At 44.6% G+C, this 127,936-nt stretch overlaps 5 protein-coding genes across 6 annotated transcripts; 2 read left to right on the top strand and 3 right to left on the bottom strand.

The window, feature by feature from the left end:
• Positions 1-18,326: 18,326 nt before the first annotated feature.
• LOC129345674 (uncharacterized) lies at positions 18,327-26,526 on the bottom strand. 2 transcript variants are annotated; one of them, XM_055002901.1, is made up of 7 exons: positions 26,446-26,526; positions 25,339-25,520; positions 23,480-23,929; positions 22,664-22,768; positions 22,541-22,565; positions 22,414-22,448; positions 18,327-18,510 (listed from the first exon to the last, which is right to left on the bottom strand). In XM_055002901.1, exons 2-7 carry the CDS (start codon positions 25,367-25,369, stop codon positions 18,347-18,349), a joined length of 810 nt encoding a protein of 269 aa, XP_054858876.1. In that variant the 5' UTR covers positions 25,370-25,520; positions 26,446-26,526; the 3' UTR covers positions 18,327-18,346. The 2 variants fall into 2 exon arrangements, with proteins under 2 accessions (XP_054858876.1, XP_054858875.1); XM_055002900.1 differs by having other exon boundaries at positions 25,209-25,520; positions 26,446-26,520.
• Positions 26,527-37,707: 11,181 nt separating this feature from the next.
• Positions 37,708-43,399, top strand: SH2D7 (SH2 domain containing 7). The gene is made up of 5 exons (XM_055002902.1): positions 37,708-37,768; positions 38,567-38,732; positions 39,236-39,478; positions 41,051-41,959; positions 42,361-43,399. The coding sequence occupies exons 1-5, from the start codon at positions 37,740-37,742 to the stop codon at positions 42,409-42,411; spliced, it is 1,398 nt and encodes a 465-aa protein (XP_054858877.1). The 5' UTR covers positions 37,708-37,739; the 3' UTR covers positions 42,412-43,399.
• Positions 43,400-48,116: 4,717 nt separating this feature from the next.
• CIB2 (calcium and integrin binding family member 2) lies at positions 48,117-75,255 on the bottom strand. Its single transcript, XM_055002860.1, has 6 exons — positions 75,122-75,255; positions 67,019-67,053; positions 59,675-59,786; positions 55,289-55,436; positions 52,265-52,460; positions 48,117-48,429 (listed from the first exon to the last, which is right to left on the bottom strand). The coding sequence occupies exons 1-6, from the start codon at positions 75,170-75,172 to the stop codon at positions 48,408-48,410; spliced, it is 564 nt and encodes a 187-aa protein (XP_054858835.1). The 5' UTR covers positions 75,173-75,255; the 3' UTR covers positions 48,117-48,407.
• Positions 75,256-82,569: 7,314 nt separating this feature from the next.
• Positions 82,570-98,167, top strand: IDH3A (isocitrate dehydrogenase (NAD(+)) 3 catalytic subunit alpha). The gene is made up of 11 exons (XM_055002893.1): positions 82,570-82,833; positions 87,891-87,953; positions 90,097-90,180; positions 91,258-91,372; positions 92,235-92,422; positions 92,617-92,750; positions 94,117-94,219; positions 94,312-94,376; positions 94,717-94,801; positions 95,681-95,833; positions 96,305-98,167. Exons 1-11 carry the CDS (start codon positions 82,600-82,602, stop codon positions 96,386-96,388), a joined length of 1,308 nt encoding a protein of 435 aa, XP_054858868.1. The 5' UTR covers positions 82,570-82,599; the 3' UTR covers positions 96,389-98,167.
• A 2,788-nt stretch (positions 98,168-100,955) lies between these two features.
• On the bottom strand, positions 100,956-126,291 carry ACSBG1 (acyl-CoA synthetase bubblegum family member 1). The gene is made up of 14 exons (XM_055002692.1): positions 126,203-126,291; positions 122,769-122,830; positions 116,355-116,572; positions 115,157-115,245; positions 114,211-114,331; positions 113,237-113,317; positions 112,787-112,936; positions 110,548-110,724; positions 108,326-108,507; positions 107,806-108,036; positions 106,159-106,376; positions 102,357-102,496; positions 101,863-102,109; positions 100,956-101,377 (listed from the first exon to the last, which is right to left on the bottom strand). Exons 1-14 carry the CDS (start codon positions 126,223-126,225, stop codon positions 101,301-101,303), a joined length of 2,016 nt encoding a protein of 671 aa, XP_054858667.1. The 5' UTR covers positions 126,226-126,291; the 3' UTR covers positions 100,956-101,300.
• Positions 126,292-127,936: the final 1,645 nt, after the last annotated feature.

The following is a 127,936-nucleotide window of genomic DNA, read 5'->3' as shown; positions in this document are numbered from 1 at the left end:
TCTGAGTGAAGGTTACTCCTAGACCAGAGAACATAATACTTCCCTTCTGGCATACATATGCATGCGGATGCAAATTCAATAGCCGCTTGCCTCTGGCGGAGCAAGACTCATATTAAAAGATGTGCAGCCCGTTGTGAGACCTGCATTGGCTGTCTGGTGACCCTGATTATTAATAATAATAATAACATTCGATTTATATACCACCCTTCAGGACAACTTAACGCCCACTCAGAGCAGTTTACAAAGTATGTCATTATTATCCCCACAACAAAACACCCTGTGAGGTGGGTGGGGCTGAGAGAGCTCTGAGAGAGCTGTGACTAGCCCAAGGTAGGGTTGCCAGCTCCAAGTTGGGGAATTCCTGGAGATCTAAGGGGAGAAACCTGGAGAAAGTGGGGCTTGGGGAGGGAAAGGACCTTGACATGGCATAATTCTATAGAGTCGTCCCCCCCCCCCCCGAAGTAGCCATTTTCTCCAGGTGATCTCTGTGGCCTGGTGACCAGTTGTAAATCTGGGAGATCTCCAGCCACTACCTGGCGGCTGGCAACCCTAGCCCAAGGTCACCCAGCTGGCTTCAAGTGGGAGAGTGGGGAATCAAACCCGGCTCTCCAGATTAGAGTCCCGCGCTCTTTGCCACTACACCAAACTGGCTCTCTGATTAGAAAGCTGGGCAGGGAGATTTGGTTCCCAATGGAGGTGAAGAAAGATTTTATCAGGCATGCGGAGGGGATCTCTAGACTTTGTATCTGCAATGACCTGTCTGGCCAAATTGCCAACTTCCAGTTTATACTTTTCTGCCCCTTCAGCTGGACAGCCCTAAAACATCAGATTTAAGGCCAGAGAGGGAAAGAGGGGGGATTCTGGTATTTAGGGGCCACACTTGAACAAATGCCTGCTGGTTCTAAACATGGAAATACTAGCATATGCTGGAGCTTGTGTGCATGGAGCATTTGGGAAATGGTTCATATCTTTTTGTGAGTTCGGATTATCTTCCCTATATTGAAATGGCACATATGGAAGAGTTTTGCATCAGGGGACACTCAAGCAGATAGTTAGATGAGTGGGTGCTGCATGTGGAAATAGCAGGTGTGACACTTTGGGTTCCCCCTGCTCTAAATTTCTCTGATCTCTATTTAATGCACCTAGATGTACTCCTAATGTCATTCTTAGGCAAGAAGCTGGTTTGCCCAGAGTTGAAATAAAAATCTGGGAACATGTCATCTATTACTGGCTAAGAATTCATCTTGAGCCAAAGGGCTTAATTCCCTTGTTGTTAGCTTCTGACCCTTCTCCTACATGGTGCTCAAAAATAGCTGATAAAATTAAACTGATTGGCTTGGACCCGGTAGCCCTGTTTGATATGGGCCTCAACAAAGCAAAAGCTTTAATCACCCAAAGACTAATTAATATAGAGTCCCAAAATGATGAGGCAATGCTCCCTCTAAGCTATAAGAGCTTTAAAAAAGGACCAAGTTACACTATATCCCCATATCTTTCAAACATTACAAATGAAAGATGTAGATGTTACGACCTGAAATTGTCGTAACATTGAATTCTGCCCACCCCAAAACTCCTTTACCAATGCAGAATTTTAGAATTCATGCAAAGGTTGTCAAATGAAAACCCTTAATGTTATTCCAGAGCGTTTTGAAACAGGTCTCAAACTTTGGGCATTATGTAGCTCTTAATTAATCCGACAGGGGAAGCTTTTGAAATGTTGTCAACTCTCTGATAGTTTAATAGGTAATAAATTAAAACATTCACACAAACCGACAGCGTGGATCTTACTTTCAGCTTGCTGTCAAGCACCGATGTGCGAACAGGCGTCTCCATCTTAGTGAAAGACCTTATGAATCTTTCATTTATATAGATTAGCATCTGTGGGATATTTTACAGTTCACTAAACTGCATGGGACAGTAAAATCACATTTCCAGAGGAATAAACAATTATGTTGTCATCTTAAAGTCATAAATCCAAAGTAATTAATTCCTCAAAGGAAAAAAAAAGGTATAAACATCAGTTGTTTTGAATTGCAAGTGAATGGAGAAAAAGATAAAATTCATTCATTTATTTATTATTTTACTTCATTTATATCCCATATTTCTCTCCAATGGGGGCCCAAAGCAGCTTATACTGCTCTCCTCCATTTTATCCTCACAACAGCCCTGCAAGGTAGGTTAGGCTGAGAGTGTGTGACTGGCCCATGATCACCAAGCAAGCTTTCCTGGCAGAGTAGAGATTCGAACATGAGTTTCTCAGATCCAAATCCAACACTATCGCACACTGGCTACATTTGAATGTACTCCAGCCTTTGGCTGTAGAAATCTCTCGAGAGTTCTCTCATGAAAATCCTCAGTCAGTGGAGGATAATAGCAGTGTGCATTTGTGGGTAATCTACCATGCACACAGTCCAGGGGTGAAAAATAGCCGAAGGATAACTATTTCTCTGGATCCCATTGGCTGCTATGATGTCACAGAGGAGTAAGGAGAAATAGGAATGAGCAGTGCTGGGGAGTTGGAGCTGGAGAACGTAGGGGCTCAGTGCTGAGGCATAGGCTTTGCAGGCACAAAAATTCCATTCCCAGAATCCCTAGTTAAAGAATCTCAAGCAGCAGATGTTAGGAAAGACCTTTCTCTGCCCAAGGCCTTGGAGACTGGCCGACAGCCCAGATGGACAGTGCTGAGCTTGGCCGACTAATTGACTAAAGTTAAGGCTTTCTATGTTCCCCTCTGATAAGACTAAGCCATAGAAGTACGGCCTAAGAGGCATGAATGTTCCAAATGGCCCTTGGTGAAGGCAAACCAGTTTGAGTGGTCTGGAATTTTTGTAACAAGCATACACAACAAAGTTTGCGTGATGTAGGGATGCAATGCCGCCACTTAAGCCACGTTCTCTTGAGTAAATAATATTTGGAATGTAAATGCCAGCGCGCCCAAGATTCTGCCAACCTCTGTGCCCAAAACTTGGTAGCATAGTGGTTAAGTGCCTGGGCTCCAAGCCAGCACTCTGCTAGTTTGAGCCTCAGGACTGCTGTGAGCTCAGCTGGTGGCCTTGGGTAAACCCCTCCTCTCGGCCTCAGGTGTATTGCGGGGATAATAATAACACTGACTTTGTTCACCGCTCTAAGCGTGGCAGTGATCTGTCCAGACAGGCGGAATATAAGCACACCGTTGTTATTCATATTGTTTTAAAACGTAAACCACCTATTCGATTAATATTTCAATAATACAGTCACATTCTCTCAGCTTAGCCTATCTTGCAGAGCGCGTGCGATGATAAAAAAGAGAAATTGAGTTTGGCTTCCTGAGCAATCACAGTCTGATTGATAGATAGGCAGTATGTTGCACACACATGTTCACATGGCTTTCATTAAAAGATGCATATTAACCGATCCAATACATGCAATAGCAATATTGTACCCAACAGAATATCCTGCTGCTTTTGACTGCCCTTCTGCCTTAGAATGAGACCGCCCCCCCCCTGCTACACACACACACAATTGTCTTGAAGATCTACTGTCTTTTTTGGAAAAGGGGTTGAGGCCTTGCTTTTAAGATATTGGTGTATCTGACTTCCTGTGAGCCTTTTCTAAAGTTATTTAAGCAAAAGAAAAGTAAACAGCGGGTGGGGTCCCTGATTTTACATTCTCCAGTATATTAGAGGTCTGTGCATCTGCATTTAGGAAAAACAATATATACTTCAGGGTGGCAGGAAGCAAATGATTCTGTATTGAATGTTGTAGGAAATTAACAACAGCAATTTGTCAAGAGCCCTACCTAAATCAGAATAACGAACAACCACAATATACCTTTTAAAGAGACAAATTTTAGATGGAGGTCCCCAGACACAGGGAGAGAATCTCTGGAAGCAAGCAAAGATATATCTGAAGAGGACTAAAGATTTGCTAATATGTTCAATGATGAGATTTCTCCTTCCTGGTGCAAATCACACTTGTGTTTCTTTGTCCTCACACCATGTGGCTGCTATGCGAGATCCTTCAAACTTGAGGGGTCACATATCAAACTTGGGAATAGATCCAGAGGAGTTAGCCGTGTTAGTCTGTAGTTGCAAAATAGTAAAGAGTCCAGTAGCACCTTTAAGAGTAATCAACTGTATTGTAGCATTTGCATCTGACGAAGAGAGCTGTGGTTCTCAAAAGCTTATGCTACAATAAAGTTGATTAGTTTAAAAGGTGCCACTGGGCTCTTTGTTATATCAGACTTGGGACTTCCTGCATGTAGATTGTGAGCTCTTCACAGACAGTGAGGGGCTATCCATCATCTTTTCAGAATTGCTTATGAGCATAACAGTCATAAGGTTTGGACACCGGATTTCTGAACAGCGCAGAATACGAAGTGCTGCAGGTTTGCCTACATCCATAGTATAGACTATAGCATAGACTAGAGATGGGCACAAACTGAAATACGAACCAAAATTAAGCATGAACCAGGCCGGTTCGTGGTTCGCGAACCACAGTTCGTCAGATCCCATTTCTGACGAACTGCCATGAACTTTTAGGCTGGTTCGTTTGGTTTGTTTTTTGGTTCGTCATTGTAAACAGCCTGGTGCCAATCAGTTTCCGAGGCAACAGGGGATGGACTTCCTGCAGACCTTCTGCTGACCCGGGAGTGAACTTCTGCTGGCCCGAAAGTGATAGTTTTCTGATCTGGATGTGCCATTTTTACGAACCAAACAAACCAGTTCACAAACCAGGGACAGGTTCATGAAAGTTCATGGTTCGTGGTTTGTGAAGTTTGACGAACCACTAACCACATGGTTCGTTTTTTTTCCAGTTCATGCCCATCTCTAGTATAGACTAAAACCACACATCTTGTCATCCTGTTATCAACATATCCTATATGTTCCCTGATAGATTTTTCACCCAGTCAGTTATTTTTGTCAAAGGAGTCTCTTGATTGAAAATACGGGGAAATTATCTCGTAAATTAAAAATAAGAAATGACATGGCAGACTTGCAAACTCCGCCTCTTCCAGGGCATTAGACGTACCAATCAAGAGGGGCAATCTCTCTCCCTACCATGTGTACGTCGTGTCCGCTACGTGGGGAGTTGTTCTTACTTTGACTCCATCATGTTTATTTTAGAAGTGTACGGCTTTAAAATGTCATTAGCAATCAGGACAAGAAGATGGAAGGTCAGATTTGGAGGCACTGGTTCAGAGGCGGGAGCCTGGCTTAATTAACACGGCATAATTGATATGCACAGAGGTGAGTTAATTTAGAGCCCAACTGGACGTGTGGCAGAAGAGTTGGGTCTGTTGAAATCTCGCTTGGCTTTCAGCATAAGTCCGAAACTGGGAGGGGGGGTCTTGACATACATCTCTGTGTGATTGTGCACATTCCAGTAATTTTATTTATTTATTTATTTAATTGATTGATTAATTGATTAATTGATTAATTGATTAATTGATTAATTGATTACGCTTCTAGACCGCCCTCCCTATCTGACAGGCTCAGGGCGTAGACAACATTGGCCTTGATAGACCAATATCTGATACAGCAAAGTGGAATTGTTCATTTTGCCCTTTATATAAATGGGGTAGAAATATTGTTAATGTCTATGTAATTTGGGGTAGTTTCCTTTGCTTTGTCTACTGTCAAACTGGGGTGGAGCCAACCGTCCTCCAAGATAAGCAGCTCTTCCTTCAACCAGAACTTGAGCCAAAAGGAAAGGTGGGGTATAAATATTTTAGTAAATAAATTTTGCTCAACGGAGTGATAACATAGGAGTAGGGTATTGTCTCTAATTTGTGGATCCAGTTTTGTTGTGTTTTTGATGGGCTGTTCAGTAATCTGGTTTTATTGTGTTGTCAGTTGTACTTATTACACTGCCCTTATTGCATAGTTTGTAATTGTGTAACCAGCCTGGAGGCTCGGTGAGAAAAGCAGGATACAAAAGAAATAAATACGAGACCACTTCATGTGCTTAGATAGGAATACCATGAAAAAGTTTAATATCAAATAGATAAACCTCTGGGAGGAAGTTTTTGTCTGGGGCAGAGGCGGGGGTGGAGGAACACTTCTTCCCATACTCTCACACTTCCTCTCCATTCTGGTGGCGGAGAGTGCCCTCAAGTCATAGTTGACTTATGGCGACCCCTGGTGGAATTTTCATGGCAACAGACTAACTGGTAGTTTGCCATTGCCTGCCTCTGCAACCCTGGTCTTCCTTCGAGGTCTCCCATCCAATTACTAACCAAGGCCAGCGCTGCTTAGCTTCTGAGATCTGATGAAATCAGGCTCACCTGGGCTATCCAGTCAGGGCTCCTCTCCATTCTCTTCCTCCCATGATCCCATACATCTCAAACCTTTTCCTGTGTGCCCCCCCCTCTTCCTGGTGTCTGAAAGTGAGGCAGGTGGCAACAAGAAGCAGGACTTTCTTGGTGGTGGCACCTCTTTTGAAGTCCTCTGTCCCTTGAGGTTTGCCTTGTGCCTATTCTGCTGGCATTTAGGCACCAAATTAAAGCATTTCCCTTTGCCTAAGTGTTTAATTCAAGTTGTATTCCATCTTTTCATGTGTCTTGTTTTCTATTTCACAGGCTGTGTTCTGTCCATTTGATGTGTTTACGGCTCGCTCTTAAGAAATGTTTCGTTCTGCTTCGGTTGGCTGGTGGTTTTATGAGCGCTAAGTGTGGGCTGACTTTATAGGTGGTGGGAGTTTTTTTTATTGTACTGTTTTACCGAATTTTGATTGTTTTTTTAAATAACTTCATTGTTAGCTTCCTCAAATATGTCTCAGTAAAGGCAGGCGATACATTTTTAAAATGCACTAATCAAAATATATCCCCCACCCACCCCAGTCTGAAGCACTCTAGCAGCTCATTCCAAATAACACGGAGAATCGTTCTTCAAAGCAAAACAGAATGGAAGAACACCGAAAGCCTCAAAATACACCACTGTGAATCCTCCCGATTTCTTTTTGTGTACCACTAAGAATGTAATGCAGCTGGTGATAGATCTATCAAAATACCCAAAAGGGGTTTTCAGCGGCACTCTGAACACGGGATTCAAAAGCTGACAAATTAGTCGTGAGTCCTGATCTTGAACCCATTTCCTGAGAGGCAAGCCCAATTTATTTCTGTGGCGCTTGCTTCAAAGGAAGGCGGCTTCAGAACGTACGCTCAAAGCCCAAAGAGGAAATGTGTCCTTGATGTGACTACCAGCTTTCATATCATTTGCTCTGAAACGCTGTGGTCAGAATTGAATGGAATTACATTATTTTTAAAAAAAAACAGCGCATGGCACATAACAAAAAGGAAAAGAAAGCGCAGATCGACAATCAAGAGGCAGATCGAGTCCGGCCCTTAAGAAGCCCTTGGTGTTTCCCTCATCCGTGGCCTTTCATTTTGAAGATCGTCTCATGGCCGTGGGATGTGCACTAAATGTTTTCATTTGCGATCCCAAATTACAGGATGCTCCAGGACCTGCAACGGGCAAAGAAAGAATCTGTGGTTCAGTGCTGCCCCCTTGTGTGACATTTAGACACTTACTCGGGTCATTTATTACTATTTTTGATTGATCTGCTTGTTCGTTTGAGCGATATCCTGAGAGATCGATCCTGTTGGGGATTCAATCTCCGATAGCATAGTGATTTTGTCCTCTGTCTCTCTTTCTGGTGAGCAGTATGTGTTTCTCTGGTGTCTATCCTCCAGGGAAGTAATGATACTAATTTTCTTGTGAGTCAGGTACCCTTTAGCTTCATATTGATGGTTTGCTAATCTTTAATTTTTTTTTCCTAGCATGCTTGCTGTTTGGAAGGTGGCTGGATTTCAGCTGCAATTAGCAGCACCCTAGGCAGCAGGAACTAGCTGCTGTTATAGTGTGTTTGGGATCACGGGGCCCGGCATTTGGACGTATGATGCGCATAGTCGCCTAAGCAATGCAGAACATGCCCAGGCACACACTGAGGAACCCCAGTTCCCAAAAGCCACACATGCGCAAAGTCTTTATGATCCTATTTAGATGAATAAAAAGTGTTGGTATGTTTATGAGTGTTTATGAGATGCCGTTCTCAATTGGCAATCAAATTGGAATTCAAGCACAGTTTGGTTTCCATAGATGAAACCAAAAGCCCTGGCAAAACTGGGAAAACAAACACCCCAAAATAAAAACCAAGTGACAGTCAGGAAAAAAAGCAAACCAAGGAAGGTGTTAATACCCCAGCTGCGTCCTCAGTAATCACCTTGAGAAGGTATAGTGCGCTCACTCCTCATTTTCCAAGCCGCCGCCAGCCTACAATGTTGTCTAAAAAGTAACACATTTGTCAACATCAACACAGGACATGTCATTGCCTGAACATTTCCAAACAACCTCATAAGAAATCTGTCTCCAGGACGCTTAGCAAGATAGCGTGCCGTGCCTTCCCCAGAATTTTTGCTTGCATAATAACCCTATCAATGACTTTCAGGAACCCCGGAGTATCTTCCATCTAAATACACTGGTTGCGAAATGCAATTTTATACAGTAGTCTTCACCGAGAGGCAAGATAAGTGCAAAACAGTTCGTGGTTTAATGAATTCAGAAATGAATAAGGGATACATCTCACGAGGGGGACTTGCACAGCCATTTGGATAGCAAATAGCCATCTTGTGTCAAGGTGTGTGTGTTTTTTAATGCAGACTCATTCTTTCAAAGCTCTTTCATTCACCTCCATGTTATTTAAACTTGACTTTCACGTGCCTTCACTCTCTTCCTCCCACTTATCTATTTGTTCTAGGGGCAGTCTTGGTGATTCTGGGTCCCTTGGTCAAAATTCCAGGATGGGACCCCACTGCTGGACCCTCATGCCTGGGCCAAGCAAGGGGTGACCCCCATGCGAATTGAGTGGGAGCCGCCTCTGGAAGCCAGCTGCCTGAGCCCCAGATGGGGCAGGTGTAAGTATGGGCAGTATCCTGCTCTTCTTCTTCTCCCCCCCCCTTTGGGGGGCAGAGGCATGGGTGGGTGTCCCCCCACGTGTGGGGCCTGGGGCAGCTGCCACTGCTGAGAGCCAGTTTGGTGTGGTCTTTAAGAGCAGCAGAACTCTAATTTGGAGAGCCAGGTTTGATTCCCCACTCCTCTGCTTGAAGCCAGCTGGGTGACCTGGGGTCAGTCACAGCTTCTCGGAGCTCTCTCAGCCCCGCCACCTCCCAGGGTGATTGTTGTTGTGAGGATAATAATAACACACTTTGTAAGCTGCTCTGAGTGATCATTAAGTTGCCCTGGAGGGTGGTATATAAATCGAATGTTGTTGGTTTTGTGGTTGTTATTGCCCATTGGCTAACATCGCCTCTGATCCATTCTTCTCTGCATCTTTTCTCTCTCTCTTCATCCCCCATATACTTTTGTCCTCCATCAATACAAAAAGTGCACCCTCCTCTCTCCAGTTGTGTCTTTCTGCTCCTTAACACTAGAGATTGTTCGTCACCACTTGGAATCCATCTTGTTCCTTCCCTTGCTGTCTTGAAACACCTGTTAAACATTTAGCTCTTCAGTTTTCCATACGGAAGACCAGGGCTTTTTTTCAGGGGGAACGCGGGGGAACGGAGTTCTGGAACCTCTTGAAAATGGTCACATGGGCTGGTGGCCCCGCCCCCTGATCTCCAGACAGAGGGGAGTTGAGATTGCCCTCTGCGCCGCTTGGCCACCAGCACATGTGACCATTTTCTCCGAGGGCAACCCACTGAGTTCAACCACCTCTTTTCCCAGAAAAAAAGCCGTGCTGAAGACCAAGCTGGACATTACACATATAATTAAACCTTGAAAACAACTGAGTGGAGGCTGAACTAGATCTAAGTGTCATTTGAGTGGGAATACAGCATTAACCCTTTTCTTCTATACTATTCCCCAAACTTAGAAATGTATCATTCCGTGCTACTGTTATACACCTGCCCTTTTCCATCCCAACTTGGCAAACAAAGACATTTTCTACTAAGGGGAAAAGGCAGGCTCACTTGTCCCTTGTCATCACAGCCTCAACCAAATTGTTGCCTGCCCTTGCAAGATTATAAAAAATCCGGAAAGCCAGCTATGAATCTCCTGCGTAACATGCAGTTGTGCCTACAAACTGCCCTAATTCCTCTATCTTTCATTCTTATCCCCCTCTTCATTTGTATATCTTGTCTGTCAGATTGTAAGCCTGAGGCCTTACAATAAAAAAAATTGCAAGGGCTGTGTCCTTTATTGTATTTTTATATACAGTGCCTAGTTATTCCGGGTGCTCTAGAAATAAAATTGATATAATAACCACTCAGGCCTACTTGGCAGTGATGACTTCTTCAAGGGGGACATTTCACCTGTTTTATTCATGTCCTCAGAAAAAAAGAGTGAATTCTCACAACAGAAGTGGAGTTCTCTTCTGTGTGGGTTTCCCATGGCAACAGAGCATTTTCAAAGGCCAGAAAGCCGTCCCGAGAAGTAAATCCTTGAATGGAGGGGCTCCCACAGGGTAAGATGCATTAAGAGAGCGGTCAAAGAAGAAACCAGATAATAATAGCGTATTGGTCCTCTCTCTCTGTTAAAAGAAACTTCTCAGATATTCTTCAGGTCATTCCCTCGCTGAATCGGACCTTAGCGCATTGCCAATTGCTAGGTTCAAGGGAAAAAATGTAATGAAAAGTGACAAAAACTGGCCCAATAAAAATGGAAACAGCTAAGTGGCTTGTCAAAACTGTTTCCGGAAGGCTTTTCATTTGCTGTCACCTGAACAGATTAAAGATTGGCGATGTCGCATAGCGTTAGCAATACAGCAATTGGCAGCCTGGGTGAAGGTGCCCCTCTCTGAGGTTGGTGTCCTCATGAACACTGATTAATATTGGGTGGCACTTAGCTGTCAACGTCTCACTAAAATGTCCTATTCTTCAGGCTTCAAAGGAGAATCCAGTCTGCTTCTCGTAACACAATCTCCTTGGAGACAAACCCAAATACACTATCTTTTGCTGGAATTCTGAACATGCCTTGGAGTTTGTTCTCTGCAGGTTTAGGAATGATTTCGAGTGCCCCAACCCTGCTATTTTGCCATGAAGACCCCTCCTCATTTCAGTTTCACTTCTTGCTGCCAATTGAATGCCCGGTGCTTTATTTTGCCCTGTTTGCAAAATATATCCTCACGCCAGGATGTAATGGTTAGCTTCGCCTATGAATTGCTTTGATCAATTGACTAAAAATCTGTTGATTGATTTTAAAAGATGAAATCCATGAATGGCAAGAGACTTCTAAGAACAAGTTTCACACGCATGACTCATGAGTAGAGATGGGCATGAACAGCAATACGAACCAAAAAAAGCCACGAACAGCCCAGTCTGCTGTTTGAGAACAAGCTGTTTGTGAGGCCCCATTCTAAATGAACAGGTGGTCGTTGCAAGCCTCATCGTTCGTTGCTGTTCGTCAAGCCAGACAGTCTGGCACCTGCAACAATTCCCTTGGCAACTTAGGCAGGGATTGTCTGAACTCTGTCTGAACGCCTGCTGTTGCCCTGGAAACCCCAATCTAAGCCCAATTTAGCTTGATAGGCAGGTCTTCCTTTCAAGTGTGGAGCTCCAAATTTGTTACAAGGGAACAAAGACCAGGGGGGAGGGGGGCTCCCAGCTCTGGCTTTGGAGAGGGCAAGACAGTTGCTGTTGGCATTTTGAGAGAGAGAGTGCATTGGAGCTTGAATTTTCTTTGTATGTGGTGGGATAGGGATCTACCCCTTCCAGGGCTGCTGCCAGGCTCTGAGGGCAAGCTATTATTTATTATTGGTACCTTTCCTGCTGCCTGCTCAGGTAAGGTTTCTGGGAGTGGTGCAGTAGGGATCTTGACTTGGATGATGGCTGGAGGAGAGCCTGCTGGCCCTAACGAACAGCCAACCACGAACATGTTCATGAACAGGGCCATGTTCGTGGTTGTTTGTGAGTCCCTATTCGTGGACGGCAATGAACAACGAACATCATGTTTGTTTGTTTTTTCTGTTCGTGCCCATCTCTATTCATGACCACTTCCTCTAAAAACCAAGGAAGGATATTTTTTACTCCTTCTTCAGGATTGTTCCACTTTATATACACATTTATGCAGATTCCATTGATCAACAAGTCTATTCCCTGATTTAAAGCTCATATAACAAACCGACTTTTAAAAAATTATCTATTTATTGAAGAGATTTCTACACCACTTCGTCAGAGTACTGCTTGAGGCAGCTTAAGTTAAAACAACAATTGAGGGTACAGTTAAATACAGTTAAAACAATAATTCTAAGCAGGTCATCTCAGAAAGAAGTTCTACTTTATTCAATAGAATTTACTCCCAGAAAAGGGTTCTTATGTCTGCAATCTGAGGATCCTAAGAAAAGACATATGTTATTAATGTTGTTGTTAATATTTTAATAATAATAAATACACATCTGGACCTCTATGAAAGTAGATGCTCTTGGGAGAAATTTTGAATGGGTAAAAGAGCTCATAGGGACAAGATGAAGTATTCCCCTCCAGACTGGACTGCCCCAAATCCTCTTGAGTGTTTTTTCTTTTAAAATCATTATTGGTTTATTATTAGTTGCTTCATTTTCAGTCGACCCTCAAACCAATGGCTTCCCTTTCTCATGCCTCGGGCCTTAGGAGAAATAAATTTAAGACCAATATACCAATCTTGGTATAAGTTCAATAGTCATTAAATTCCATGTAAGAGCTGGAATTAACCTGCTGTGGCTAGTATTGACAATGATTTATGAAAGGCCTTGGATTTCTTAAATTAAAACAAGTGTTTTCCTTGCACAAACTCGTAACTCCTCTGATAACAATGCTCAGTAGACGGTTCCAGATCTGCAATGGTTTAACTTATAAGAGGGTGGGTTGCCAACCTCCTGCTCGGGCCTTGTGTGCTCCCAGGATTACAGTTGATCTCCGAACTACAGAAATCAGTTCCCCTGCAGAAAATGGCAGCTTGAGAGGGAATACCGTAGATTTTAGTTGCGATTTCTCCCAAGATTCCCTCTCCACTAGTTCTGCCCCTAAATCTCCAGGAATTTCTCCAACCGGAGTTGGCAGTTCTAATATGCCAGTTCATGGCTTGTTAAACTGGGGTGAGTTTTTTGGCATGCCCTCTTTCGGATGGCACATGAAGCTTCAATCAGTTGGAGAAGAGACCATTTTATTCTTCATGCCAGTGGATAGGGGTTTGGGAGCAGCTATTTGAATTGCCTCCACTTTGTCTGCGCTCACCCGCCAGTCCCATCTGCTACTGTTAAATTTAAAGAGTTGGGAGATCCAGTCACAGACCTCTAACACCACCTCATCCCATTTGAGATCTCCACTCAGCCATGGTATTCACTGAGGGTCCTTGACCTTGGGCTAGTCACATACACTCTTGAAAAGCAGGCCACTCATATCAGCCCCCTGTGACATGACCCTTCCTTCTTTGACCTGCACAGTCTAGGCCTAGTGTCTCTCTCAGCCTAACCTACCTCACAGGGTTGTTATGAGGATAAAATGGAGGAGAGAATGATGCAAACCCCCCCGAGGTCTTTGGGAGGAGGGCAGGATAAAAACGTACTAAATACACCAGTTTGGTGTAGTGGTTAAGAGTGGCAGGACTCTAATCTGGAGAGCCAGGTTTGATTCTCCACTCCTCCATTTGAAGCCAGCTGGGTGACCTTGGATCAGTCACAGCCCCACCCACCTCACAGGGTGATTGTGGTGAGGATAATAATAACACACTTTGTAAACCGCTCTGAGTGGGCGTTAAGTTGTCCTGAAGGGCAGTATATAAATCGAATGTTATTTTTATTATTATTATAATACCTAAGTAGTGTGTTGCGCTAGGACCAGGGGAGATGACTCCCTGTGGCTTCAACTGATGGTTGTCAGACACTAGGAGAAATGTCCTAGCGGTAAGAGAACTTAACAATGAAATTAATCAAAGGGTGGAGGAAGCTGTCCCTTATTTTAAGTCTTCAGGCAGAGGCAAGACAGTCCTCTATCAAGGAGGCTACACTGAGCAAGGAGTTAGACTAGATGCTCTATACCATCCCTTTCTACTCTATGATTATATAAGATGTATGGTCTCCAAGCCATAAGGGAATGAACGGAACTGATACCCATGGGAAGAGCTGATCATGTGGGGTTTTCTCACATGCTGAGGACAGATAACTAGGGGTGGTTACCTCCAGCACCCGGTTTTGGGAGTGATCAGAAGAAACCAAAATGCCCAATGAGATGGCCCTTTGGTCCCATCCAGTGTGGCTACTGCAATGTTCCTTGTCTAGATTCTCAGAAGTAACACTCTTTCTACAGGTTGCAAAATAGGAAAGAGTCCAGTAGCACCTTTAAGACTAACCATCTTTATTGTAGCATAAGCTTTCGAGAACCACAGCTGTTTTGGTCAGATGCAACCTGACGAAGAGAGCTGTGGTTCTCAAAAGTTTATGCTACAATAAAGTTGGTTAGTCATAAAGCTGCTACTGGACTCTTTACTATTTTGCAACTACAGACACACGGCTAACTCCTCTGGATCTATTTCGACAGGTTGTGTCCTACAGAGCTGAATGCTATCAATTCTCTTTGGGGGGAAGTTTAAAGAGTGTTTGCTGTACTAGTTTTCAGTTCAGAGCCTCTACTTCTCAAGACACCTGCTTTTGAAAGTGTCTGTGCCAGCTGCAACTTGAGGGTGTAGCAGAGAAAGGCAGCCCACAGTAGCTCCACTCTGCCTTGTCAACTAAAATCCAACATTCTAAAAAGCATTTGAAGTGCCGCATGCATGCCACCTTGAAATGACAAAGAGAACTAGCGTTCTCCTTTTCAATAGCTTTCTACCTGGCTTCTGGGGGAGAAAGGCAGCTGCAGAAGAAATCTGTGCCGTTAATGTTGAAGAGTCTGACTCATCAGGTTGGTGAGTCACACAAAGTCTAGCAGTTATTTATTAATAATCTTGGGGAGGAGGGGGGACTAAATGAGCACCAGCTCAGAGATTTATTGATTCCTAGGGGGTAACCGCGTGCAACACCAAATGTACTGAATGAATTGGTTGTAAACTTTAGGAGGCTGAATGGTTCAAAAAGTCACAAAAGTTGGGAGGGGACTTCTAGTTTCAATTAGGGAAAGCTAGAAAAACCCCAATAGATGTTCTTCTTGAAGACCTCCAATGAGGTAGTACCTCTCTCCTCCCAGTAGATGGCTCCATTGTTGAACTTGGAGGGGGAACACACAACAGAGAGGGGGAAAGTGCATAACTGGGGCTAGGGGAGAGAAGTTGTGCGTCAGGAAGTGAGGTGGCACCCCATTGCCTTCGCTTCCCAGGATCCCAGATGTCTATGAAGCAGAGTCCCCCCCCCCTTTAATAATCGGCAAAAAGAGTTTTATCAGGAAGCATGGTTTGTCCAGCTTTCGTTCAAGCAGTCGCATACATCTCTGCATATCTTAAAATTGTCTTGCTAGTCCGCAAACATTTCGATCCACAGAAAGAGACAGGGAGAGAGAGAAAGAGAGAGCGAGAGAACGGGCTGCTTTATTAAAGCCATGTCCTTTTATTTAGTAACACACATCAGTGAATCCAGATAACGGAAGCTCTTTTCCTAATGAATCCTTTGGTATGTCTTATTAAAGGCCTCTTGCCCTCTTTAGCCCTTCTTGTTGGCGTGCCAAGGCCTCCCATTCCAAATCTGCATCAAAGGTAATAATGTAAAACTGTCGCAACAGAGGCAAGGATAACACGCCTAAATGAAAGGAAGCCATCAGATAACGGGAGCTGCTTCGATGGCTTGGTATCGCATCTGCTCGATTGAATTAATCAATTGGTTTCATTAATGCAATTTCCTACAAGAGAGATACTGTGAGGATTTCATTTTTGTCTGTCGCTTGAACAAAAGAGTGAAGAGGTCCAATCGTTCAACAAGAAAAAAGTGCCTATCTTCTCTGCAGTCTTCCGAAAAAGATGATCAGGATTCCAAGATTCATATATCATAACAGCTCTGTTTAGAAACCTGGATAGCAACAAATTTTGATCACCATTTGACGGTTCCACTGAGTCATCTGTTCTCTCTGACTTATTCCTTCCTTACTCGTTTTAGCATCTTCAGACTGGGCACCTCTAAGGGTTATCCCTAGGGCTGCTAGCCCAATGAAGATTTGGGCGGGGGGGGGGGGGGTTGATCATTTATTGGACTGCTAATTTATAAATTGACTGATTCAAATGAAACACTTTTGCATATTAGCCATGCTTCTAAATAACCACTTCCCCAGATGGCCTACAGACTTCTGTAATGAAGTATTCTTTTCAACATGCTTTCTCTCTGGTTTAGCAGTAGGGTCTAAGGGCCAAGCTACAAGTGACAAATGACACTTGAACGGCAAGTGTATTTCTCCCTGTTCACTTGCACTCCACTCAATCCACTTGCCGTTCAAGTGTCATTTGTCACTTGTAGTTTGGCCCTAAGAAGCTGAGCTATGAATTAAGAAGTCCCTAGTTCGAATGCTGCCTCTGTTTTGAGTTCATGAATTGGAGAACCACTGTAAGGGTTATGGTTACAGTTACTAGACTAGCCTGTGGAAGTTCAAATCCTCATTTGTCTCTGGATGATCTTGAATCCCTTGTACACTATCGGCCTAACCTATCTCACAGGCTTGTGGTGAAGATGAAATGGGGGCGGGGAGCAGGTCTGTGTTTCTTTAAGGAAGGGTGGGGGAAAATGTGCTAACTAGATAGAAGGATTTAGGGAGCCCACAGTTCCACAGCCACAGCTTCCTCTCCCATCTGTAATACGGGGATCATTGAGGCCTACCTTATGGAGTTTTCGTTGTTAAAATTACAATAAGATGAAATACGCAAAGCACTTTGAATGTTCAAAAATCGCTATGCAAATGCTAAACATCATCAGCGCCCTCAGTGAAAATAAGTATCTTACGTTTTAAGTCCTCTCTAAATGGAATAAAATGTTCAGCAGCCAGCAGGCATCAGGGCCAAGCTACAAGTGATGAATGACACTTGAACGGCAAGTGTATTTCTCCCTGTTCACTTGCCCTCCACTCAATCCACTTGCCGTTCAAGTGTCATTCGTCACGTGTAGCTTGGCCCTCAGTTTGCAAAACGAAAGCACATCTGCAGTTTTCAGATGCATAGACATCAAACATTTTCTAGGCATGGCTTAAGTTTCTCAAATCTCCTTGCAGGGAAAAAAAAAGAATATTACCTAAGTACAGGTGACATCTAGTGGCCTAGAACTGAAGAAGTCCAGACTTTCTAGGCAGCTTCCTTTTCAATATTTCCTGTGCCAGGGTTTGTCGTACAGGACATCTTTCGGATTTGACCATTGCTGAAATCTGAGTTTTGTTTCTTCTTTAGCACTCTGTACAACTTAAATAAATGAGTTGGGAATATAAACCCTGCACCTTTTAGGAATCTTTGTGGACTGATGTTGTCAGAGATAAAGAGTCAATTCATTATTTTTAATAGCTTTTTCAAATGTGGAAAAATAGCTGCCTGAAAAAATGGTGCTACAGTCCAGTTTGTTAAGTCTAAACAACACACAAACAGCACGAAATGAATTCCAAAATCAACTCGCTCAGCTGTTTTAAATGTACTGAATATTTCACGGGCCAGTGTTAAATTGTGTTGCTCTAGTACATATAACTGCTTCAAGTAGATAGAACCACTAGCTAAGTGAGAAACAGTGGGGTGTAGTGGTTAGAGTGGAAGACCCAGGTTCGAATCTTCACTCTGCCGTGGACGCTTGCTGGGTGACCTTGGGCCAGTCGCACACTCTGCACCTAACCTACTTCGCAAGGTTGTTATGAAGATTAAATGGAGCAGAGAAAAACGATGAAAGCCACGGTGGGGAGAAAGGCAGAGTATACATGAAGTAAAGAATATTGGTGAAGTGCAATTGTTTCTCCCCTAAAATAGCAAATTTGAAAGATGAAAAGTATCCATTCTTGAATGCTCGGAAAGAAGAGTGCTTCTTTATCAAGTGCTCAAAATTGGATTGCAATTAATCTTGCTCATTTGAATTTCTGCACTGCTCCTTGGGAACTGTGCGGCACTGCGTTGCCTAGACAAATATTTTAAAACTTTGGAAGAGAATGTTTAGGAGAGTTTTTTTTTTTTTATAATAAGCAAACACTTTGAATTTTCAGTAGCCCTTGTGTTTTTATTTCTAGTCACATATTTAAATGATGCCTGCCCTGTCCTGGTGAAACTGAGGCATCTGGCTGGTTGTTTTAACTAGCCAGTCACCTGATTCAAAAACCTTGGTGGATTCTCTTGTATGCAAATCAAATTTCTATGGATTAAAATTATTTGAAAATCAAAGGGCATCCTTTAATTTTAGAGGATGGACAGACATATTCAAAAGCAAATTTGGTTGCAAGCAGAAGATTTTATTTTCTCTATTTAGTCACCACAGCATAGACGGTATGCACTTTCTCTCCAGGTTCAGAAGTTGGTTTGCCATCCGGTAACGAAGAGATGCCTTTTCTGGGCGCTGTCACCAATGAATACACAGGTTCAATCCTGTCTATATCATTCCGGCTGCTTACTGCATATGGGGAGCCTGTAAGAGCAAAAGAAGTCCAAGAAAGAGTTTGAATCCTAAGAATTAAAACCAAAATAAGTTTAAAACAAGCAAATTAAAAGTTAACTCTTTTGGCTTTTAAATTGGGACACTAAAAGAAAGGATTTTTCATTTCAAAGCTAAGCCATACATCGTTCTGTCCCTATCTTTTCTACCGATCAGTATTCAGAAATATGACTGCTTCAAATAAACACCAGCATGCAATGTGGAATGGGACTTGTAGGGATCCCATTCCCTCGGTGGGGGCCGGAGATTCCCTGCTTCCACCCTCCACCCACCACCACCACCACTCACCTAGGGGAAGGTGGGGGAACAGGGGTCCCGGGCAGACTTGCAGTGCAGCATGATGACATCACTTCCCAGGAATTACATTATCACACTGCCATGAGAGCAGGCTAATTGGGGCTCAGGGCCAAGCTACACATGACGAATGACACTTGAACAGCAAGTGTATTTCTCCCTGTTCACTTGCCCTCCACTAAATCCACTTGCCGTTCAAGTGTCATTCATCATGTGTAGCTTGGCCCTCAGATTGGCCCACTGAGAGAACACATGTGTGCTCCCAAGCATGCACAATGATGTCACTTCCTGGAAGTGATGTCATCACACAGGCATGGGAGAACACTGAGAGCAATGAGAAGGTAAGTGCTGGGTCCTCCCCCTCCTGTTGGGATGGTAAGGGGACCTGGCAACTCTATTACTTGTCCAGAAATGCTGTTCTCCATTCCACCACCCCCACTGGCACTGCACAGCAGGCATCTTCCCCAAGCCCTGCCCTGGTCCCTCTGTCAGCCCCGCAGCTGCAGGCACCTCCACAAATGCCCAGGCCACCTTCTGCAGTGGAACAGCAGCCACCGACACCCAGCCCTGGGCAGCAAGCAACCCTCTGCCCTGCAACAGCACAGGCAGCCCAGTCCCAGCCAGGCCTCCAGGAGTGCTTTGGCAACCAGGGTAGGCACAGACTCCAGACTCCCAAGGGAGCCACTGAGGAAGCTCCAGCAGCAGCCAGGACAATCCAGGCAGAGAGCTGAGCCAATGCCCCGTCTTAGGCTGGGGGGGGGGACTGAAGAGGCAACCCCCCCTTCAAGCCTGAACAGGCTGCGAGAAGGACTAATCAGGGAGGCTGGGTGGGGGTTGGGAGGAAAGCCAGGGAGAAGGGAAAGAGAATCCCTTAAAAGCAGGTTCTTGTGAGGGCCAAAGGAGACGTCAAGGGATGAGACAGCTGGAGTGTGCTGCTGGACCCAGGGAAGGAGAAGGAACAAGGGGGTGCAACCGCCTTCCCTCCCCATCACAAGCCTGAGGATAGCTTCCTTCAGCATCTGCCAGGCCAGCTGATAGCCAGACAGGGGCGTCGATAAGAGAAGAGCTTCATACCACTGCTCGATTTTCCTGAGAGTGGAACTCAGCTCTCAGCTAATCCAAACTGAGCAAGAACTTTTTCCCCTGATGCACTATTTTTTTTTTAACTTGCAGTCAGGGTATTGTAGGGAGTAACGTGGGAAAACACAGTGCTTCCCGCTCCCTGATGTGTATGGTAAATGTGTTATTCCTGAACACGCATGAACACACACAGACACACACACTCCATTTTCATTTGTCCTTTGTGTAAATGGACTCTGAATCATACTTTTGCATGATTTTCAGTTCCATCAAGCACAATTTTTTCAGCTTTAGCAGAACTTTTAACTCTTTTAAAATTTCAGTTACAAATAAATAACATATAACGACTAAATGCAGTAAAAATGACATGTTAAGAAACAAGCAAATGTATTGTCGAAGGCTTTCACGGCCGGAGAACGATGGTTGTTGGGGGTTTTCAGGGCTGTATTGCCGTGGTCTTGGCATTGTAGTTCCTGACGTTTCGCCAGCAGCTGTGGCTGGCATCTTCAGAGGTGTAGCACCAAAAGACAGAGATCTCTCAGTGTCACAGTGTGGAAAAGATGTAGGTCATTTGTATCTACTCAGGAGGGGTGGGGTTGAGCTGAGTCATTCTGTAAGAGTTTCCCAGGGTGTGGAATGCTAATGGCGGGAGGCTTCACTGTATCCTGAGGAGGTTCTTTTGCATATGGATTGGTGCTTGATGTGCTAATCTTCTCTGCAGGGCTATTGTCGGGTGTGGAGTGTTTTGTTGGCCTGGTGTTTTTCAGAACTGGAGCCCATGCTCTGTTCATTCTTAAGGTTTCTTCTTTCCTGTTGAAGTTTTGCTTATGCTTGTGAATTTCAATGGCTTCCCTGTGCAGTCTGACAAAGTAGTTGGAAGTGTTGTCCAGTATTTTGGTGTCCTGGAATAAGATACTGTGCCCTGTTTGAGTTAGGCTATGTTCAGCCACTGCTGATTTTTCAGGCTGTCCAAGTCTGCAGTGTCTTTCATGTTCTTTTATTCTTGTCTGGATGCTACGCTTTGTGGTCCCGATGTAAACTTGTCCACAGCTGCAGGGTATACGGTATACTCCTGCAGAGGTAAGGGGGTCTCTGCTGTCTTTTGCTGATCGTAGCATCTGTTGTATTTTTCGGGTGGGTCTGAATACTGCTTGACATCCAACAACATCCACCTGAACATCCACCAACAACATCCACCTGAACATACAATTCACAATGGAGAAAGAAAGTGAGGGAAAACTCTCATTCCTGGATACCTTGGTCATCCGCAAAGCAAACTTTCAGTTAGGTCACAAGGTCTACAGGAAACCAACTCATACTGATCGGTACTTACACAAAAACTCCAATCACCACCCCCGACAGAAAAGAGGCATAATGAAAACATTAGTGGATCGTGCAAGACGGATATGTGAGCCGCGCTTTCTCAATGAGGAAATTAATCATCTAAACCACGCACTTCAGGCAAATGGCTACTCCAGAAATGAAATCCGAAGAGCAATCAAACCCAGGATGAATCAAACAACCAAGGAAAAACAGTCACCTACAGGAAAAGTGTTTTTGCCATATATCAAAGGAATTACTGATCAGATGGGAAAGCTTATGAAAAAGCACAACCTTCAAGCAGTATTCAGACCCACCCGAAAAATACAACAGGGCACAGTATCTTATTCCAGGACACCAAAATACTGGACAACACTTCCAACTACTTTGTCAGACTGCACAGGGAAGCCATTGAAATTCACAAGCATAAGCAAAACTTCAACAGGAAAGAAGAAACCTTAAGAATGAACAGAGCATGGGCTCCAGTTCTGAAAAAACACCAGGCCAACAAAACACTCCACACCCGACAATAGCCCTGCAGAGAAGATTAGCACATCAAGCACCAATCCATATGCAAAAGAACCTCCTCAGGATACAGTGAAGCCTCCCGCCATTAGCATTCCACACCCTGGGAAACTCTTACAGGATGACTCAGCTCAACCCCACCCCTCCTGAGTAGATACAAATGACCTACATCTTTTCCACACTGTGACACTGAGAGATCTCTGTCTTTTGGTGCTACACCTCTGAAGATGCCAGCCACAGCTGCTGGCGAAACGTCAGGAACTACAATGCCAAGACCACGGCAATACAGCCCGGAAAACCCCCAACAACCAAACAAGCAAATCTTGAATAGCAGTGATGAAAACACTCAAAATAAAAAGGCTTCCAACGACAGCATTTAGAAAAAGAAATTTAAATGGAAAGGGCCTCCACCCCATACCAAGCCTGCATTTAGCACAAGACATACTGAATCTGATTCAAAGTTTTAACAGTCTGAATTCAGCTTCCTGGTCCATATTCATGGTGTGTTTTGCAACATATTCGTTGAGAACCTCTCATGCAGTTTTCTAAATTTTTTATGTTCATTTATTCATACTTCATTTATACTTCATTTCTTTTACTTTATAATTGACGTGAGCCAGCGCTTCCAGTGAAATAATAAAAAAATATTATGCTTACACTCATCTCCTTCCATTTCAACTGCTGCCTGATTCCTAAATAAAAATAGACAACAAATGAATTTAGAATAATTTCTATCTGGCTGGGGGGGGGGGGAATCTAAGAAAAAGTATAGCAAATAGATTACCTTCCAAGTCGTTCGACAGGATTTCCTGTAAAAGATAAATGAGCATTTTGAAGTTCCTGTACGCAACTGCTTCTACAAATTATACACTTAGGGTTTCACTTTGTCTTGTTCTTCTTTGGTTACCTTTTGACTTCTTCTTCCAGTAAAGGAGCCACATTATCCCACAAATGAGAATTACACCTCCAATCACTCCGAGGGAGATGGGTAATGCGTTTGTAGAAGGGGGAGCTAAAAAGAGAGTTAGAAATAATATTACATCTATAGGCTAGCCCAGTCTCATCAGATCTCAGAAGATAAGCAGGGCTGGCCGGATGGGGGACCTCCAAGGAAATCTAGGGTTGCATTGGTGACCCATCTCCAAACACCACTTGCCTTAAAAACCCTACGGGGTCGGCCTAAGGTGGCTGCGACTTGATGGCACATTACACATACACAGGCAAAAAAGCTATTTAATCGTATTTGTTGAGTGAGGCATTGTTTTCAAATTATTTATTAATGTTTTTACAGTGAATAATATGCCTCCGATGAGGATCTATCAGTGCAATCCTAAACAGAGTTACTCCAGTCTGAGCCCATTGAAATCAATGGGTGTAGACTACAGTAACTCTACTTAAGATTGCACTGTAAGAATGTAGTAAGTGTTGAAATTCTCGGAGTATTTTTTTCAGTCTTGGATTTTTTGTAATGACACCTGAGCAGAGACTGGAGGCAAGAAAACTAAAGTGGAAACTAGGGATATTTCTCATGGAATTAAATCCCCTTTTCAGTTTCTCTCCTTCCTTGTGAGGACCTAGAGCCAGTTTGGCAAGGGGGTGGGGGACGAAAGTTGGGAGGAGGGCAGAGTAAGTGGCAAGAAAGGGGAAAGGAGACATCCTCGCTCGCCATCATACGCACTTAGGGGTCCCCTCTAGCTGATTCCATTAGCAGTTGTAAACTCACACAGTGTTGTGGGATTCTCAGCATTTATGGACATGTTATAGGTATTCTCAACTTCTATAGACACATTATAAGCAATCTTCCACACGTGTTTATGTTCCCAAGCAGTAACCACGCACAAATACATTCCGCTGTCAGAAGAAGTGGCATTGAAGATCGTAAGCGTGTGGTTTATCTTCCTGTCATCCGAGATTACTGAATGATTGTCTCTCCTTTCTTTGACTGTAGGATCCACACAGCAGTTGACATCAAAGGACAAATTACTCCCATGATTGCCTTCATTTGAAGCTGAAAGAAGACAAGCGCTTGGACTGGTGTCCTTAATCCAGTACAAGGCAAATGTTTTGGATTTATGCTTAATTTCAACTTCACAGGAAAGGGTGAAGTTGCCTTTTTCTTTGACTGCCAGAACAGGTTTCAATGATTCCGTGACGTTACCAAAGACTTCCTTTTCTGCAATACAAAATGAAATAAACCAAGATTATGCAATCGTCTCTCATACTACTGACTAGGTGCACGTAAACGCTGCTCTATTATTTCTGCAGAGACTTGCACCTAATGATGTTTGTATTTGTTATCCGCCCTGAGCCTGCGAAAGCGGGGAGGGCGGAATATAAATATAATAAATTAAATTAAATTAAATTAAATTAATTAAAAAGCAAAGTTGCCTCTTCGGGACAATTCTTGCTGAAGCACCCCGGAATGAAGACATGAATCACAGAGATGGGTTATATTCAGGGGTGTTGCCAGGGTTTCTGGCACCCACGGCTGTCCCTACGTGTGCGCGCATGCGCACAATGCGTGCGTGCGTGCCCTGGGCCTGCATGATGACATCAATACGTGATGATGTCATCATGCAGCAAGCCGGGCCCATTGGCCGGCAGGCAGCTGGGACAGCGTGCGAAGGCTGCCTGTGCTCCCAGTTGGGCGCGGTGGGTGGCTGGGGAAGTTCTGCACACCGCCCCGGACGCCTGCCGTGCCAGGCCCGTGGCTGCTGTTCCTGGCCGGGGGCATGTGTTGGTGGCGGCAGCGGCGCGGGGCTGGCCAGCTGCAGCAGCTGCAGGCCAAGCACACCAGCTCTGTGGCATGTGCCTCTGCCCCTGGTGCCCCCTTCAGCGCCCCAGTGCCTGCGGCGCCCGCCTCACCACCTCGATGGTGGCACCAGCCCTGGTTATATTAAAGGAACTTACTAACTTCTAGGTCACCTCTAGGTCATCATGCTATCAGCTGTCCACGTATAAGCAGCCCCATCCTGGCCCAAAATTCGACTGATTGGGTCTCCCATTTTGTCACCTGATCATAAATATTTACTTCATTTACACCCTGCATTCCTCCCCAACGGGAACCCAAAGCAACTTACATCTTTCTTCTCTCTTCCATTTTATCCTTTCAACAGCCCTGTGCTATACACTAGGCTGTGTGTGTTGGACTGGCCCAAGGTCACCCGCCAAGCTTCCATAGTAGAGTGGGGATTTGAATATGGACCTCCCAAATCTTAGCCTGACACTCTAACTATGACACCACACTGTCTCTCTACAACCCCATACTGAGAGGTGCTGAGCCCCAGCTCTTTTCCCTCCTCCATGCTGCATATCTCTGCAACCTGCATGCGCCTGCTCCCTCTGAAAAAGGACAGTATTCTTTCCAACAGGTGTCCTGTCTCAGCTTCACGCCATCCAAGTTCTCTAAAGTCATCCCAAAAAACGTCAGATACCGTAAAGATGTTTCTCACCTGCTGTACGGTTTCTGATTGCGACAAGGTAGAAATCAGAAATGCTGCAATGGGTATAATTAGTAAAAAGGGGGGTCCAGGGAGCACATGCAAATATTCCACCAAGAGAGAAAGTAGTATAGGGTAAGACCTTTTGGGGGCAAAGTGAACGTTCCACACATCGTTGTTGAGAATCCTTGGTTTGAGTGCTACTAATAGGTTCAAATTGTTGTAGGGACCATGAACGGCCTTTGTACCAAACATATTCAGTAGCCGATTGGCTGCAGTTCAGCTTGTGATTTCCATTCTCAAATTGGCGGAAGAAGGTAGCCCCTGTGAAAAGATTTCATGAATGAATGATATCCTAAGGTCCAAACTTCAAGTTTTCTTAATAGGATTCCCCCTTGTCCCTGAAATCCAGAAACTGTTAACCCCACTCTCCCTATGATACCAGTTTTAGACCACATGACTTGGATGGATCCCATAAAGATTTCTGGGAATTGTAGTTTGGAGATGTGGCTAAAAGCTCTCTGCCAGAGATCCCAATCAGAAATTAGAACACTCCTGGAGGGCTCCTTTATAATGGAACAGGATTGCAATCCACCGCAAGGATCTTTGCAGATATCACCTTTATTGGCGTATACCATAATCCACCTTCCGTGTTGCATTAATGGTATAGCTCTCCTTTGGTAGTTTGCTGCTTGCATTGGTCTCTGATTCTGCGATCCTTGTCCTACTGCACTCTTCATTGCACTATTTTTTATTCTGCAATCCAGTGGCTGTTCGAGACCACTGGGTCAAATGAATGGTAATAAAGAAAGAATATTCTGCAATCCACATTGAGTCTTAGTGAGAAAAGCAGGCTGTGAAGTAAAGTAAAATAAAAATGGACCACCCTGAGTTCTTTGTGGTTAGGGTGGGATGAAAACACAGTTGATTGATTGGGATAGACAGAAATTTTCATGGATTAGAGGTCACATGATCAGAAGCATAAAGCATATCCTCAGCTGGCATTTGATGGCATTTTAAGTACACTGTATTTTTTCTCTATGATTGTGTATATCTATGACTCCTAACTGAGAAGATGCACTTCTTGCATCTACTGAGGTTTATGCCACAAAAATTACTCATCTTTAAAGTGTCACAAGAACCCTTCCCTCAAGAAATCAAAACTGCATCACACAAGGGTTTGCAGACTGTTAAACCAAGAAAATCAAAGCAAGAGAGCAAAGCCGAGTATCTCTGGAAGGACACGTACCTGTGATTTCTCTTGGGAAAGCAAGAATCAGTATGAAAAGCATGGCCTTGAAATGAAGAGTCATAAGACTTTCTGCTTGCTTCTCTCTTTTTTTATTCCAAACGTCACTTGTGGAGTCGAGGAAAGCAGAAGAAAGAGAGAGGAAGCAGCATACAGGAAGGAAGAGATATTTATATATGATATTTTTTGTACTGCTCTGCTGATAAGCATGAGGCGGTTCTTGAATCCGTTTCTCTACCCTTGCCAGGATTCTGAAAAAAACCTGCTTTCTGGAAAGTTATCCCAGCTACTGTATTTCTATTTATCTTCTATCTACTGAGAGTTTGACAACGGAACCAGTTGCCAGGGGTGGGCAGAGTCTCGCTCAATGGAGATCTTTAAGGTCAGCCTGAACAGCCATCTGGCTTTGGATTTCCGGCACTGAGCAGGGGGTTGGACAGAGGGCCAAGCTACACATGACGAATGACACTTGAACAGCAAGTGGATTGAGTGGAGGGCAAGTGAACAGGGAGAAATACACTTGCCGTTCAAGTGTCATTCGTCATGTGTAGCTTGGCCCTCAATGACCTCTAAGGGCCAAGCTACACATGACGAAAGACACTTGCCTGGCAAGTGGATTGAGTGGAGGGCAAGTGAACAGGGAGAAATACACTTGCCGTTCAAGTGTCATTTGTCACTTGTAGCTTGGCCCTAAGACCCCTTCTAACACTAGAACTATATGACTCTGTCTTTTGTGCATCTATCTGTGTATTTTTGTCCCTGGAGAGAGGAGGGTGATTTTCCTTTTTAAATATGCATAGAGTGTTTCTTTCTGCATGTCTGAGGGCCAAGCTACACATGACGAATGACACTTGAACGGCAAGTGGATTGAGTGGAGGGCAAGTGAACAGGGAGAAATACACTTGCCGTTCAAGTGTCATTCGTCATGTGTAGCTTGGCCCTCAGAAGCCTCCTGCGTATGCAGAAAACCTTTACCTGATTTGTTTTTAAAATGTGTGTGTTGTCTTTCCACTCCAGGCCTGCAAGGTGACAAACAAGCAAAAACATTGATACGAATTTTTAAAATACATTTTTTAAAAAAAAGAAATTAAACAAAGCACATAAATGGGAAGTAGGGTTAGTGAGGGGACAATCTTGTCCAGGGACAATCTTGTCCCGGGAACAATCTGATTTTGCTTCCTGATAGAAACTCAACCGCTGATGTTGCCACGAGAAGGTGTATTCTGCAGTCATATTTTACACCCAAATTTCTAGTTGGGTGACCTCACTTGGCTTGGCTTAGTTTATCTTCATGTCACTGAGTACGCCTGACAAAAAAAAAGTTTATTTTGCACAGCATAGGATCCATATCTTGTCCCTCTCTCCATGGCATATCCTCTAATTCAGCGGCTCCATGTTTTGTCCTGGTCAGCCACTAGATAGCGTAGGAGGGCTATCCTTTATCTGTGTGCCCTTTCCAACCATTGCAGGAAACAAAAGCTTGCTGAAAAGCAAGATATGTAATGACATTTCCAAGGAGTTTCAAACACACACAAGTTTCAGCAGAGAACATAGCTTTTAAAGAACAACATCCATGTGCCAGTTGTTTCAACAAAGACTTTTCATTTTGTTTTAGATAGTATTGGGCAGTGAAAGCTTATTCCACCTAGGGGGAGACCCCTGATGCCACAACCTGCCCAAAGGGACCAAAGCATTCAATGCAACACTTTCTGCAGGAATTAAGTGCAGTGGCACCTCAGAGACCAGCAAGCTTTTCAGGGTATAAGCTTTTAAGAGTCAAAGTTCCCTTCTTCGGATACAGCGTTGTAGCAAAAGTCACAAAGTTTTTTGCAAGGCCATGGCAAAAGTTACAGATTTCAAGCCCCGTGTGGACGGGGACATCCAACAGACAGGTTCTCTTCATGACCAAGAATGAGCTATGAAATCAGCCTCTTAAGTGCTGGCAGACTGGCAATTTTAGGAAACAAGAGAGAGATTCACATATCTGAATGAAGATGTGAAGCAGGAAGCAGCAAGACCATACCTACCAGGGCTTTTTTTCCAGCTGGAACGTGGTGGAATGGAGTTCCGGCACCTCTTTAAAATGGTCACATGGCTGGTGGCCCCGCCCCCTGATCTCTGGACAGAGGGGAGTTGAGATGGCCCTCCGCACCACTGAGCGGATGCTCTCAAGTGCTCTGGGAATGTCTTTTAGATCTTTGGTTCCAGATCCCATTGGCAGCTTTTAAGACAGGACATGGTTAGCTCTGTCTTTGCAAACCAAGAATTGCCTTGAGCTAGTTGCACAAGGTATGAACAAATTTGTTCAGCTGTAAAGTGATAATGTAAAAACCATGGAATACTTGACTAGCTGCTGGATAATTTTGGCTCCCCTCTGGCCCCAACTGTCCTAAAATGAACATCTTTGATCTAGATCAGAGATGATCTAGAAATGGCAACTGCTGCACTGAATCCAACCCACAAATTGGTTCTGTTCACTCTTCTGATTTCTCCCCTCATTCATTAGAGAGCATAGGCAGGAAGGAGCAGGGCTTTTTTCCAGCTGGAATGCTGTGGAACGGAGTTCCGGAACCTCTTGAAAACGGTCACATGGCGGGTGGCCCCGCCCCCTGATCTCCAGACAGAGGGGAGTTGAGATTGCCCTCCGCTCCACTCGAGGTTGCAAAGCGCCTGATTTGCACGTAGAAGTTCCCTGGTTCAGCCCCCATATCTCCTGGTAAGGGATCTCATGTGCTGGATACTGGGGAAAGAACTATGCAGAAGAACGCATGGCTTGGTGGTAGAGTGCATGCTTTATTATGATGTGTTTTTATTTGACTTCATTTATTGAGACTCAAGGCAGATTACAAAATCATAAAGCCGTGGGATGAATACCCATCAATGCATACGGACAATGGAACAATAAACCTGGATTGCACAGAGAAATTTTTAAAAAGATAATAACATATCCAATAAACAACACAGTAAGATGACGGAAGGGGATTGCCTAAAATTTCCACAATTCAAGCTACAGCCCTATTCCCTTCACAAAAATGCCCTGTTGCATCCAGAGGGCCGTGGTATTTCACCTATCAAACAAGCAAGACCATTCTATGCACTAGACTTTTGTAGAGCCGTTGATTATTACTGAACTAGATATATAATTCAGCATAAGGCAGCTTTGTATATGTTTCCCTTCTGACCTTCCCATGTTCAGCCAAAAGTGCAAAAGACCCAAGATGCACAACACTTGTGTCTGTGCAAAGGTTGCGTGTCTGATCAGCTGTCTTGAATCTATACAGAAATCTGCCCTGAGGTTGTAAAGGGGGGGGGGCAGAGTGCAAACAACAGCTGTGGGGGTGGGGGAGATAAGCCTCCTCCTTTGGCAAAAGTTCCTTGAAAGTTGCTTTGAAGTAACTTAAAATGTAGGCAATACAATGGGGGTCTTTGACACCGTCCGTTTTGCCCTGGTATAAAGGATCTTATCTACTGTAACTACAACATTTTGCAAAAGATGTTTCCAGTCAACTGTCCAAATCAACTGAAGGCATTTGCAGAACCGCAACTCAGGGCTTTGCTTATCAGGAATATTTTGATATCAGACGAATTACTTTCAAACTAAAGAGCCCGACCAGATGAGATGGTGGGAAATTTTTTGTCAGCAATTTAAAATAGAAAAGGCAGCTGCCTCCAGTTTGGATCAGAACCACGGCATGAGGGAAGCAGTTTCAATCGTCCCACCCAATGGAGTTTCAGTCATCAAAAATGACCTTTCCCCCTCCCGTTGGTGTTAGCACTGGAAAAGACATGTAAAGGACTGGTATAAAAACAGCATAGAGGGGTAATTTTCATTCAGCAAAACAATGTTGGGAAATGTATTGTCGAAGGCTTTCACGGCCGGAGAACAATGGTTGTTGTGGGTTTTCCCACAACAGACTATAAACCCACTCACTTGTGCACTGAATCTCTACATGGAAAGAGAGAGAGAGAGAGAGAGAGAGAGATGCAATTTATATCTTTAAAATTCTCAGACAATCAAGACTTGAGTCTTCCAACATCTGGTTTTTGCAATCCTATTTAACCACATGCCAACAACCATCCATCTTGATGTACTTGTGGTGGGGAGGTGGGGGAGAAGTAGTCAGTCACTTCTCCATTTAATTTTGAGTTCCATTTATGCAATTGTAAACTTGGAACTGGAGAAGTAAGGCGGTAACAGAATGGACTAGTAAAAACAGTTTTATGCCACCAGGAGATGCCTTTTAGAGAATGGGTTCATCTCAGAGCTATGTATCTGACTAGACGATTAACAATGCAGTCCTAAACAGAGTTACACTCTTCTAAACCCATTGACTTAAACTGACTTGGACAGTTGTTACCTCTACATAGGAGGGCACTATCAAAAAGAGTCCAGTAGCACCTTTAAGACTAACCAATTTTATTATAGCATAAGCTTTCGAGAATCAAGTTCTCTTCATCAGATGCCTGATCAAAAACTGTTTTTGATCAGGTATCTGATGAAGAGAACTTGATTCTCGAAAGCTTATGCTATAATAAAATTGGTTAGTCTTAAAGGTGCTACTGGACTCTTTTTGATTTTGCTACTACAGACTAACACGGCTAACTCCTCTGGATCTATGACCATAGGAGGGCACTGTATATCTCAAGTGTTTGGACCAGGTCACCTTAGTTTGTTGTGTCAGCTCAGCTAGGGTGAGTTTTCATCATCCAGTCTGAAGGGTAAAGTTTCAGGGAGATACATATCAAGGAGACCAAACATGGTCCCAGAGGTTTACATATTTCCCTCCCTGACGTTGTTTTTAATTTCTCTTCTGAGGACACTGATTGTGTTCTAGCAGGGAGTGATTTGCATTTTTCCTCTGGAAATTTACGCAAGGGGATGATGCCGTAATTTGCATCGTGTTCCACAATGACGCCTGAGCATGTGGAAAATTCATGCCAACAGCTTTGATATGATGAAACCCTGAACTTAGCAACCCTAGCAGGGTGCTTCCCTGAGTGAAAGGGCACTGCTATGAACCACAGTAGGGAAGGAAGACTGAGACTTGGGCCGTTTTCACACTGCTTACTGGCCACAGAACATCACGCCAAGCTCCCAGAACAACAGCATCTTCCTGGCGTGATTTCGCACAAGAACAGCCGTTCTCGCATGAAATCGCACCAGGAAGACGCTGTCATTCCGGGAGCTTGGCGTGATGTTCCATGGCCGGTAAGCAATGTGAAAACGGCCTTGATTAGCCTGTCTTTTTCTGTGTGGAGAGAGGACAATTTCAATCAGGGAGACAGCATGGGAAAACAAATTAAATCCTCCCTTAGACAGTGCCAGCACCCTGTCCAAATTTGGGAGTTTGTGGCTGCTTTGAAAGGCTTGAGTAATATCACAGAGTCCAGCCATGAGAATTCTTCAGCATCGAATATAGTTTGGTCATCTTTCTCTGAGCCACCCTGTCCCACCACTGCCATTTGCTCTATGTACATCTTGCGGCTCTTCAGAATGGGAAATTTTTGCAGCTGTCTTTGGCTTGTCTTGCAGTCCAACAAGCCATGTTTTTAAGCTACAGTGCTGAGTGCACTTAACTTGGGAATGCATAGGTCAGAATCAGGGCTTTTTTTCAGCTGGAACACGGTGGAACGGAGTTCCGGAACCTCTTGAAAATGGTCACATGGCTGGTGGCCCCACCCCCTGATCTCCAGACAGAGAGGAGTTTAGATTGCCCTCCATGCCACAACTCCCCTCTGTCTGGAGATCAGGGGGCATGGCCAACAGCCATGTGACCATTTTCTCCGAGGGCAACCCACTGAGTTCCACCACCTCTTTTCCCAGAAAAAAAGCCCTGGTCAGAATAGACATGAAGAGGGCCAGGTCGCAGTACCAATTGTAAGCTCTTTCTTTCGATGGGCACATGTAAGGATCTTGTCAAGTTAAAGTCTAGGAGAAAGATGACGTCAAGGAGTGATTTGCCAAATTATGAATGGAAAAAAAAAACCACCTGCCTGCTTGTTATTGTTCTTTTTAACAGCCTGCAAATGAAGGGAATGCAAAACTGCTGTTTTTCACTAGGCAAATATCTAACACTCTTCATTCAAATGCAGGTACAACCAGTTTCCATTTAGGAAAAAAACTCGAAGACCCAGAGTGACATCATGAAACACAGGGCAGGACGGATCCTGTATCTTTCCTATGAGGCATCTTAAAAGCCAGCATAAATGTTATTCTCACCCCATCTTTTGCAGACTAGAGTCCACATCATCAAACACACAAGTGGATCTTCATGTATTCTCTCCACTTATATTCCATTCAATTCACCTGTGTCCACTCCATGCATTCCTTCTATGTGTATGTCTGCCCACCGAGGATCCGTCTCTTGCATCTGATGAAGTGAGGGCCTCGGGGTCCACAATGGCTTCTGCTAGAATAAAAACTGCTCAGTCTTTAAGGTGCCCCAAGACTTAGTTCTTTTTTTTTATATATATATATATTTTTATTTTTCATAACTACAAAACACTACACCAGACTATCACAAGGAAAGGGGAGAGGGAAAGGACAAAGGGGGGTGGAAAAAGAAAAAGGGGGGGGGAATGAACTACAAACACTAAACACTACACTTCAATGTTTCCCTTCATACTGTCATAATACAAAAATAGCTCCATGGAATAATGATGGAGTGGTTAATCATACAGAAAATAAACATTTCAAATTCTGATTAAACTTTCCTCCCCCTTCTAGGTCCCGGACGCAATTCTCTCTGTGCAACTGCTGTTGCGATGCTCTCCTCCTCCCCCCCCCCCCCTCCGGCTCCTCCTTTTCTTCGTTCTTGGTGCAGCAGAGTTCTGGGTTTTTATTCTCAAAATCCTTTAGTTGATCTTCTGATAATATCTTATAGGCCTGATCTTTATATCTGAACCATATTCCTTCCGGGAATAACCATTTGTACTTTATTCCATGGTCCCTCAGAAGAGCTGCAAACTTTTTATATTTAAAACGCCGTTTCCGGACTAGAAATGGAACGTCCTTCAAAATCTTGATTTTCAAACCCATAAAGTCCAAATCCGCATTGTATGAGTTATATAGGATGGTGTCCCGAATCTTTTTAGTTGAAAAGTCAATAATGATCTCACGAGGCAACTGTCGCTTTGTTGCATATTTTGAAGAAGCCCGACGGACCTCCAAAATGGCGCTTTTAACCTCTTCTTTAGTCGTCCTCGCGGGTGTCGCCAGTAGTTCCGAGACCAAATCCCACAGATCCTCATTTTCCTCCTCTTTCACGTTTTGGAGACGCAAAATTGTCTGCGTTCGTTCCACCTGTAGCCCGATCAGTTGGTTCTCCACCAACTTCAGCTCCTTTTTTGTAGCCTTCACAAGTGACGCACTTTCCAGAGCAGACTTTTCTGCCCCCCCCCCGCTGCTGCCTTAATGGTTTTCACCTCGCTTTCAATTAAGCCCACCCTTTGATCAGTTTCGTTCAGCTTGTCAACAAAGGGTTTTATGGCTTCCACCACCGCCCTGCGCACCAACTCTTCGAGCGACTCCCCTTTCTGCAAGGTGGCCGAGATTGACTTACCGAGAGCGGGACTTTGCTTCTTTGCTGCCATTTTGGGGGGGGGGCGCCAACAAAATTCTGGAACTCCACGAAGGGGAAGAGCGAGTCTTCTTCAGATCAACCTCTCCTTCACAAACGCTTGTAGAACAGAAGGGATTCGCTTGTTTACAGGCTTCCGCCTGTTTCTTTTACTTGCCGTTTCTCGTTGCCCGGCGGCACTCGAGGCGCCGCGCACATCTGCCGGCCTCCATAGGGACAAACGGGCAATTCCCCCCCCGCATTGATTTCGGGGAGTTCTTCCCGCCGCGTCCCGGACCCTGGCTCCCTCCCTGGGAGTCCTGGGGGCTAATCCTTACGGATCAGCCGCCCGGTCAGGGTGCCCGGTCGTTTCCTCCCGGACCAGCCGAGAGGAGCGTCCGGCATGGCTGAGAAAACGAAACCGAATCCCCCAAGACTTAGTTCTTTACTGCCACAGACTGAACAGGTGAAGCCCCTTCCAGTGCTTAATTACTCAATAAGCAGGAATTCTGGAATCAAAACCCCAAATATGGAATTTGGGTTTGAAAGCAGCTGCAGGGAGTCCAGTCTTGATTGGGGTCAGTGCAAGGACAGGAAGGGGAAATCACTTTTCCCATCTGTTCTTCTAAGTGGAAATGTTCTCCCTAGAGGCTACGAACTTTGCTAGAGGAGGGGGAAAGTCAGCAAGAACCTGGATTTTTTTCTTGCTGATTTCCAATCAGGGGAAGAGTGCAGGGAATACAATGAAACGCAGCTTCCCCAACTCCGTGATCCTCACTCCAGATGCTGCCTCTCCTTTTTGGGGTCAATCACACACACATCTGCCCACGGCGAGTCACTCTTTGTTTTCAGTCAAGCTTGCCTCCCACTGCCTGCGAAAATGAAACCAGGCAGCGAGGCACCAGAATGGCTTGTGAGATCACTGGGTTTCTCGTGCTCCCAAACGTCAAGAGTAATTGTTCACGGCCAGCACGTTTACTGTATTTTCACAGTGACATCATTTGGACTGGATCTGGATTCGTACATTTTCGTGCCTCCGTTCCTAAATTCAGGGTAGACATGAAAAGGGAACCTCCCCAAGTGAGACAATGCCAAGAAAACTTTTTTTAAAATATGATTTATGGCTAACCCTCAGGCAAAATGCTTATAAGCAAATGAGATCTTTTGTAGGCCTGAATATATACAGCACACCTGTTTTCCTCCCCTGCCCTTCAACTCTGTCCTATCCAGAGGACGGGATGGAGAATAAACAGCAGCCATTCTTTTTAGGGAAGGAATCCAGTTTAGGAGTTGCAGAGCAACCCTTGGAGACGCTGAAAGATCTGGTGCTGAGATGGTTTCTGGAGAATGAAGCTCCCTTTCTGTCACAGGACGGCACTTTACCAGTGTGGTTTCACGGATTCATTACCAGGAAGTAAGCCATCCTCTGCCCTATAGCAGAGGCGTAAAAGCAATGGAATGTTTTAGCTTAATTGCCTCTCTCTTCAGAAAGAGGAATTTGACCAGAGCTGGCTTTGTGCAAGATTTCTTTTTCATCTCCTTAATCAGATAGGCCAGGATAGGATTTGCATCTTGGGAAAGAAAAAAAAATAACAAAGTCAGGGAGGTGTTGAGCAGGCGAGGTTATTCCTGGCATAGAGATCAATTGATGGGGGGAAATTTTGGTGGATGTTTTTCTGTGACAGAACTCTGCAAATTTGGGTGCCGACTCTGAGCATTCACTAAGGATCATCTGGCGATCATCTGGTGATATTTTAATGCAATAGATTATCTTTTATTTTATTTTATTAATTAGATACAACTGGTGCTGGGGATGAGTTTTTTAAAATCCTGGTTTTCTCCCTTTCTGCATTTTCTTCTGAGGTTTCAGTTTCCTTACTTTTCACTGTTTGCTTTGACTGACTCATTGTAGGGTAGTTTGTGTACATCAAACGTATGCCATAATATACAATGGAAAATGGATAATGCCGATTTATTAAGGAATAAACAATGATGAAAATGCATGCATTACACAGGGGGAAATGCCTCTTTATCCCATAGTTATTTGCAGCTAAACAGCAGCTATGCAGTCCCAGCTTTCAAACTGGGTTTGGCCACAGCAGTGACTAGGTGACTTCTACTGAAGGCATTTAAGTATGTCTTGCATAAGATTGAACCACACAGCTATTTTCAGAAATAATGGTTACGGTTAGAGCTAAGAATAAACAGGCTCCCCCCACCCCCACTGATGTGGATAGTCAAAGCTTTACAGTGGGACTGCAAGCAGACATGATATAGGAGTCTTTATATACCAGGGGTGGCCAAACTGCGGCTTGCGAACCACATGTGGCTCTTCTAGACATCCGGTGCGGCTCTGAGTATCACTGTGGTCACACATTTTAGTTTCGTTTAGTTTATTTCCCTCCCTTTCCCTTTCTTTCTGTGTCTTTCCCTCCTTTTCCTTTTTTCCTTCCTTCCTTCTTTCTTTCCCTGTCTTTCGTATTTTCTGTAAAAATGTTGGAGTTGCTAGGTCTGACTCAGAAAATACCTGGGGACTTTGGAAGTGAAGCCTAGCAAGGATGTGACATCACTTTTGTGATGTCACTTCCAAGTCAAAGGTCATGTGATGGTTCTTCCCAAGCTCCACCCCTTCTGATGATGTCACTTCCAGCATACTGCAGCAAAACCCTACCCCTTCTTGTGATGTCACTTTCAGGACACTGCCCCAAACCCGCCTCTTCATCTGAAGTCACTTCAATGCATCATGTCTTGCAACTCTCAAATATCTGATGTTTATTCTATGTGGCTCTTACATTCAGCAAGTTTGGCCACCCCTGTTATATACTCTTTAAAGAATGCTCATCAGGTCTGCTATGCTCCCCCCCGCCCCCGCCGCCCTCTGTTTTGGAAATTGATAGTCCTTTTACTCTGCAGAATAAAATGGGCCAGAGTGGGCTGGGTGAAATTCAACTGCTGTGCCATACGAAGGACAAAGGAGGCAGGGAATCTCACATGTGGCCAACGCAGCCCTAGACTGAAAGCGGCTGCATAATATGGTTGTGGCGGACCATAATGGAAATGGCTCTTTTTTCATAGGGAGAGTGAAGAACTCCTGAAAGATAAAGACTATGGCTGTTTTCTTATCAGGTTACGTGAAAGAGCATTTGGCTATATCCTTTCCTACAGGTAAGCCTTTGAATGTAGTGTCTCTTTTTAGGGATGGGTAAGAGTATCTTTACATCATTTGTCCTAGACTTTTGGGGAACTGTGGTCTACCCAAGGAGTCCCCCACCATAGAAGGGGAAGAAAAGCTTGCAGCATCAAATCTGGTTCACCTAGACCGAGCATCTGTTTCCCACACTGGTCAATGTGATATCTGCAGAAGGCCTACAAGACAAGGCACAGATGCCCAAAAATGGCAGTATTGTCAGCTTCCTGCGTCAAATATACTTCGGGACACTAGATAATTGTCTGGGAAATGGAGCACCTCCTGAGAATGCAGAAGTTGGCCAAACCTGATCGGCACCACAAATGATAAGAGGGAGAAAGAGAGAGAACTTCATGCAAAGTCAGACTGGTTAATGTTTAGAGGGTGCCCGTCAGTTTGTCTACGACAGCCTTATTGCGGTCGGGGCTCTATGTGGTCAAATGCAAAAACAGCTCCTGTTTCCACATACATATGCTGGGATTCTTTCTCTCTCATCTTCTCACTCCAACATTACACCCCTGAATTCAGTCCGCCTCTGGGGACTGGCCATGAATCCACGCTGCTTCTCTTCCAAAAGGTATCCGAATGCTGCTTTAATTTGACAAAGGAGTTCAACAACAGGGTACTGAGTTATTCTTAGAAAGTGGGAAATTCATTTGATGCTCAGGGAAGGGGATTATTTTATTATTTATCATTTCCATACGGTCCTAAAACTTTGAAGAGTACAGGATCTCTTCCCCAAGCGAACTACGGGCTAAAAATTGATGTAAGGGCATAGGGAGGGGAGAGAATTGAAGGTTGGGGGTGTTTGAGCACCCACCGGTCCGGCTCGAGGTCTGTTCGCCAACTGCAAACAGGGAGCCAGTTTTTCATTGAACAATTCGGTTGTTCTTGAACAGCTTGGACCTGCCGGGGTGGAACCTGCCTCCATTAGCATTATGCATGTTTAGTTTCAGTAGGGAAAGGGGACCAAGTGACTTCGTGTTAAAGGTGGATTCTGTGGAAGGATTTGAAGGGAGGGAAAGGAAATTTTAAAGAGTCTGTTCCAAGCACAATGGGAAGAGAGCATTTTTGAGATAACAGGAAACCTTTGGATGGCTGAGTGTGGTGAAGCTGTCTAGACAGATCAAATTGAACCCCACTTGCTACGTGTCAGCTACATAATAAAGAAAGAATGCCTTCATCTCAGTTGTACTACAAGACATGAAACGTGCGGTCTAATGCTGAGATTTTGGTAACTTCTTGGAGGTGGGGTTTATAACCCATAGCTGGGAGATCTCTCCAGAGTTTCACCAAAGTCTCTGCTTCCAGACACCGATGGGCACCTTGGGTTACAGGCAATGTTGTCATGAACCAAGACGCGTTTTGTTTGCAGAGGCAAAGATCGATGCCGACATTTTGTCATCAGCAGCCAAAAGAACGGACGTTATGTCATTTCGGGAGACTCCCATAGCCACGAAAGCCTCGCCGAATTGATCAACTACTATCAGATTTCTGAAATTGTGCCATTTGGAGAAAATCTTACAGCACCCTGTTCGAAGGTGGGTCTCAATTTGAAAAATCCTCTGACTCCCTCCACCCATAAATGGTAGAACCATCCTGCCCTTTCTAGCAAATCAACAGCCTTTGTTCATTTATTTTCATTCACGCTTATTTTAATTTTCTTAATTAAGATAAAATCAGGGCTTAAGGAGTGATTGCTCACCTTGGGGAGGTTACACGCATCTTCCTACCATGCTACTGCATATTTATCTTCTTCCAGGTGTTATCTTCACAACAACCTTGTAAGGCATGTTAGGCTGAGAGAGAGTGAAGGGACCAATATCACCCAACAAACTCCACATCAGATTTGAAGTAGTGTTTCCCATATCCAAATCTGACACTCTTACCACTATACCACACTGACTGCCCATTAGATCAATTTGCCCATAAGAACACGTCAAGAGTCAAGCTCAAAGTCAATATAGAGCAGCATCCTGTTTATAATAGCTTAGGTTATCGGACTTTGTGTTTCTTCCTCTGTCCCTTTCCTTTGAATGTGTAGCTGGAAGAAAAAAACGTATACGATGAAATCTCTCCAGAGCAGCGGGCACCAGCTAAGCCAAGTTCAGAACTGCCTAGTACTCACCTAGCCAGGCAAGAATCCAGAAGCTCGTCTGCCGCCAGTCCTATAGTGAAGGACATTCCCAGCCAACCATCTTCAAATTCGAGGAGAAAGCTTAAAGAACAACACAAGTCCTTATCGAAGGAGAAGCGAGCGTGGAGCCTGGAGGCTGACCTTGAAGACGTGAGTTCTAAAGAGGTATTCATTTTTTCAAGAAGGAGAAATATTGGACATGATCCAATCCAAGTGAAGTGATTATAAGTCAGACAGATTCTAGAAGGAACATTAAACATGCGCTTAATTCTCCCACTAACATCAGAGAGAGATCACATCACGGTTGAATGATTCTCCATAGAAACTCTTCCAGCACATAGAAGATAAAGTCAGGAAGAAGTGAAAGACCTTCTCCCTGTCCCTGACATGCTACTTCTTTGTGCAAACTAGGGTTACATTTTTTAAAACAATTTTTCAAAGAATTGTGGTTGAAGTAGCACAAACACTATACATAAACGGGAAAAGGGAAGAGGTCTACCATGCTGTACGGGTGAGTTTGATCAATTCCCTGGAGACACCAAACTTCCCCATATTTGTTGCTTGCTTTTCTTCCCTTCCTGCACCCCATGTGCTATTTCCCACTCTACCATTTGGCTGGCCACCCACTATCCTTCTTTCCAATAGTCTTTCTCGAAAGGGTTTGAAGTTGGGTTCCTCCTTTAGATTGGAGGGGTTTGTTGTACATTATGTCATTTAATTACTTAATTAATTGCATTCTGGTTTTCTCCCCAGTATAGACCTAAAGCAGCTTACAAAAAAAATAAAATAGAAATACAGATGAAGAGGAAGAAAAGGCCTCTTCTGGTAGCCCCTAGCTATGGTTCTCGTGCCAACAGGAGCTCTTTGGCTCTTGCCCTTAAACTCACAGCTCTCGGTGTACTCAGTTTTTAAGTACCCTTTAAAAAGGTAAAGGTAGTCCCCTGTGCAAGCACCGAGTCATTACTGACCCATGGGGGGGACGTCGCATCACGACATTTTCTTGGCAGGCTTCTGTTACGGGGCGGTTTGCCGTTGCCTTCCCCAGTCATCGACACTTTACCCCCAGGAAACTGGGTACTCGTTTTACCGACCTCGGAAGGATGGAAGGCTGAGTCGACCTTGAGCCGGTTATCTGAACCCGGCTTCCGCCAGGATCGAACTTAGGTTATGACTTATGAGCAGAGCTTGGACTGCAGTACTGCAGCTTACCACTCTGCACCATGGGGCTCCCTTAACAGAGAAGAAACAAACTCTTCCAGGTTTTACACAGCTGTTGCTAGCCAGCTAGCAGGATCTTCCCTGCTACCCCACTGATAATGATGTAAAGCACCGTGTGTAGTATGTTGTAAGAAACAAACAATAAAAGCATTTTAAGAAACCAATCTGGAACAGCTTATAATATGAGCTGTTTGCATAAACCTTGCTCCCATATCTTGCTCCGCTGGCCTGAAAAAAGGGTGTATAAAATCTTAACCCTCCCTGTGAAGGCTGTCCGCCATCCCGTTTTAAATGTGTATTAATAGAAATACACTGCTGTTTTAATGATGTTTTACTGTGGATGCATTTTTATTGTATTTTAATATGTTATCCGCCCTTATCCTGCCCGCAGGGAGAGCGGAATAGAAATTTGAAATAACTAAATAATAAAAAATATCTTGAGAGCATCCTGTCACAGTTTGACCTTGCATCTCAGTATTTTTTTTTCTTTATCTATCAAATTAGGATCTGGACGAAGCTCCGCCCATCCCAGACAGGAGCATTTTGCTGATGGCAGAGGTCTTTGAGGGGGCCTCAAGCAATGAAGCCGCTGTTTATGCAGCACTGAAGCACCCGAAGGACAAGACCTCGGAAGTACTGCCAGATGTGGATCAAGTCGTCACAGATCACTCGCAAAATCTAGAAGACCCTGGCCGAGGGAACCCCTATCGCAAAAATATGAGTACTAAGCTACCTGATAAAGTGTATGGCAAAAGAACGGATCTTATTGAAAGTTGCTCTCCAGCCACTGTCTATTCTGAAATTAGCATAGACCAATCCAAGAACACTTTGCCCCAGAGCAACCCGTCTTTCTCTCTTATGGCACCAAAAAAGACCACCCTGAACTCTCCAACATCAACTCCTCCAAAATTATCTCCCAAGTTACCTAATAAACCAAAGACCCCCACAGAGTCTCTAGGACTGCAGCAGACACCATCAGCATTATATTCAACCTCTCCAAAGACTGGTGAAGGGCATAGAATGCCAGCCCCTTCTGAGACTTTATCTGATTCACCAAGGGAGAACTTGTATGGTCAGATCCACAAACTGAAATCACAGGAACTCACCACGTCTGTCAGTGATGACCCTTACGAACAGATTCCTTTCGAGTGGGCTAAGCGCAGGGCCCAAGAACGAGCTTTTGAAAACCTTCCTCGATCTTCACCGCTAAGGCCCAAAGAGGCTTACGAGCAAGCCTGCATGAAAGCGGGCCGATCTTCCAGGACACAGAGCTATACGGAGAATACGTATGAAAAGATCCCAGCACCTTTGTCCAAAAGCTCATCATCAAGGCAAGTTGCCACTGCAGACAACATCTACGAGAAAATTTCCTTTGTCCCTGGGAAGGGAACAGGTGCAAAGCCAAGTCAAAAGGTACAGTTGAATGTTCAACCTATGTTAAAGAACAAGAGTCCAGTAGCATCTATAAGACTAACAAAACTTAGTGGTAGAGTATGAGCTTTCACAAGTCACAGCTCAAGCTCATTTCCGTAAACAGATTTTTCTAGTGCCGTTGTGGTTGGTCCATTCCATAGCTAATCTCGAGTCTTTTCTGTTCCCGTTTATTTAGCTCAATAATTCAAGATAGATTCTACTCCCTCCAAAAGACTGTCAGGATGTGTTAATTTTCTTTGATTAAAAATAAAAGAGAAGATACATTTTAAAAAAACACAAATATGTCCAAGTTCGGTCCAGATTACTCCTGACTGCTCATCATCAACTGTTATAAAATATGTGTATTTTATTCCGCTCATTTCATTTCATTTTCCTAACAGAGTGAAAAACCCAGAAGATTCCTCTTTGCTGATAAGAAGAATAAATTCTGAGTGTGGGACTTCATTTTGAAACAACGTGTGGACTGAAAATCATTGAATGAGATCCGGCTTTGTGCCATAGGAATTTCTTCTTCTGCGGCTTTAACATGGATTGCTACAGATTTCATAATTTTCTTTTGGGGGCTGAAAATGGTACATTTCTAAACAAGTCCTAACACAGAGGGAACCCCTTAGCAGTGAAATTCTCATATTTTAAGGTCTGTTTCTTTGAAAATGTTGCTTTATAAATATACATAACATCCACTGGAACAGAAGTCCACGTGTGAAGGGCCTGACACTTTCCCCAGATTTTATTTTAATCCACATTACTTTGACTATGGCCATTTCCACACACGTTGAATAATACACTTTCAATGCACTTTGACTATCTCTAACACTACGATTCTAAACAGTTACAACTTCCTCAATCTATTGAACTCAGTGGGCTTAGAATGATTTAAGTCTTCTTTGGATTACCATACAAATTCAACAACAAATCTATATAGCATTGTCTTTATGGTGGCAAAGCCCTTAACACGGTTGAGCTGCGATGGAATGCTCATAAACATTCCAGCTGCTCAGGGAACAAAACAACTCAAATACAGGTAGGGAAAACTGTCACTTTAGATGGGACTCTAATTCGCTTCAGGCCCTTTAAATGATTGAATGAGGCTTATTCCTCCACCTGAGCTGCGATTTGAACCCACGTCCTAGTCCAACAATTGAACCATGACACCACACTGGCTTTCAGTACAGTACTGTCAGTGACTTTGCAACCCTATGGGGGCAAAGAGTAAAACTAAAGGGTAGGACTGAGCTTCATGTGTAGATTACAACTATCCAGCTGATTCCTTAGCTGGAATCATTTCCTAGTCTCAGCCAATTCCTTTCCTAGTCTCAGTTTCAACTATAGAAATCATGCCCACAAATGCTTTTCCTTGAATTATCTGCTGAATGGTCTTTGCTCATAGATCTACTGTGTCGGATGATCATGTTTGTTTTTAGGAGGTATACTTGTAATTATTTTATTATGATTGGGATCTTTGTGTGAACTGATGAAGAAAGCAAGGATTGAAATATATTTCACTAGGATCACTGAACAAATGGGAACAGTCAAACCTCACTGTCGAGTCTTGTTTCAATATGTCCTTTCCACTCTCTTAATAACCTCAAGGGTTGTATAGCAAACTGGTTACATCCTTAACTACGTGGTTTCTCCAACTGTACGGACACCAGGGTTTACCTGCGGAGATTGCACCGTCAGAGCTGAGTTGCCAAAATGAGCTCTTCCTGGTAAATGCTTCAATGGTGGAGGGAATCACTGTGGAGTGCAGGACAATGGTTTGCCTTTAATAATGATCTCCTTGGGTTTTACTTATATTTTATTGGATGCTGCAATTTTAAGCAGCTTGATAAGCCCTGATTAGCCCCATCTCATCAGAGCTTGGGAACTAAGCAGATTTTAACACGGTTAGTATTTGGATGGGAGACCACCGAGGAAGTCCAGGCGACTAGACAGAGGCAGGCAATGGCAAACCAATTCTGCTCATTCCTTACTGTGAAACCCCCTTGAGGTAGATGGCGTCACCCATGAGTCAGTGGAAACATGACCATGGCACAATTATTATTGTTATTTTAACCTTTCGGCTTATTGTAAGCCACTTGTTGAGGGATGATTCCCAAAAGCGGGATATAAATAAATAGAACAATGGACTAACTTTTTTAAAAAGGAGTTGTCCCAAAATGCAATACAAGGGCCGTAGTATCCCAGGAACTGATGCTGAGAAACTAGAACGGTCCAATAGGAAGAAGTCAACATTGTATGATGCAAAGAAAAAGTCTCTTGAGGATGTAAGAATGAAATGTAGTGAGAAAAACAATACAGAAAATAATAACAACAACATTCAATTTATATACCGCCCTTCAGGACAACTTAACACCCACTCAGAGTGGTTATTATTATTGTTATCTTCATAATTACCCTGTGAGGTGAGTGGGGCTGAGAGAGCTCTGAGGGCGAAGCTACAAGTGATGAATTACACTGGAACGGCAAGTGTATTTCTCCCTGTTCACTTGCCCACCACTCAATCCACTTGCCGTTCAAGTGTCATTCGTCACTAGCTTGGCCCCGAGAGAGCTGTGACTCACCCCAGGTCACCCAGCTGGTTTCCAGCGGAGGAGTGGGGAATCAAACCTGGCTCTCCAGATTAGAGTCCTGCCGCTCTTAACCACTACACCAAACATTATACCAAAAGCCCTGAGATATCATCATTTGTACAGTTGGTTCTGAGGGTGGGTTACCTCTTGCTAATAGCTTTTTTCAACCGTAAAAAAGACTTCCGAAATTGACTGTCTCAGCAAACCTAGAAGTGAAAAGAGGTCATCCAAGAGGCCAGAATAAATCTGTTGATAGCAGCCAGAAGCGTGTCCTTGACTGTTCTGCCCTGTCCAGTTTTTCCAGTCGCCCTCCCCCATGTTAACATTAAATGGAGATTAATAGAAAGCAAAAAACCCATTTGAGAAGAGCCACGTATGTTTTTCCTAATGACTTGATTCATTTCCGCAGCTGCGAGTCACATTCTAGTAATTCAGAGATTCTCTGGAAAATCCTCCATTGTGTGTTCGTTAACCAAGAATCAAGGCCCATTGAACTCAACCAGACTTACTTCTGAGTAAACATATGCGAGACTGACCCAGAAGGGTGTCCTGCAGTAAGTTGTTCCCATTGATGGAGACCCACAGAGGGTAAGAAATAGGTAATCCAAATGCTCTTTTCCTCCATCACAACATAGGGCGAAGCTACACGTGACGAATGACACTTGAACGGCAAGTGTATTTCTCCCTGTTCACTTGCACTTCACTCAATCCACTTGCCGTTCAAGTGTCATTCGTCACTTGTAGCTTGGCCCATAGTGGGTGGTGGTGATGGTAGGAATCTGATACAGTTACATGAAGGCTGGTTGTGATTTTTCAGCGTGTGGAAGAAAATGAAGCTGGTCTATGAAGGCTTGTTTGGTGGTGTTAAAAATGAGCTTAGTCGTTTGGGTTGCTGAGTGGCACCAACCAAGCACTCAGGGCCAAGCTACACATGACGAATGACACTTGAATGGCAAGTGTATTTCTCCCTGTTCACTTGCCCTCCACTCAATCCACTTGCCGTTCAAGTGTCATTCGTCATGTGTAGCTTGGCCCTCAGTTGCTGCATTTTGTGGGCAGAGGACAGGCTTGGCACTTCTTGGCACAGGATAAACAAGGTTGGCAGGAGGGCTGAGAAAACAAAAAGCATCAACGTCGAGGAATGCAAAAACAGCAACATACACAAGCAGGGGTCATTTCATAGAAAAAGAGCTGGAGGAACGCATTAGCATAACTTATCAGCATATGCCACGCCCCTTGACATCACCGGCAGTGTGTCATTAGCATAACTGATTTGCATGTGCCACACCCCCTGACATCACCTATCCTGGCTGTTTTGGACCCAATCCTGGCCATTCAGGGCCGAAATTGGGCCCAAAATGGCAAAAAGGGGCTGAAAATGGCCGAAAAGGGGCCCAAAAAGGTCAGGATTGGGCTGCTGCTGAGTGGGAGAGTGATCCACCACTTGCCAGAGGCCCAATCCGGGCCATTTCAGCCCCAATCCAGGCTGAAACGGGCCCAAAATGGCTGAGAGTCAGGTGGGCGGGGCCACCTGACATCTGACCTCTTTAGGGAACTGCCGGAACTGTGTTCCGGTGCGTTCCCCCTCTAAATGAGCCCTGTACACAAGTACAAGAAGGTCTATCAAAAGCAGGGGTGTGTGGCAAACTGCAAATTGAAAACATCACCCCAAATCAACACAGGAGTATCCCGTCAGGCACGCAGCTGCAGTGGGTTCCCTGCTGGTAAGTCAGTTCCTGAGAGTTTGTGGGCCCAATTCAGATTGGGGCTGAAGAGTGTGGGAAGAACGGGGTTTCTGCCTTACCTCTTGCACTGTTCCTTGAGTCAAAATGATAACAGGGAGTGCGATTTGCCTCATTGTAGAGCTGCCTGTGTAGCCGCCCCCCAACAACAGAACAAATAACATTCCCATACCATTTTGAATCAGGGAAACAATGCAGGAGAATGGCAGAAAACTTTTTGTCCCTTCGCGCTGTGGTCTGAGGCTGAACCTGGGCCCTGAGTTTTAGGAAATTCAAGTGCCCAGTAGGACACTTGCTGCGGCCGTGTGACTGAGGGCCAAGCTACAAGTGACGAATGACACTTGAACGGCAAGTGTATTCCTCCCTGTTCACTTGCCCTCCACTCAATCCACTTGCCGTTCAAGTGTCATTCGTCATGTGTAGCTTGGCCCTCAGTCAAGGGCATTTGTTCTTAATAGGCAGGAGCTTGGAAGGAAAATAATGGAGGAGTGGGTTGGGTTTATGGAAATAAGCGGCTCTGGAGTTTATTAGACAGGCAGCAAGTCATTTGACGTTCTGTGTATCAAGTATTTTAGAGGGGTGGAGAAGAGAATTGGAAAAGGAGGACTTCTAGCTAGTTCTTGTTCCTGCATCAGTGTGGAAGAACCTCAAATAGACCTGCAGAAGAATCTCTGAGGGCCAAGCTACACATGACGAACGACACTTGAACGGCAAGTGTATTCCTCCCTGTTCACTTGCCCTCCACTCAATCCACTTGCCGTTCAAGTGTCATTCGTCATGTGTAGCTTGGCCCTGGTTGAGTAAAAGTATCAAGGAAGGCTCAACCTGATCCACAGGGATACCCGTAATGTGCAGCATGGCCCTGACCTGCAACCTGTCCTTAAAAGCTGCTCGAGCCATTTGCTAACATAGATGGTCCATTAATTCAATAATTCACCCGTTTATCCCAAATACAGTGGTCTCCTGTCTTCATTTGGGGAACGGGGTGAATGCCTTGATTTCCACTCAGGACAACAATCCACAAACCGTAATAAAATCACCAGAAGTTTTAATTATGGATGACTTGGATACAGAAGCCACAAATATGTATCAGAGCCCTTCGATAAGCCTGTTCGAGAACAGCTTTTATATGTGTGATTGTCATCAAATTCCAGTTTTCAGACATTACTGGAAAGGAGTAACGATTTGGGTTTTTGAGAAAGAGTGCCAGAGCAAATCGGTTTTGCCATGCATTTGATGAGGGAAATTGCATAGCTGGCTTTGTTTTAAAAAACCCAGATAACATTCATTTAGTCCCTGGATAGTAAGAATCCTGGATTCCTCCATCGGTATATTCTTGGTTTGGTCTTTTGAGTTGCTTCTTTTTTTCCTGCCATCAGTCACAATAATTAGATCAGGATATGAGAACAAACAAGACCCTCCTGGACAGCTGAAGACACAATTCAGAGTCTGTTTAGAGGAGAAATTGACCTCATCTGCAAACGACGTAGAAAAGGAAAAGATTTCAAGTTTCATGGAGCATCCGTACAGCACTGGTTGCTTTAAGCACCTAAGCCAGTGACCTGACCTGATCCATAGGGCAGACTCAGCACACAGCCAGTCTATAAATGTCATCTTGATTGATATTGATCGATAGCTACCGAGTGCTCTGAACAGACCTTCATCGGTGCTATGCAACAATGGAGAGCAATTCCTTTTACGGCCAGTGTTCTTGATCAATTAACATCTGGGAGAGTCAGCGTATCTTGTAGATCTCTCTCTCTCTCTCTTTTTTTTTTGCTTTGAGGGACAATAGGCTATCAAATCTTTACAAATATAAAAATCACAAGGAGACACATTGAATAGCACTTTCTCTGGTTAAAAAAATAACAACCCAACAACTTTTCTAAGACAACATTGCTGGCCGACTGTGAAGATATCCCCCCCCCCACAAAAACACAAAATCCATAGGTAGCCCAAAGATCTTGGAAATCAGAAGTCCACAATTCCTTTAGTCTCTGCTGCAGAATTCAGAGATTCCCTAGTGGACCACAGAAGCCAGTCAAAGTGCCTGAGATTCGAAGAGGCAGGACAGATGTCTAGTTCAATCCAGTGGCTCACCCAGCATTTTCAGATTCGTATATGAAAGGTGCTGTTGAGAAACAAAAAGGGAAAGACAAGTCTACGAGGTGCTGCAAGATATAAATAAATAAATAAATAAATAAATAAATAAATAAATAAATAAATAAATAAATAAATAAATGTGTTGTAAATGTCTCCATGTACCAAGAATGGCCCCTCTATTTTTCCAAGAACCCTTGAACGGTTGGCAGGCAGCATTTCCTTTGGCAGACTGCAAATTGCCCTGAAATGTTGTCTCAGTGCCAGCATGTCCGATCGCCAAACCTTTCTGTCCCTCTTATCCCCTTGTGAGGTTACTATGCCATCTGTACAAATCTGTCCTCTTTTTAAAAAAAAAAAGAAGAAAGAAAAACCTTTTGGTTTCTACAGTGATTTATAAAACAATTTCCTGTGGAAAATGTAACCAGTCTTGTAGAACGGAACACTTTGCCGCTGCCAGTTCCAAGCGCTAATGGTTCCCATTAAAAATACAAGCAGCTTCCAAATGATAACATTCTTTTTAAAAAAAAAATAAACCCAAGAGGATCAAAATTTTCTGAACCAGCAACTGTCTCAGTCATTTACAACTTATTCCAACTTCTGGGACTCCAGCCAGCATTGATAATGTTCTCTCCCTCGGACAGCTATTTGATCCAAGGGACTGGGGGGGGGGGTCTTTAAAACCTTCAAAGTAAAACAAATATCCTCAACAAGAAGGCAAATTGGAGGTCTTAATTGTGTATTTTCTTTACCAACAGCAATGATTTTCTGCGGCAGACTCCAAGAGATAAATGGCGCAGTCCTGAAGACAGTTATACTATTTTATATCTGTAGAAATCAATGGGTTAAGAAGGCTATAACTCGGCTTAGGATTGCGCTGCCAATGTATGCTTGCAAAAGTCAGGAGTTGGCTAGGGGCTGCTTAGGGGGGTGTTGATGCTACTTGTGGTTCAACAACTATGTATGTGGAAGTATTAGAGATAGTTGAGATCTCTAGGGTTAATAACAACAATAACAACTGCGAGTATGTATTGCTCTTAGTGCCCACTCAGAGCAGTGAACAAAGTCAGTATTATTATTATCCCACAGTACAGCTGGGGCACTGGGGCTGTGAGGAGTGGCTTATGTAAGACCACCTACTGAGCTCATGGCAGTAGTGGGATTCGAACCAGCAGAGTGCTGATTCACAGCCCAACCACTTAAACACTAGGCTGTTTTGCTCTGGCTAAGATGGAAAGTCTAAGCTAGCATCTGTTTCAGGACAGCAGATAGGAGAGCTGGCATGGTGTAGTGGTTAGGGTGCCAGGCCTAGGACCTGGGAGACCCGAGTTCAGTTCCCCACTCTGCCATGAAGCTGTCTGGGCAACTTTAAGCCAGCCATTCTCTCTCAGGCCGACCCACTTCACAGGGTTGTTGTGAGGATCGAATGGAAGAGGGGAGAATGAGGTACACTGTGCCTTGAGCTCTTTAGAGGATAAAAATGTAACAGATGAATAAAAAGATGCAAGTTGGATAGCCTCAGAGGGTTTGGAAATCCATGATATAACGGGGGAAGGGAGGGGACACAGGGAACAAAGGAAGTGAAACAGCACAGAGAAGTCATGCAGGTCTCATCAGCATCTTTACAGCTGTCTGAAGTCATGATTCGAAATGGAATACAGATGTATTAGAGCAGTCACTCGAAGAGAGCAGGTGGCTCTGGCGCCGGCTCTTCCTCTTTTATGGACTAAATGAAACCCCTCTGAGACTACCAACCTGCTCACAAATTGCACACTGGAAAATGACAAAGGCCTTTCTACCGTCTTCGATGCAAAAGTCCATGTATCTGTCCCACGCTACAATGTGGTTCAGTCAGTTCAAGGACTTTGCACCTTAAGAGATTGCTGATGTTGGTTATTCCTCCCCACTCCGAAAAAATCCCCCAGCTGCTAAACCTGTTTCTAGACTGTATCGTGTCAGACAGCAATGGGGGAGGCTTGTGAGACTGAAAGCACGCACGGGAAAATTTCTTGTACGTAGCAAATGAGCATGTCAGGGACAAACTAGACAGGAGAAATATGCAAGTAGGGTCTTTTTAGCACTTCATACTTTGCAGGATCTCGGGTTCAAATCCTTACATCGGGTTCAATTGCCCAGGTAAAGGGCAGAATTCAGGGTGGGCCCAGGCTATCTAGTTATCATCATCTTGAGATCTCATTAAACCTTTCAAGAGAGAAATTTAGAAAATTAAATTTCCGAGGGTTTTTCCCCCAACTTTATTTTAATCAAATGATTCTTGGTTTGTGTTTGTGGTACATTGTACTAATTTGGCTTGTGGTAAATAGAGAACACTGGCTTCACATAAGTGGAGACTCTACTTTGTTTCTGGGTTCGAATTGAACCTTTGGGTAACACATGCTGGGAAAAGATTTCTTCAATCTGAGACCCTGGGGTGCAGATGCTAGTGGAAATAAACAGAACAGAGGTTCTGGAGCACTGGTCTACTTAGATACCATGCAATGTTTATCATTTTAAAACAAAAGAAAGGAAATCGGTTATTAAAGTCAACTTTTCTCAAACCAACTTGTGGTATAGGCAAGACGTGATATTTTGAGCAGGCTGGATAACCATGTTGAATGATACTGCTGTCATCTTCAGCTTTCATTTTAATGTGCACTTAGGAGGCGTTCAATAATTCTGAAAATAGATAACGATTCGTCTGGACTCTTGTGTTCTTGTAAAGCCTTCTATTTTAGCTCTCCCAAAAGGAGAAGACGTTTAAGCTTCAGTGTTTGGTCCACAGCCTGATGGATTTAAATCCATACATCATTAAGCAGTGGCAATCGTGAGATTTTTGTCAACTCCCGCTCTGCCTTTTGCTTGCAGCTGAGATCCCATGCATGTTTTCCTTGGAGGGAACTCACACTGAATACAATAAGATGCGGGTAACACGCAGAGCACTTGAGCGGCTTCAATTTAAGGCTCGGATGTATCACGGAGGAACAGGGGGGGGGGGATTTTTGTCTGCTTAAGAAAGTAAGAAGTGCTTTGCCAGATTAGACAAAAGATCCACAGGAAGGACACTGAGACCAAAGCCACTTCCTCCCATTGACATTCAGAGGATATACTGCATCTAAACATGGAGGTTCCATTTAGATCCATTCAGGCTTATTTTGAGGGGGAACACACAGGAACGCAGTTCCATCAGTTCCCCAAAGAGGTCACATGGCAGGTGGCCCCGCCCACCTGACTCTCGGCCATTTTGGGCCAGTTTCAGCCTGGATTGAGGCCGTAATGGCCCAGATCGGGCCTCTGACTGGTGGTGGATCACTCTCCCACTCAGCAGCAGCCTGATCCTGACCATTTGGGGCCCAATTTCGGCCCTGAGTGGCCAGGATTGGGTCCAAAACAGCCAGAATAGGTGATGTCAAAGGGGTGTGGCATATGCAGATCAGTTATACTAATGACACACTTCTGGCGATGGCAAGAGGCGTAGCATATGCTAATAAGTTATGCTAATGAGTTATGCTAATTAGTTCCTCCAGCTCTTTTTCTACAAAATGACCTCTGGATCCATTAATGAATATTAGTAGAAATCAGAATGTTCCCAGTCCCCTCAAAGCTAGCGGCCATCATAATATCCTGTGGCAGTGAGTTCCACTAATACCAGCCAGACAACCAGCAGTTTGTACAGGCAATATAGAGATCGGGGCCTCTGCTGCAGTGCTAGTAGCAGCCAGTGCAGGCAATGACATCACTAGCCCATGATGGAGCACTGCTAGCCCAACAGCCAGGCTACTATAGCTGCAACTCTGGTACCTCTAAGAACATCTGATCCCATCCAGTGAAAAGGATTTGTTTGATTATGCATGTGGGAATTTTTCTACCTGAGGAAATCCGGTGCTTTGGAAATCATGTTCTCAAAATCTGGGAAGCCAAGTTTCCCGTCGGCATCCATGTCGGCTTCATCGATTACTTTTTCACAAACCAGCGTGACTTCTTCTTCCGTCAGCTCTTCTTTCGTCAACTTGTTGAGGGTTTGCTCCAGGTCGGATTTACAAATGAAGTTGTCTGTGTTAAAATCTAAGCATGCAAAGATGTGGGAGAAAAAAGATCACCAGACTTACAATTTCTCCAGAGTTATTTTAAGCCATAGACAACTGATGAGGCACTTTTTTCTATGGACTATGGGAGTGTGAAAGCTTGCCCCATACCAGCAAATATTTCTTATTTGTTTGCTTTTTTGTTCATGTTATTTCATCAAGAGTTTTGGAGAAGAATTTGGTCTTGGCTCCAACCTGGTAGATCTCTCTGTATGTGGAGACCTGATTTCAGCTATCTTTCCACCGGCCCTGCAAGACAGAGATCTTCCACCAGGCATACGATGGTTGAGACAGACGGGCCACCTAACCAGCCTCCTGCCATTACTGTCCATCTGAAACTGGCCACCCAGCCCCATGGGTTTTGTTTCAACAGGTTGTGCAATACTGCTGCTTTTCAGTAATCGGTATTATAGATATTTTTTCTTGTTTCATGCTACCATGTTTTATTCTATTATTATGATATATGTGGTGCTCTGCTCTGAGCCTGCTGCACGGACAGCAGATTATAAATACAATTAAATAACTAAATTAAATAAATAACAGTGCTGTAAGCTGCTTTATATCCCCGTTGGGAAGAAAAGCAGGGCGTAAGTATTTAAATAAAATAAAGGCAGCCAAAAAAACTAATTCGGTTCTCTTTTTGCTCTTTAAAGTCAGACAGTCCGATTGGTGTGTGTCCGTCACAATTGTTTCACCCCCGAGGAACAACTGGTTCTTCCCACACCTCCTCTGAGTCCAAGGGCCAAGCTACACATGACGAATGACACTTGAACGGCAAGTGTATTTCTCCCTGTTCACTTGCCCTCCACTCAATCCACTTGCCGTTCAAGTGCCATTCGTCATGTGTAGCTTGGCCCCAAGCTGATGGTGGTTGTCCACTTGGGTGGTTTTAACTTGCCAATCATCTCCATCTCTGTATCACTTTAGCCCCCTGTCATGACATTTACAAGAGCCCAGCAGCTCCATAAACTGCCCCTGCCATTTCCGGCTGGTACAGTCTACAAGTTATCTGCTTTCCCTCTGCATCAGGTGCTTAGCAATTAATCCTGCAAAATGTTATAATAGGATGGCTATTAAATGGCCATTTCAAGCGTTGGTTTTATCGCCCTTGGCTCAGCACGCAGGATTAGCGTTGGCTCGATTGAATTACAAAGCGGCTGGGGGACATTTAATGTGGTCGGAGAATTTTCAGCAAAACAGCCGACGTGGATTTTATTTGCAAAAGCTCCAGATATCCTCCCCCACCCCCACCCCAAATGCTTTGATGAAATCTGAAAGAGCTGTTAACACTAAATCAATTCTGAGCTCCACGATACTTCCGCTGATAGCTTTTGTGGCGTCTGAGAAATAATGGAGGGAGGTCTTTATCTGTCCCTTAATGCAGCTTCGTCACTGCAAAGATCCGCTGTTCAAGCTTTCTGGGACTACTGTGAAGCCAACGGAGACAGCCCGGAAAGAGGACACTATGTGCTGGATGCCCTGCCACGTGCACGGAGCTGCTTCTTCAGCTTCCGTGGTATCTTTGGCTGTCAAGATTGGCAGGCAGTATGAAGCCTTCGGATCAGACAGACTATTGGAAGCCACAGGGAGACCCTGGCCTTCTGCCCTTCGTTTGTTCAACAAAGCAAGACCTTCTAGCTGCGGGGCTTAAGACCCCGAGTGCCAGCTTCCACAACTGTCCTCGGGGAACACAGGCACCCTTGCTCTTTTTCTGCTGCTCCTGCCGGGCTCGCCCATCCACTAGGAGGCCCTAAGCAATCACCTGGGGCACCAATGCTGGAGATTTCCAACAAGCTTATTTCCCCACCCATCCAGTTGCCCACAACATTCGATTCTGTCCCCAAAGGTGCCTCCTGTCCCTGGGGGTGTCAGGCAGCGAGCTGTTCCCTCCTTCGTTCCTGCTGTCCCTTTTCCTCCTTACCTTAACCATGCAGGGGAACACCAGGTTCCCATCTCACTCTACCTACCCAGAGTACAGGGGGGCAAGGAGAGCAGATGATGTCTTCATACTTCCCCCACCTCCCGAAAGTGCTGGGGGAGAAGGTGCAGGCACTGTCTTCCCCCTAGTCTTGTTCTCATATCCAGCCCATGACTTCCATTTTTCAAAGTCTACCACTCTCAGCTGTCCAAAGGTCTCCTGCTAACTCAAACAGTTCCTCCTGTGCCCCTTGGGCTTGGAAGCCCCTTCCAGAACACCCGCACGATGCTGCTACTCACTCCCTACTCCTCAAATTCCATCATTTTTTCCCTGGACACTTTGGTACAACCTCTCAGAGCCAAACTACAAGTGACGCCTTACACAGGTTGGACACTTGTCAGCTTCCCTCAAGTTTTGATGGGAAATGTAGGCGCCCTGGTTTTACAGCTTGGCTCTCCATTAGAGCTGTAAGACCAGGATGTGCCTACATTTCCCATCAAAACTTGAGGGAAGCTGACAAGTGTCCAACCTGTGTAAGACATCACTTGTAGTTTGGCTCTCAGTCTCTATTGCCTACTGAGCCTACACACACATGACCGAAATGAGCCCGTCTTCTCCTGTTCCTCCTTTCTCCCCATCTCAGGGCCAAGCTACAAGTGACGAATGACACTTGAATGGCAAGTGTATTTCTCCCTGTTCACTTGCCCTCCACTCAATCCACTTGCCATTCAAGTGTCATTCGTCACTTGTAGCTTGGCCCTAAGATTTGTAGATTGTGACCTCTTTGGGGCACAGACTGGGCTCGCTGCATTCTGCAAAACCCCACCTTTGTCTTGTACACTGACAGAGGGCTGTAGCAGCATAATAAACGTCAATCAGGCCATCCTTACCGTAGATCTTAAAGGCATAGATTGCTTTCAGCTCCCGGGGAGCCGTTTCACTGAGTACAGAGAACATGTCCACGAAGTCATTGAAGCTGAGGTTCCCTTCTCCATCCTCTGAAAAAGCCTGGACAATCCGTTCCTTGAAGGGGTTTTCCTGCAGAGTGAAAGTATTCCATGAGTACCTTGTGGAAAATTTCAAGACTGGCATAGTGTTAGCTAAAGCGCTGGCCGTTTGGTGTTAGTTCTCTTTTAAGAAAATTTAAATGTCCTAAAATACAAAACTCTGACATGAATGCTGAGTTCCAAGATGGACCTCTGTGTGGCAGCTCTTGGTTTCTTCTGTGCTGAGCTTCCCAAATTAAGGAACAGGTCGAACCTTCCTTTAGAAATCAACCAGTTAGTGGGGGAAAGTCCAAAGGGATGGTAACTCTCCTCTTACACAGTTACGGCTGATAGAATAGCACACGTTTGTCCCTCTGACACTTGGTGCGTTGTGAGTACAGGAGAAAGCCTTGCTCGCTTATGATCTAGGGCCATGGTCTTGGGACCCTAAGGTAGGTTGTGGAATCCTACCAGAAAGGCAGAATGATATTGCAAGGGTTCCTAGCCATGTGGCCCCGCAGAAAATAAAATATGTAGTGGCTCCAGCAGCATACTTATCACTCATAGAGATTCCAGCATATTGTAGGGCCTATTCAATGGCCAGATGTAACCTCTTTCCATCAGCAGTAACAGAATACCGATATAAAAAGGTACCACTGATAGAGCAGCTCTGCCCTTGTGGGTCAGGGAATATAGAATCGATTGAACATATATTATTACATTGTAGGTTCTGTGAGGACAGTAGAGTAAAGATTATCCACCCCTTATTAAAGAGGCTTCAAGGGTTTGCAAACAAGAAAATAAGCCAAAAGTTACTTTTTGACCCTTATCCCCAGTTTATACTGAATGCCGCCAAATTTTTAGCTATAGCTCACAAAAATTGTAAAAACAAAGCCTAAGGCAGTTGAGAGGTTGTGGACTTGAGAGAATGTGCATTTCCTTCACTTTGGCTGTAAGCGTTCCAGAGAAGGTGAGGAATTTCAATGCAAATATTGTAGATAGGTTCTATTGTAATTTTAATAGTCTGGATCCTTGTGTATTTTTGTGTACTTACACTGCTACTCTGGTTTTAACATGGAGACTTGTGCTGGTTATATACCGATCTATTGTTATCCTACCAGTGGGGCCATGAGCCCCAATAGAGGTGGTTTCTTTTTTACTGGGGAAGGACCTGCTGCAAGCGTACATGCGCAGAGAACCAAGGTGCCATATTGCCCACATGCACACTGAGCAGAGCTACAGGAAGGCAAGGGGAGATTCTTCAGCAGTGGTGTGGGTCGCTCTATGCCTCTAACTCCTTGGCAGGTTTCCCGCTGTGATCCACTTCCTTGTGCATGGTCTGTCTTCCCCATCCCTAGCTCTCTGGATCCTCTCCTTGTGGTTAAAGACTTCCACTGCACCTACCACTCCAGCCTTTTAACTGGAGATGTCGGGGACTGAACCTGGGCCCTTCTGCATGCCAAGTAGATGCTCTGCCATTGAGCCACAGCTCCCAGTGTGCAGGGGGATTGCCTCAGCCAATGAGTGGAGTACCAGACTTGCACACTGAGTGCGCAGAACAGTCTGGTGTGCTGCTGTTTGGCACGCATGCTGGTGTTTGTCTACACCCAGCCTATGGGATGGGTAAACCGCCAAATGCAGAAATCACCCAAGCAATGAAACAGCAAGAAGGATTTTGTGTTGTGAAAGCCGGGCCGACACTGCACTCTGCCAAGTGACGCCCAAGCAAGAGCATAAACAGAAGCCACAAGAAGAGTCCTGAACCATGCGCAGACGTCACATCCTTGGAACAGACTATCTGGGGCTTTAGCAGTCTCTTCTTCCCTGAGCTTTTGCCTCACAACCAATTGGTTTCCCTTACAGCCGAGAGTGTATTTACCACTGGATCCAGTTACCGTTTGCAAACGGATTAACCGAGGGGAATTCAGAAGCAAGCTTCGGTAATGAAACTGGACTGCACGTAACTCTAGGACATGTTTCACTTAATCTAGAAAGTGGGGAGTGTAAGATACAACCAGCCTGCAAAGCAATTTTATCTGGCCCATGGTGACCCGACTAAATTGGAATCTAGACATAGTAAAAAAAAAATGCCCACAGTTGAGAATACAATCCTGATGACAGAAAGTCAGGGTCTCAAGCACAGAATCCCACATTCTGCAACCTGGGAGACTTTCAACTGGAAGTGCCAGAGACTTTGAGAAAACTTCTGCCAGCCCTACAGATGCTCTGCATATGAAATAAGGATAGCCCAGATGGATCATTAGACCAATGGTCCAGAGAATCCCACATCCTGTGCCCAACAGCGGCCAGTGAGATGCCACTGGGGTTCCCAAAAGTAGGGCCTTACCCAACACTGTATGGATCCAGCCCCCTAGACCACCCCCAGACACCCTTCTCAACCAGACTGCATTTTAGTCATTTTAGCACTAAAATAAGACTCATTTTGAGTCTTGGACCCATTTTGCCCCACGGGTTCTTGCAATGCATTAATTTTAACTTGTATGCTGTCCATTTGATCATGCAATCCAGGACTTTTAGCATGCCGTATCCTGTCCCAAGGGCCTCTCACCCTGCGGCTATATGAAGTTACAAGGCTATAGATATGATGTAAAATAATCCTCAGGGTTGGAAGCAGGTCAACGCCAACCTAGCTGCAACCACTGGAAAGAAGGGTCTAGCTGAAGCCGGAGCTTTGGTCCGGAGGATTTCTTTTCAGGACATTAGTTGCATCTTTACCTATTGGGTTCATTTTTCCACTTATACGGTTCAGAAAATGGCTTGCAAATCATACGACTCAGATTGATACAAGTCAGGAAATGAAACTGGAAATGCTAACGCAAGTTAACAGGACAATAAACAGCAGATTAAAAAGCAGCATAAGATAAAGGGGGTTGAAACGGTAGAGAGCGGAGCACCGTAAAAAGGCAGGCGCTGGCTCTTCTCAAATCGTCTACCGACTGCATTATGGGCTGTAGATGGGGCTACTGTATTGTGGCAAATTAAGAACTGGTGCTCATCGGTGAAGGGCCATTGTCCTTGCTACGTTGCATAAGGAGGACTGTTTTCACACATCTTACCAGCTGCGCAAAATCGCGCAAAACTCCCGGAATGACAGCGTCTTCCTGGCATGTTTTCCCATCATGACTCCGGTTTGTGGCGCAAATGTGGCACAAACCAGAGTCATGATGGGAAATCATGCCAGGAAGACGCCACCGTTCCAGGAGTTTTGCGCGATTTTGTGCGGCCAGTAAGATGTATGAAAATGGCTGAGGTTTGTGGATAAGCAGTAAACCTTCCATGGCCCTCACTTAATTTTCCGTTCCCTTCCTATGCCGTCTTTGTGATAGCAAAGGGTCTCCATTTGTAGGGAAGATTCATTATGACTCATCCTAAGGCTCACAGCATCTTCCTCTTCCCCCATTAGAAAGAAATGCCGCTGAAATATAGCCCATGGCAGAGACCCCAGACGACAAGCTTAGTGTGGATCCACACAACCACTACTTGCCTTTATGGCATACTTAGATGTTACGGTCATTCCCATAATGAAGATCAGTTGAAAAAAATCCCACTGTGGGATGGTACTGCACATAGGAGATGTATAAGAAAAGATAAACTCTATGTCCCTTCTTTTGTTTCTTTCCATATTTATTTATATTTTTGCTAATGGCTTCAGTTTGGTGCCTGTCTTTGCATTAAATGTGACGTTCATTATGACTGCACAGTAAGAGCATATATAAAAAGAGGCCCCTAGTCAAGGAAATATGAATGTACTAAAATTTGGTCCATCAGCTCGTACATGCAGTAATTTTGAGAAATCTCTTATCAGTTCACGAGTAATCTCTGTTTATGCAGTGGAGAACTTTTTAGAAAAACCTCTGGAGCCTAAATCTAGGCTTTTGAAGAGAAAAGTGCCAGTGTGGTATAGCGGTTAGAGTGTTGCACTAAGCCTGGGTTCAAATCCTAATTTGTCATGAAACTCCCTGACAAAGCTTGGGCCTCTTCTCTCTTTCTCAGCCTAATCTACCTGGCAGGGTTGTTGTGAGGATGAAATGAAGGAGAGGCAAACCCCGCATGCCACCCTGAGCTCATTGAAGGAAAAGTGAGATTAAAAAACAATAAAATAAAAAATAATAAAAATAAAAACAATAAAAAGCAATAAAACAATAAAAAATAAAACAAAAATAAAAAACAAAAAAGCAATAAAAGGGGTCAATATTCATTCACTCAGAGGCAAATTCAGACTTTGGGGTAAAGCTACAGCACGGTTGTGGTAATGATGGAAAGTGGTACCTTTAGCTCCGGCATATTCACAATAAGCTGCATAGGTAGCGTCACACACGGGTCTCTCTTGTAGTCCATCGGCACCATGTTTGGTGCTAATTCGTGGTATCGGCCGTGCAACCTGTAACCAAGCACGTACACACAAAAGAGAGAATATGTAAATAACTATTGCATTTCTCTCTTTAACAAGAGACTTGCAAAAAGTTTATTGCTTTATGCCCATCTGTGTTTAGAACCAAGGTCAACAAAATCAACAACCCTGAGCATGAGAAGAGCTATGAAAATGGTAGAGTGTCTGCTTGGCATGCAAAAAAAAGTTTCAGTCCACCTCCAGTTCAGAGATCTCCAGTTCAGAGATTCATTTTGAAGAATGTGCTCAGCCTGAGACCCTGAAGAAGTCTTGTCAATCAGAGCAGGCAACATAGTTAGATGGGCCAGCAGTCGGACTTGGAATCAAGGCCCATTCATAATCAAAGCAATGATCACTAGAGATGGGCATGAAACGAACCACGGAACAAAATTCTGTATGGAATGTCTGGTTCGTTTGCACCGAAACACGCGTTCCATGGGAACGCGTTTTTACGATACAAACGAATTTTTCCAGCCATTCCATGGCCGGTTTGGAGTTTCACAGACCCTGCACCAGTTTCAGCCCATCGGCTGAACCCAGCACGGGGTCTGTGAAACCCCTGAGCAGGAGAAAGGGGCTGTCAGTTTCACAGACCCTGTGCTGGGTTCAGCCGATGGGCTGAAACCGGCGCGGGGGTCTGTGAAACGGACAGCCTCTTTTCCTGCTGTCTGGGCTGTCCGTTTCACAGACCCCGCGCTGGAACCGGTGCGGGGTCTGTAAAACTGACAGCCTCTTTTCCTGCTGTCCGGGCTGTCCGTTTCACAGACCCCGCACTGGAACCGGTGCGGGGTCTGTAAAACAGACAGCCTGGGCAGCAGGAGAAAGAGGCTGTCAGTTTTACAGACCCCACGGCTGAACCCAGTGCGGGGTCTGTGAAACTGACAGCCCCTTTCTCCCGCCGCTCTGGCAGCAGGAAAAGAGGCTGTCGGTTTCACAGACCCCCATGGCTGAACCCAGTGCAGGGTCTGTGAAACTGACAGCCCCTTTCTCCTGCCACTCTGGCAGCAAGAGAAAGAGGCTGTCAGTTTCACAGACCCAGTGCTGGGTTCAGCCCATAGGCTGAAACCGGAGCAGGGTCTGTGAAACTGATAGCTCAGTTCTCCTGCTGCCCAGCCCCACACCAGCTTCAGCAGCCGGTGCAGGGAGGTTGAAACACCACAAACCATGAACCACGAACTGGGGAAAAGTCAGAAGTTCGTGGTTCGATGTTCCGTGGAATGCTATGAACCATGAATCATGTGGTTCTTGGGGGGGGGGGTTCATGCCCATGATCACTGTCAACAGGCACAAATTTTGCTTGAGATATACCTACACTTGCCAACTTCAGCTTAGGAAATTTTTGGAGACAGGGATGGTGCCTGGGGAGGACAGAGTTTGGGGGTGGGAAGGAACTCAGCTGGGATGTGATGTCGCTCTAGGACTTCCATTTCTCCTAGACTCTATGGTGCACCATGGAGACCATCTTCCGTAGCTGCCATTTCCTCCAGGAGAACTGATCTCTGTAGTCTCTCTGGATATTAGTTATAATTCCAGAACTTCAGACCCTACCTTGAGGTTGGTAAGCTTAAATATATCCTCTGAAACCATCTGGTGTCAATGCGCCCTCAGAAAAGGCAAAAAGTGTTTACTCAAGAGAGCTCCATAGTCAGAAAAATAGAAGCGTGGTTTGCTTTTCCCTCTCCTCTGAATCACGCACGACAGCCCAAGCATCAAACATCAACATAATCAACTTTGTAGCACTCACAGTTCTTAACTGCAACCCAAGATGGTTGGCCTCAGGCCAAAAACTCTTCTGCAACTCTAAAGAGGCGAATCTAGGGAGACAAAACGACTCCTGGACTTTCTTGGCCCTGTTGTGTTTGGTCGTATCCTTCTCATTTCAGGGCTATATTAGACCCCTTTCCTGTCCTGTTGCTGCCATTTGCTCCTCTAAAATAAACTGATTCCTCCCAGAGTCCCATATTGATCCTTTGGCATTTCAGTAGTGGATAGAATTTCACATCTTCTTCCTTGTAAATCAGAGGCAGGAAGCCACACACATGTGCTGTGGGGCACGTAATGTGCCCTGGGGCACATTAATAATGTCATGCTCTTGTGGCATGCGCTATCCTCCTTTACTCATACACGTCTCCCAACATACATTTTGGTGGCATCCCTGGGTTGTATGGAAGTGATTTTGTGCATTACAGAGCCTGACACAGGGATGCCTTTTGGGGTGGTATCCCTCCATTGCTTGCAATGGATCCTGTGACTTACAGAATCTGACACAGGGATGCCATTTTGGTGGCATCCCTGAGTTGCATGCAAGCGAGCCTATGTGTTACAGAGCCAGACACAGGGATGCCATTTTGGTGGCATCCCTGAGTTGCATGGAAGTGATTTTGTGCATTACATAGCCTGACACAGGGATGCCATTTGGGGTGGTATCCCTCCATTGCTTGCAATAGATCCTGTGGCTTACAGAGACTGACACAGGGATGCCATTTTGGTGGCATCCCTGAGTTGCATGCAAGTGATCCTATGTGTTACAGAGCCAGACACAGGGATGCCATTTGGGGTGGTATCCCTCCATTGCTTGCAATAGATGCTGTGGCTTACGAGTCTGACACAGGGATGCCATTTTGGTGGCATCCCTGAGTTGCACGCAAGTGATCCTATGTGTTACAGAGCCAGACACAGGGGTGCCATTTGGGGTGGTATCACTCCATTGCTTGCAATGGATCCTGTGGCTTAGAGTCTGACACAGGGATGCCATTTTGGTGGCATCCCTGAGTTGCACGCAATTGATCCTATGTGTTACAGAGAGAGACACAGGGATGCCATTTCTCATGGCATTCCTGCATAGTATGCAACGCACTGCTTCAGTTTAAAGCCAGTGGCAAACCCAGAATGTTTCTCTAAGCCCTGATGGGCCAGCAACTATAACTAGCTAGTAGCTTCCACAACAGCTTATTCAGGCCTGTGAACAGAGGATAAGCTGTTTCTTTGCATCCTCATAAATCTCCCAAGGGGCTGCAGCCTCGTGGTACTGCCAGCTGCGCGCGGCCTCTATAATAAAAACTTCCCACAAAGCAAAACTGCTGAAAACGAAAGATAAAAGCTGGTAATGGCTCATTGATTAGGAGGCCAGAGTGGCCATCAGACCATGAGATGCTCTAAACATGTCATTAACTCCCCCACAGTCTCCACAATAGCACCAGTCGATACCGGCCTGGGGAGAAGAGATTGCAGGGCCTTTATTGGTGCACGTCTCCACAGGTTGGAAAAGATGCTCGTGGACAAATAAATAAGCAAACTGTATCGAGCACAATTTTATCCCGCCCTCTCTCCAGTGGCTCAGGCTGTCACACTTAATAGTAGCATCATACATAATGGCCCATTGGCTGTCGGGAAAATGAAGAAGAAGGTCGTTGGGCCCCAGAGCCATAACCTGGATAATTCCTTTCCTGAATCCACAAAAAGAACCCAAAATGAGTTGGAGGAGCAGGACCCAAGATACTCTCTCTGCTTCTGCGATGGGCAGCGAGGATGGAGCGACTGACCTACTCTGTTCTGCCCTTTGGCGCCATCAGTCTGTGGCCTGAAGTACTGCAGAATGGTTCTGCAGAGATCAGGTGATTCAAGGGGCCAATGGGGTTCAAGCATGGGTGGGCTCTTCAGGTATTGCTCAGGAGTAGATGGGATTGTCTTAACATAAATTTTTCGGCTGGTTTAGAGGACAGATCAGGTGCCTTGATTCAGCGTTGCAACAGTGAAAGCGGATCAGCAGCACACAGGATAAACATTCTGCTCATCCAATGGATAGATGGGCCGGCCTGGCGACTGTCCTGTCCAATTAGCACTTTGTCAGCCAGACCCATCCATCTTTTGTTTTTAATTTGCAACATTCCTTCTTTGCAATTCAGTGGGGGAAAGAACATTTAGGTAAGTCTGAGCTCAGGAATGTACATCAATAATAATAATAATAACCATGTGGACAAATAATAATAATAATAATAACCATCCGCTCTTCTGGACAGATTAGTCCACGCTCAGAGCAGTGAACAAAGTCATTGTTAGTCAGAGTTATTATTACCCCACAATATAGCTGGGGAGCTGGGGCTTAGAGGAGTGGCGCACCCAAGGCCAACTACAGAGTTCATGGCAGTAACAGGGGTTGAACCAGCAGAGTGCTGGCTCAGAGCCCAGCCACTTAACCACTATGCTACAGCAGCTGTCTGCCTTGGTGTCACACCCCTGGGCACCCAAACCATGAGGGTAAAAGAAACAAAGCAGGCTGGGCACCTCCCTGGGCACTCCCAAATCAGGGGCAGCAGCAGGGGTAGTTACGGAGCAGGGGGGACCATATGGGTATGCAAGAACAACAGATGAGCAGGAGGGAGAACATAAGAAGACGTATGCCAGGTCAAACCAAAGACCAGGGCTCATTTCGAGGGGGAACGCGCAGGAACGCAGTTCCGGCAGTTCCCCAAAGAGGTCACATGTCAGGTGGCCCCGCCCACCTGGCTCTCAGCCATTTTGGGCCCGTTTCAGCCTGGATTGGGGCTGAAATGGCCCGGATCAGGCCTCTAACAGGTGGTGGATCACTCTCCCACTCAGCAGCGGCCCGATCCTGACCATTTTGGGCCCCTTTTCAGCCTTTTTCAGCCCCTTTGTGCCATTTTGGGCCCAATTTCAGCCCTGAATGGCCAGGATTGGGTCCAAAACAGCCAGGATAGGTGATGTCAGGGGGTGTGGCACATGCAAATCAGTTATGCTAATGACACACTCCTGATGATGGCAAGGGGTGTGGCATATGCTAATAGATTATGCTAATAAGTTATGCTGATGAGTTCCTCCAGCTCTTTTTCTACGAAATGACCCCTGCCAAAGGCCCATCTAGTCCACCACTCTGTTCACACAATGACCAACCAGCTGCCTCTAGGAAGCCCAAAAGCAGAAACACTGCGACAGCCTCCTCCCACCCGAGTTAACTAATAGAAAGAGACCATTTATAAGAACAACCAGGGCTAGCTGGTTGCATTAACTTGTGTGTCCGTTCTTGTAATGCAAGGCTTTGCATGCTGTTTTTCATAGAAGAGCAGGATGGGGCTGTGGCTCAGTGGAAGAGCATCTGCTTTGGATGCAGAAGATGCCAGGTTCGATCCCCAGGGTCTTCATTTAAATGGTTTGGTAGAGACGTGAAAAAACTGCTGCCTGTCAGAACAGACAAGACTGGCCGTGATAGAGCAACAGTCTGGCTCAATATAAGGCAGCTTCATGTGTTCACATGTATAATAATAATAATAATGATAATAATAATGATAATAATAACATTCGATTTATATACCGCCCTTCAGGACAACTTAATGTCCACTCAGAGCAGTTTACAAAGTGTGTTATTATTATCCCCACAACTACAATCACCCTGTGAGGTGGGTGGGGCTGAGAGAGCTCTGAGAGAGCTGTGACTGACCCAAGGTCACCCAGCTGGCTTCAAGTGGAGGAGTGGGGAATCAAACCCGGTTCTCCAGATTAGAGTCCCACGCTCTTAACCACTACACCAAACTGGCTCATGTAGGATATGACTTCCACCCATCCCCAAATATTAAAAATAATACCTGTCCGTCAGACTTCCAGAGAATGTGGTAGCAAGAAAGAAATATTCTCTGACAAAATCTGAAGTCTGTGTGTTTCCTGCAGTCATGTCACGTGGATGCTTTTCATATACTCCTTTGCATCTGTGCGCAAATGGTTGGACTGGAGAGTGTCTGTTTTTCATCTCTATCTATTATCTAATGGAATATTAGATCACACTATAGTTTTGCTGTAGAAGAGCATCCGTCATGTTCCCTCCTATTTTTCTTCACATTCGTTTCAAAACAAGACACAAGACAGGCAGATTGCCCTGAAATAAATTAGACGTGATAAGACAAGGCTGGCAGAGCCAACTCTGTCATGACCTCAGTCATTTTTACTGCACAAACAACAATCACCCTGTGAGGTGGGTGGGGCTGAGAGAGCTCTGAGAAGCTGTGACTGACTGACCCAAGGTCACTCAGCTGGCTTCAAGTGGAGGAGAATCAAACCTTCTCAGTGTGTCATATGCAGGGCTTTTTTTCAGCAGGAACGCGGTAGAACGGAGTTCCGGAATCTCTTGAAAATGGTCACATGGACGGTGGCCCCGCCCCCTGATCTCCAGACAGAGGGGAGTTGAGATGGCCCTCCGCACCGCTCAGCGGCGCGGAGAGCAATCTAAACTCCCCTCTGTCTGGAGATCAGGGGGCGGGGCCACCGTCCATGTGACCATTTTCTCTGAGGGCAACCCACTGAGTTCCACCACCACTTTTCCAAGAAAAAAAGTCCTGGTCATATGAAATAGGAGGATCCATTGGGCCCTGAGCAGATATGTTATCCCCAGAAGGCACAAAATGCTGGATTTTCATACAAGAGCTACTTGTGTGGAAGGGTGAGCATGAAAGAACACCAATGAACCACTGCAAAAAAAAAAGTCCACATCCATCAGCTTAATTCCCTCCATTCCACCCTCTGTTGCCTGCCTGACACATTCTGTTCTTCCCCAGATATCTCTCTTCCGCAGAACTGAAAGTCCTGTAGCCTTGATGGGACAGGAAATTATCGTTCGTTTTTATTTTACCTTTAAGGAACACTGAACAGAGAAGTGGCTGCTCTGTTTGGGCAAAAATGGAAACGGAGAAATTCCTCGAGAGGGTGGACACTAGACACAGAAGAACTCTGTAGGCTCAGGCCAAAGAAATATCTAGTCCAGGTCTCTGTTTCTTACAGCCAATGCCAGGAACTTCACAAGAAGAACAGGAAGTATTAGAATTATCTTATCATTAAAATATCTTGCTTCTTTTTCCTCTCACTGGATAGCAGAGTTCAGCATGTCCTCTAATTCTAGAAGAATGTGTGCTTTTTTAATTCCTTGCAAGGGGAAGAAGCTGCAAGGGAAAGTTCGGGGGGGGAGGTAGTGGCAGCCATGAACAAGCAACACCACAGGGGCCGATTGGCTCAGATCTGGGCCCTAGCAAAAATAACAATGGATGGTGACTGAGTACACCCATGGCCACCATTGTCCAAGGCAAACTGTCCCAACACCGTAGAGTTGGTTCAGCTTGCCCCTGTAAAGTTTTAACACCCCAGTCCACCCCTGACAATCAAGTAACGTTTAACTCATCCTCTACAGCTTATCAGAGCAGGGCAGAATGCAGTCTGCTTACCGAAGGATCTCCTTTCGTGTGAAGAAGGTGCAGTCCTGCAACAGAACAAAAGACAGGAGAACATGAAAGAACTTTTTTACTGAAGAGCATGGCATTCTTCCTATTCATATGAGCATTTCCACGCCTCCAAAACATATAGCGATGAAAAGAAGAATGATAGCCAGAGTAGTATAGTACAGAGATGGGCACGAACCGAAATACGAACCATAGTTCAGCATGATCCAGGGCGATTCGTGGTTCATGAACTGGTGGTTTGTCAGAGCCCATTTCTGATGAGCTGCCACGAAATTTAGGCTGGTTCGTTTGGTTCATTTTTCAGTTCATCACTGAAGACAACTTGGTGCCAATCAATCAGTTTCCTAGGCAATGGGGAGGATGGGCTTTCTGCATACCTTCTGCTGACCCAGAAGTAATGTTTTGACGAACCAAATGAACCAGTTCGCGAACCGGGGAAAGTTCGTGAAAGTTTGTGGTTCATGAAACACAACAAACCACGAACTGCACGTTTTTTCCCCAGTTTGTGCCCATCTCTAGTATAGTACCATTTGAGTGTTTAACCTATTACATTGTTTAGTGAAATGTCTTGGAAATTGACTGTTCTGACTCCCATTGTATAATACTCCTTGAATAGCAGTGAGAAAGGCAGACTGTAAATAATGTAAATAAATAAATAAGATCTGTTTTCAAATCTCCTCACTCAACTGTCCAGAGGAGTTAGCCGTGTTAGTCTGTAGTAGCAAAATCAAAAAGAGATAAAATTGGTTAGTCTTAAAGGTGCTACTTAGACTCTTTTTGATTTCACTCAACTGTGAAGCCCATTGAATGACCTTGAGCAAATCCATACTGTTAACCTTTAGCATGTGTTGTTAATGAAACAATTGACTAACCCCAGGGGTCATTTCGTAGAAAAAGAGCTGGAGGAACTCATTAACATCGCTCATTAGCATAACTCATTAGCATATGCCACACCCCTTGCCATCACCGGAAATGTATCATTAGCATAACTGATTTGCATATGCCACACCTCCTGATATCACCTATCCTGGCTGTTTTGGACTCAATCTGAAATTGGGCCCAAAATGGCCGAAAAGGGGCCTAAAATGGTCAGGATCAGGCCGCTGCTGAACAGGAGAGTGATCCACCACCTGTCAGAGGCCCAATCTGGGCTGTTTTGGCCCCAATCCAGGCCGAAACAGGCCCAAAATGGCTGAGAGTCAGGTGGGCGGGGCCACCTGACATGTGACCTCTTTGGGGAACTGCCAGAACTGCGTTCCTGTGCGTTCCCCCTCGAAATGAGCCCTGACTAACCCACTAATCACATTTTTGTCCTGCTTTTCCACCAAGGATCTCAGATCAGCATTTACGGCTCCACATCCTCCCCCCACCACATTTAATCTCACAACGACCCTGAAAGGTTGGTTAGAATGAACCCCAAGCTCACCCATCCAATGGTTCATGGTTCAGAAGAGATTCAAATGCAGATATCACCAGTCCAGTACTCTAACCACTACAACACACTGGCTCTCCAGTTAATCGGTTCAAAGGCAAGGAGATGGGAGCAGCTAAAAAAATTCGTTGACAGCCGGAATTTTTAAAAAACAAACTACCTTGGTAGATTGGATTGGATTGGTTTGGGTTTCAAGACACCCTTATCGTGAGTCTAACTTGGACATCAATTATTAAGGTCTCTTCCTTCCCTGCCTACAGAGTGAGAGGGGGGGGCTCTTCTCCTCAGGCATATTGTGTAGCCGAATAAGGTTACAGACACACAATGAGAGGGGTTCTAGGGAGCCGCTACTGGTGATGCCGCATTGTCTGAAACTGTATAAAGCGAAATAAGAGCCAGAGGGTCAAGTCTGCCGTTTCCCCCGAAAGTGTAAATCTGCCTTGTAATTATAGAGGCTCAGAAAAACAGCGAAGCCGTTACTTAACGGGAGAGTACATGCCTACGAGTGGAAGGTAATCAAAACTCGCAGCATTGTTGGACTATCTAGACCCAGTCTCCAGATGAGCGAAGCTGCCATGGAGGAACATAGGAAAAGAGGTGGTCCCGTAGGGATGCCGGACCAAAACTGTGAAGACCTTTCTTTGTCTGCCTTGAATTGATCCCAGTAACTGACAGGTAGCCGGTGGAGTGACTGCAGAATGGGAGTGATATTCATGCTCCTCCTAACTCATGATAATAACCAAACTGCAGCGTTCTGCACCAACTGGAGTCTCTGGATTAACTTAGAGGGGAGACCTACATACAGTGCACTACAGCAGTCAAGTCTTGGTGTTACTATGGCATGGTTCCAGGTGGCCAGGTTGGCCATGTCCAGGTAGAGGGCCATCTTCCAGGTTATAGCCAGGTCATAGAAAGCATTTTTTGCAGCTGCCTTAACTTGCTTTTCTAGTAGTAGTACTGGATCCAATATAACCCCTAGGCTCTTAACTGAGTCTGCAAGGGTCAGACGAACTCCATCGAAAGCGTGGAGTACAATGACCTTCAGGATCTCTGCCTTCCCAACAAGTATCACATCCATCTTGTCTGGGTTAAATTTCAGTTTGTTCTCTTTCAGTCATTTGACCACAGCTGTCAGGAAGTGACCCAAGATTTCTACTGCATCTTGTGGTAATTTGGACAGTGAGATATAGATTTGGGTGTCATCTGTATATTGATGGCATCCCACTCCGTAGCTGCGACATAATTCTCCTAAAGGCTTTACACAGAGGTTGAATAACATGGAAGACAAGGGCCGTTTCCACATGGCTTACCTTTTTCCGGAACACAGCATCTTCAGGCACGAAAATCGCACCAGGAAGACGCTGTTATCGTGCGATTTTGCACAAGAACACGCTGTTATCGCGCAAATTTGCATGAGAACACACTGTGTTCCAGCAAAAGGTAAGCTGTGTGGAAACAGCCAAGATTATTCCCTGTAGAACCCCGCAAGATAATTCCTTCTCTAAATTCACCAAATCTAAATTTACCAAATGTCATCACTGGCGTATCTGAAGAAGGGAGCTCTGACTCTCGAAAACTCACACTCCAAAAATCCTGCTAGTCTCTAAGGTGCTACTGGACTCAAAATTTGGCTCGTGGCTGTTACCACCAACACAAACCTATGCATGCTTATTTCTTTCTATTTAGTAAATGGAAGTAAACCCCCGGAAATGAATACAGTGAGACTTACTTCTGAGTAAACCTGCCTACAATTGCACTGGGCGTCTTGCAGCAGTACAAGAGCCAGGATCCAACCCTCTGAAATGTCAACACTAGGACCACGTTTTGTCTTTTTGTCAACGGGTGGCCAATTCAACCAGACAAACTCTAAGTCAATTTTATTGGGTTTTTGCAGCAGCCAGAGCTCAGGCAATTGAATTCCGATTGAATTAAAATGTTTGGGCCTGGTGAAAGATGGAGATGAATCATCTAAGCTGTACTGAGCAATTTCATTGAGATGGAAAATTGCACGGGGGCAAAAAACGTTCTTAATTAACACACTGTAATGAGGGAAGGGTGGAGAGGAAAGAGTTAATGCAAAGCATGACATAAATTCACAGGATAGCTAGGTGAATTAGGAAGCCTTCTTATAAAGCAGGTGCTGGGATGCACGAGTATTTCACATCCCATCTTCTCTCCAGAGTGGCAGGTAGTTCCAAGGACAGCCTTTCATGTAATTAATTTCCTTGTAAGGAGAGAGCTCTGGAGTCATGGGATTTATTTACAAATATACAGCTTCATTTCCTCTGTGTGAGGAAACAGGCGCCCAAGATACTGTGCTTATCATTAAAACTGCTCCAGCAGACCCACCTTCTCAAGACTCCTTGCCAATCAACTTCAAAAATTCATATTTCAGTCTCTATCAGTAGCTGCATTCCTACATTTCCACCAACCTTCACTCAAGCTATTTCCAGTAGCCACCAGGCATCCAAAACTATCAATGCCTAGTTAAGCAAGCGTCCTCTAGCAAATTGCTAATCCCCGCGGCTTGGCTTAGAATTGTGCTGTCGTTAGTAGTCAGTCAAAGGAAGAAGCATCTTTAGCTATTTGCTAGGCAAAAGCTTAGAGAAAAACTTTGAACTGTGATATAGAAGATCAGCTGAACTCTAGAGCAACTAATCTTCTTGGATATGTTCATGGTCCTATGGATCTAAGTTCCATCTTCAGGTATAGAGATAGATGGCAGGTGAGATAAGGTGAAGAGTCCACAGTCAAGCTAAGGGGATAAGCAGTGGATTTATAAGTCCCTGTGGGCCAGAATTCAGGAATCCACAAGGCAGTCCAAGGTAGAGGCAAGGAATAAGGTCAACCAAGCCAGGAACCAGGATTTAAAAAGCTGGCAAAGTGTTGTATAGTGAAATTGCTGAGACTAAAAAGCCCATTCTGGAGGCCAGCAGCTTTATACCTTTGGGCTAGATCTTATTGGACTTTTTAATGGATCCTTCTATCAAGGCAGGGTCTGAGATCAAGATAATTTACACTATGGTATTCCCCATTACTATGTATGTATGTGAGAGCTGAACACTGAAGAAAGTAGACAGGGAGAAAGTTGATTCATTTGAAATGTGGCCAAAAAGCAGGTTCGAGATCAACTCAAGCCTGAATTCTCCCTCGAAGCTAAAATGACAAAACTGAGGCTATCGTACTTTGGTCACATTATGAGAAGACAAGATTCTCTGGAAAAGTCAATAATGCTAGGAAAAGTGGAAGGCAGTAGGAAAAGAGGAAGACCTAAAACGAGATGGCTTGACTCAATAAAAGAAGCCGCGTCCTCCAGTTTGCAGGATCTGAGCAAGTCTGTTAATGATAGGATGTTGTGGAGGTCTTTCCTTCATAGGGTCACCATAAGTTGGAAGAGGCTTTGACTACACATAAAGCACTAGGCAAATGTGCTTCCGTTTGGAATCCATCCTGAGAAGTGAACTGTGATGCAAAGGAGATTGGTCCAAGCAGTTAGTACACAGAATAAGGCTTGGAGGTTCTGGGTTTAAGATATCCATAGTCTCCCATCCGCAGTGCTGTATCCCACCACACAGCTCCAAAGAGTGAACAGCACTTAAATCTTCGGACAAGGCAGCTGCCATTTCTGCCGATTCCTTCCTCTCATTGCAGACCCGTCTTCTGCTCCTAAGGCTGTCCATGAGGGTCCACAGGAAGGATGCCAAGGAGGGAACCCTGGAGCCCTCAGCAACACCAGCAAGGCCTCCACTGGTACCATCGTGAAGCCAGCAGGATTTGAATCCAGTGGCACCTTACAGACCCACAAGATTTTCAGGGTATAAGCTTTCGAGGGTCAGAGCTCCCTTCTTCAGCTTGTATCCTGAAGATCTTGTGGGTCTCTAAGGTGCCACTGGACTCAAATCCTGCTGTTCTACTGCAGACCGACAATAGTACCCATCTATAACTGTCCTAAGGCCAGAGGCGGCAGGAGACTTTCCAGCCCCTTCTGAGCACTTCTGAGTCCATTCCCAGGAAACAGGCTCCAAACTCTCACTTAGAGCCAAGCTACAAGTGACGCCTGACACAGGTTGGACACTTGTCAGCTTCCCTCAAGTTTTGATGGGAAATGTAGGCATCATAGTGTGATTTCTGAGGGCCAAACTACAAGTGACGCCTGACACAGGTTGGACACTTGTCAGCTTCCCTCAAGTTTTGATGGGAAATGTAGGTGTCCTGGTCTTACAGCTTGGCTCTCCATTTAATTGAAGTTTACAGAAACCCACACACACACACCCAGCAGAGGGGAAGAGGAGTGCCTGGCAAGAGCCCAACGCCTACAATCCCCTCCCAACCACATGTTCTTCCTCCCATAGACTGCCACTCTGTAAACTTCAATTAAATGGAGAGCCAAGCTGCAAGACCAGGACATCTATTTATTTATTTATTTATTTATGTACATTTTTAGACCGCCCTCCCCGTCAGATGGGCTCAGGGCGGTTTGACAACAAATTAAAAACAGTAAAAACATTATAAAAACATTAAAACATCGTATAAAAAACATCAAAACTTGAGGGAAGCTGACAAGTGTCCAACCTGTGTCAGGCATCACTTGTAGCTTGGCTCTGACCCACAGTGCCATTTCAAATACTGGTGGACTGTGACAATTGGACCATCCCTCAATTTGGAGCAATCGACTCTGTATCTGGCAGGTAACTTTTGGCCAGCAAACCTCTTTCCCTGCGTGGCCTGGAGCCCCCTGCTGGCCTTAGCAAGCCATTTCTTCTCCCGCTGACTTCACCCTGCCCGTTCCAACATTTCCTTCCACATGAGACAGAATGAAGAGACGCAGAGACACAGAATCCAGAGGAGTTCTCGTCCCAAAGTCGAAGACTGGCCACATGTGCCAAAATATCAAAGATCTATGATCTGATTATCTCTTGTCATTTTTTAACTTTGAAAAAAAAAGTCGAGGGAGGATTGGGGGCTGTGGTATGGTGGGTGGGGCTCAAACCCTTTCTCCCCAAATGTCATTTTCTCAGTTGATGTTCGTCCCCAGCTGTTAACTCCCAATAAGGGGAAGAGGGAGAGACACGCTTATATTGCAAAGACTAATAGACGCTTGCAGGGGGTTGACTTGGGGAGGAAGCAAGAAAATGGGATAATCCCTCCCCAATCAAATTCAGCCCATCCACAACTGCTTTTTAAGGCTTAAAAAAATTATGTGGATAGTTTCAGGTGGATAGCCATTTTTGTCTGTGGTAGAAGAGCAAGATTTGGGTCCAGTAGCACCTTAGCGACCAACAAGATTTCCACACATGTAGTGACCCAGTCACATATCACTGACATAGGGTATACTTGGGGCCATAAAATATTCTTGTGCATTTCTTCTAATTCACAACCAGCTTGGGACAAAACACTTGAATTTATAATTCCTCTTCATTTAGCACCTGTGTTAAAAGTGCCTGATCAAATACCTGCCAGATTTCATCTGATTTTGTGTGTGTGTTGTCTCATTCCCCATTCACATAGCAGGCAAGCAGATATATCTTAATTCAACTTGCCTTGGATGAACTCTATTTAAAAAACTAGTCCTTCTGCTAATTGAATCATCTTGCTTCATTGGAGTGTACTAGGGGAAGCTGGAGTTATTTTTCTGGCTGAAATAGATTATGATTTTGCTGTCAGCCACGCCTTCCTTCAGGGTGTTTCCATCCCCACAAATAGAGCAAACAAGAAGGAGTCCAGATCGGGGAGGCTGAGCCACAAAGGTTCACCTCTTTCCAGACCCACTTGTCCAAAGGGCTTGGCATTGCAACACACACTGCATTCCCCTTTATAAGACTTTTTTTCTTACTAGCCTGCATCCCCTAGAATTCTGCCGCCTGCACAATCTATTGGTCAGAACCGACCCTGGCAAAGATCCCATTGATTTCAACCGAGGCTATCTGGTGCAGCTGCAGGATTCATTGGAAAAGATCCCATTGGTTCTTTGCTTTAACTGAAGGCATCCATAGCTGGTGCCTTATCGTCCTAATCTGTTTTGTGGTCAAAAACTCAGAGGCCAGGATAGGGCCAGTCCACCTGGAATCTTAACTGGATATCTCCTATAATCTAGGACTGCCAAGATCAAGAGTGTGAACTCAGAGAGCAAGGGGGTGGGCTCCCCAAATAAGACTTGGCTGAAAGCACCCCCCGTTATTTTTTCACGCCTTCAAACAGAGTAACGGCCATATGGATAATATATGACGTTGCCTTATACCAATCCAGAACTGCGTTATTCTGCCAAAACTGGTGGCTGATCTCAAGCAAAAGGGGCTTGGCAAAGCCTTGCTATGCGAGGTCTTGCTTTTGGGAACCCAACCGGTGCTCAGCACAGCCTGGGACCTTCCACATGCAAAACATGTGCTCTGCCCACCCAGCCACGGCCTCTCCCCAAAACATCAGCTGTTATTGAAGCAAATAGAAAGTGACTTCAGGGACTGGCAGCTTGAATGGGGCACAATTAAAGGTGGCAGAGTTGCCATTGCTGTATTTTTGGTACCTTGAGGAAGAGGCACCGTGCGTGTTTTTCTGCCCCGGGGGCTTGAACATCTTGGGCGTCCTTTGCACATGCTGGATAAATAATCTTGCATGTCCATACCATCATTCCCGTGAACATGTGAATGAAGAATGCTTACCTGATAGGCATCCAGCTGTTCATCCGTAAATATCGTCTGCTTATTACCCATCTTAAGCGAGGAATCCTCTCTGCGTGCAAAACCATCCCATGGCAAGATTCAGGAGTTCTCTGTCCTGCAGGCATTTATAGCATGCATGTAACTTGACCGAGCGGAAGAAAATCCCCAAGACTGCATTGGAAATGCTTGTGTTTCTGTCTGAGTTAGCAATGGGTGAAAGCTGGAGGGTTAAAATCTCATGCAAATATCACCCAGAAAAGGAGCTGCCTTGGTCCTCAGCTGCCCCAGAAAGGATTCCGAAGGCTGGGAAACCGACGGGGAGCATCCAGAGCCTGGAGAAACCATCTCTTCTGCCTCTGATCTCAAATGCACACAGAGGAATCCACAACCCTCCCTTCTTTTTTTGCACCTTCATCATGCAATAAAGGTGTTGGGCCACTAGGCGGCAATGGATATGCCTTTATTTTTTCCCTCCAGTTTTGCAAAGCTAAGTTAGCCTCTTAGGCATACGAAAACCCATTTATCACAAAACAAGGGACTTCTCTCCTAATCACACCTATATTCATTCTTAAAACTTTGAACAAGAACAGCATCATAATATATTAGGACCAACTTTTTAAAAAACTCACAAAGCAGTGGACTGGTTTTTAATTTCCATAGCACTCTTTCTTAGAAAATTGATGCAGTTGGGTAGTTTCCGCTTTGCTAAAGATGTCGCGCTAATTGGTCAGGCTGTGTGTCAGAAAGGTTTCATCTCTGCATTCAACATTATGCTATAGATCCAGAGGAGTTAGCCGTGTTAGTCTGTAGTAGCAAAATCAAAAAGAGTCCAGTAGCACCTTTAAGACTAACCCATTTTATTGTAGCATAAGCTTTCGAGAATCACAGTTCTCTTCGTCAGATGCATGGAGGGCAGAAAGAAACTGGTCAGATATAGAGGAGGAGAGGGGAGGGGAGGAGGAGAGGAGGGATGTAAACAACTCCTTTGATATGGAGATGCAAACAGCTCCTTTTGATGTGGGGATCAGTTTGCTTGTGTAAAGGTTCAAAGGAGTTTGCCGTGTTAGCCTGTAGTAGCAAAATCAAAAAGAGTCCAGCAGCACCACCAAGACCATACAATTCCACTGCAGCACAAGCCTTCGATAACCACAGCCCTCCCCGCCAGATGCATCTGACAAAGAGAACTGTGGTCCTCGAAAGCCCACGTCAGGTGCCACTGGACTCTCCCTGACCCCGCCTCTGTAAAGGAAATCAGTTACCTGTGATAATAAGATAACCATTCATAGTCCCTATTCAGTCCCAGCTTGACAGAGTCAAATTTACATATGAATTCCAATCCAGCAGCTTCCCGTTGGATTTTGCTAGTTTTCAAATTTTCTGCTACCACACCCTATTGTTTACCCTACTGTCCTGCTGAATGTCCCACACTGTGTAATCCGCCTCGGGTCTCAGTGAGAAAGACAGACTATAAATGACATAAATAAAATAAAAAATAAATAAAATTGTGAATCATATTGTATTTTGCTCAGTGAATGTCTTGGCTGTACTGTATTCACTTGCACTGTATAAGCCACCTTGGAACTCACTGAGAAATGAGGATGAGAGCGAGAGAGAGGGCAGAGAGAGGGGAGAGATTTCTGGTAGAAGAAAGCACGGCAGGAACGCTTTCTAAAATATAGTACAGGCTTCTTAAGCAAACCCAAAGGAGTTGCCTCAAAGACTGAGCTGGTGTGAGCTAGTATAATGGTTAAAGTAGGGGTCCCTGAATTTGTTGAGCTTCTGGACACTTTTGGCGTTTTGAGGTACGGCAGTGGGCACCACTGCAAAATGGCTGTCCTGGGAGGCCAGACCAATCTCAAAGCTGCTGGGCAATTATAGAAAGGTTGAGAGGGGCCAAGCCACGCATCCTCCTTTTTAACAGGGGAAGCTAATTCCAAATGGGTGCTACCTGAAGACCCCATCCTGGCCCGGGGTCTTCTGAAGCAGCCTTACTTCATTGAGATGGAGGAAAGTCAGGGTTGGCTCTTTGCTTTGGGGAAGAAAAGCTTGGGGGGAAGGCAAGTGGGTGCCAGCCATCAGGAAGCACATTGGCAGGTGCATGGTGCCAAGCTCAGTGGGTTTGAGAACAACCAGGTTCAAATTCCTCCTAGACGCTACGAAATTCATTGGGTGCAAAAGGCTGCAGCATTTATTATTCAAAGGTCTCCCAGCAAGCTTCCATGGCAGAGCAGAGATTCAAACCTGGGTCTCCTAAATTGTTTGAAATTCTAACCACTATACCACACTGGGGTATTTCAAACCATAATCTCTCTTTGAAAACCTTTTGTTGAAGAATGCTTTATAATTTGCTGTTTAGGGATGTTTACTACTGCGGTTTACTATTCTTGATTGTTTTCTGCTGTAACTATATATATGCGCAGATAAACACAGCTGAGTCTATGCTTCATACATCGGATGAAGTGGGATCAGTAAAGAAGAAAGCACCCGTCACCTTCTGCTAAATCTCTATGAGAGTCCATTTTATGAGAGGGCTTCCCCAGACTAAAAAGCCCCCCTTTTGCATGCTGTTTAGCAAGTGCATTTTATTCCCACCATGCCTCCAGGGACCACAGGGTACACAGTTCTCCCTTCTGCATTTTATCCTCACCACCACCTAATAAACTGGGTGAAGTTGCATCAATGCCACAAACAGAAGTTCTGGGCTTGGAGATGAGTTTGTGACATAAAGCAAGCCATGCAGAATCAGACCAAGGGGCCATCGAGACCGGCATCTTTTTTTCACAGCGCCTAAATCAGATGCCCCTGAGAGGTTTCCAACTAGTATATGGATGCCTTTTGTCAGGGCTTTTTTTCAGCTGGAATGTGGTGGAACAGAGTTCTGGCACCTCTTGAAAATGGTCACATGGCTGGTGGCCCCGCCCCCGATCTCCAGACAGAGGGGAGTTTAGATCGCCCTCCATGCTGCAGCAATCTAAATTCCCCTCTGTCTGGAGATCAGGGGGTGGGGCCACCAGCCATGTGACCATTTTCACCAAGGGAGATTTAAACTTTAAAAAACTCCCCCCTTGTTCCAGATGACCCAAAGTGACGTCATTGTATGGTCCTGTGCTGGCAACCCACTGAATTCCACCACCTTTCCCAGAAAAAAAGCCCTGCCTTTCATTATTTCTCCCACTCCCAGCACAAGTATGCAAAAGCTTACTGCTTCTGAACATTTTGTAATTGTGAACAATATCACTGCTGCTCTCCACTGCACTGTTTCGACTCTAGCTCATGACCCTTAGATCTATTTCAAGTCTTCTGTATATGTTTCAGAACTTAGAAAGCAAAGGAGACAACAGGTTTAAAAGAGAACCAAGCCATCACTGGCATAAATCTCTACTCTGTTAATGAAACGACGCCAAGGGTACTTTGAATACCTTTGGCCTCACAATGACTTCTAAAGTGAGATGATTGCAGGTTTGAAAATAGTGACATGTCCTCTTTTGCACCTGTCTTAAGTCAGAGAAAGGCTGTAATCCCATCCGGGCAAGGATGCCAGCTCGTTTAAGACCTCCGCAGGAAGGAGAAGCGTCTCTTGTTCAATAACATTTTTTTTAATAAAAAAATTCATTATGAGTTGGGGGCGCTTGTGAGGAATTAGAGAGCGGTTTGGTGATAAATGAATAAGAAATTCCTCCCTGGTACAAATCTCTTCTTCTGGAGAATACTACACTCCACCTTAACCAGAATCACACCACTGAAATCAATGGGCTTAGAAGGGCATTAGTCTGTTTATAATGGAACTGTAGCATCCTTTATTGAGCCAATCTATCTCTTTTTCTTACTGCTCAGGGGTGGATATTTAAGGATTCCACTCCTCCAAAACTACTGTTCAAAAAAAACCCTGCTGGGTACCATCAATTTTTCCATTTTCTCCAAAATCAAAAAGAGTCCAGTAGCACCTTTAAGACTAACCAATTTTATTTTATTGTAGCATAAGCTTTCGAGAATCAAGTTCTCTTCATCAGATGCCTGATCTGATGAAGAGAACTTGATTCTCGAAAGCTTATGCTACAATAAAATAAAATTGGTTAGTCTTAAAGGTGCTACTGGACTCTTTTTGATTTTGCTACTACAGACTAACACGGCTAACTCCTCTGGATCTATGTCCATTTTCTCCTTCACCCACACAGCCTTGCGTAGTGGATGGTGTTGGACTCAGAAGCCTAACGTATTTTAAGCTGATGTTTAGAACTGCCAATGTGTATCATGTGACCTTTTGTGCCCACGTTCTGTGCCAGGGTCAGATGCCCCTATAGTTCCTGCACTGTGCCCACCTTCTCTCAGATAAAATACTACATGTCTCTCAGAAACATATCCTACTGGATTTGATGAGGCTTATCCCCAAAGAAACATGCATGGGTTTGTGGCCCAAAAGCCCCAAAGGATTTTGAACCGGTCGTTCCAGGTATTTTGCAATATTTACCTAAACAATAAGAGCTCCCAACGAGAAAGTCCACATGTTTCTGTGTGCACAGTTCTCAGTCAGCCCAAGATTATCTGTATTTGCAAATCTTTTCTCGCCACTATCGCTTTGAACTGTTTGCCAAAGTCCAGGAGACTGCCTGTTGATTTCATGGCTAAATAAATGTTATCAAAAGCAATTGATGCTCTTACAAAGAATGCCTTGGATAGAAAACAGTGAAAACCAGTTTACAGATAGATCTCCTAATTCCCAAATGCACCCCCTCCTCCCCAAGTAGGGGCAAAAAGTCTCCCTCTGCAGTTGCACCCAGCAATTGACATTCAGAGGTTCACTACCTTTGCAAGTGCAAGCTACATTCAGCTATCAGGGGCTAATAGCCTTTGTAAATGTATCGAACCTCCCCCACCCACACACACACACACACATCCCATAGCAGTGAGTTCCACATGTTAATTATGTGATGTGTGAAGAAGTGCTTGGGTTTCTCAATCTTGAATCTACTGCCCGTCGTTTTCATTGGGCACCCCGGAAGGTCAAAGCCAGCACTTTGAATAGGTCTAGGGTTGCCAGCCTCCAGGTAGTGGCTAGAGATCTCCCGGAATTACAACTAGTCTCCAGGCCACAGAGATCAGTTCACCTGGAGAAAATAGCTACTTTGGGGGGTGGACTCTATGGAATTATGCCATGCCAAGGTCCTTTCCCTCCCCAAACCCCACTTTCTCCAGGTTTCACTCCCCAAATCTCCAGGAATTTCCCAACTTGGAGCTGGCAACCCTAAATAGGTCTCAGAAACAAACTAGTAGTGGCGGGGGCATAACATCAGTCCTGTCAATATTTTCATTGGTGTGCCCAGAACTGTCTGCGAGTCCCATTTATCAAGCACCGAGAATTCTTGAAATTTAGACCAGGGGAAAAAATCAGGTAAGGATTTCAACATTTAGGAAGGCATACACTCTTCACGTTCAAGTTTTTTTTAATATAACCAGCATGTTGTTGCCTTCAATGACTGTAGTTTATATAAGGCATAACGTTGTACCCATTTGTATTCCTGTTACTTATAGTTTAACTCTGCATTTATATCTGTAGTATGCAAACTCTCAATAAACGTTCTTGTGCTGTGTTAAAAAAAAAAGGGAAGGCATACACATTCTACACCTGGCACAGAAATCCAATAGCAAGAAATGTGTTGGCTAGATGTGTTGATTCTTACCAAGTGTGGGTGCTTCTCTTTGTTTTCTACAAACTTAACTACTCTGGAAAGAAGGCTTGCTGAAGCTAAGCAGATCTGGTCTGTGCCTGGATGGGAGACTCCCCGGGGAATTGCATGCATGCTGTTAGAATGGAAGAAAAACAGAATCTTAATATGTACTAAAACTTAATCTTTTGCACTAATTCCACCAAGCTGGAATTCTAAATTGGAAGCAAGCCCCTTGAAAGTAAGAATGAGAAAGTAAGAACGTCTCAAACTGGGCTGTAAAATATGCAGCTTGTAGAAGCCGGCTAACTAATTCATGAAGCAACTCATTAGTGGCACCTAATGCTAGAGGCAGTCCAAGGTCCATTTTGGCGTGTGCAAAGGTCTTCCCCTTACTCCCACGAGCCCATCGTTGCAAGCGTATCTATTTAACAGGCTGGAAGAAGAGCTAATTTGCTAAGCTGTGTTCTCTGCCATCAGTAGGAGCAGAGAAACAACCCCGGCCTGCTTGTCACAGACCTGAAATGCAAACCGCCTTCGCTGATTTCAGTGGGCTTTACACCCAAGCAAGTACAGGGAGGACAGCAGGCAGGCAGCCCAATCCAAAGCATGCTTATTGAACTTCACATTGAGAGTACAGGAGCTTTATTTATTTTTAAAAAATTGTATGATGCATCTCCAGACCTGCTGGAGGCAGCTGATGACAATAAAACAAAACCAAACAAAGAGAGAATAAAATATAAAAACACATCATTCCAAGTAAAACATATAAATAAAACAATTTCCATAACATATATAAATACAACCAAGTCAACTAAAAATGGCAATAAAGACACACAGTAAACACAAGCCAGGGCATAAAAGTATATAAAATGGAGCAGCCTAAAATGATATTGATCTAACCGTCTCAAAGCTTGGGGCTTGTTTCCTCCCAAGGGGCTTTACTCGCTAGCCAGTGTGCATAAGGCAGCAGCTATGCAGCCCAACCAGGCACATTTTCTTAGAAGTAAACCCCAACTTCAATGAGCTTTTGTCATAAATATTTTTCATTTACTTCATCTGTGCCCTGCTCTTTTCCCCAACCAGGACTGAAAGCAGCGTGCAACTTTCTCCCCTCCTGCTTTATATCCTCACAACAACCTTGTGAGGTGGATTCGGTTGAGAATGTGGCTGGCCCAAAGCCACCCAGCAAGCTTCCGTGGCAAGAGCAGGGATTTGAACCTGGATCTTCCAGATCCTTGTCTGACACTCTAGCCATCACTGGTGTCAGCGTAGCAGATCGGGACAGGGAGGGCAAGAAGGGATGAGCCGGTGCTCAACTCTTTGACCCTTTCTTATATGCCCAGGGAAATGCTGATCGCTACTTTGGGGTCAGAGAGGAATTTTCCTCCAGGCCAGCCTGACTGGGAATCCTGGAGGTTTTTTGCCTTCCTCTGAGCATAGATCAGGGGTCAGTGGGGTGGGGGGGAGCTGTGAATTTCCTGCATTGTGTAGGGGTTGGACTAGATGTCCTTTTGGGTCCCTTCCAGCGCTATGTTTCTACCCAGAAGTAAATCACACCAGCATATACCCTGGAAATCCAGTAGCTCTTTAAGGTGGTACTGGACCCAAATCTTCCTGTCCCATGCAGAGTTACTCCAGCCTTCTAAGCCCGCTGGAGTAACTCTGCATAGGATTGCACTGTTATTGATTCGCCCCACCGCGCAAAAGAAAATCCGAGCCCCCGAAAGCTCCTATGCAAGCAGCGCCTTTCCTTCTACGCATGCGCTCTCCCGCACCTTGTTCTCTAAGGAATTCTCCGGCGGCGCTCGGCGCATGCTCCTTTCAGGGCTGCGGCGGAGGAAAGGGGCGCGGCCAGCCGAGGCGAGGGGCGTGGCCTCCCCCGCGCTCCCACCAATCGGGCGCCGAGCCGGCCTGAGGGGACGAGTAGGCCGCGCGCGGGCCTGGCCTCCCTCTCGCTTCGGCGCGTCCCACCCGCGGCCGGGGAGAGGAGCTGCGAGGGCCGACGACGACGACTCAGCCATGGCCGCCTCGCGGTGGGCGCCTCAGGTGAGGGTGGGCGGAGGCCGGCCGTGACCTTGGCGGGGGCTGCCTTCCGTCGCGCCGCCTCGCCTCTCGCGCGGGGTCTCGCGAGACTTCCCGCAGCGGCGCCCCCTCCCCTCGCGGGTGACCTTGGGACCCCCCCCCGGCCCTCCCATTGACCTTGGAGGGAAGGACAGGCTGACGCTGGTCTCTCCACTTTCCCCCTCCCGCCCTTCTTTTTATCGTCACGACATCCCCGCGAGGTAGGCCAGGCCGGGCTCTGGGTTGCCAACCTCCAGGTGGAGGCGGAAGATCTCCCGGAACTGCCTCTGGCCTCCAAGCCGCGGGGTCAGTTGCCCTGGAGAAAATGGCTGCCTTGGAAGGTGGACTCTAGGGCATTAAATACCCCACTGATGCACCTCCCCTCCTCAGACCCACCCTCCCCAGTAGGGATGCCAGCCTCTAGGTGGTAGCTGAAAATCTCCCTGAATTACACCTGATCTCCAGGCAACAGAGACCAGTTTCCCCTGGAGAAAATGGCTCCTCTGAAGGGTAGCATTATACCCCATTGAGGCCTCTCCCCTCACCAAACCCCGCTCTCTCCAGGCCCCACCCTCACAATCTCCAGGAATTTCCCAACCTGGACCTGGCAACCCTACTTCCCAGGCTCCACACACACACACACACACACCCCAATCTCCAGGAATTTCCTCGATGAGAAAGAGAGAGGTCGATCTCCTCCCTTTTCCCACTCCCACTCTTCTTCCTCCAAGGTTGGCCTCCCTTCCACTATTTCACTATCTGCACTATTCCACTATCTGCACAACAGTCCTGTGGGGTAGGCCAGGAGGTGCCGCTGGGCTGGGCTTCCTGTTCTGTGGGCTTGTGGCAAGGCACAGCGCCCGCAGTTTTCCCTTTCTCCATTTTATCTTCACAACCGCCCTGTGAGGCAGGCCAGGGTGTACTTCTGTACTTTATTTGTGCAACTATTTTCTGAGGTAGGCCAGAGTGGGGTGGGAGATGTCCACTGGACTTGCTGTTTTATAACTTTGCACCAAGGCCCTGCCCGTGGTTTTCTGTTTCCCTATTTATCTTCATAACAACCATGTGAGGTAGGCCAAGCCAGGGCAAGAAATGCCTGCTGGGCTTTTTGTTTTATATCTTTGCTCCAAGGTGCAGTGCTCACAGCTTTCCCATTCTCCATTCTATCTGCACAACAAGCTTCTGAGGTAGGCCAGGATGGGGTGTGAGATGCCACTGGGCTTTCTGTTTTATAACTTTGAACCAAGGCATAGTGCCTACGGCTTTTCCTTTCTCTGTTTATCTTCACAACAACCCTTGGAGGTAGGCCAGGCCAGAGTAACACAGTTCCCCCCTCTGCAGTTATTATGGCAGGCTGAGAGAGGCAGAGCACAAGTGAGTGCCTGACCCAAGGTTACGCAACACATTTCAGAGTTCTCCCCACCCCTTCTGTTTTGTATCTCCACAACAGCCCTGTGAGGTAGAGGGAAGCTGAGGGGCAGAGAGATTGGGGCTCAGGTTGCCCAAACAGAACCTGAGCTTCCCCAGTATGGTTGCCAACCTGCAGGTGGGGCCTGAACTGACAACTGATCTCCAGATGATATACATCAATTCCCTTGGGAGAAAATGGCAGCTTTGGAGGGTGGACTCTATGGCATTGTGTACCCTCTCCCAAACTCCACCTTCTCCAAGCACATTCCCTAAATCTCCAGGAATTTCCCAAGCTAGAATTAGCAACACTACTACAGAGTTGGGCATTCCAGTGCGTCCAGAATGCCCACAGACATGGCAGGAGGGCACCAGCATTCATGCATGCCCTATTGCTTGCTTTCTTCCCTACCACCAGAACTGGTCATAGTGGATCAGAAAGCACCCTTAATCTATGGCAGCTAATAAAAGAGAACGAGGTTCCTAGCTGAATCAGACCCAAAGTCCATCGGAGCCAGTGTTCTGGTTCTAGGAAGGGTGGCACTAATTCTTCTGAGAAGCCCCGTATCAGGGCACAAATAGGCCATGGATCTTCAGTTTATTGTAGTTGGTTGTGTGCTGTCTTTGAACGTGGAGGTTCTTTATAGCTGCCACAGCTAATAGCTGCAGAGGAGTTAGCCGTGTTAGTCTGTAGTAGCAAAATCAAAAAGTCCAGTAGCACCTTTAAGACTAACCAACTTTATTGTAGCATAAGCTTTCGAGAATCACAGTTCTCTTCATCAGATGCATCTGACGAAGAGAACTGTGATTCTTGAAAGCTTATGCTACAATAAAGTTGGTTAGTCTTAAAGGTGCCACTGGACAGCTAATAGCTGTCTTCCATGACTTTGTTTCGTATTTTGAAGCCATCTGTGAGCAAAGAGCCCTGTGGGATCTGAACAGCGGTCTCACATGCTTTGGATTGCCCTCCGAGTCTGCATCCTGTTGTGCTTGCTAATAGTAAAGTTAAACTGGTCTCCCTCCATCTTTTTCTTACTACAAAGACTTCACCCTCTGTAGCCCATGAATTTGAGACCATTTCACAATTTTATTTTTATGCTATTTATTTACTCCTTTAAGGTTGAGGGCCAGGACGGTTCTTCATGTACTGGTGTATTTTCTCCCTGTAGAGTATTCCCTGCCATGCACTTATGCAAATAAAAGATGTAGTGATATTAGTAACACCTCTGCGCCTTTCTCCAGGGCTGCTGCTGGCAGGAGTGATAAACAGAAATGTGTTACTAAAAACTGCTATGGCGTTAACACCACCCTGTATTCATTCACTCAGCTTGGCTCTCTGTTTGGGGCTCTTTGCTGGGCAGAGAGGAAGTAAACGCAAAGCACTTGCCTGTAGCAACTTGTCAAAAAGCCATCCAGTAAACATCAGTACAGAGCGGGTGACTTGTACGAGCTTGTCAATATCCCAGGCTTACAGTATGAAACCATGGTCATAGATGCAGAGGAGTTAGCCGTGTTAGTCTGTGGTAGCAAAATCAAAAAGAGTCCAGTAGCACCTTTAAGACTAACCAATTTTATTGCAGCATAAGCTTTCGAGAATCAAGTTCTCTTCGTCAGATGTAACATGCATCTGACGAAGAGAACTTGATTCTCGAAAGCTTATGCTACAATAAAATTGGTTAGTCTTAAAGGTGCTACTGGACTCTTTTTGAGTATGAAACCAATGCTTGGAAACATTTTGGGGGGAAACAAAAAAATCAGATACCATTCCTTTTTCAGGGAATCCGGTTCAGTGCAGAAAGCCGGGAATAAAGGCTGCATTAGAGGATCCCACTAGAGGGATCCTATCAGCTGCTTAGAACAACTGGAGACGTATCAGGCTGTGGGAATCGGCTGCTTTAAAATTGAGTTTGTTCCTGGCATTATAATGATGTTCTGTGCAAGAGCAAGGCCACGCATGACATCAGAGACACAAGTTTGCGATGCCCCGTTCTTTACTCACAACAGGCCCGTTAGGGAGAACAGCTGAACGCTTGGGTTGTGACGGGTCAACAGAGCATGCTGCGGCTTGGCTTTCCAAGATTAGACACAAGATGGCCCTCTGCCCTTCCGTCTTAATGACCTAGCCTGTAGCTTTGGTGATGCAGCGCAGCAAAGACGGACTTACTCTAGTTTTCAGTTTGCTTTTGGTTGATTAGTCAAACGGCTGTGACCCAGAGATTTCAGCGTCTGGCTCGCTTTAGGAAATGCACTGGCTAGTTTTTTTCCTGAGCTGCAGAGGTGGAATTGTAGAGAGAGCCTTGAAAGTGATTAGACAAGAAGCTGCCTGCAGTCTGAGCTAGTCAATTTCTGTTGATATTGTGAACAGGAATTGACCAAAAAGAATGATTGGGCATTCTTTCCTCTCCCTTTGTGCCTGTACAGTTATCCGGCTACCCAAGGGGCTAATTAGAGGGTAGTTAGTAAGTGCCTCTTGGTTTGCTAGTGATCTTGGGACATTTTATCTTGTTGGCAACTGCACATAGTTCCATTTATCTGAATGCGGTAGTTTCCATGATCATAGATCCAGAGGAGTTAGCTGTGTTAGTCTGTAGTAGCAAAATAGAAAAGAGTCCTGTAGCTCCTTTAAGACTAACAAACTTTACTGTAGCATAAGCTTTCGAGAATCACAGTTCTCTTCACAGCATCTGACGAAGAGAACTGTGATTCTCGAAAGCTTATGCTACAGTAAAGTTGGTTAGTCTTAAAGGAGCTACTGGACTCTTTTCCATTTGTCTGAAGTTTTCTTTTTTGGAGATAGATCAAGATGGGTAGCCATGTTAGTCTGTCTGTAGCAGTAGAAAAGAGCAAGAGTCCATGAGCACCTATAAAACTAACAAAATTTGTGGTAGGGTATGAGCTTTTGTGAGTCACAGCTCTGAGTTGTGGCTCACAAAAGCTCATACCCTACCACAAATTTCGTTAGTCTTATAGGTGCTACTGGACTCTTGCTCTTTCCTTTTGGGGGTTTTTTTAAGTCTTTTCCCCCCATAGCTTCAAAATTCCTAGAAATTGTACATATATATCTACATAGTAGTAGTGTTGAACATTGTACCCTGTTACTTGTATAGGAGCATGTGATATGCAAAAAAAAATTAAACTTGAAAAATAGCTAGATGGTGAAACGATACCTTTTTGTCAGTTACCAGGATACTTTCCAAGAGCTTCAGCAAGAACTGGTAAGCAGCCGAGACGTGGGTGGTGCTGATCCAAATGGTAATGCTCTTTGTCAAGGCATTATTAGAGTGTGCTGTGACTCAGGGTAACTGAATTTTTAGTAGCTGTCTTCATTTTAGAGAGGATTTTTTTCCTTATCCTTCTAAGAATGTTGATGTTTGACGGGAATGTCAGGATAAAATTTTGCAGTGAATCAAGGGAGCAGTTTAACAACATTTTGCACAAGTGTACAGTGTGGAAGGCTTCCGTTTTATAAATAGAAACCCCATATACTTAAAAATATCCCCCCCCCCAAACTATAAGCTATTACATTGATGCCTTTAAATGCATGGTTAATAGTGTGTTACTAGACTGGTGGATTCTTGCGTGGCTCCATTTGTCTAACATACTGGCATTTCTCTTTTTCTGTTACATCTTTACAGGTCTTTCGTTTACTAGGGGGTTTCAAATTCCAAAAACAGGTGACCAGAAGTTTTGGTAGTACTGTGAGTATACTAGTACTTTTTTCTTTTCGAGAAGCTTCTCAAGGTGCTGAATAGTGAAATAAAACGTGTCGGGGCAATTCTTGGGGCCAGTTATCTTAATTTGAAAATAAAGTCTCTTTAGCTAACACATGCTTGAAAACCTATAATACATGCCATATTAATTTGAGATGGTTGCCCGTGGGGAGGGATCCTCTTGAATTATATTAGAAGTGGCCCAGTACATTTTTTAAAAGTAAATCTTAGAAAGCTGATACGCTGAAGAGCTGCATACATAAGTTGAGTATTGTTTGCTGTAAATTTGGCTTAGGGGCTGGAAAATTAATTGGGGGAAAAATTGAGAACCTTCTAATCTTTTGAATCATTCTTTTGAAATACTTCCTATAAGCCATAGCAATGTGTTGATTTTTTTTTTTGCTATCTAGAAATATATGCATCTGCTTCTTAGACTGAATACTTTTTTTCCGCCTCCTTCTGTTGTTATAAAAACTATGCATCGACAGTCCTATTGCTGTTGATGCTAAGCATGTCATAACATGCTGGGCTTGGCATAGCATCTAGTGGCCTGCTTCCCCCCACAATCTGTGTCATGCTGCCGTCTGATCTCTATACACTTTCTTTTGCGCCTGTTTGTCTTACTTAAATCCTGCTTAAGGGACTTGCTTGGTGCGTCTGGCTGAAGCAATGTCCTGAAAAGAAGGCGTTGTGGCAGCCCAGATTGGGCCCATTTCACACAATACTTGACAGTAAATCCAGACTGTGTATACAACTGGAAGGTACAGACTTATTTCAGTTTGCCTTCAACATCCCTTGCACTTCTAGGTGCACCCTTAACTTTGCAAAAAGTCTTATTTTCTTGAAATTAATTGAAGAAGAACATTTGCTGTCTTTCGAGAAAGGAAAAATTTGTTTTTGTTTTGGTGTTCACCGCGGCAATATACTAATAATCAAGTATAGAACTGTGAGGAATGGGGGAATATGGCCACTATCGTAGCTTGCCTAGCAATAAACAAGTTAAAGACTGGGCATGCAAAAAGTATCCTTTTGTTTTGAGTGCCATATTGCGTATCTTCTAAATATTCTCTCTTAGTGTGTTCTGCTGGTATTTGTGGGAAAGTTGTTCCGTTCTGGCAAACCTCAGTTTGGAATCCTGGCTTGTAAAAGACCCTAGTTCAAATTTCCTCATGGGACCCTTTCTATTCTGGTATCCACTCTATTCCATTATGTCATTTCCCCCCCTCTCTGTTCCCTTTCCCATAGAAGGGTCAGAACTGTGACAGCCCCTTCTAGGATTCTTTTAGTAGCTGCTCTGGAGCTCTGCTAACTTGAGAGGGAAAGGCTAGTGCGAGTATTTAATAAATAAACAAAAACCAATTGAGTCTTACTGAAGACTTCTGATTTGGGAGTCTCAGTGCAGCATGTGAAAAGGGAGCCTTGTGACCTTTGGTTTATTCTACTCACAAACAAATTGAGGTTTGTTTGTCCTCTAGGTGAAGCCAGTCTTATTGCAGTCCAGAGAGAGGCCTGTTTTGTGGGGCTGGCCCAAAGTTTTTTGCTGTCCTAGCTGAATTCAAATTCTGCTGCCCTCACTTGTCCTCAGTCATGCAGCATACAGAAGCACCTTAAATGATGATGAATTTAATTGGAATACCTCTGATTCTTTTTCACAGTTGTCATAAATTGACTTTTCCTTCTTTACAGCAGCAGTCGATATCACTTGGCACACAGGTGACTAAATTGCTCTGCACCTTCTTCAAAAAGAAGGACAGCAGCTCACACGGAAGAGCTGAGGCAGGTGGCACTTGACTTTGGCACTCCAACAGTTGGCTGGTTCATCTGTTGTTGGCCAGTCCTACCACTTAATGAATGTTGGAGCTAAAACCGATCAGAAGACCCTGTATAATATCTATGTCACTTCTAACTACCGGGCAGGATTATAAATCCACCCACATCCAACATCTCGGGAAAGAAAAGCTAAGAGAAGGTTGCCATCTGCTCATATTTTTTACTCTATTTGTCCAGTTTAGGGGACAGTTGTTAAAATACGACAAAAGTAAATTAGCACCATGCAAGCAATGAATAAGTTGCGAGGTTCTGTCAAATACAGTTTAAATCATAATATCTGTTGGATTTTTTTCAAACCTAGATACAGACAGTAACTTTGATTCCAGGAGATGGCATCGGACCCGAGATTTCTGCTGCTGTCATGAAGATTTTCGAAGCTGCAGCCGTAAGCCACTTCCTTATTAATCGTGTTGTCCCTGTTCTTTCCAGCTGTTAAAGTTTTTTTCATTTGGTGGGTAGACTTTTGAACGCGATGTTCCAAGCAGTGAGGATCTCTTCACTCTGGGGAAGGATCTTCATATCTGGGAGCAGCTGTTTCCCCTGACAGAAAGCGCGGTTGCTTTCAGATCAATGGATGCCTCAGCAATGTCAGGAGATTTTGGAATCGTAACATGCGCCTTGTGCTTTTCATGCAGTGAATCAGTCTTTCCTTAACATTCAGGAAGGAAAGGAATGTTGTACAGTACAGCACCCAAATTCTGTTAAGAAATCATTTTAGTGGTGTGTGTCTGACATTCATGAAATTTTCTAACTTCACATTTGAATGTGGTGTGTGTTCGTTTTTGGTGCTTGACCCTTTGTGGAGCAATGTAAGCCAGATTTCTACCCCACCCCCCAAAAGCTTACTATACATTTAGATGATAGAAAGAATGACCCAGAAGCTACAGCATATGAATGCAAGAGGTGTTTTTCAGTCAGAGTGGGTAGTGCAAAAAAATAATAAAGTTCAGAGAAGCTTTCCCTTGCATTTCCCCTTCTGGAGATTCAAGGCTAACTGTAGGAGCTCCTTACAAAAAGCGATATTCCCTAAGTGACTGTAAATTAAGAATGCTGAGAGAGAGGTCAATGGCTGAAGCATCCAGAAATTTAAATTTAGATGAGGAGTACAGCTGAATCTGCTTTCTCGATGGTCCTAGATTGATTCTGAAGCCATTTAAACCTTGCTTTTAAGCCCAGAGGCAAGTGCAGGACAGCAGCTAAATTCCTCAGTATGCCTGTGACGGCAATTCACATCAAGGCTTTGGGATATTCCTGCAGGCGGATAACAGCTGCCCCTTCTAGCCTAGGCTCGTGTGCAAAAGTTCCCATCATATATCCTGAAAACATCTGCTTTGGGTCCTTTTTATGGAGGGGAGGTGGAATCCTAGGGGCTCCAAAGCTCTGGACAGAAATCCCCTTTAGCGACAGTTTATCTTTTCCCCCAAACCAGCTCTGAAATTAACATTAAAACCATTGCGCTTAGGCTCCCGTTCAGTTTGAAGAGAGAAACGTGACGGCAATTCAAGGGCCTGGAGGGAAGTGGATGATACCTCAAGATGCCAAAGACTCCATGGACAAGAATAAAATAGGACTGAAAGGTATTTCCGGGTTAATGCTGTAGAATGTTTGCTACAGGTTATAGATCCAGAGGAGTTAGCCGTGTTAGACTGTAGTAGCAAAATAGAAAAGAGTACAGTAGCACCTTTACGACTAACCAACTTTACTGTAGCATAAGCTTTCAAGAATCACAGTTCTCTTCATCTGGTGCATCTGACGAAGAGAGCTGTGGTTCTCGAATGCTTTACTGTGCTACAGTAAAGTTGGTTAGTCTTAAAGGTGCTACTGGACTCTTTTCTATTTTGCTACAGGTTAGGAACCCAGATCTTCCCAGTCCTAGGCTAAGACACTGCTACACCACACTATTCTGCCCTGCTCAAAGATTATTTAATAACACAAATTAAATAACACACTATTGAGGATGCATTTATTCCCTGCTCTATTCTTTTCTGTTTTTCCTCCATAGACCTTATTCCTCAGCATCCCAGTGTCTTTTAACTTTCTCCATCACTTCCCTCCCTCATCTACAGCCTAGGCCTACCCCAAGCTGCTGGTTCCCTTATATGCTGCCCCTTAACAGCCGCTAGCAGAGTTTCAAGCAAGGGAAGGGTGAAGACTTACTTGTTTTAAAAAGTTCCACCCGAATGAGTCCCTTTCATAATATTATGACACTCTGGACAGTTCTCAAATCGGCAAGCAGTAATAATAGATAGGCTTGCTTCAATAATACCTGTTAATTGCAAGCGAGGCAACTCACCAGTCTGGGGGGGTGGGGCTTGACAACAAAGGATTAAATAAGAATTGAAAGTGAAGAATGTTTTTGCTATGTCACAAACCGGTTCTCCATCTCTGCACTGTAAACTGATGCTTTTCCGCCTTGCTCATTCCTCTCGTCCGCTTCAGGCCCTTTGAAAACTCCCATCGCTGCCGGCCACCCGTCAATGAATCTGCTGCTCCGCAAAACGTTTGACCTTTACGCAAACGTCCGTCCCTGTGTGTCAATTGAAGGCTACAAGACCCCTTACACAGATGTCGACATAGTCACAATACGAGAGAACACAGAAGGCGAATACAGCGGCATCGAGCATTTGGTACGACCCCAGAGTGGAAGCAGATCCATGCTGAGTTTCGGTTCCTTAGCAGAAGGGGGAAGGTCAAATTAACTTCAATACTTGGTTTGTGTTTTGAAGGCTTCCCAGTTAGCCAAGCCAAGCCTGCCAGGGCTACCTCCTGCCTCTTACAGTTCAGCTTTTTAACACCCATATAACTCTTGTGTGTCTTTCAGATTGTTGATGGCGTTGTACAGAGTATCAAACTGATCACAGAAGAAGCAAGCAGGCGTATTGCTAACTTTGCTTTTGAATATGCCAGAAATAATCAGAGAAGCAAAGTCACAGCCGTTCACAAAGCAAACATTATGTAGGTGGTCGTAACCGATTGACCAAGTTCTTGAATTCTCAGAATACTTTGTGTTAATGGAGGAGTGCATGCTCTTTTCTACCAGAGCCAAGTATATGTAGTTGACCGAGTCTTCTGTTGATCAAGCTTTGAACTTTGCTTCAGATTTCAAAAGGAAGCAAAACTGGAGTTTTCAGATTAACTTGCAAAGAAAGTGTGTTTTGTTTGTTATAGAAATTTTTGTAAGGGGGAACAAAATTCTTCAAACAGAATTTCTTGAGTTGCCAAAACATTTTTGACCAGCTGAAAATAAACCTCTTTTGCTTTGGCTGGTTGTGAATTTGAGAGGTAGCTAGGAAAGTAATCCTTTAAGAAATGCTGATGTAAGTTTTGTATTAATAGAGACATTTCCAGTATAGTACAGTTAAATCAGGCAGCTGTGTCTAAAATGTAACTGATAAACGCTGCTGCATGTTTAAAAATGGCTCATTAATCACAAGTTTTGGACAACATGTTGTGACTGCGAAGGGCCATAGAATCCCAGTATATTTACCTATCAGTCTTGTACATTAAAAAAAAACCTCATGCATGCTCATTGTCTTCCAGTGGGGATGCTTAAGACCTTTGAATATCAGTTAAAAGAGGAGGGGAGAAATTGGGAGGGTGGAATTAGCCTGTTTGAGCCCCTAACAGTCATATCCTGGAGGGTATTTTGCTATACAGGGAGAATTCCCCAGAAGTCCAGCCTTTGATGTAATTCCTTATCTCCCCCAACTTGCCCTCTCTTTCCACAACTTGGTTCTGATTTTATATTTTTTATGTTGAAGTAACCTAACTCTGTAATAACAATACATAACGTTTCCTCCTTTTTTGTATTTTTATAACCCACTCCACCCCCTTCCTCTGCTTTAAAAAAAAAAACCTGCCAAACTACTAAAGTTTGAGATGGGATCAAGTAGAGAGAGATTACGCTTGGCTTAAATATAAACTTTTAAAAAATAATTTGGCTAGGGAAGATTTGTTTCCATTAGGTAGCCATGTGGCTTTCGGTAGAAGAGCAAGATTCAGGTCCCACTAGCACCTTCAAGACTAACTAGATCTGCAGGGTATGAGCTTTCGAGAGTCAGAGTTCATACCTTGGAAGTCTAGTTGGTCTTGAGGATGCTACTGGACCCGAATCCTGCTCTTTGGCTAGCAAAACGATCAAGTTTTGAAACACTGCCACACCTTCGGAAGGGGCAGACTGGAGTCATGGTGCCCGTGCGTTCATTTGAGAGCTCCCAGCACAGACACATCCCTTCACCCTAATGGGTTAGCTCCCAAAGTCTGTTATGAGCTAGCATCCCTTATGGAGTATCCTGACTTTGTCTTATTTGTTGATTTACAGGCGAATGTCTGACGGGCTGTTCCTGAAAAAATGCAGGGAAGCAGCGGAAAACTGTAAAGATATTAAGTTTAATGAAATGTACCTTGACACTGTGTGTCTGAATGTGAGTATAACAAACCTCTAAAAAGGTTTTACAAATAGCTGCTATTTTGGGTGTCTTCGTAATACTGACTTGCCTCTTTTTCCTCCCCTTAGATGGTGCAGGATCCAAGTCAGTTTGATGTCCTTGTTATGCCAAACTTATATGGTGATATCCTTAGGTAAGAAGATACGAGCTAGCTGGAGAATATTTAAAAGTGTAAACAAGTATATTGCCTGCTACCACCCTTGTTTTTTCCTTTTTCCTCTCCTGCCCTCATTCCATGCAGCTTTCTGGGTTTGTCCCATAAACGGGTTGGGTACTGTTGACGTGTGTGTCCAGGCTCTCAGTTTCTTAAGTTCTTTTGTATTCTTTTGTCATCGATGAAAGAAGTTGCAGCTCATTTTCCATCCGTCCCAGCTTTTTGTCTTAGCAGGCTGATCTTTAGTGTGGCCTGCTAGAATGCCTTCATATGCAATCGTCAATCTTTTTTACCTTCTTCCTCTCCCCACCCCTGGCAGTGATTTGTGTGCAGGATTGATTGGGGGTCTTGGAGTGACGCCAAGTGGGAACATCGGTGCTAATGGAGTTGCCATCTTTGAGTCGGTAAGAATCTTTTCTTTGGAAACAAAATTCTGAAATAAGGGCTTTGCTGGAGTTTTGGATATCTTACCATGCTCACTGCAGAGACTTAGCCATTTTCACAGATTTTTAGGGCTGTTAGCGTTAATATAAGAACAGGATCTTCAAAAAGTGCCCTGAGTTTGGACTTTTTAAATTGGATTTTTCTGGTTTGAGCAGTCGAAGTCCCTTTTTTCAGGTGGAAATGTTCCCTGTTTGTACCATGACAATTGTTGCAACAAAGCAAATAGTTCAATCAGAAAATTATAGCTCGTTGTGTCTTATTCCTATTTCTACTTTGTGAAGCTGGTGGAAGCACAATACATGCAGAGAATGTCCATTGATAATTTATAAACTTCCACTCAAATATCAAATCAGATAGCTCAGGTGGGCCCTATCCGCTCTCCGAAGCTAAGCAAGGTCAGCATTGGTTAGTAATTGGATGGGAGACCTCCAGAGGCAGAGGCAGGCAATGGCAAGCCACCTCTGTTAGTCTCTTGCCATGAAAACCCCACCAGGGGTCGCCATAAGTCAGCTATGACTTGAGGGCACTCTCCACCATAAATACAGAAGCAGTGACCCAATGTTGCAGCAATTCATGGAGGAATAAGCAGAACTCATGTCTTCTCTCCATGACAACGGGAGAAGTTGGTAACTAAGAGGAGGAGCAGTGAGCATCATGGAATATTATAGGAATATATTACAGGCTTGTCTTGTGTTACAGGACATTATTTAAGAAGTGAACAATCTTTTCCACACTTCCACATAGAATACTCTGATTACCCATGTGTTTTTGTTTTAAAAAATCCACTTTCAATTGCTAATGCAAAATGTCAGTGTGATAAGAGCTTGTTACCTCCGTAGGTTCATGGAACTGCTCCAGACATTGCAGGAAAAGACTTGGCAAACCCAACAGCCCTACTCTTGAGTGCGGTGATGATGTTGCGCCATATGGGCCTGCAGGAATATGCCAGGAGAATAGAGGCAGCATGTTTTGATACAATTAAGGATGGAAAGGTAATCTCCACTGTTGTCCATATTCTGTCCCCCTTGGACCTCTCTTATGCTCTTGTGCACTTTTTCTTGTGGTTAATTTACCAAGTTATATTTTTCTGCATACTGGCAGCATGTATGACTGTGCAGAAAGGTTTTGTGTCACCTTCAGAGGCTGACCGATTTATTACGGCAGGAGCTTTTTGTGTGACGTAAGAGACTCTAGTCCACAAAACCTAATGCCTCAATAAATCTGTAGGTCACAATGCTCCAACAGACTGACAGGCAGCCACCTTTCTGGGATCTGCCACCATGAATGGTTTCTAGTTGTCTGGAAATGGACTTGTGCACAGCCAGTAAAGGAGGCTCCAGACTGTTGGTTTGTGGTTGTTCTTACATATGAAACACAACCAGTGTGCTGATCCTGGAAAACGGCCGTTTGCTTTCAGGAACCCAATTCATGAAATTAATTTTTTCCCCCTCCTCTTATTTCAGGTCTTGACCAAAGATTTGGGAGGTAACGCTAAGTGTTCGGAAATCACAGCAGAGATATGTCGAAGAGTGAAGGATATGGAATAATTTTTTAAAAACACTCAAATACTGCATCGGTTTCACGCGCTCCTGACGGATTTTGTTACTCAAATGCATTAGCTGTCTGCAATTCTTATACATTTGGTTTGTTTTTCTCTCGGAGAAAGCAAACTTTTTTTTTAAAAGATGGGGCCTCTGTTTAAATTAATTCAGCCCAAATGGATGTGATTATTCTTGTGCCTGCTTTTGCTGGACTGCTTTCTAAGTGCTTTTCGTCCATTTATTTATGTGTCGAACGTCCCCTTTTTTTGTAGAAATGAATTCCTTTAGGTTAGTGGATGAAATGGTCAGCCATCTTCCATTTTTTTTAAAACTTTTCAGAAAGCCCTGAGTCTCTGGAGACATACGAGAGTAAGCGACTTTAAAGTGAATTTGGTTTGTTTATTCCGTCTGTGGTCTATATGGAACACAGTTGGCCCTTCGGCCTTAAAAATAGCACAAGTATATATATTGCCTAAAGCAAAAAGACTTGAATTAAGCTCTAGAAAAGTCAGCGTAAAGAATCCATGTGTTATAAGCACCTGAAGCTTGTCCTTCAAAAGCATGAATAAAGCCTTCCAGCTGTGTAAACTCTGAATTTTCAAAGACTGTATACAAAATTCAGGGTATTTTAAACAGTGTGGTTTAAAAGTTAAACTGTCCTTGACTCTGTATCCAAGTAGATCCCCCCCCCCCCCCCCCCAAAAGGAGTATTTCTTGATCTGGCAGTCTCTAGTGATGACGAATTATCCAAATCGATTTTGTCCTCTGCAGCTCAGGAAGGGGAATGCTTTTCTGTCTTGATTGATACCGAATGCATAATTTGCTATTCCTGAATCTCAAGGCCTTTATATTAAGCTCACTTTCTATATTATTATTCAGTTTACATTTATGCTGCTCTGTAATTCATGATTTTTGGAAGCAACTGAAATGGAAGACGAATGAGATATAACATAGCCAATCCAAAGAGAGATGAGGCCAAGGGCCCCTTGGCTGCTGTAGCTGAGAACAATCCTGCGTTGCCACTTCTCCCTTGAATAATGTCTAGCAGTACCTGTGCTGCCTTTCCCAGCCCTGCAAACGGCAGCTAGTTGAGTAGAACAGGGCTAGGGAAACTCACATTCTCGTGACGTTATTTGTATTTTAAACTGCTGGGCCCTGTCTGAGGCAGAAACTGTTTTCACAGACTGCCGGGCAATCTCTCACCATACCGAGTCCCAGCCTGAGGAAGAGAGGATACAGGAAATTTTTTTGGCTGTGCCTGAAAGGTGTCAAAGTCCTAAACTTCTTCCCATCACGTCTTATGTTGGGGACATAGGTGACGCCAACACTTTGAATGCCTTGGCATTACTCCAGGGCCAGATTCACCAGAGTGTGTGTGTGTGTGCGTGGTACACTCCCAGCCTCTATTCAGGACCTGGATCGCTGAGCTTCAACCATCTGCCTAGGTGCCCCCTTCTCAGACTTTGAATCCAAGCCGTGCAGAAATGCTCTACCTTGCCACACGGATTCCCACTCAGCATCAAAATTGGCGATGGGACAGCGAAGGTTGCGGGGGGTGGGGGGGGAGTTGTCATTTTTTTTCCTGCTTCTGCACTGAGAAGAACTCAGTAACTTCTGTTCTAATATGTCGATGTGGGCTGGCTGAAAGAACGAGCTTTTGCTTCCGCCGTGTTTGTTTGCTGCTACTGCTGCTGTTTCCATCTCTTTGGATTGTACTCAGTGACTCGGGGGAGTTACCATTGCGCACAAAGTGGAGAAAACAATAATAAAGACCTCCCAAAGACACACAGCTTCTGCCTTTGTTGTTGTGAGAGGATTCCCCTTAAGTGCTTCCAACAATCCCAAATTCAGAGGGCTTACGCACCTTTGCATTTGTTGCTCATGGCATGCGTATGTTCCTACATGTCAGTTGAAGCTGGGACTGGCTGGATTTTTCTCTAAAGGCTCAAAGAGATGAGACAAAGATCGCCCCTTCAAATAGCAAGTTCATTCAGCCTCAGTTTGCTTCAGGGCCATTCAGGGAAAGGAGGTGCGCTTAATCCCTCGAATCTATCTCTGCCCAGTTTGGTATTTGAAAGGGGGCTTCCTTCTTCCTTGGCATTTCATTGGAGAAAGGATAAGTCTTACAAACACACACACGCACACCTGTTTGAAATCGGATAAGCAGGGGGGATGGTTTTGAACATCAAAACCTGGTAGGGGTTGAAGGGTTAAACCTCCCGTTGTCTTTGAACAGCCCCAAGACCAACTGTGGCTGCCCAAGACTACACTTTTAACTGTTATGACCAGAGCAGAGATTGCCTAAAATCCATTCCCTTGATCAGCTTTTGCTGGCAGCTTACGTCCTAATTTCAAAATGTTGAGCCCAATGTCCTGCGTGCATGAGAAGAAAAGTGTCTTAAGCAATGACTGCACAGTGTGACCCCAATCCACAGCTCTGTTAATTTCCTTAGGTTTTAAGTGTAACAGGCTTAGGGCCCATACGTGTAAAACGTCGTTCTGCTCTGTAAAGATGGTAACTTCCATCTCTAGATACACACCCTCTTCATAATACAAGGGTTGTGGGATAGGCACATTGCTGTTCTGGAAACCAGTTTGGATTGGTATAAATCTCTTTTAACAGATCGTATTTGGGGGGGGGGGCTGTGGAGGAGGAAGAGAAGTGCTTTTAAGAACGGAAATACCAAGGGAAGCTGCCTGCACAGTGGCAGCTGAGCCGTTTCTGAGCTCTGCAATTGTAATGCGACGACATGATGTGACCTTATATCATTTTGCCTTCCAGGGTTAGCTTTGCGGCCCTGTTCTGTCCGTTGTCAATTGTGTTGCTATCCTGCAGGAACACAATTTCTGAAAGAGCTACTGCTGTACACAATGTCGGAGCACTTTGAAGACTGGCTGATTCTAATAGCTGAGGTTTCATGTGCCCTTCTTCCAAGGAACTTAGGGCTTTACATGGCTTGCACATTTCATTTTAATATACTCTCACAATATTCCTACGAGGGAGGTCAGTCAAATGACGCCCCACCCTATGCATTTGAAGCTGAGTCGCCCAGGCCTGAGGACAGAACTGTAGCTGCTATACCACACTCTCTCTCGTAATGGTTTTGGGGTTATAGAGCAAAGCAGCCTTTCCGGAGACCATTTTGAACCCTTGTTTTAGTCGAATGTTTAGACCTTACTACAAAACAACACTCCCATTTTGATCTACCTCATTTTATTTTTTCATAGCTGGCATAAATGTGAGTTGCATTTGTGTAACGAAGCGGTTTTGGTCCCATCCTGTCTACACATTGGTAGTGGTGGAAAGTGCCCTCAAGTCATAGTTGACTTATGGCGACCCCTAGTGAGGTCTGCAAGGCAAGAAACGAACGGAGGTGGTTTCCCATTGCCTGCCTCTGCAACCCTGGTCTTTGTTCGAGGTCTCCCATCCAAGGCTAACCCTGCTTAGCTTCTGATATCTGACGAGATCGGGCTTCCCTGGGTTATCCAGGACAGAATACGCATGGGAAGGTTCGTTTTGATTAACTACAAGGGGTAGCTTTTTTTAAAAAAAACTGCTTTTAACTAAAATGTCAAAATAGGAGTTCCATGATCATGCAGTTAACGGCCTAAATAGATATGACAGAGGATCCATGTGTGATTTACTCATATATCCCGTTCATATCTAAAATGGGGTGGTTGGAACAGGAGGATATGTGAATATACCAGGCTCCTCTTGCCATGATTTTCGGCTATTAATACTTTTCACTACAAATGCTTTTCTAGAGCCTGTATCTACAAGGACAGGAATGTATGTCGGAGTTCAGAATGGCTCTCTTCCCTTTCTGCATCACAAAACATTCAGAAGAGATGTGCCCGAACTAAACTTCAAGGCTTCTCTTCCAAACAGTGGTGTCAGAGGAACAGGCAGCTATCCTAGAAAAGAGGGTCTTGAAGGAACATTTCTAAAACTCCTCTAAAAATTTTCCCTAGATAGCAGAGGTCTGTATTATCTAGTCTTGCTGGCAAGCTGGAGCCAATGCATTTAGGAATTCTCCCTCATTCCTTTTTTACTTCTTAAATGTTGGACAGTATTACCCTTGTACAATTCACTGTCGCTTTGGGCTCTCTCTGTATCAGTTCCCCCTTTCAGAGCACTAAAGCAGTTGAGCCCATGTGTGCCTTGATGAAACACCACAGAAAAGCAAACTGGGTGTGGTTATGTCTCAAGATTTTGGGTGGGGTGCCATTCTACCAGTGGACAGATGGGCCTGTGTGCATTGGTGAAACGCCATGCATTCCTCAATATGTGAGTTTGGTTGTTTGCCGTTTTCTTAACAGGTACAAAGAACCAAACTGCAAGATCTCCGGTTCCAGAATTAATGTGAGCAATATGCCAAATTAATCAATTGCACTTCTATCTAACCTTTCCTCCAGGGAGCTCAGGATAGTGCTATGGTTCTATGATCTTCAGCCTCACAACAACCCTCTGAGGTAGGTTAAGCTGACAGTGGCTGATTCCGCACACGTTGGATAATGCACTTTCAATGCACTTTATCAATCATTTGAGGTGGATTTTTTGTTCCGCACTTGAAAAAATCCATTCCAAATGATCTGTAAAGAGGATTGGAAGTGCATTATCCAACGTGTGCAGAATCAGCCTATGTCTGGCCCAAGGTCACTTGCTGAGCTTGGTGGCAAAGTGGGGGTTTGGATCAGAGTCTCTGCAGTACTAGCCTGAATTCTAACCACTACGGCACACTGGCTAAACCAGATTAAGGAGGTTTGAAAAATGCCACATATAGCAAAATTCTGGAATTACAACAAAAGAAAGCGAGGGAAATCCTCCCATTTCCAACACTGCAGAGATGCTTGACGTAAGCTTGTGTCGCTGAATTGGTTTTATGTTCTAGGGAAGCTCGTAGAGACGGGCCCGGCTTTAATCTTTATAAAAGGCCTCGATTTCATCTTTATACTTCTCAGTCACGGCTTGCCGTCTTAATTTCATTGTTGGCCCTAGAACGAAAAAGTTATATTAACCTGGATGCCATGGAAAGGTGTTTGGTCAAAGGCAGGTTACTGAAGACAAATTCCTAACCCGTTGTTGCAGCGTGCTTTAGTGAAACCTCATCTTAGCTATTCATTGAAATATTAAAACAAACAAACAAAAAAGAAACAGGAAATCTTTTTTAAAAATAATGTCTGCAAGCGTGCCTCTGAGATAATCAGATTCGAGTCTCAGAAAGGCGGACTATAAACGACATAAATAAATAAAATAAAAATAAATGAGCTGGATGCAATGATCCGGTAATTAAATAATCTTAGAACGCCACTGAATTCCTTTCTGTTTTTTTGAAAAACCCCTACTGATCTAGGGCAGCTGGCCCAGGCGATTCTTTGCACCACTCCTCAAGTAGTTCTACACTCTCAGCTAAAAAAGACAGGAAGGTTTCTTTTTATGCTAAATCCTAGCATGTTGCTCAGTGCTTTAAAAGGCTTACCAAATTCTCCACCAACAATGGAAAAATCCTTTTCTAGGACGGCCCATTTCTGAATGCGTTGGACATTGGCAACGGCACGGGCGTTCACACGATCTATGCCTTCTTGGATGGCCTGGTATACGGCCGCATCTCGCTCCCTCGCAATCTCGGACACTTTGGTGGCTTTGCTGCCGACTTTCTCACAGAAATTGCGTGCTTCTTGAGTCAGGCAGTCTGTGGGTTCAGAGGTATCAGGATCGACGACGCACTGAAATAAACAGGAAAGCTTTTGTACATTGATGAACTTGAATAAAGGAGAGTTCACACATGCATAATCAGCATCAAAAGACGGCCGACGAGTTCGCAGCACCCGCTGGCACCATAAGTGTCACGTTACTTTTGGTACTTCTCAATGAAGGCCATTCACACATGCTGCAAAGTTCCGTGCACAGATTTGTGAATCAGTCTTAATGGTTGAATCCTGCCTTGGGACCGCCCCCGACCGCCCCCAATACCTTTAAAGTCAGTAACATGGACAAGAACTTCTTCCGGTCTCCAATCAGCATGGTGTTGCTCAGAAGAGGCAGTTCTTTTTTCACAGCATCTTCGATAGGCACCGGAGGCACATTTTCCCCTCCGGCTGTAATGAGGATCTCTGGAAAAAAGGGGAGCATCCGGCAGTCACGTTTATTTTTATTGGTTTCTTTATTTCATTTATACCTTGCCTTTCTCCCCAACGAGAACCCAAAGCACATCATTCTCCTCGTCTCCATTTTATCCTCACAACAACCCTACGAGGTAGGTGAGGCTGAGAGTGCGTGAGGGGCCCAAGGTCACCCAGCAAGCTTCCATAGTGGCAGAGTGGAGATTCTAACCTGGGTCTCCAAGATCCTCATCTGACACTGGGCCAAGCGACAAGTGACGAATGACACAGGTTGGACACTTGTCAGCTTCTCTCAAGTTTTGATGGGAAATGTAGGCATCCTGGTCTTGCAGCTTGGCTCTCCGACTGCTGTCTAATAGACTTTTCAACTATCACTTGTCCAACATTCCGCCAAGCTGCCTACATTTCCCATCAAAACTTGAGGGAAGCTGACAAGTGTCCAACCTGTGTCATTCATCACTTCTAGTTTGGCCCACTCTATCCATAATGCCTTTCTAAAGGAAGGGGTTGCAAGAAGAATACCTTGCCGTGCTTCTCATAAAATACACCCAAACAGACTGAAACAAAACAACACAACCTCAGAGGCCACCTATAATGTAGCCAGCGAACTACCTTTCTAGTTACCTAAAAGTCTGTTATCCTTTCTGAAGATTTAAAGCAACCCAGGCTGTAGGTGCAAGGGGTGTGTGGATTTCCGACTGGGGAAGGTGCAAAGGGAAGTGGTAAAATTACACATCTAGATTTCTAATTCCAGAATTCGATCCCCTGAACAAATTTCATGCAATCTGCAAAACCAGCAGCAGGCGGCAGGCCAGGACAATCCACTACACATTGGGTTTCTACTGGCGCTCAGCAAGGGGAGAAAATCTGGGCAACACATAGAGAAAAAAACGTTCTTTGAATGTTCCTCCTCAAATTGAAGGAAAAACTACATAGGACATTTGATTTTTAAAAATTGCTTTCTTCTGCCTTCTGTGCTCCATTGGCAATAGCAGCCAGTTAACCAGCAGCGAAATCTTAATCATGTCTACTCACACTGTAAATCCCACTGTGTTCAGTAGTGCTTTTTCCCAGGCAAGGATGCATAAGATTTGGTTGTTAATTGCTGACTCCTTAGAGCCAAGCTACAAGTGACGAATGACACTTGCCTGGCAAGTGGACAGACTCACGTGTATTCCTCTCTGTTCGCTTGCCATTCACTTGCGCTGGAACGCAGTTCCAGCAGTTCCCCAAAGAGGTCACATGTCAGGTGTCCCCGCCCACCTGACTCTCAGCAATTTTGGGCCCGTTTCAGCTTGGATTGGGGCCGAAACAGCCTGGATCAGGCCTCTGACGGTTGGTGGATCACTCTCCCACTCAGCAGTGGCCCAATCCTGACCATTTCAGGCCCCTTTTCGGCCATTTTCAGCCCCTTTTGCCATTTTGGGCCCAATTTCAGCCCTGAATGGCCAGGATTGGATCCAAAACAGTCAGGATAGGTGATGTCAGGGGTGTGGCATATGCAAATCAGTTATGCTAATGACACACTTCCAGTGATGTCAAGGGATCTAGCATATGCTAATGAGTTATGCTAATGAGTTCCTCCAGCTCTTTTTCTATGAAATGACCCCTGATGGAGCTTATCTACAAGGCTAGTTGCAGTGGGATATCAGGTACCGAAATAAAACAGGAAAACCACAACTTAACTTTTGAGTGTGCCGTGAACCTATTTTCATTTGTTTTCTTTTTCAGCTTTGATTTTTAGTCATTTGTATATACTAGCCCTCCCCCCAATTCCTGTTATTGTGAATGGTCACAATCTGCTCTTGGCCTTCTTGGCTGGCCGTTACTCTCAGACGCCTGAGGAAAACCGTGTTTGTATTTGCGGACTATCTGCAGTGGAGAGTAGAGATGGGCATGAACCGAAATACGGACCAAAATTAAGCACGAACCAGGCCGGTTCATGGTTCTCAAACCTCAGTTCGTCAGATCCCATTTCTGATGAACCGCCACGAACTTTAGACTGGTTTGTTTGGTTCATTTTTTGGTTCATGACTGCAGACAGCCTGGTGCCAATCAATCAGTTTCCTAGGCAACAGGGGATGGACTTCCTGCAGACCTTCCGCTAACTCGGAAGTGACCTTCTTCTGGCCCGGAAGTGACCTTCTGCTGACCTGGAAGTGATTATTTTCTGACCCAGATGTGCCGTTTTCACAAACCAAATGAGCCAGTTTATGAACCAGGGGCAGGTTCATGAAAGTTCGTGGTTCGTGAAATTTGACGAACCACGAACCGTATGGTTCAGTTTTTCCCCGGTTTGTGCCCATCTCTAGAGAGCCTTCCTCATTATCTATTATACTGCCTGCTATTCAATGCACCCAGAATTAAATTTCTGGCCAGAATTTTGCCTACCACAGCCGCATACTCAGAAACTGAGAAAATTGTGTTCCTGTTAGCAAACTATAGAGTTTCACCGTTTGCATTAGCAACCAGGAAGATCAGATCCAAGGCTTCTTCGAATGGGGTATTTGTATGACTGGTACAAGCCCTTATACAGTTTATTTTCTAACTAGGTTATTTCTAACTATGACGCTGGATGTAACTGTTTTTAGATGAAGCATGTTTTTTGTTTTTTAATCTTGTGATGGCCTACGGCTAATGACAATAAATCTAATCAATCCATTTGCTCTTGAGCCTTTACTTATAATGGTCAACAGACCTATGCAACGGCATTACTTGCACGTGCCTCATATGAGGAGATGTCTTAGTGGCTGAACCTTTGCGTGGCATGCAGAAGGTTTCCAGTTCAATCCCCAGCATTAGAGATGGGCACGAACTGAAATACGAACCAAAGTTTGTGACGAACTGGGCCGGTTCACGGTTAGCGAACCAGCGGTTCATCAGAGCCCATTTTCGACAAACCGCCACGAACTTTAGGCTGGTTCATTTGGTTCGTTTTTTGGTTTGTCACTGCAGACCTTCTGCTGGTCCGGAAGTGACAATTTGCTGACCTGGATTTGATGTTTTCACGAACCAAATGAACCGGTTTGTGAACCAGGGCAGGTTCATGAAAGTTCATGGTTCGTGAAATGCGACGGACCATGAACCACATTGCTCATTTTTTTCTAGTTTGTGCCCATCTCTACTCAGCATCTCTAGTTAAAGCATTTCAAAAAATGGGTGTTACAGTGGGGGCGGGAATCTTTCTCTGCCTGACATCGGCTAATAACACCGAGTTTGATAGACCAGGGGGTTGACTCTGCATACGGTAGGATCAGCTTTGTCAGACTGCTAGTTCTCAGAGATCCTCATTCTGAAATGTCTAGTGCAGGTTTTGATCCTGCATCATTGGCGTACAATGCAAGATCGCGGCAATGGAATGAGCCATGCCAAATCAGGAAGACTCAGCTGCTCTGGGACGTCAAAAAAAAAAAAAATTGGAATGAGCAGCCAGTGACGGAACAGCCAGGCTGATGCCATTCAATTCAGTCGGAGGTAATTTTAGCACGAGGTGAAATCCAGCCAAGCCAACAGGCACTGGGAGGTCATCCCATGTGACATTTGGCAGCAAACGGGCCACTCCTTGTTGCATTCTGAATATTACACCAAAGATGGACAACACAGGACTTTCACTCCACCAGCCCTCCGTGAAACAAAACAAAGGCATACGGTACCTTTGATCCTTCCGGTGACATAAAGAAAGCCGTCCTTGTCGAGCTTTCCAAGGTCTCCAGAATGCAGCCAGCCATCTTCATCGATGGCTTCCTTGGTTTTATCCTCCATGTTCAAATATCCCATAAAGACCGTCCGCCCCCAAAAGCAGATCTCCCCATTGCCTTCAGCATCCTCGTTCATCAGTTTTACTTTGCAGCCCGGAACTGCTTTGCCGCAGCTGAAAAAAATTGAAACATCAACCAGAGGCAGAAAAATGCAAGGGAAATAGCCAGGGTCAAATGTCAGTGGAGGATCCAAGCAAAGATTTTTGTCTCCCAAATTAGCTTTCCCCCCCCAAAACTGCTCTGCAATATGGAAAACATATATGGTGGTGGTGATTATGATTTACCTCATTTATACCCTTCCTGGCCGATTCCGCATGGCTTACCTGATGCTGGGACGTTGCAGAACATGCCGGAAAAAATGTGGAAGATCGCGTTTTCTCACGTGAGTTTTGCGCGATGTCGCACAAAACTCGTGCGAGAAAACGCGATCTTCCGTGTTTTTCCGGCATGTTCCGCAACGTCCCGGCTTCAGGTAAGCCATGCGGAATTGACCCCTTTCTCCTCAGTAGGGACCTAAAGCAGCTTACTTTGATCTCCTTACTTTCATTTTATCTTCAGAACAACCCTGTGTGGTAGGTTAGGCTGAGAGCATGTGATTAGCCCGAGGTCACCCAGCAAGCTTCAGTGGCACAGTAGAGATTCTAATCAACTGCTGCTTTCACACATAATGCACTTTTAATGAACTTTAGCAATCTTTTGCAACTGTTTGGGAAAATCCACTTCCAAACAATTGCTGAAGTGCATTGAAACTGCATTATCCAACATGTGTGAAAGCAGCCAACATACTCCAGATCATAGTCTTATGCTCTAACCACTATACCATAGAGACACCTTAATGATTATCCCAAGATCACTTCTTGAAGGGCTATTTGAAATAAGGAAAATGGCATAGGAGGGACTTCCCCCCCCACACACACACATACACACTGTGGTTCCAATCCAAATTGGGGCCTCCTGTGGCTAATATTTATGAAGGGAAAATATGCTGGATACACAATCACAGATTTTCCAATATCTTGTCCTTGGCTTCGGCTGAATTAATCTGCTCCATATTCTTGGGAGAGAGAAGCTATGACAGCTGAACTAGATAAGGCCCCAACAGGCAGGTCTTTTTTGCATTATAAGGGAAGATATCTTTTTAAAGAAATCATCCAAGGACACGTTCAGGGTGAGCTGCACCTTAGGGATAAGATGGTAATTAAACTACGGTGAGAATCACGCCAAGTTTCTGTGTGTTCTTGCTTAATTAATTGGTTCATCAGCTACAAAATTCTTTAAAGAAATGTATAATAAGGCATGTCAGCCTTGAGAAGGAAGCTTTTGAGAAAGGAAAGAAGATTCAGTATGAAAATGCAGTGACTTTCTCCTTGAACTAAAGACTGATGTATGGTTTGTATCTCTAAGTCAGTGAGTTTGTGCATCGCCCCTTCAGAAAATGGCTGGATCCTAGAAACACTGCTAACACAAGGGTTTGTGTAATATACAAACAACGGTGTTTCACAATGGCCTGTTTGTGTCCCCGACAGAAAGCTCTACCGTTACCTGTGACGTCGGTAAACATACGGCCCAGACATGCAATGGGGACCGGTGGTTTCGCTCATCCCGTATGCTTCGTACAAGGGGATGTTCAAACCCAGGAAGAACTTCATCACTTCGGTGGGGAGAGGAGCAGCTCCGGAGAAATGTTTCTGGCACTGAGAAAATCCCAAAGCCTGGCGGATCTTGGCAAGTACCAAGGAGTCTGCTAATCTCATCCGGAAGGGCTTTAAGTCACTAAGAAACATCAAGGAGAAGGGGGGACACAAAAATAATTCAGAGGCAACGTCATCTGTTTCAGAGATACGTAAAAGCTGCCGGATCCTATATTGACCGATAAAATCTTAGCTTTTAGTAGTTTCAAGTTCTCGTGGTTATGAAGATAATGTGTCATCAACGCCTAGCAAGATCTCAAAAGCCAATAGGACTTATTTTGCTCATGCAAGTTGAGCCACGAGCTTTTGGCATCACTGACCTTGTTTCGGGGGGCAGCCCCCAAAGCTATTAATTGCTTTTCCACATGTACCTATTTGAGTTGCTCAGATTTCTTTCCAAACTGACCGACATGGCCCAGGAGAGCATTTTCTTCTTCAGAAATCCTGACTGCGAAGAGACTTCTTTGATTTTCTCCATGATTTTCTCCCACACCCTGGGAACTCCCATATGAGATGTAGGCAGCGCTTCCTTTAGGATATCAACTAAGCCTCCCTGCAAAAGCCAAGAAGACGTTCCCAAAGTCAGGCATAACTTGAAGTCTCAGCTCAAATCTGAGCCAACCTTTCTTATAGGACCTATCTTATCCCAGCCAATCAGGGATCACATAGTGTCTATGGTGAAATTCCAATTCCACCAATCCTCCCTATGAAACATGAATATACTCATGATTACCTTTACAGACTGGAGTCCTCATTTTGGATGTAAGCCCACATCAAGTTTGTGAATGTATATCTACCAAACATTTTGTGCAGGAAAATGGGGTCATCCCAGCCGTTTCCACACACGTTGGATAATGCACTTTCAATGCACTTTAGCGATCCTTTGGAAGTGGATCTTTTGTTTCACACACGAAAATCCAGTTCCAGATGATCACTAAAGAGCATTGGAAGTGCATTATCAAATGTGTGTGGAAGCAGCCATTGTAACAACCTTATTCCCGACCCAATAATTCTCAACCCCCTTTGTATTACGCTGTTTTGGCTGCACCACCACCCTCACTTTCTCTATCTTATCCCAACCAATCAGGAATCACACAGTGTTATGATCGTGTCCCAACTCCATGTGGACAATCAGCTTTGTCAACATGTTCAGTAATGGCGTGCAAATAGGTCATGGATTAGCAGTTTACTTGCTATTAATAGGGTTGTGTGTTCATCTGCAGTAGTAGAACAAAATTTGAATCCAGTAGCACCTTAAAAACAAACACAGTTTTCCAGGGTACAAGCTTTTGTGAGTCAAAGCTTACTCCGTTGCATATGATGACTCGAATTTTGTTCCAGCCAAAACAGGGGAACCCTTTAGCCCTGCTTTGGAGAGTTGCCCAGAGAAATCTCCAAAATGGAAGGCATTTTTCCCAGCTGCTAAAAGCTCTCTTTAAAAACACCATCCTTTTGATTCAGTGCTCATTTTGTGTTCCTGTTTTTAAAACCTGCATAAACCCATTTCTCAAAACCAACAATATTCCACCTTCCACCTTCAACTTTCTAAAAAAAACCTGTTGTCCGCCTCTCATCTATGATTCTTTAATCATCCTGACAAGTTGATACTTAAAGAGTGTTAAGGAGTCAAAGCAGCCATATGAGCAGTATACGTGTTCTGCCATCTGATACATATTCCACCATCTGATCATTATCTAGAGAGAGTTCTTAACTCTCCTGCAACATCTTCCTCAAAACCCTTTTTTGAGAGAAAAACCAACTTTACATTGGTTTTCCATTCCACAATACGTTCCACAAAGCCATCTTCAGCAATACATTCCACAATACATTCCACAAAGCCAACTTCAGCAATACATTCCACAATACGTTCCACAAAGCCAACTTCAGCAATACATTCCACAATACATTCCACAAAGCCAACTTCAGCAATACATTCCACAATACATTCCACAATACATTCCACAAAGCCAACTTCAGCAATACATTCCACAATACATTCCACAAAGCCAACTTCAGCAATACATTCCACAATACATTCCACAAAGCCAACTTCAGCAATACATTCCACAATACATTCCACAAAGCCAACTTCAGCAATACATTCCACAATTCATTCCACAAAGCCATCTTCAGCAATACATTCCACAATACATTCCACAAAGCCAACTTCAGCAATACATTCCACAATACATTCCACAAAGCCAACTTCAGCAATACATTCCACAATACGTTCCACAAAGCCAACTTCAGCAATACATTCCACAATACATTCCACAAAGCCAACTTCAGCAATACATTCCACAATACATTCCACAAAGCCAACTTCAGCAACACATTCCACAATACATTCCACAAAGCCAACTTCAGCAATACATTCCACAATACATTCCACAAAGCCAACTTCAGCAATACATTCCACAATACATTCCACAAAGCCAACTTCAGCAATACATTCCACAATTCATTCCACAAAGCCATCTTCAGCAATACATTCCACAATACATTCCACAAAGCCAACTTCAGCAATACATTCCACAATACATTCCACAAAGCCAACTTCAGCAATACATTCCACAATACGTTCCACAAAGACCTTCAAGGCATCTGGCTCTGCAAAGTAGACTTGCTCGCCCCACTTGATTCCCGTCCAGAGGTCGTATATTTGGGCCGCTATATGGCTGAGCGGAAGATAGCTGACTATTGTCTCCTGCTGGATTTCGGCGGGCTGCATGTCGCCTGCTCGGCTGGCATGGGCAGACGTCCACGTTATCTGTATGGATGAATTCAAAAAAGTTTAGTGTGGGAACAGGCCTGTTCACTTTGAAGCTGAGAGTGGGGCCACATATCCGCTGGGTCATGATGAGCCCTGATAGAGCTAACATCCTTTCTGCTGCCTTCCGGACCTGCTGCTAGTGCAGGCACGTTGATAATTCTTTGTGTTTTCAGTAATCAGTTAAAAATGAAGTGGTGGGAGAGGAGCTGGGGAAGGATGGACTGGCCCCATAGACAGAACAATGAAAGCTGTGTTGGGTTCCCATTGGGAAGAAATGCAAGTTACAAATGAAGTAAATAAATAATAACTGCACTTATATACTGCTCTTCTGGACAGATCAGTGCCTACTCAGAGCAATGAACAAAGTCAGTGTTATTATTATCACCACAATACAGCTGGAGAGCTGGGCTGAGAGGAATGGTTCACCCAAGGCCACCTACTGAGCTCATTGCAGTTGTGGGATTCAAACCAGCACAGTGCTGATATACAACCCAACCACTATGCCAAAGCAGCTCTCTGTAATAATAACTGTGCTTATATACTGCTCTTCTAGATAGATTAGTGCCCTACTCAGAGCGGTGAACAACGTCAGTGTTATTATTATCCTCACAATGCAGCTGGGGAGCTGGTGCTGAGAGGAGAGGCTGACCTAAGACAACCTGCTGAGCTTGTGGCAGTAGCAGGAGTCGAACCAGCAGATAAATGGCGATGGCTAAAGATTAGAAAGAGGGATAGTAAAAATATAAATTCGAGTTGTAAACAGCATTGAAGACCATATGGTAAACTAATGAGATAGGAATATAATATTAATGAGCCAGAGTGGCGTAATGATTAGCATATCAGAATAAGGAATGGAAGGTCTGAGTTCAAATCTTCATTGTGCCATGAAGTTGGTTCGGACAGTCACACTCTCAGCCTATCCTCACCTACATCACAAGATTGTTGTGAAGATAAAATAAATGCTGGGAGAACCATATATGCTGCCCAGAGTTCCTTAGAGGAGTGGGATTTTTTTAAAAAAACAATATAATGATTGATAGGTGTCATTTGAGGTGTAAGAGGCCAATCTAAAGCAGAGGTCAGGCGGGGACAGGAGAATATCAAGAAAGGAACAGGGCAGAGCGGGTTCGGCATCTCCAAAGTGCCTAAATTTGCCTTTCCACGTCATCCCACGGATGCGTCAAAGAGCAGATGGGGGGATAAGCATTTGATGCCACTCAGAACTTAGTTTCAGATGAAGGGGAACATCTTTTAACAAAGTGGATCTCAGGACAGATGCAAGGGAAGGATATTTTCCAGGGTGAGGGCCACATTAAAAATAGCCTGCCTGTGAACAAACAGCCCGAGAATAGCTTGATGATCCAGACCCAAAATTCTTGCCAGAGAACAGAACAGATCCTAACTTCGCATCCAGTATCCGTTATCCGGACGTGGGGGGTGGAGGTTGTAATGGAAAGTGCCACCAGGTTCAGACCCAATGCATTTTGGCAAAATCCAAGCAGTCCCTTCTCGTTCACCAAAACACTATCCTTAGTTGCCCCTTCATTGAAAAAGAACTGCACAAAAGCAATTCCTTTAGGTGGGGCTTCCTCCTTTCTCGCCCCCAAATTTGGCTGTTTGGGAAAATATTTGAAACTGGTGAATATCACATTAATTATAAAATGTTCTGGAGGTTCTCAGCAAAATCTTGTACAGATAAGACAAAGCTGAATACAAAATGTTCCTCCAACTCTGGTTCAACAAGATCCAGACATCGGGTCACGGGGAGGGGGGAAGGTTGCTTTGCTGTTTCCCGTGGGGATAACCCCACAAGTAGCATTTGGAGCAGGGGAGAAAGGTACTCTCAGCTAGGAAATCCAGATATTGCTGCTCTTGCTTGCTTAGCTAAATGGACCTTGCTATTTTTGCAACACGTTCATTTTAGAAACATTGCCGTCTCTTAAGACGGGTTTGCCGATACGTGACCGGATCCCATCTGTTTAAAAAGCCAGGCACCAAACGTGGACCGTCTTTGTGTTTTGATATGGCTACTAACTACAGAGCGTCTGGAAATACATACATTATCATGACTCAGCATAGCTCCTTTGGGCTTCCCGGTTGTTCCAGAAGTATAGATCAATACGCAGCACTGATTCGGCTTTTGGGAGCTAATAATTGCATCAAGATCTTCGTCTAGAACTTCGTTGCCCAGTTGCATGAATTCGTCCATCTTACAGGAAAAGAAGCAGGTGACAGAAGTAAGATTTTTATCTGAAAAAAATGAATTCTAGCCCACAAGATTTTTTTTCCAGTGTAGAAAAAAAGGACAACCAATGTGGCGAGGGATACAACCGAGGTTTATAAAACAATGCATGGGGTGGAGAAAGAGAATCTTTCAATATCAGAAATCAGGATCGGGAGGAAAGATTTTCCAAAGCGCTTTTATCTGCATCCAGATTTTCCATGATGGTAAGGGGGAAATGCTCAAATAAAGTAGAACAATTAATATGGTTCTTTTGTTTGTACATACCATGTATAAATTGGGACGTTTCTCCAGCACAGAATCCTTGTACATCACAACTGCTTTCAAGTGTGGCAGACGATGCCAGATCTATGAAGCAAATCACATATAGCGGATATAACTTGGTTGCATTTTTAGATTTTAGCAGATAATCAAGGTAGCCTAGGTGCATTCAGTCCATTTCTCAACCACCTATGAACACAGGATTTTGAAGCAAATGCAAAAACTCAGAGTTTTGGGAGACCAAGTCCTATGAGGAAAGGTTGAAGGAGCTCGGTATGTTTAGCCTGGACAGGAGACGACTGAGAGGTGATATGATAACCATCTTCAAGTACTTGAAGGGCTGTCATATAGAGGATGGCCTGGAGTTGTTTTCCACTGCCCCAGAAGGTCGGACCAGAACCAACAGCTTGAAATTAAATCAAAAGAGTTTTCAGCTAAACATTAGGAAGAACTTCCAGACAGTTAAAGCCGTCCCTCAGTGGACATGGCTTCCCCAGTAGGTGGTGGGCTCTCCTTCTTGGGGGAAGTTTTTAAGCAGAGGCTAGATGGCCATCTGACAGCAATGCTGATTCTGTGAACCCAGGCAGAGCATGAGAGGGAGGGCAGGAAGGGTTACATCTGTGCTTAGTTCTCTTGGCCCCTTCTTACACGCCCAGTATGATGCCGATTGCCACTTTAGGGTCAGGAAGCAATTTTTCCCAAGCCAGTTTGGCTAGAGATCCTAGAGGTGTTTTGCCATCTTCTGGGCATGGAGCAGGGGTCAGTGGGGCAGTCATGAGAGGGGGGGTAGTTATGAATTTCCTGCATTATGCAGGGGGTTGGACTAGATGACCCTAGAGGTACCTTCCAACCCTATAAATCTATGATTCTAACTTGCAACTTTAAAGAAGGGTGGTTCTCAGAGTTTCAGGAACGTTTTCAATAACTTTAACTGTGCAACATCGAGGTTCAGTCTTTGGACAGAAGCGATCTCCTCCTACCTGCGTTATTTTATCCAGTTGCTTCTGGTTTTCTACCACAATGATATTTGCTTGGCAGTCGTGAGCGATATAGTGGCAGGCCTCTGGAGAACTGGTTGTGTAGATTCCTGTCACTATTCCACTGTGGAAGGGAGGAAAAGAACTATTTTTTTAAAAAGTGAAAAATGCCCCATCATATATGGACTCTTTCGGACACTTCTTCCAACATTACTTTCCTAGTTTGACCCTCTGGCCTAAAGACTTATTTCCAACTGGGGTCAACTAGTTGCTATGGCAGGCCCACAAGGTGGGCACAAAGGTAAAACCTTCCCTCTGTGATTGCCCCCCCCCCAGCAACTTGCATTCAAAGTTATACTGCCTCTGAACATGGAGTTTCCATTTAGCCATCAGCACAAACAGCCATTGATAGATCTATCCTCCATGAATGTATCTAATTCCCTTTAAGAAACCTCTAAAGGAGTGGATAGCACTACATCTTGTGGCGTGAATTCCACAAATTAACAATATGATATGTGAAGACTTACAATCTTTTGCATTTCCCATATCTACTGTCCATTCATTTTAATGGGTGCCCCTGTGTGAAAGTTCTCTTTACTGTCTTTCCTCTCTTTGTCTGCTACCTTCTAGGATCTTCTGTCTTCCCTTGTCTATCACAGCAGCTCAGCCAATGAGGTCCTTAGGATCTGAACAGCTTAGCCAATAACAGTCTGCCTGCTCTGACCCTCTGTGACATCAGGGCAGCTCAGCCAATCTCAGCCACAGGCCTCATACACCTTTAAAACCCTTTAATGCATTAAAATATCATTTGACATGCTCAAAAGATCTCAAACACAGGAGAAGAGAGAATGCGAACAGGGGATTCATTCCTCCCTGTCACTGCAGGAGGAAAAGAGTCAAATAAAAATAAGTTAGTCACTAGATGTAGCACAACTCAAGCATGCCTTACCCTGCAAAAACAGCTCCCACTGCCAAAATGAACCACTCTGCAGAATTGAACCCGACTATCGCTACACCGTGGAATCGTTCAAGGCCAAGCTATAAAGGAGGAGAGGACACTGGAAATGAATCAGTCCTTTGGGAAGGGAAGACAAGGACACAAGCCGATCCCACCCACAAAAAGATAAAACAGCAAAATGAGCAACATCTATTTGTTAGTTATGCCCTTTAAAGGTATCTAAATGGGACAGGCCAGGAAGGGAGGAAGTCTAAGCTCGGTAATGGAACTCCTGTTTTGCATACAGAAGGTCCCAAGTTCTAACCCCATCATCTCCCTTCAAAAGGATCATTTTTTTAGAAACGCAGAAACTAGGAAAGGGGAGATTTGAGAATACACCTGCCACTGCCTTCTACTTAGAAACTTAGGACAGTGTGTTTGGATGACTATAAAAAGGCAGAGCTTAGACTGGATCTACATGTAGGAACAAGGTGGCATAGAGTGCTGGCGTAGCCCAATGGAATGAACCATTTCAGACTGAAACAAACAGGGATGACATTTTTGAATGCTCCCTTGGACAATCATCTCCCCGCAAGTAGACAGCTAGCACAACAGGGCGAACCTTCATCCTGAAATGCTAGTTTTCTTCTTGCAGTGCACAAAAACTGCAGGGCAACCCACATCAGATTTGGCTGCCTCGTTCTTGTTTCATGTGTACAGCAGGCTAGTGAAGCAGAAGACAGATGAGTCTGCCCTATGGCAGACCCTTGCATCTGATGCTGTGGTTCTCAAAAGCTTATGCTACAATAAAGTTGGTTAGTCTTAAAGGTGCTACTGGACTCTCTGTGGTTCTCGAAAGCTTATGCTACAGTGAAGCTGGTTAGTCTTAAAGATGCTACTGGACTCTTTGCTATTGATGAAGAGAGCTGTGGTTCTCGAAAGCTTATGCTACAATAAAGTTGGTTAGTCTTAAAGGTGCTATTGGACTCTTTACTATTGATGAACAGAGCTGTGGTTCTTGAAAGCTTATGCTACAATAAAGTTGGTTAGTCTTAAAGGTGCTACTGGACTCTTTGCTATTTTGTCCTATGGCAGTGGGGCAATCTCTTGCAAAGTTCTTACGCCTTGAGATGGACAGGTGCCACACAAAAGCTATTGGAAGGGGTGCGCGATTTTTTTGTTTTTGCCACTTCATGTTCCAAACCTTTACCTTGAGGAAGCTTTTGGCTGCTTTCCGAGAGAGATTGTAATATTCCAGAAAGGTGATCTTTTCCCATTTCCCGTTCTTCCTGCTGGCCATCGCATTGAGAGATCCATATTTCTCGACAGAGTCTAGGAACATTTCATGAACTGTTACTGGAGTCTGGGAGCAGCTTGGATCTGTCCTCAAGTTGACCAACCCATTGGCAGATATGGTCCAGACAGAGGCTAAAAAACAAGCAGTTGTTTTGTACAATGTGGTATCTATCGATCATCCCTATTTGAAACCTGTTCTATAAATTAATAAAATTCAGAGTCCCCTGCCCCATACTATGTACAACTTCTTTTATTTATTTACTTCATTCATATCTCACTTATCTTCTACAATAGGAACCCAAATAACTTACAACATTCTCCCCTCCTCTTATTTTATCCTCCCAACAAGCCCTGCAAGGTAGGTTAGACTCAGGGCCAAGCTACACATGACGAAAGACACTTGCCTGGCAAGTGGATTGAGTAGAGGGCAAGTGAACAGGGAGAAATACACTTGCCGTTCAAGTGTCATTTGTCACTTGTAGCTTGGCCCTGAGAGTGCATGACTGCCCCAAGTTCACCTAGCAAGTTTCCCTGGCAGAGTGGGGATTCGAACCTGGGCTTCCCAGATCCGAATCCAACACTGTAACCACTAGAATAAAGCTAGTTAGAAGAAGCTGCCAAGTGATTGGTCTGGCCTGCTTCGATGCCTCAAATCGAAACATGATGTGCAGTTCTTTTACTTCCAATAAGTCTTTTTTTTTTAAAAAAAAAAAATTCAAACATAACAAAAACAAGCATCATCTAAACGAAAGACATAAACAAGATTACACAAGGAAAAGAAAAAACAACACATATTTTTTAAAAACACACAGAACAGGCAATGTTGAGCTGAATCGTTGACAGATGACTTGATTTTTGTCGCAATTGTTGACAGACGACTTGGTTTTGACTCATTTTTCACATTTATCTTGCACGATATAAACTCAGAGAGGAAGTTGTTAACAGCATAGGGGAGTTTTTTCCTAAAGCATTTCTTTATGTGCTGTATATCTAATCCCTTTTCCATAATCTGAGGAAGCGTTCAGATAATTGTTGATGTTGGGTACATTTCTGATTCGTGTATGAAATAAAGTCTTGCCGTGTTTCATAGAAATCTGACATTCTAGCATCACCACTCTTCCATTTTGTTCCTCTCAAATTGTTAGGAGGGCCAGTGCTGGTGTGGCTTAAATGGTTTGATTACTTCCAATAAGTGTAACTGGTTTTTCAATGGCTTCATTTCCTTCCATTTTTTCTTATTGCCAATCATCTTGGGCTCTTACTCTGATGTCTTCAATTTTTCTATCCTATTCTGTATAATCCCCTGCTTTTCTTTTTTCTTTCGTGCCACTATTGCCAATAAATTTCCTCCGATATAAGCTTTATTAGCTTCCCATATTGCTGTCGGGTTAACATCAATTGTGTTGCTCAGTTTAAAATATTCTACCAAATCCTTCTCTTGCAACAGTAGCGAGTCATTTAATCTCCATCTTCTTTCTTTCTGAGAGATCAGTTCCCCTGGACAAAATTCAGAGGAGTTAGCCGTGTTACTCTATAGTAGCAAAATAGTAAAGAGTTCAGTAGCATCTTTAAGACTAACCAACTTTATTGTAGCATAAGCTTTTGAGAACCACAGCTCTCTGCATCTGATGAAGAGAGCTGTGGCTCTCAAAAGCTTATGCTACAATAAAGTTGGTTAGTCTTAAAGGTGCTACTGGACTCTTTACTAGTTAGAACAGACAACACTGACCTTGCTGAACCAGAGATCTGGCTCAGAATAAGGTCATGCATTCATCTGTACTTTTTGCCTCCCCACCAAGCTGCAGAGGAGCAGAGACAATGCCAAAAAGTTGGCCATCCTCTATTTACTTTTACTTCTTTAGAGAGGCACACCCTGCCTTTCTAGTTAATCAATGTCCAGAGCTTTTCTATAACAAAGGTGATTTTCTCTTGTGGTGTAAACACAGTCTTTTGCACGCCTTGAGGAACAGCCCAGTTCTTGCAACAGCTAAGCTTCCACCATGTCTGGGCGACCTAACATTGAATCCCAGCTTGGCAGCCTCCTGCTGGTATCTGCTGAAAAATAGGCAGCTTTCCCCTCTTAGTGTTCAAGGAATAGGAGACGTGCGATAGGGGGCCGTTGGGGGGGGGGGCTGCCGCGTTACATAATGGCTACACAGGGGTCAACCAGCCATGCTCATAACTAGCTAATTAACAAATCTGCATCCGTTAATCTCTCCAAAAGATGGCAACTGTACAAATCAGCTGCTCCCGCTTATCTCAAGTATAAATGAGAGCACACTCAATGTGTTGTTCAAAGATCTAATGCCACCAATTGGGTAAGAAGGAGTAATTCCCCTTTAACCATCCAAACAGTCAGGCAATCTGGTAAGAGGGTGTTTTTCCCCTCCCATGGGAGAATCGGGGAGTTCAGTATCTATGAGTTGCTCTGCCGTAGATCATACTGAGGAGGTATGCTGGCGGATAGGGTGGTTCACACCACGGCAGGTTTCTTCTATTAAAGAAAGCTAGCCTATCAGGAAAGTGTCTTCCTGACAAGCTAGCTTTCAAGGTACGAAGGAATATTCTATCATGTAAGCCCCCCAACCTGTACTGTGAAGCCTGAAAATGTTGACCCCCCCCCCTTGAATGTTTATAGAATCTAGCGGGGTTGCCAACTGCTAGGTGCTTTGCCCTGCTGGGTTTTGCACAGCGCAAGAAGAAAACAAGCATATCAGGAGGAAAGGTTCAAAGGTTCGCCCAGACAGGTTCCATTGGGGAAAAATGGCTGCTTCAGAGGGGTAAATTCTATGGCATTATACCCTGCTAAGGTCCCTCCCCTCCTCAATGCTGGCCTCCCCCACAAATCTCCAGGAATTTCCCAACCCAGAGTTGGCAATGCTAGAGAAGAATGGTGGACAGACTTTCAAAATCATTTATCCCCCAATCCTCCATTATTTCTCACGGTGTGACAGTCTGTATTTCTGGTGTGATTCGAAAAGTAAAATGTTCCAAGCCGCGCGTGTGTGTTATGTGCTGTCAGGTCGCCTCCAACCTATGAATGAAAGACCTCCAAAACGTCCTATCGTTAACAGACTTACTCAGATCCTGCACACTGGAGGACGTGGCTTCTTTTCTTGATTCAATCCATCTTGGTTTAGGTCTTCCTCTTTTCCTACTGCCTTCCACTTTTTCTAGCGTTATTGACTTTTCCAGAGGATCTTGTCTTCTCGTGATGCGATCAAAGTACGATAGTCTCAGTCTTGTCATTTTAGCTTCTGGGGAGAATTCAGGCTTGATTTGATCTGGTACCCACTTATTTGTCTTTTTGGCTGTCCATGGTATCCGCAAAACTCTCCTCCAGCACCACATTTCAAATGAATCAATTTTCTTCCTGTCAGCTTTCTTCACTGCCCAGCTTTCACACCCATGCATGGCGATAGGGAATACCATAGTTTGAATTATCTTGGTTCCCAGAGAGACATCTTTATCTTTAAGGATCTTATCTACCTCACAGCTGTTGTTCCAAGCCATAAATTTGTTTTAAAAAATCCAACTTGCCCATAGGGCAGGAGGTGGGGAGAAAAGAGGGTTAGTGAGTCAGAGTGGAATGCATTGTGACCGTAGCAGAAAGAAGAGTGACAAAGGTCATTCTGAACGGGGGAAACAAATCCCCCAAAGAAAGAGACAGTGTTCCAATTCTGCAACTCAGCCATTTGAGGAGAAAAGGAAACGAGGGAAAAATGCAAAAAGAAAAACAACTGAACAGCTTTACCCAAGTTACTTGAGATGGCTGTTGCCATAGACAGAGGGAGAGGCTGCGTGGCATAGTGGTTGGATAAGTCTCTAGGAGACTTGAGTTCAAATCTCCATTTGTCCATGAAGCATATTGGGCCTGTTACATCCCTAGCACAATTTTCCCTTCTGTATGTCTCTGAAATGGGACCCCTCTCCTAGTTTGGATCTGGCACTCTTAAACTATGTAAGCAGAACCACTGCGTAAGTCCTAGGATTGCCAAGTTTGTACCCCAAGAAGACTCTTGTGCCTTTATGAGCTGCAGAAATTGGAGAATTTCACCAGAAGTATCTTCACCCCTCCCAATACAACCACAACAGAAGTGGCTGTAAGCACTTCCTTTTTCCTTTCTATGCCCTTCTTACACCCTGATCCTATATAATCCATCTTGAGTCTCAGTGAGAAAGATCCAGAGGAGTTAGCCGTGTTAGTATGTAGTCGCAAAACAGCAGAGTCCAGTAGCACCTTTAAGACTAACCAACTTTATTGTAGCATAAGCTTTCGAGAACCACAGCTCTCTTCATCAGATGCAACTTTATTGTAGCATAAGCTTTTGAGAGACACAGCTCTCTTCGTCAGATGCAACTTTATTGTAGCATAAGCTTTCAAGAACCACAGCTATCTTCGTCAGATGCATGGAGGGGATGAAGAAACTGGCCAGAGATATAGAGGTGGTTTGGCCAGTTTCTTCAATCCTCTCCATGCATTTGACGAAGAGAGCTGTGGTTCTCGAAAACTTATGCGACAATAAAGTTGGTTAGTCTTAAAGGTGATACTGAAGTCTTCACCATTCAGCGAGAAAGGTGGACTATAAATAACATAAATAAATAAAAAATCAAATTTACATGTAAGTATTTATTTACTTAGATACTTACATGCTTTATGTATCCTGCTTTCTCCTCCAATGCGGATCCCAAACGACCTGCATTCTCTATTTTATCCTCAAGCCAGCCCTTTAAAATAGGTTAGTCTAACAATGACAAGTTGAAGGTCACCCAGCAAGCTTCCACAGCAGAGTGAGGAACCAAGTTTCCCCAGATCCTAGTTAGATGCTCTAACCACTGCACACCACTGCCTCTCATTGAGTTCTATAGAACTTCATTTCAAGTGATCGTGCACGGAACTGAAGCCTTGGGCAAGAATCCTTTCCTTATTTGCACATTTAAAAGCTAGATTTTGGGATTCCCTCTCTGCAACAGTGGGCAAACTCAAGCTTCATATCCTTCGAACCGGGACAGAGGCGATATTTCCACCCTTTTGGTCTGTGATCAGTCGGGTGGTGACAGTGGGGCCCCGGCCAGCTGTTTGTGACTCCAGAGAAAGCTGCTTTTGTGAGAACTTAGAATGGCTTTTCTGTCGCTCAACATCTGTCTGCCAGCTTTCGATGGAGAGGTGCCATCTCTTCCCGAGGGAGCAGAATGTCATTGAGGAATGTAGCAAATATTAAAAAGTGGTTTTGCCACTTAGACTAAGCGCTGCTTCACATATGTACATCTGCCCCTGGCTCCTTGAGGTTTCAAATGGCAAACTGCTTGTGTGAATCAACTATATCGCAGGTCAAGGTTCCCAAATTTGGAGGGACAAATTAAGCAGATAGAGCTTTCCTTGTAGAAAGTAAGCAGCGAGGAAAGCTGGATTTCCATCTCATTTTATCTCAAGTTTCCTCCAAGGATCTCTGGATAGTGTATGTGGTACTCCCCTCCTCCGTTTTATCCACACAACAACCCTGTGAGGTAGGTTAGACTGAGGGCCAAGCTACAAGTGACAAATGGCACTTGAACGGCAGGTGTATTTCTCCCTGTTCCCTTGCCCTCCACTCAATTCACTTGCTGTTCAAATGTCATTCGTCACTTGTAGCTTGGCCCTGAGAAAGCACAACTAGCTACACTGTGCTGGCTCTTTGTTGTGCCAGACTGAACTTAAAGACACCTGAGTTGAAGAAACATTCGCAATAGGATAAAAATTCTGACCAGGCCGACCTTGTGGAGGGGCACAGAACTGTAGTGATCCACTTCTGGGGCTTCCATGAACGTGATCTGGCTTTGAACTATTGGAGGAAGCAGATATGGCACCTAGACGCTTCCCATGCCCAAAGATTCTCGTGCTATTGGGTCACACAAGCAATAGACCTGTGGGAAGAACTTGGCAGGCTATTGGAAGAGGGGAACACAGAAAGAATAAAGGCCGACATCCAATTTACAGTCCTCCACCAGTTCTGGGGGCCTTTCTGATATTTTTGAGAAGCTTCATAGAAGCAAGCAAGCGTTCATTCTCGGCTGGTCCAGACTCCAGAGACCATGGCTACATATAATGGGATCCCATTCCAGGAGAGTAGATACAACACGGTTGCACATTAGGAGAAACTTTCCTAAAGTGGTTCAAGAGTGGCAATCGGTTCCCTTGAAGGGCTGAGGGCCCTTGGGTGAGGTCATCAAGAACGGTTGGACAGACAGACATCCACTGGGAATGCTCAGGCTTTGGATTTCTGCCCTGAGCAGAGGGTTGGACTAAAGAAGCCCCCTTTCCAACACTAGGATTCTGTGATTTATTTACCTGCCAGATCTTCTTGACCAGTTCCAGAATCTTTCAGGATGTCCTGCGTCTCAGATGAATTGCTGAGGAAAGGAAGAGGAAAACACAACCTTTACGGTTCTCAAACTACATGTCGGGACACAACATTTGTCCTGCAGAAAATCCAAACACGTCCACACTAAATGCGCCCGTGCCTGCCCGGCTCTGCAGCACAGGCCTTCATTGTGTGGCCCCACCTGCAGAAGCTAATTTGGCAGCAACCAGAAATAGAGCCTTCTTAGTGATGGCACCTCACCTCCGAACCTATTTGGCTCAGAGATCTAGTCAGCAACCAAATTCGATGCCTGCAGAAACAGACCTTTGACTTTTTGTTTTCTTTTCGTAAGAGTTCCATTCAGATAGGCTTTAATGGGGATGGAGCGCTGCTGTACCATAGCGGTTATGGCTGGACTTGGAATCAGCACTCTGTTGGTTCGAATCCCACTACTGCCATGTGCTTAGCACGCGGCCTTGGGTAAGCTGCTTCTCTCAGCCCCAGCTCCCCAGCTGTATTGTGGGGATAATAACATTGCCTTTGTTCTCTGTTCTGAGTTGGGCGCTAATCTGTCTAGAAGAGTGCTGTATAACCACACTGTTGTCGCTGTTATTAATGCCATTTATCTATCATATTTTTATTCTGCCCTTTTTCCAGAGAACTCCACAGAGATCAGAGCAATTTCTGTTCCCACCCACCTCTGATTTTATCCTCACAACAACCCTGTGAGGTAGGTGCAGTAGACAAGAGTCACTGCCTCAAGAACACCAAGCACACACTGTAGGGATTTGAACCTGCGTTTCTAGCCCTATTTCTTTGTTTCCCCCGGCACGCACTGATTGAGGGCTGTGCCACATATGTATGTATATTCAGGACAGAAACCACATAGCGCCAATGTGCACATGCTCCCTCAGGGATATTCAAGGCCCCTTTCCTAAATATTAATTTGTTTTTTTAAAAATCCACTCTAGTCTTTATTCTTATGGAGATATGAAAACTATATAGGCAGTACTTTTAGGTAGTTGCTTAGGAAGAAGCAAACCTGATCTTGCCTCACAATGGCTAGGGGTCTGGGAAGCAAGCCCTATGAGGACAGGATAAAGGAAGAAGCAAAGATGTGGCTGCAAATACCGAAACACCATCCCATAGAAGAAGGCAAAGACGGGTGCCCTGTTGCTATAGAGGACAAGGTTTGACTGCATGTGCATTTCCATTGAACTTTAGGAGAAACTTCTCAATCGTAAGTTCAATGTTGATGGAATCATCACCTGGGGGGGGGGGGGGGGTAGGGGTTTCTCTCCTGCTGGAGATGTTCAGGCAGCAGCTGGATAGCACTGAGCAGGGGTGGAGTAGATGACCTTTATAGACCCTTCCAACTCTGAGTTTTTACGTTCCAGCTAGGGAGGGAGAAGGCTCTTAGATGACCGATACATTTACATATTATTAAACTAATATTTTATCAGTGCTGAATACAAGTAAATCCCTTTAAACTTATTAAGCAGCTTGTAGCGCTCCCTGCTTCTCTGTAACTATCTCCCCCCCACACCCAGTATATCCTTACTCTCTTACCTCCCTGTGCCCCTCTTGGGAGGAGGAGAGAGACATGGGCACAGTGTGATTGCTAAACTTGGCAGTGTATCAGAAAACTTTCTGGAGCACTGTGGCTCAAGAAAGAAAGCACCACAGGCCATGCAATTCCTCAGGAAGGGGTGCCGGCGTCCCCGCCTCCCAACTTGGCTACCACCAAGGAGAGATGGCTTTGAGGGTCAAAGCGTGGGAAGGAGCGTGGGAAAAAAATTCCCCTCCCACACAGCTATTGCATAGATTTAAGCCACCTTCCCTCTCCCTAGAGATACTTTCTCACATTCAAGAAAATGTCAGCTGCCCCCCACTGCCCCCCATCTGTCACATCTCTGGCAAATGGGGTCTTCTAACCATGAGGACAGCTTCCACTAAAAAGACTGCTAGCTTCACATGTGCAAAACTATTGTGTGTTGCAGCCATTCTGTTTATGAACTTGCCCTCAGCTGCTGAAGTTGTGGTGGGTGGGTAAGTGGGTGGAGGAAGGAACCTGAGAAAGGAAACCTGGTTCTTCTAGCGGGTGTGGTTGCTGAGTGGGGCAAGAGGAAGGAAATAGGGTTAAAAGGAGAGCTTGAGAAGCATTTGAGAAACAGATGTATATTTGGATTCTTCTCTAGTGTATGCCAATATATGCAACCAACACTGTGATCAGGCAAGCTTACCTAAAAACAAGTTTTTGAAAAATGTCAGCCAGCATGTCCTTATGGTTGAAAATAATAAGTGATCAAACTAGACAAGATGGAAAGAGGTCCTTAAGACCTCTTATTGGACAAAGAAAGCTTTGACTCTTGAGAGCTTCTACCATGACAATCTTGTTGGTTTCTAAGGCGCTACTGGAGCCAGATCTTCTTAACATCTCTTGTGCAATTTTTTAAACAGTGAAAAGCAGCCATGGGGGGAGACACTGACTGTTCAAATTTCTCTGTTTTGCCTTAAGGGGAAAAGTTTGCAACAGAAAACCAAGGTTAGGAGGAAAGTGTTTCTTCTTCTCAAGACCTGGAGATCCTCAGGAGATCTCTGCTGTGGACCTCTCTGGGTCCACCATTTTGATTTAACATTGGCCTATTTAGTGGAAGGGAAAAAGAAAAGACTGCGGTTGTCACAGTGGCCAGGAACGGACAATGGATTGTACTTCACAGATCTCAAGACTCCACATAGGTCTGCCATTCTCCACCACGGACCCACAGGCAAATATTCTATCTACAGCCCCCTTACACACACTCCAACCCCAAATATTGTGCAACTATCAATCACCCACTCTGCCCAGAGATCGAAGGCATTAAGACCTCTGGACTTTGTGTCTTCCCCAACCTTGGCAGCTCACAATGCCAAAAGTTTGCAAGTGTGTGCGTAGAATATCTTTCCCCTCTTTTGTAGTATTTTAGTCTCTACACAACTGCACTTGCTTTCCACTCAGATCCAGGTTGCTACTGGTTCCCCTTCCATTCCTGCATTTTCCAGGCTCGTGTCACAAGCCAGGGAAACTGCGTGCATTCATCTAAAATTAAGATGGAAGAAGAAGAACAAGGAAGGTACATCGTGTCCAGTTCTGAAGGACAAAGCTCCTTTTCCCAAGTTAATCTAAGTAAATGAGATAACGGGGTCAAAAATTTGCCCTCGTCTTCCAACAGAGAACTTATTGTTGAAAGAAGATCTAAAAACATGATAACTATTAAGATCCACTTTAAATGTGACTGAAATCCCAAAATTACTTATTAGAAACTGCATGTCATTTACTCCCAAGTAAAAGTTTTTTGAGGAATAAAGCACATTGTACAAAAACAGAAACCTCATTTTCATCGCATCTGGAAAAGAAGACAGAAAGGATGAGCTACTTTACCTGATCTTGTGGCATTCAGTCATTTTCTCTCCCGGTTTTGATTATTTCTTGGTGAGGCGGCGAGGGGGTGTCTCTTTTTGACAGGCGGGTTGACAAACTGACCCAGGCTGCTTTCAAATATGCTAAAGATCTGTGATTCAGCCGCACATAAAAGCCGCTTGGATGACTTCAGAAGCTAACACCAACTGGATACTTTGCTTAGAGACGTAATGTAAGAGGAGGAGACTCAAAGTTCTCAAAAAGCCAATTTTCACAATTATTGCCTCGCTCAGTGGCTGGATGGGGTTTGTGGTTCGGAAAGAAAAAAAGGCACACACACGAACAGCTTTCATTCAGCTTTCTTTTAATTATCCCTGAGAAGAATGTTAATGACTTAGCGAGTCTTTAAGATGCAAATTCTCTCCCTTTTTTGGCTAGAAGATTTCCCTGCGCGCACACTTGCCCCCACAAGCCACATTTCTTTTATTTCCAGTTCTTTTGTTAATGTTTGCTTCATAGGAAACAGACAGAGCAATCAATCAGTGGACCAACCTAATTTCAGTTGGTTTGGCACATATTCATGTCATTTAAAGATGTCATGTTAAACTATGGACTCCACAAACTGATGAAAAGCCTACTCCTGGTTTAGGGTGGCCAGCCTCCAGGTAGTGGCTGGAGATCTCCCGGAATTATAACTGGTCTCCAGGCCACAGAGATCAGTTCCCCTGGAGAAAATGGCTACTTTTGGGGGTGCGCTCTATGGAATTATGCCATGCCAAGGTCCTTTCCCTCCCCAAACCCCCCTTTCTCCAGGTTTTACCCTCCAGATCTCCAGGAATTTCCCAACTTGGAGCTGGCGACCCTATCCAGGTTAAAGGACTTTTCAAGTAATGTCCGCTAGAATTGCCAGGTCTCCAGTACCTTAAACTCTGAGGTTTGCATGATGCTGCCTTACACTGAATCAGACTGTGGGTCCACCAAAGTCAGTTTTGTCTACTTAGACCAGCAGTGGCTGTCTGGAGTCTCATGCAGAGATCCTTTACATCACATACTGTTTGCCCCTTTTAACTGGAGATGCCGAGAATTGAACTTGAGACCTCCTACGTGCCAAGCAGAAGTTCTACCATTAAGCCCTGACTGTGGGCACAGCCTTTTGATGTCATAGGGTGGATCCTGCTGACGTCAAATGGTAATACTAACTAAAATGGTAGTACTTTGTTAAGGGATTTTTAGGAGCCCTCTTCTAGAATTCAAGCAAAAGACACACACACACACAAGGCAAATTTGCCTGGGTGGCAAATTCCTTCTCCCTGGCTTTTGTGATTGAATTACAGTTCAGCTCAACCTTCTAGTATTGGAAAAACCACGGGCGGCCCTGGAACAATTGTTGCGAAGAAACCACACAATACCAGGACACCACTATAACGAATGTACATATATTCCTGTCCACATGTAAAAGTGCAAAGTGCAAAGTGCGATGTGTTCAAATATATACAATACAGAAATACACAGTATAATCATATACAGCACATATGTAGTTCAAACAAGTCTTTACAGTCCGTACAGTTCCTTGCTTTCATTTAAAGTGCAACATGCAAAAAAATTTTTGAATGGAAGCCCATGGAGAGAATCGTGGAAGATGTAATCACATTCCCAGTCCCAAAATTCAAGATTTATCCAACAACGCCGACGGGGATGTGCAGGCAATTGTCATTAACCCGTTTCGTGAGAGAACTCACTTCATCTTGGGCATAC

The sequence above is a fragment of the Eublepharis macularius genome, chromosome 18 (assembly GCF_028583425.1).
Source record: "Eublepharis macularius isolate TG4126 chromosome 18, MPM_Emac_v1.0, whole genome shotgun sequence".
In the NCBI taxonomy this organism is placed as follows: domain Eukaryota; kingdom Metazoa; phylum Chordata; class Lepidosauria; order Squamata; family Eublepharidae; genus Eublepharis; species Eublepharis macularius.
This window is presented reverse-complemented; position numbering and strand designations above follow the sequence as displayed.

Coding starts and splice junctions, on each gene's coding strand:
- LOC129345674 (XM_055002900.1), bottom strand. CDS start 26,509: ATGACTCTTCATTTCAAGGCCATGCTTTTCATACTGATTCTTGCTTTC. Junction 25,521..26,445: donor TTTCCCAAGAGAAATCACAG/GTACGTGTCCTT, acceptor ATCTTTTCACAG/GGGCTACCTTCTTCCGCCAA. Junction 22,566..22,663: donor CTGGAAGAAGAAGTCAAAAG/GTAACCAAAGAA, acceptor TATCTTTTACAG/GAAATCCTGTCGAACGACTT.
- SH2D7 (XM_055002902.1), top strand. CDS start 37,740: ATGAATCCACGCTGCTTCTCTTCCAAAAG. Junction 38,733..39,235: donor TTACAGCACCCTGTTCGAAG/GTGGGTCTCAAT, acceptor TTGAATGTGTAG/CTGGAAGAAAAAAACGTATA. Junction 41,960..42,360: donor GTGCAAAGCCAAGTCAAAAG/GTACAGTTGAAT, acceptor TTTTCCTAACAG/AGTGAAAAACCCAGAAGATT.
- CIB2 (XM_055002860.1), bottom strand. CDS start 75,172: ATGGGTAATAAGCAGACGATATTTACGGATGAACAGCTGGATGCCTAT. Junction 67,054..75,121: donor AACAGCTGGATGCCTATCAG/GTAAGCATTCTT, acceptor GTTCTGTTGCAG/GACTGCACCTTCTTCACACG. Junction 59,787..67,018: donor ACACGAAAGGAGATCCTTCG/GTAAGCAGACTG, acceptor GCTTGGTTACAG/GTTGCACGGCCGATACCACG.
- IDH3A (XM_055002893.1), top strand. CDS start 82,600: ATGCTCCTTTCAGGGCTGCGGCGGAGGAAAGGGGCGCGGCCAGCCGAG. Junction 87,954..90,096: donor CCAGAAGTTTTGGTAGTACT/GTGAGTATACTA, acceptor TTTCAAACCTAG/ATACAGACAGTAACTTTGAT. Junction 94,377..94,716: donor TTATATGGTGATATCCTTAG/GTAAGAAGATAC, acceptor CACCCCTGGCAG/TGATTTGTGTGCAGGATTGA.
- ACSBG1 (XM_055002692.1), bottom strand. CDS start 126,225: ATGACTGAATGCCACAAGATCAG. Junction 110,725..112,786: donor CTATGCTGAGTCATGATAAT/GTATGTATTTCC, acceptor TCATCCATACAG/ATAACGTGGACGTCTGCCCA. Junction 102,497..106,158: donor TGTCACCGGAAGGATCAAAG/GTACCGTATGCC, acceptor CCTTTTTTCCAG/AGATCCTCATTACAGCCGGA.